At 39.0% G+C, this 101,543-nt stretch overlaps 4 protein-coding genes across 20 annotated transcripts; 2 read left to right on the plus strand and 2 right to left on the minus strand.

The window, feature by feature from the left end:
* Window positions 1–6,795: 6,795 nt before the first annotated feature.
* DPY30 (dpy-30 histone methyltransferase complex regulatory subunit) lies at window positions 6,796–16,897 on the minus strand. 4 transcript variants are annotated; one of them, XM_072856543.1, is made up of 5 exons: window positions 16,768–16,897; window positions 11,915–11,986; window positions 11,783–11,830; window positions 10,287–10,429; window positions 6,796–7,029 (listed from the first exon to the last, which is right to left on the minus strand). In XM_072856543.1, the coding sequence occupies exons 2-5, from the start codon at window positions 11,948–11,950 to the stop codon at window positions 6,957–6,959; spliced, it is 300 nt and encodes a 99-aa protein (XP_072712644.1). In that variant the 5' UTR covers window positions 11,951–11,986; window positions 16,768–16,897; the 3' UTR covers window positions 6,796–6,956. The 4 variants fall into 4 exon arrangements, with proteins under 4 accessions (XP_072712644.1, XP_072712647.1, XP_072712646.1 ...); XM_072856546.1 differs by lacking the exon at window positions 16,768–16,897 and adding an exon at window positions 12,495–12,627; XM_072856545.1 differs by lacking the exon at window positions 16,768–16,897 and adding an exon at window positions 12,201–12,270.
* SPAST (spastin) lies at window positions 16,446–56,101 on the plus strand. 9 transcript variants are annotated; one of them, XM_072856527.1, is made up of 17 exons: window positions 16,448–16,999; window positions 21,110–21,193; window positions 22,496–22,579; window positions 28,848–28,943; window positions 36,133–36,317; window positions 37,087–37,220; window positions 37,552–37,645; window positions 40,490–40,564; window positions 41,812–41,883; window positions 42,412–42,487; window positions 43,017–43,108; window positions 44,882–44,961; window positions 45,806–45,848; window positions 46,503–46,582; window positions 48,709–48,779; window positions 50,711–50,751; window positions 52,423–56,101. In XM_072856527.1, exons 1-17 carry the CDS (start codon window positions 16,594–16,596, stop codon window positions 52,543–52,545), a joined length of 1,836 nt encoding a protein of 611 aa, XP_072712628.1. In that variant the 5' UTR covers window positions 16,448–16,593; the 3' UTR covers window positions 52,546–56,101. The 9 variants fall into 9 exon arrangements, with proteins under 9 accessions (XP_072712634.1, XP_072712636.1, XP_072712628.1 ...); XM_072856526.1 differs by having other exon boundaries at window positions 16,449–16,999; window positions 21,107–21,193; XM_072856533.1 differs by lacking the exon at window positions 48,709–48,779 and having other exon boundaries at window positions 16,446–16,999; window positions 21,107–21,193; window positions 52,423–52,560.
* Window positions 56,102–61,483: 5,382 nt separating this feature from the next.
* On the plus strand, window positions 61,484–80,180 carry SLC30A6 (solute carrier family 30 member 6). Of its 6 annotated transcripts, none has more exons than XM_072856537.1 (14): window positions 61,484–61,567; window positions 64,207–64,293; window positions 64,917–65,001; window positions 65,948–65,990; window positions 68,563–68,628; window positions 69,047–69,127; window positions 70,362–70,397; window positions 71,215–71,309; window positions 72,058–72,106; window positions 74,100–74,219; window positions 74,513–74,615; window positions 74,919–74,966; window positions 75,556–75,624; window positions 77,126–80,174. In XM_072856537.1, exons 1-14 carry the CDS (start codon window positions 61,565–61,567, stop codon window positions 77,621–77,623), a joined length of 1,383 nt encoding a protein of 460 aa, XP_072712638.1. In that variant the 5' UTR covers window positions 61,484–61,564; the 3' UTR covers window positions 77,624–80,174. The 6 variants fall into 6 exon arrangements, with proteins under 6 accessions (XP_072712638.1, XP_072712641.1, XP_072712642.1 ...); XM_072856540.1 differs by lacking the exon at window positions 61,484–61,567 and adding an exon at window positions 62,058–62,209; XM_072856541.1 differs by lacking the exon at window positions 61,484–61,567 and adding an exon at window positions 62,233–62,397.
* A 1,953-nt stretch (window positions 80,181–82,133) lies between these two features.
* QPCT (glutaminyl-peptide cyclotransferase) lies at window positions 82,134–97,733 on the minus strand. The gene is made up of 7 exons (XM_072856542.1): window positions 97,302–97,733; window positions 93,086–93,232; window positions 90,402–90,683; window positions 87,648–87,824; window positions 86,672–86,771; window positions 86,069–86,185; window positions 82,134–83,946 (listed from the first exon to the last, which is right to left on the minus strand). Exons 1-7 carry the CDS (start codon window positions 97,431–97,433, stop codon window positions 83,801–83,803), a joined length of 1,101 nt encoding a protein of 366 aa, XP_072712643.1. The 5' UTR covers window positions 97,434–97,733; the 3' UTR covers window positions 82,134–83,800.
* Between the last annotated feature and the right edge of the window lie 3,810 nt (window positions 97,734–101,543).

Raw genomic sequence — 101,543 nt, forward strand, 5'->3', positions numbered from 1 at the left:
ATTTTTTTTTAAACAGTAAAACAAAGGAAACTTGGGGACAAAGGCATTGTTTGCAGTATGTCTTGAAGATCAAAAAGGCTCGTGCTGCAGAGAAATGGCTGATGTCATTTTTATCAGTGATGATCCTCCTCTGCACCTAGGACACTGGCCTCCTAATGCAGCTGAGGGGCAATAAGGACTGGAGTCTTCAATTAATAATATTTGTAATAGGTTGTTGTGAGGAAATAGGCCCTGACTATCCCAGCAAATGTCTACCGTTTTATGTAGCCTTCACTGCTCTATCTATCCTTATAGGATTCCATTGTTATTTTACAAATAGTGTGTTGAAAAGGTTTATGTGGATTATAACTGCTGCCTAGACTGGAAGAACTATCCTGCCTGACTGCTTTAACATAAAACTATATTGGCAGTTGTGATACCCATTTATAACTGAAATATTTTACATAAATTTCAGTACTGGGAATAGTTCCTGAAGTAACTACTAATCCTTCAATAAAGTTAACTAAATGCATCAGAGGATAAATTTTACTCCATGGGGAAAAATAAATGTTGTGATTATATGCTTACAAAAAAGGTCATGCCAGCATATAGTTCAAGTTTTTGATGCACCATTGTTGCACAATCCACCAAGAACAGTTAGAGGAGGCTGCTAGAAGGAACATCTTGGGGGACCTGGAGGTCAAAATAATTTTTAATTAGCTGGTATTCCTTTCTGCCATTTAGAGGAAGAGCTTTAATCTCCTCTAAGCACTTCCCCTCCAATGGAAATAAAATATAAGAACTTCCAAGTGATAATCGAGACGGTTTAATGAGTAAAAATATTTTGTAAGTATTTTCTTCTGGGTTTACTACCTTTCTTTATGTAGTGGTTTTTTCCTCGTCAGCTTGCCTTTATAATTTCTTAAATATATTTCTTTTGTTGTTGTTGCTGCATACCTCTTGGGCTGGATCCCTTTTCTCCTTGTGCTTCCTTTTTAAGGTTCCTTCTCCCTTAACCTTTCTTTCCTTGTATGTGGTTTTTTCTCACCTAGCTTAGGTGTAGATTAGGATGAAATTTTAATTTTATGTATGTAATGTGAACATAGTATCCGTATAGATGCAGAGGAACAACTGCAACTCTGTGTTAGCAGGTCATAGAAAGCACAGGCTTTTTTGCTAATCCTTAGATTGTGGCACATGCCACAAACACTGTGGCAGCCTGTTTTCTGGTGAATCTCTGTCCTTCTCTGTTATCCACTAGCGCTCTCAATCCATAGCCCAGTGAAGCTGGAAGACATCCTCCTCAGTTTCTGCCTGTTCCTGACAAAGCTTGTCATCCATAGTACTGCAGGAGGAATGTCTGCTGTTTCCACTGGCAAGGGCGACAGTAGGGTTTTTTCTTTGTTCCCTATCACAGGTGGACATAATACCACTGAGCAGTGTTTAGTGATTTGCGGGCTCCTCTTTTTAAACTTGAATCACCTCCTGATCATGGATTGTTGCTTTGTTTAAGGGCTGGTGATGCGCTCCCTCAGTACCACATAACGTAAATGAAAGAGGCAGAAACAGAAAAGCAGGCAGCTCTTCAGTCAAATAGAATATGGTGGTGCTGGGCTTCCTGGTGCTCAGGACATGCAGGTTTGAAAGTGTTCTAGCCACGGGCTGAGAAACTGGGCTCAGCTTTCAGTGAATGCTTGTGAAGCATGGGTTAAGTTGGGCGATCCTCCTTCTTTGACTGTCATTCTTCTGAGCACTGTTTTTACGGGGAGAAGTATCAGGAGCACTTACCTGTTCAGAGCTATTTCAGTCATTTTTCCCTGAGGTGCAGGGGAAGGTTGACACAATGCATGGACAATCCCCCGAGTGAGCATACCCTTGAAGCACAGACCACTGGTACGCATGTATGTCTGCTGGCAGTTTGTTCCTTACCTGGAAGAAAAGCATGAAGGCAAGAATGACTTGCCAGTTAGTGTGCCCTTTGCATGCAGGGTTTTCCTTGAGTAACATCCCTGTGCCCAGCTTGGGTGGCATATGTCCTCAGCTGTCCCAGCTTTCAAGATGTGTTGCTTTCTTGATTTTTGTTCTTATTGTCCTCTTGCACATGGTTTATTTTACGTTCTTTCCTATCACGCTTTTCACATTGTCCACTTCCTATCTCCTCCCTTCTCAGAAAGCTGTGCGCTGACACTGTTACTCTAGGTTTCTCTCTTCACAAACTGTCATTTTCCGTCTGAGGAACCTGCTGTTCCTAGCAGTCCTTCCTTCTACTGTTAAAAGCAGGCCTGCCAAACTTCATAGTCCTTACAAAGGAAGTATCTCCACTTCCTGTATAACATAGTAGCATCTGAGATAATATTAGTGGGTAATTATCCATCTTGTAAATACCTCAATGTGCACCAGAGAAAAAAGAAGGCCCTCTCCTGCTCTCCAGAAGGTATTTCTCAACTATCCAGCAGCCTTTTATAAATTTAGGCTCCTCTCAGAAAACTCGTTTATTATGCACAGTTGCAAAGCAAACTTTGAGAAGAGATATAAAAGCGCATTGGGAAGAAGAATATGACACATTCCTAGTCAGTGTTGCACTAGCACTGCTGTAAACTGCCCTGTTCACACAGCATTTCCACTTTAAGTCCTCACTTAAAACTGTATTTGAATAGTGAACATTAGCAGAAGCAGTGCTGGTACTTTTTTTAATCATGGTAAAATGCTTCTTTCTATAACAGCTGGCATTCTGTACTTCTGTGATCTAGGCTATGTAGTCACTCTTAAAATGAATTCTGACTATGAAATAGAGTAGAGAACACAAGCTAAGGCTTGGCTAAGAATAATTTGTTACGTAATTAGTACAATGATAAGAATAAATCAAAACCTGTATTCTATCAAGCATGGTAGGCATAGGGATTCTTCTCATGTGTTTCCTTTCCAACCTACTGGTTTCAACTGCTTGTATCTTTCAGAATTTTTCAGATTTTTAATTTGTTTGAAAGCAGTTGCTTTATTTCTAGAAAGTCTGATGGGGAGAGAGACGTTCTTTTGATCAGGTGCATTTACAATAGCGACAGCACTTCAGAAAATAAAATGGATAGCTCAGAGACCTGTACTGATTTTGGAGAAAGTCCTTGATAAATCAGAGATGCAAAAAAAAATCTGGCAAGTCAAACTGTATCTTTAGGTGGTAACAGGCTTCAGAATATGAGGATGTAGAACCCTTTGATCAGAACTGCTTTTAGTGAAAAATCCTTTCTTCTGTCACGGTCCCCTTCAAGGTAAAAGATAATGTTCTCGGTGGAAGCATTTAAAAAGACAGACTTCAAAATACTGTATATGAGTCATATATAATTCTTTCACAGTTACTGAATAGTAACTTCTGGATATCAGGTCTAAAATAGTCATATTGAAAGTTGTGCTGTGGTGTTAACTAGGTATTCCATTTTATTTTCTGCTTCATTTTACTGCCCTTTGGAGCATATACTGACTTAGTTACCGAGGGTAGTGTGGAGAAAACTGAAAAATAATTGTTGAAGAATCAAGAGAGAATAGCTTTCAGCTACTTAGCAGTGGCCTGTCATACATCTAAAGTTGCCATTTTCATTTATTTCTTCAAGCTTTTATTCTACATCTATTAATAACTTGTAGCCCCTTACATCTATTCTCCATTTTATTGATGAGTTCCTCATTTTTATAAATGTAAAATCACCTGGGTTTTAATTTGTACTTCAAAATTACATACATTTATTTTGATGCCCTCAGAACTGGTGTTTCCTGTGGAAAAATAGTACTTCTGTCTTTGTGGATTAAATTGGGATAGCAAGCATCTGTCAAGTCTCCTCACAGAATGTTCATTATTTTGTAGTGGGGAGAGTTTAAAACAAGTAAATGCTTTGAAAATTTGGACTTTATCATCACTTCCCTAACTTTGAGAGCTGGATTATTCAGATATGATCTGATTATTCAGATAGTAACTTGCTATCTTCTTCCCATTATAGAGTATTGTCTATGCAGCAGATCCTAACTGATGAAGCCAATTTAACAAAAGAATATGGTTGCACTTTTCTTGTTGACTTGTCATACCCTTTCAAGAACCACTAAAATTTATTTCTTAGAGCTAGTGAGTTCACTGCTGCTAGTAACATTTCAACTTATTTTCTTGGAGGGAGCTGCCCAGAAAAGCTGCTGTAGTAAATCTTCTAACATCATCACCTTGTGAACATGGCTTTTTCATTTTCTTGAACTAGCTTAGATGGGAAGACAACAGCAGGTGACACCGTGTACCAAACAGTGGCACCAACAGCTGAGTAGGTGGCATGCTGCTGGCAAGGACAGCTCATCTTAAGACTGGTACTCATACTTTGAGATTCTAGGTTGATGCAAGAGCTGTCAGAAACCCAGCGTGTTTATAAGCTTTTGTGCAGCTGCTTGGAGGGTGTTACAGTAAGCTGAGAAATCTGATTGTATTCTGAATTCAGGCATGGTGATATATTACAGGAAAATTGCTCTGTCTAGGGAAGATTAATAGTTGAGCTGCTGCTTTTTGTATGGTCTTGCACAAATTCTCAACATAGAAATTGGGGATCAGCATCGTTTTTTTTTTTCCCACAAGTAACAATTCTCACAATCTGGCAATGTTGTCAGCTGTGGATGAAACTGGAATGCCACTTTAGCAATAAAAATAGCAGTACCAAGTCTTTATGGTGTCTCCTTGTCTTCACTTAAATGTTATTATTCATTCCAGAAAGTCAAAACACTGTTGTTAAAATCCTTTCAGTGTCTTTTTTAAGTGTCAGTGTTTGATGGAGACTGTGTTCACCACAATGCAACAGAATTCATAATCTCATTCCACAGTTTCTGTACGTTTTCCAAAATAGAGCTTTTTAGGCTTGGTTTTGGGTCTGCAGGTTTCTTTCAATTTTTTTTGTTCCCCAGTCTTACCGCTCTTGGACTACACTATCTCAATGTTTCCCTCTTAGCATATTCAGAAATATGTAAAATATTGAGAGCCTTCGTACTAGGACTAACAGTCAGAGCTCATTCCAGCCCCTGCAAGTTAGCAGACAATTGAAAAGTTAAGTTTTTTCCTCTGAAGGAGCTATCTTCTGGCTACTCTCACACCCATGTATCTATCTAAGCTATTAAAGAAGAAAAGCTATGTTAAAACAAGTTAAAACAAAAGAATCTTCAGATTACCATAGGAAAGTCATCTAGATGTCAGAGAACTAAGGGAAAACATTATTTGTGCAGTGGGCCATCTAATATACTGCAAATACAGTGTGTATCTTTAAGTCATTGCAGGAACAAGTCAAATGAGAGTCCTAAGTCTCTTATTTTTTGTGAATTTATGCATAATTACAAAAAAAATTACACAGCCTTTAATGTCACACAGAAAAAACCTCCAACCCTTGCAGGAAATAATTTAATTTACAAGGTTTTAACTGCTTGCTATGTTAAAGCAATTAGCTAAGAAACACAGAATGGAAATGGGAATAGTAAGATGGCAATATTGAAGTTTATTTGAATAAAAGTTTAGGATTTTGATTAATTGAGCAACTGTTGGAAGCCACGTTTACCATTTCTGTGACTGTCAAACAAATTATGGTCACTCTCCTGGTCTAATAAAAACTGGGCTATGCTTAATCTGGATTCCAGTATCCAGTGCTAGTGAACATTGATTATGCTCCTTGTTACAAGTTTCAGAAAACAAAAATAGGAATTCTGGGGGCTGTATCTAGTCCCTGTACCCATTGCCAATAACCTAGCAAGCCAGTTCTCCAGCTACAATATTCATATTTTCAGAGCTTTGCTAGTATTTTTTCACAACATAATATTTACTGTCTTATTTCTAGCTTTTTCTTCTGATTCCCCGTCTTCTGTTGCAGCTTCTTATATTGTACCCTGAGGTCTGTGGCCTTTACCTCTACTGAGATTACAGGAAAAATAAACAGTGTCAGAAAAAGATGTTAAGAATGGGAAAAACAACAAAAAAGAGGTGTTAGTAAACCCAAGGGAAAAAAAAATCAGAATACTGGGTATTTTACTGGGTAGATTAGGGCTGTCGTGGACATTAGGAAAAGGTTCTTCAATGCGAGGGTGGTCAGTCACTGGAACAGGCTCCCCAGGGAAGTGGTCATGGCACCAAGCCTGTCAGAGTTGAAGGAGCATCTGAATGATGCTCTTAGTCATGTGGTTTAGTTTTAGGTAGTCGTGTGAGGAGCAGGGAGTTGGACTTGATTCTTATGGGACCCTTCCAACTCAAGATATTCTGTGATTCTATCTTTGGCAGAGAAAGAACGCTCCAACGAGGGGTAGCAGTACAGAGAGTTGAATTGCAGAACCTTTATAAGTAAGTCACTTCAAACTTTATTCTGTGTTTCAGTTAAATCCAGCACACCAGTCACAGGAGATCAATGACAAATGCTGAACAGCACACATCATTACTGTAAATATCTGAAATGTTGGACGCTGTCTGCAGGTGATCTGTTCAGCTGCTGAATCTAATTGTTTGTTTTAAGAAAACCCATTTCCTGGTATTCTGAAGCAAGTTCTCTCCTCTCTACTTAATCAATACTTCTTCAAAATAAATTCTAACTGCTCTTAATTTGTTTGCTTTCTGTTTAGGCATGTTGCATGTGGAGGGTGCTATACAAAAATCAAGTTATATACATTATCACCCATGTGATTCCCATAATAAATTGTTCCCCTTTGTTTCATGCATTCAGGTGATGTAGCCCCATGGAATTATTCAGACTTTCATCCAGCAGTGCAGTTTCAATACTTTATTTTGAAAGTCTCTTAATAGCTAGTTTAAAACAAGTGAACAAATTAAATGTAAAGTGTTCTTTATTAAATAACTCAAAAGGTAAAGCAAATTGTGCGATTAAGAAAGACAACATCATGGTTCCAAAGGATTTTTACAGCAGAAAACAAATTGCGGCAAATGAGCATTTCAGTCTAGCAGCCAAATTGTCCTCATTTTTATGGAGTTAATTTCGGTCCTCAAATTGTGACTTGTTTTTTAAAAGATATGCTGCTAGAAATTCAATGGGATTTGGCGGTCTGTAAAGAAAAAAGTAAATCAAAAGCAGTTATTTTTTGTTATATGAAATCAGGTAGCTGAAGAACTAATCACCTTCCCTTAAAAGCAACATAACTCCTCCCAAACACTTATAAGCATTGATTTAGGGATGACTAACTACCTGGAGTTACCCTGTAAATTTCCAGTTTATGTCTGATGAGAAAGTCTTAATAGAGAGTCTTAGTCACCCTTGGTTCAATGCTACTAAATTGCTAGAACAGTTACATACCTAGAATTAGGGTATAGTCTGTAAGTGTACATCATTGGAAGTTACATGCATTTGCCTATTTCTTTAACTCATGCTATATAAAGTAAAAGTTAATCTGTCAGTGCTTTCTTGCTTCATTTTCTTCAGATGGTTATTGTGTAGTTTTGTGCATTAGAGCTGTTTTCATGGTTTCTGGCAACTGACATGAACACAACAAAATGTCAACAAAAACTTCACATTTGAGAAGCGCCATAACTTGCATGTAGTCAGTAATAAACACTTTTGATCACTGGCTTTAGTCCGTAAGTTTTTTTTAAAAAGCTCCTCTAGCTACAGCGCATGAATCCTGCTAATCTGTATTCTGTCTGCAGAATAAATGACAAACTTATTCCACACTGGATCAGACCAAAGGTCTGGCAGTGAGCAAATATGCCTATAAAGAGCATTAAAAAAATGGAAGAAGTGCGCAGAGATCCTCTGGGCCATTCTTTTGGCTTCCAAGCATGTACCATCTTTCTGAGCCAGCACCTTTAATAGTCCTGGGTGGATTCCTCTACAACTTTGACCAGTTGCCCCTTGAGCCCAAATAAAATGTTAATGTCCTCAACCCGAGGCAAAAAATTATATAGCTTAATTATGTGACCTGTGAAGGATCACCTCCTTTTTTTCATTACGAATTTGCTACCTGCTTTGCTTAATTTGATTACTGTATCAGAAGAGATAATAAACAATCCATCCCAATTCATCATCTCTATGCTATTCGTGATTTAACAGATTCCTAATATATTCTCTCACAGAAGTCTCTTCTCTAGGTGTCATATATTCAGTCACTCCATATACAGATAGCATTCCATACTGCTGATCACCTCACTCTTCTTACTTTTCACATGCTACCAGAATACTGCGGAATTGGAATTCCAGACAATATTAAAAATACAAGAACATTATAAATTCAAATAGTGACATTATGCTTGTTTTTACCCCTTCAATTTCTAAGTCCTACCATTCAGAATTTATTTTCGATTGAGCAATGCACTGACGTATACATTTAACAGTTTAAAGATATTTTTTCACAAGGGTTGTCAACTCAGAATCTATCATTTTGCCACTAGCATTAGGGTATTTATTACCCTCCTAGCGGCATCATTTTGTGTTTATTTGTATTCAATCTTTCACTTTTTGTCATAGTTTCAATTTTTCATAGCAGTCTTCCATAGTTTCACATCGAGTTTATGAAGTTCCTGTGCAATTATTTACAATTGATCAACTTAAAAAAAACCCAAACAGAAAACAAAACACAAAAACCCCCACCCTATTCTGTAAAACTCAGTATCATTAACAAATTTTGTCAGCCACTTCTTTAAATTGTTATAAATGATCCTTTCTGGGATTCTAGTGTTGAGCTCATTTCACTGTGAAAATTCACTATTTACTTCTACTGTGTCTCATATCTTCCAATCAGTTCCTCGTCTATATAAAGGCTTTTCCTTTAATCCCACAGCAACTAACTCTCCCTAAAAGCTTTTAGTGAATGACTGTGCCAGAAACCTTTTAGAAATTTAAACAGACTGTACCATCTGGATTCCTGTTTACACGTGCTTGCTGACTCCTTCAGTGAACTCCAAGAGACTTATAAGACCTGACAAAAGTGCTGTTGACTCCTCCCAAATATGTCATTTATCCATATGCTCACTATCCTGGATGATAACTTCTACTGAATTCCAGGGATAGTCATCAGATAATACTGGGATGTTCCCTGAACATCTCTATATTCCTTAGAAAAATAAATTAGCATCCATTAGTTACTTTCCAGTTCAATTTTAAGCAGAAGATTATACAGCAGAGCTGGCAGTTCAGCTTTTTCACACCTGAGGTTTTAACATGTTCAACTGAATAGCCAATTTGACCTTGACAGTTTGATACTGTCAGGTTTTTTCCCTGTATGTTCCCCAACCTCTTCTATCAATGTTCCACTTTCACTCCTGTGATGAGTCCCTATAAGGAACAGCTCCTCCCACAGTGAAGAAAGAACAGAAAAAAAAAAAAGAAAAAGTGTTGTCGGTAACACAAGTATCCAGACTGTAAGCGTGGGGTATGCACCTCAGGCTGTGTTTTACATTCAGCCTGCAGCATAACTCCCACAGATGTCAACTGAAGATGTGCACACTGCTCAGGTGTACACATGGGGTGTACCTTCCTAGACGCAATTTTGCCTAATTAGCTGTCTGTACAATGCAGTTCAAATTCACAACTGCTTTTGAGGTTAAGACACTGTTGATGATTGTTCTGGCTGTAGGTACCATGATGCTATTATGGTCATCCATACCAGCTTTTGATAATGTTATTTTGGCAAAACTGAGAAATGGTTACATGCAGTATGACTCGCCAATAGTTCAAGATATCCAAATTAATCTCTAGCCTTTTGGTGTAAGATGAACAACTGTTTGCTATTATTGAAGAATACCCTCCTACATTGACTGATAAGAGATTTGGGGCACCTTGACAGCATAATCTTTACTCAAAGGATAAACTATCAGTTTGCTTCTTACTGTGTGGACAGTGCAGGGTCAGCCTCATCCTTTAGAAAGTATTTTAATCTCTGACAAAGATGCATGTCAGGCCCGACTTGTCTGTCTGTCTTTTAAATAGCAAGCAGAACTCTTTATAATTCCACACTACAAAAATCTTGTTCAAAACTAGAACAACTGCTTGCCTTGCTTCCATAAGGTGAATGTGATAAAATTAATTTAAAAATATACATTTTTCCAAAAAAAACCCCTTTGCAGTAGCATACTTCATTGGGACGTCACAAATTCAATAAATAACTCTTATCACGCCATAGGCATCTAAGCGAGGAACACGTCCTGCATGGTCAATCACAGTAATTCATAGGTTTATAAACCTGTTGTAATGACTTTCTTACAACTAGCAAAACCATGTCTGGTGTGCGAGGTCTGAAAAGGTGACATACCACCCAAACTTGAGACCTACTTTTTTCCTAAGAACAGAAGGAACACTGAAGCATCTTACCTCTCTTTTGCAAGAACAGCAAGTCCCTGTAGCAAGATAGGTACAACTGTCTGATCCAAGTAGGCACGTGTGGGTAATGACTGAAGATCCACCTTCTGCTTTGATGTTTTCTCTGCATTTATTTTCTCATTTTCTACTATCCTCTAAAGTAGGAAAAAAAAAAGTGAACGAACATTGGTAATAGCAGCCACATCTACTTTGAAGTGTGAGTGCAAACAAAGTACCCATCTCTCTGCAATTCACTGGCAATAATTTTTCTTAAAAAATGTAAAGAAGTTAAGTGCATATTTTTTCTTGCACAAAAACCTAATCCAGAGGAGCCTTCTGTTAAATTCTTATGTTTTGGGGAAACAATGTTAGGAAGTCGTAAGTTTTCTAAAACAGAAGACACCCAATCTCTATCATTTTTATTTCTCCTTCTGCATTCACAGATTTAAATGCTACACCACTGAGACAGGAATGACTACTAACAAGAGTGGTCTCAATTAAATGGTTCCTGTATGCACACACTTCTAACACAAAATGCTAAAAGCACAAGAAATTCAGGTGAAGTCTGACAAAGGGGACGCTGTCAAAGTCAAGCACTTTGAGACTGTGCTCTATTAAAGTATAGATGGACACCTTAAAGAAAACATATGCAAAATACTTCCAGGTGCCTTCTGGTCAAAAAGTGCTGAATCATCTTACACCATTAACTGTAGTTAAAAAAAGATACCCTACCAGTACTGCCAGTAAACCAAACATAATTCAACACAACATACACGAATCTACCGATATGGGACCAACGTAACCAACGTGTTATGGTTCTGTAGTGGGAGTTGAGGCATACAGTCAAGCAGTTATCAGGGAGATGAGTCACAAAGGGCATTTAAGAACAGTTTCTGCAAAAGCCTAGCATAGAGTAGGAGCTTATAATGGAGGGAGACTGAAGGCATTTCTTTAATAAGGAATAGGAAATGTCATAAGAGTTATTATTCTAACCCACACTGTTACCAGCAGTAGAGAGAATGGATTGTGTCTACTCTTTCTCAGCATAAGTAATTAAATATAGCTTGGATTATTCTGATCCATTATTTCTATTGATGAGAATATGAAAAGGATCCCTCCCTTTGATACTTCTGTAGAAATGCCATCAACTCCTCCTATTCCCCTCCCTGTACTAAAAGTCTGCTGGCTTTCTGTGACATAATATATTATATAGATATATATAATAGATAGCGATAGAATAGATAATTATCATAGCATACTTCCAAAAAACCCTGCCTCAATAAAAGGTTCATTATTTACTTCAGTACCATTTAGTATAATGGAAGCACCACAACAGAAAATATATTAAGAGCCAGTTATGGCAAGGGACTAGTATCTGTTGGTTCAGTTTACATCTAACTTTCTTGGGAACATTACATTTGCTGAAGTTAGACTCAAGACTCAACATTGTTCCCCTTGATCAGGAATGTGACTTCCACTGTACTTTATAGCAACAAAATCTTTGTTACCTCTACATTTTCAGTGAGACCATATTCAGAATGGGGATTTTCTGGAACCTGTAAAATAACACATGGTCAGCAAAGTGAAAATGTTCCTTTTATGCATGTAGCATTATGCACGTAAAACATTTCTTGCAATACCTGTGGCTGTCCTTCCATAATCTGTTCTGCCTCCATGATTTTAAAGGTGGAATTTGCTGGATGTACAATAACCTTGGAAAGCAATAAAAAAATTGGTCAGCAGGCTGAGATGAAGACCAGCGTTAGTTGACTGACACTGCATCACTCGGTTACTAAGGCACAATTAACTAGAGAGCAAACGAACTTGCTCTGTGCTCCCCCACGCCAAACCTGTACGCGTTTTTCCCGCACACAGAATTGAGAAGTATCTTAAGGTTCGCGTTACGTCCGCTGAAGAAAACGGTACCGGGATTAGAAAATACGGCATTCATCATTTGAAACAAGAGTCCCCAGCGACGGCCCGCTCCCCTGCCCGGCCGGGAGCGCCCGAGGGGAAGGCGGAGACAGCCCCTCCCTTCCCTGCCCCGCACGCCTGCCCGCCGCGCCGCGTTACAGCGCCAGTGCCCCGGGACCCCCCGCCGGCGGGGCCGGGCTGGGACCCCGCCGCACCGCCGGCCACATGCGGGCGCCGCCGGGGGGCGGCCCCGGCCGTGCCCCAACCGCCCCGCGGGGACGAGGCGACCCCCCGCGCCGCTCTCACCCGCCGGCGGGTCCGGGTCTCGGCGGGGCGGGAGGCCGGCGCTGTGGCGGGGCACCGAGAGCCTCTCCACAGCAACCAGAGCCGCTGGCGATGTCGTAAATTGTTTTGACGTAAGTGAAACGGTCGCGCTGCCGCCGCCGACCCCCGGCAAACTGCGCCTGCGCAGGGTGGGGCCCCGCCTGCCCCTGGGAGCCGGCCTGAGGGGAGGGGGAAAACGAGGAGGGCAGTTGGAGCGGCCGGGGAATGATGTCATCCTTGGGCGGGGCCCTCTGCCTTCTCAGCCCCCTCCCCATTGGCGGGTGGGCGCGGGGAGGTGGTTCGCTGGGCGGTGAGGGTCGCGCGGCGGTTCTTCAACCGCCAGAGAGCGGCTGAGGGAAGTGCGGTGGTGGCTGCTGTGGGGCTGTTGTCAGGGCCTGTTCGGCCTCGGCCCGCGTTTGGGGAGTTTCATAAGGCAGCCGGTATTACGCCAAGCGGCTCTGACTGAGGTTTTGTTTTGTTTTGTTTTGTTTTGTTTTGTTTTGTTTTGTTTTTAAGGCAATTTTCCTCACCGAAGCAGAGGCTCCCTCCTGACCTCTGTTGACCGTTTTGAGGTGTAGCCCGAGGAGCCTTAGTTAAGGCCCCTTGTGGGGGAGCAGGCAGGTCATTCCATTTGCAGGTGCCCTGTCAGGACTAACACTGGCGCGATGTTTCTATTCTCCAAACGAGCCTTTGAAAAACACGGGCCCTTGAAAGTTTTGTGGTACAGAAATCTACTGATAATTAATGCAGTTTGACGCCTGAGGAGCTCACTATGGTGTCTGTGCAAAATAACTTTGCTGAAACTAATTTTGAACTGAAAAGGAGGTTTTGTTAGTGAAATGACCTTTCAGAGCTGTGTAGAGTACAGTTTGCAAAACAATGGTGGCCATTAATTTTGCCCAGTTGCCTCTGTGTTAAGAAAAATGCAGCTGCTCAGCTTTCTCTAGGTATGAGCTTTAATCATCCTGTCTTGACTTGAAGCTATCAAGAAATGGAAAATCTACTGCTTTTTTAGTTGTTGTACTGTTACAAATTGCACCAGTGTTTTAACATCTATGCCTGATTTCTTTGTTTTGTTTTCATTAGGATTTAAATTCTGTGTCCGGTAATGTGGTTTGTGCTAGTAGATTAAAAAGGCCTTCAGAACCTTCTTATTTTTGGCTTGAGAAAGTAGTTACATTCCTGTAGTCTAAATTTTTTTATTTTTTAATAAACTTTTGTCATTGTTTTACAACAATAGGTCTATTCTTTTTTTCTGTCTTCTTGCTGCAGTGACAACAATGTGTATGAACGATCTAGCTGATGCTCTGAAAAGATCAGCAATACGGAGAAATAACAGAAAATGCCGTGTTCTCATTACGTTATGCTCTGATGTAATCATCTAATTCTTAATGGTAATGATGAAGTGTGTTTACATCAGTGAATTTGAAATTATGTTTACAGAACTGACAGTGTTATCAGTGTGATAAACAGGCTTAAAAAGTAGTGCAGTCAGTCACAGATTTGGTACTGAACTGAAGGATTTGGGATTGGAGCAGAACCGCATGCTGTCTTTGTGTCAATCTGAGTACCTAGTACTGGCAAACTTAGCTGGTGTCGAGAAGGCTAGGTGAAAACACAGAAGGCAAAATCCTGAGATTTTTTTTCTAAAGCTTAAACAAAACAGGAATACAAATAAATTCTTAATGTGAACAGGTGAGGTTGAAGAGTGCAAGCTGTTCATTCATTTTGAGGCGCTCTCCTAATTTTTCATCATGTTCTAGCCATGACATTTCAGAGAATTACATTTAGAATACCTGAATTTGTTGTAGCAATGGCTATCAAGGAAAAAAATCCTTTTACCCCTAGCCCCCTGTTTCCCCATTTATACATTTTCTGTTATATTCAGTTTTTGCAATGATGTCATGTTGGGAGTGAGAAAAGGTTTCCTAACTTGACCTTTTGTGCAACAGTAAGTTGTGGTGTCAGAGTAGTTGCACCTTTCTAATTCCTACGATTGTGGTGCTTGTCTGCTCTGATTCCCAAACCTTTCGCTGAGATACCACATTCTACCTCCCGTATTTTACGAGTCCTCAACCTTCAGGGCGAAGTCAAGTCAGGTGGGTGAGCTGATCTAACGGGTCCGCTCCAGAAAACACGAAGTTTCGCTTCTGCCCCCACCCTTTTCTGGTGTTCATCAGAACCCTTGCTGAGCCAGGACATCTCACTAAGCCAGCAGAAAGCCAACTGTTGCTCTGATTTGTTTAAGGCTGCTTTTGTTTTTTTTTTTAAACTACATTAATTTTATGCCAAATTATTAATTAGAATAGTTCACAGACAGGTCCCAATGAATGCTAGAGCCAGCTTAATATGGGAGGGTAGGGTGATTCAACTTGCAGATGACTAAAATATTTAATTTATATTGGTTTATATAATTTAATAAATTTTATATTTATTTTATAAACATACCGATTCTGTAGGTTCTCACTAAAAGCATTAACCTTTGCTCGCAATTCCTGACTGATGTCTACTTCTGAAGCTGTGTTTTGGCTTAACAAGTTGTTATTCCCCTAACAGATGCGTTGTTTACCAGTGCATCAGTCTATATTTTATTTGCCATGATACAGTCACATGACTTACAAAGGTGTCATTCTAAATTTTTTAAAAAGTAAAAATAACTGAATAGATTGAGAAGTCAGGATTGTTTGAGATCCATTGTCTTCCTCTTGTCGTTCAATCTGGCCTTTAGTTTATTAATAACTTATTCCTTCACCAGCTTTTCTACTGTTTTGCTCAGGAATGGGACGATACCTCAGAGAGCAGATGGATAATAGAGGCTGTAGGTCTGTCATCTGTTGTCACGTGGCTTATTTCACTTGACATTTTTGAATGCTACATAGTATTAACACTGCTTGAAGTTTCTGGAATTTCTCTGGTACTCCAAAATTTGTTAAATTTTTATATCGGGAAACGAGATTTTTTTTTTTTTAAGGACAGTTAGGAATATTGGAAAAAAAAAAAAAGATACTGAACTTTTCCCAGTCATGAGTGGACAGGAGAATACTTAATGATATTTTCACAATGTAAGTACATCATCCTTCTCACAAAATAGAGAATAAAAATACTTAATGAACCTTGCTGCATTTTTTTTGGCACTGATGGGTTTACTGTCTTTGTCTAATAACGGTTCTAGGTCATGAATAGTTCTGTTTCTATGTTATTTTATATGTTAATAAAATTCTGTATTTTATACAGTAATAAAATAATGAGGTGGAAAAAGAATTTAATTTTTTTTTCCCCCCAAATGATGTATCTATAATGTATACTCAATTACATTATTTTGCTCCGTCTGAGGAGACAGTCTGTCACTTCAGTTACAGAAACGCGGAGCAGACAAAGCACTGGAGAGTACTCTCTCGGGGGCAGCTCGGCAGTGGCGGGAGGAGAGACACAACGTTACTGGCGGTTACGCATCCCTGCGTAAAAGGCCTCTGACTCGGGAAATGAGGAAATTCCCCTGCACCCTCCTCATCCGCTTCGACAAACGACTGCGCGCGGGGAGCGATCCGAGGTACCCGCACTGCGCTTTGCCCGCAGGGCGGTTCACCGCTCCAGTCGCAATCGTCAATTTTACTAAATTATTCAACGTCTTTCCACTCGGTCTGTTCCAACGCGCTGACATCCAGCGCTCCCGCCCAGGGCTGGAGCGGGCTGAGGCTCCCCAGGCACAGCGCTGACATGACGCGCACCTCGCCCTGTCCCGCCCCGCGGCGCCCTCCCTCCTGCCGGGGTGCAGGCCGCTGCCCCAGCGGTGGGGCCGCCCCGGGACTACGCTTCCCAGCGTGCACCCCTCAGGCCGCGCAAGCGAAGCGCTGCCGCCGCCGCCCCGGGGCACGCCGGGAGCTGTAGGCGCCCCGCGGCGCCGTCCCCGCCTCCTATTGTCGCTTGTCGCTACGGTGCGTCGACAATAGCGGCGCCGCCCCGCAGTCGGCCAGGGCCGCTGCGCACTCCTCCCCCTGGGGCCGAGCGAAAGGGGCGTCGCCGCCGCCGCCATGGCCGGTTGTTGTCAGTCCCTGGCAGCGGGTTATGGCGACGGCGGTGAATGAATTCTCCGGGCGGCAGAGGGAAAAAGAAGGGCTCAGCCGGCTCCAGCTCCGCGCCCCCGGCCGCCGGGGCCTCACCCTCCTCGCCGCCCGGGCCGGGCCCCCCCGTGCCGCCGGCGGGGGCGGCGGCAGCGGCGTCCCCGCACAAGCGGAACCTGTACTACTTCTCGTACCCGCTCTTCGCCGCCTTCGCCCTGCTCCGCTTCGTCGCGTTCCAGCTCGGGCTGCTCTTCGCCTGGCTCTGCGAGCGCCTCTCCCGCGGCGCCCTCATGGCCGCCAAGGGCAGCAGGGCCGGGGCCGGCGACGCGCCCGAGCCCGGCGGGGCGCCCGAGACGGTGCGGGCCTGTCACAAGCGGGCCTTCGAGTGCATCTCTATGGCGCTGCGCATCGACGAGGACGAGAGAGGTAGGGGAGCGCCGACGGCCGCCCCGGGCTGCGGGGGGAGGCGGGCCGGGCCGGGCAGGCCGGTGGCGGGAGGCCGGGCAGGGCCTGCCGGCCGTGCGCCGGGGGACCGGGGCTGCCGCTTTGAGTGAAGAAAAACCAAAACCCGCTGATGTCAGAAATACGGGTTGCGAAGGACGTGTGCGGGAGGGTGAGCTGCGTGGTGGTGTCCGCATGCGGTTACGGCGCTTTGCTCCCCCGCCGCCCCCCGCTGGGTCCGTCCCTGCACCGCGGCAGGCGGCAGGCGCAGGCTGGGTCAGAAAGCCGCGGCTGGGACTCATTTCCCACGCAAAGCAAGTCTTTGCGTCTCACTCTCACAACTTTAAAGTTTTTGATGCGGGGGTCTGGGTGAGGCCATTAGAAATCGGGGGGTGTGACTGTAACTAGCTTTCGGTTTAACCAGGCCAGCCGGGCAACAAAAGCACCAGGGACAATAAGAAGGGTGCATCCTTTAATGTACTGTCTGACAAACGATGGAAGTGTTGAAGTGAGTCTTCAGGAAACTTGCCTCTCAAACTGCCCATTTGGAGTCATCTGGCTGTTAAGGAAATAAATATTTATTCATGTTTTGGCAGTTGCTTTTTAAAAACATTTTTCTTAAACTGCTTGAGATGCTTACTCTTAAAAAAATTATCCCTATGTGACTAGAAGATCTTAAGGAGGATGTTTAGGGTTCGATTAATAAAACACGGAGTGAGGAATTTTTTTTTTCTGTCTAGAGGATAAAAAAAAAAAGCGCAATTGCTAGTGCATTTGATTTAGCCATTTAGTCTAAATGCAGCAGCACAAGTCTGTCAGCATCCAAAAGGTCCTTGCGGGCATGCTGTGCTGGGTTTTAAAATTATCTGTAAACATCAGAATACCTTATTATGCCCTTTCAGTTGAGCTTTAGTGAAACTGCTATCCTAGAGGAGGAGGTTAAAAATATAGGAATAGGCCTTCAATAGAAGCTACATGCTGAGAGCACCATAAAGGCGAGGGATGTGTCTTGCTTTGCATTGACAATTTGGGAGTGGCAGTGGTAAGCTCCGGGAGAAAAAACCCACCATGTGCAGCAAGGTTAGTTCAGAACAGATGTACAGTATCAGAGCATTGAGGGTCGTAGGACCAAAGCATGAAAGAAGGTGAGGTAGTTTAAAACTTCAGTGTTTTTGATGATTGCTCTGTGAAGAGTAGCTAAGTCTTAAATTATCAGGTGCCTGTTCCACTGTTGTGGCTTATAACTGTTGGTGGTTTGAAGGGTAAGCTTTCAAATACCAATTTTAATCATGGACTTGCTTTATAGATATTTTTAGGGTTGTCCTATATGAATTAGCTGCACAGGTCATACATTTAGTAAGAAAAAAAAATCTTTGCTGCTAATGCAAGCAGTTGCAAAGCTGTTACAACCCTGCGAAAACAATATTCATTTCACTGAGAAAGAACTCACTTTGGTTTGATACATAATTTGTTATTTGCTGATCTGTTTTTACTGGAATATATGCATATCTTTGAATTTATTTGATATGTAAACAAGTTTTTTATAACTTCCAACAGAAAACAATTTCTTAGGTGTAGTATGTGAAGTGGTTGGGATTTCTGGATTGTTTAATATCCTGTTAATTATGTGGCGTTTTTGCTGTTCTGGAATCGATGTGCACTTCAGTAATTATGTAGCACTTCTGGTAATTTTTATGCTTCTGAATTATTGGGGAAATTAGTATTCTTGTTTTGGGATTTTCAAAATCAAGCTTAACATCTTTTCCTGGGACTGAGAAGGCATGTGAGGTGGGTTGACCCCAGCCAGCAGCTAAGCACCCACATAGCTGCTTGTTTACTCCCCTCAGGGGGACAGGGGAGAGAATAAGAAAAGTGAGGAAACTTGTGGTTCAGCATAAAGCCACGTTAATAAGTGAAGGAAAGAGGTGGGGGAAGACGAGTGATGCAAAGGCAATTGCTTACCAATGCCCAGACAGTTTCTGAGCAGTGTCTGCCTTGGAAGACAGCCCCCACCCTGTTCTTCCTCTACCCAAGTTGTTATTGCTGAGCATGATATTATACAATATGGGATATCCCTTTGGCCAGTTTGGGTCAGTCATCCTGCCGGTGTCCCCTCCCAACTTCTTGTGCACCACCAGCCTACTTGCTGGGGATCTAGAGTGGAAAAAAGAAAACCTTGAGCTGCGTAAGCTGTTCAGCAATAGCCAAAACATTGGTGTGCTATCAACACTGTTTTAGTCACAGATCCAAAACACATAGGGGCTGCTATGAAGAAAATTAACTCCATCCCAGCCAGACCCAGTACAGCAAATCAATGACTTCTCAGGAATGTGACTTTTTAATTGTACTTTTAATGTCTTAATCACTGAGAACTAGTAAACCATTCTGGGCAGATTCAGAGCACTACTTTTGCAAACAGCTCAATTTGGTGTATTGCTTTTAAAACTTCTCCAGTTAAAAGGTGGAAGTGAGATTTTAATTTTGACCTTGGCATGTTTGCAGCTGCTCTTCAGAATAGCAAAGTAATTCAGGCAATAGCAGAGGTGGCTGGAATCATCTCAGATTTCATTTCTAATAGCCATAATCAGCATTAGATTTACACTGCAATTGAAACCATTTCTATAGGTGATGGGGAGAAGCTGAAAGAAAAAAAGGCTACAGAGAGGATCAAAGTCACTCAGCTTTGAAGATTTAATTTATCTAGCTTTGTCCTTAACAGTCAGGATATATGAGGCTGGCAGAGAAAAGGCGGTAATAAAATGATTCCCAAGGTGTGTGATGTACATGACTGTAGGAAGGTGCTGCTCCTGTGGTTTGTGTTGGTAAGAAGAGCAAAGCATGGAATTACCTGCACAAGGTAACTTCCCAAATTTTATCAAAAGATTTTGCATCTGGAGAGGAGCAAGGGAAAACTCTTAAGAGGATTCTAGAAATGTATTGAAATATTCTTACTGGCACTAAAATTTGCTAGAAAATACGTTTGGGACTGAACTTGCCAAAAGACTTGAGTGACGAATCAACACAATCACTGGTAACTGGCACTTAGGAATAGTTTTGTGAAACATTAGGGTACTGATATCTGAAGGTTTAATTCTAGGCATTTTTGTTTTTTCTAGCACTAGCAGCTTGTTAATGCTAATCAGGTTTAAATTGTAATACCTAATGTGCTGTATTCCTGTGTGGAAAGGCATGCTTAGTGTGACACAGATAACTTGCAAAAGTATGTCTCCATATGCAGGCAAGTATCTCTTTAATGCAGAGTATTTATAGAAGGGGAGCAATATGAAGTAGATATAAATATCTGTTCAATGGGTTATTTGCTGTCATGGGGTCAGATAGTATAGGTTAGGCATAGGCACGTTCATGGTTGTATTTGCTGTGATATCCATTTAGGACATTCTTGGTGCAGAGGTGTACTCTAATTCTACATGTATTGTACTTCATGTGAAAGTTGACATACACCTGCAATACAGCAGTTTCATGATAGGATGACCAAAGAAATACCCCCATGACAAATGAGCTGCTCTGTACAAAAGTTAACCAGAGGAAAAGTGTCTCTTGTCTCACTTGGGCTGTATCTTAGACTCATTGCTTTTCTTCTTGAGTTTCTGTGCTTCGAGTATTACTTTGGTATTGGCTATCACTGGAAGATTAAGAGGCATGTCTCAGTTTGATGTTCCAGAAAGAAAAACTGTTAATTTCACCATTTCTGTTGTGAATGAATATGTGTAGGCTAACTATTTTAGCTTTTTTTTGTGGGTTTTGTGGTTTGTTTGGGGGTTTTTGTGTTTTGTTTTTTTTTTTTTTTCTTTTTAGGGGACTGACCTCTTTAAGGCAGATGGAGAAGTATTCCTAAAATAGGCAAAAGTGATTTGAGGCTGGTGTAGTACCTGTTTTTAATAGAAAAGCTTATTTGAAACTAAGTAGATATCAGGTTGACAGTGTCCCTTTAAATGTTTCTTTAAATCATGGAATTTTGTTCAAATAGCTCTTCCTTCCTCTTACTTGTTTTACGCAGAATTATATGGAACCATTCCTTTAATTCAGGCTTTAATTCATTACAGAAAATAATGGGTTCACTTCCTTTTTAAGCAGGACAAAAGGAACAAGCTGTTGAATGGTATAAGAAAGGAATTGAAGAACTGGAAAAAGGAATAGCTGTCTTAGTAATTGGTCAAGGTAAGCCAGTTTTGAGTTTCGTGGAAAAGATTTTGGTTTATGGCTTCTTCAAAGTGAGGAATCAATATTGCTAAATATGGTAGGTGCTAGGAATGGTCTGCTGTATGAATTAATTCATAAGAGTGTTTCTTCTTCCTGTTTTAGCCATACACGGGTCCATTTTTAGGTGAACACGGGTCCGTTTCTCTGTTCCACCTTAATGTTCTGGTCTATAACACATGCAAATCTTGCTCCAAATATTTTCAGACTATCCAAAATCATAAGCAGTTCATGAAAATTCTAAAGTAAAACACTTGACTTCTTATGTAATGGGAATGCCAAAATGTTGAGTTCTGATTTGATTTGCCAAAGTTGACAGTTCATGTTCTCACTTATGCAGAATTTTATATTCCCTTCAGTATAACTAAAAAAGAAACACACCAATTTGGAATGGTCTAGCATTGTGTTTCTGAATAGCTTATGCCAAAATAGCTGAACATTTCTGACAAAGGAAGAAAGCCATCTGTGTATATGGAAACATTTTAAGCTGTAGTTTAGAAGCAGGTATGTACCATAGAAAAATAGGTGTAGTGAAGGACTTGCTAAGAATTTCTGTCCTCAAAATAATATAATAGTAATAATAACCCAGCCCCCTGCAAAAGCCCAAACCTATAACAGCTTTTGCAGACTGCTTTTTTGTTCCTCAGCTATGTTTAGAAATGTTTGTGAACAGTATATGGTGACGTGTTACTTACACAGCAAAACCAGTGGCATTTGATACAACCCGTCTAAATTGCACAGTTTAAAAAAAAAAAAAAAGCTTGACTTGAACAGACATTATTTTTTTAGGAAGCATTGATATTGATGTCTGTAATTCTGTGTGTTTTGAAATGTAAAGGGACACAGTCAACTGAATTTAAATCCATTAGTTTTGCCAAAGTGAATTATTTCAAATTGTACTTGCCTCTCAGTCACTTTTCAAGCTTTTTAAAAACCTTTTTTATTTGACTTCTGTTTGGAAAAATGCAGTGACAAAGAACATATATTAGGTCAGCATGAGATGTTAGAGAATATGCAAAGCAATGCTTGGGTTCCCGCTGCTGTACAAGCAATATTGTAAAGCAGATAGTGTCAACTAACTTTAAATTCTTGATTAATTAGAAAGCTTTAGGATTTTTTAATTAATTTTGCAATGATGTTCCTTAGTGGAGGGGGTAAATAAGGGGTGGGAGGAAGAGGAGGGAAGGCTGGGTGTCAGTATTTTAGCACTTAAAAGAAGTTAATTTCCCAAATTGTGTTTTAACATTGATTTTTCTTTGTAAGGTGATCAGTGTGAACGGGCTCGACGTCTGCAATCTAAAATGATGACAAATTTGGCAATGGCCAAGGATCGCTTGCAACTTTTAGGTACCAGTTACAATTCATGACTTTGGAAAGTTTGTCATTATTTGCACAACTTCATGTAATGCACTCTTCTAAAATATTACTTTGATTTTTAAAGTGAAGGAGTCATTATCTGTGTAGGGTCTCTTAAGTTTGGTTTTTAGTTCTAAGTAATATTTTTTCAATGCTGTTGGTGGATTTTGAAATTGAAATCTCGTGAGCCACTTCCCTATGCCTTAAGAAATAGGTGTAAAAGTAACTGAGAAGTCTTTATACTGTAGCAGGCTTGACTCATAATCTGAGGAAGTCTTCACTAACTCTTGTTGGAGTTACTTTAGGATTTCTGTGTTAGAACTGTAGTAAAACTTAGGACATATTGCTGATCATGAGTGCTGAGTGTGCCTTCTGTAAGTGTAACTACTTCATGTTCTGTTAGTTCTGTCACTTACGTAACAATTTTCCTGATTATTGGTATGTACTCTAATAGTAATTCTTTAGCATTATGTAGAACATAAGGTTGTGAAATCCTAATTCTCGTAATTTTTAGCTAGTAGCGTTCTATTTTAAGACTAGCAGGTAAGATCACTTCTTTTCAGAAGCATAGTGTCGTATAGTTTTAGCTTTATCAAAATTAAGTGTTGTATATAAGCTCTTAATGGACAGAGTAAAACAGGCAGGATTGGAAATGGCATTTTACTGTGCATGATAAAAAGACAAAGATCCCCCCATCAAGCAACAAACCCACAGCTTTGTCTATTGCATCCTCTAAATTGAGAACTTTGGAAATGCTTTCAGTTCAGGCAGTAAAATAAAACTAAAGATTTTTTTATTTATTTGCTCTTTAAGGGAGAACTAACAAATGTACTTGAGTTTAACTTGCATATCTGCAGCTTTAATCTTGCATTGTGTTATTCTGAGTTCTGTTAACTCCCTCTCCTAGGAGCGTATAGAGCAGACAGGAAAACTCATGTTCTTTTCTCCTCTTACACTTGTGGTTCCATGGTCCTGACTGGTGGTTGACAGGGAAGTTGTGACAACCACAAAAAAGTGAATCCCTTTTGTTTCCCTTGAGTTCCTCATGTCCTTAGTTCTTTTTGAAAAAAAAGTGAAGGGAACATGGGATGAAAGACACTTCTGTGCTTTAGTACAGGTGTTTGTCGGTAGAACCCTAGTATATGCAGAAAAGATATTTTCTACTCATTAGGGTTAAAGGCTGACTAGGGAAGAACAGAGTGAAAGTGATTACATGCTAACAATCTTTGATAAGATACCATTTGTTGCTGACATCCAAATTGCAAATAACTAGGATTTCTTTAAGAAAATTGCTGTTCTTTGAACCTTGAAGTAGCAATGTCTGTGTTTTGTGGATAATTTTGTGGGTATTTTGCTTCATCCTTGCTTGTGTTCTTGTAGTAGCACTTGCAGTGTTGATAAGTGGCTTACTTGCTGTGCTCTGATTGAAAAGATAAAAAGGGTGAACGTTACAAAAAAAAAAAAAAGTTTAAGTCAAGCTGGTACATTCATCTTTACTACCAGAATGTGTGATCACATGCTATTTGTATTCTTCATTCAGAGTGCAGATTGAAAGGTAAACAGGATAGTGTTTATTGCATAAACTGATGTCAAATATGACAAGTTTTTACTCTGAAATGATCAGAAGTTTAGTACTTTGTTCTACTTAGGTTCTTGTTCAGTTTGCACTAAGGATCTGTCTCAATGTACCTGAGAGCAAAATTTGGATAGAAAGGCAAGTGAAGCCATCTGCCCTTTAGGAAGGAAAAAGATGTTTGGAGAGATAATTCCAATGGATTAAAATCCCTGCAAGCTTGATCATTATGGATCTATTTGACTAGTATTTGTTATACCATCTAACCAACTTTCAAGTATTGACAGCACCTGTTTTTATTACTTTATATGTCATTTTACATGGATTTTGTGGAAATTTAAGGTAATCTAGAGTTGAATTGCATGTGCAATTCTAAACATAGCTTTTAGCCTGTTACTTATAGTAACAGATATTTGGAAGTTTTAAAGTGGTGTAGAGATGCTTTTGTAGTTGAACTAAACCTGAGGCTCTTGAAGCTCTTAAGGTTCAATAAAGTGATTTTTCCTGTGAATCCAACTCTTAAGATCAAAGAGTAAGTGTTTTCCTCTAGCCCTGTGGAATTTCTCTGTTTCTTAAGGGAGAATAGGCAAGTTCTTTATTGCATTAGCTGGTAGGATAAAACAGACTTAAAGTAGACAATAATATGAAATATTTCATCCTGCTTGCTAGACAGAGATGTGATTGTAGACTGCCTAACTGAAATGCCATCCAGTCAAGCAAGTTACATTGGTAATACATAGAAAGTGAAAATTAAATCATATGGATTATAACTGTCCCTTAAAAGTGCTCAGTGCTTTGATTTTTTTGAAGTGTGTTGGGTCATCAGTGTAACTTTAAGTTGCATGACATGATTGATGGAGGTGTTTGACACCACTGATGGGAGTGTGATGTCTGATCACACCCATGTGTTATCACCATGTGTCATCACACCACTGATGCCTTTTAATGTTAGACCAAGAGGATGTAGCTACTTACCTGGGATGATGGCTTTACTATTTTAAGCCCTGTTTTCATCTTGAGGTTAAATTACTGTATTATATTCTGTTTAAAGCTGTACTATGACACAGCCTGAAAGCTGAAGTTACTCCAGGTACGTTTCAGAGTACCTCAAGGTGACTCGATCACTTTGGCAGTCCAGTGACAATACTGAGTCATGCTAGCTGTCAGGGGACTTCCAAGTTCTACCATTTGAATTGGTGGCGGCCCCTGTTTTTGACACGGTTTAGGGTGTGTTAGCTGTGCAGTTATTTCACTGAGTGGATAAATCTTGCTCTGATGGTCTTCATAGACCTGATCTCTCCTGGGTGACTGATCACCCGTGTTAGAATCATTATGTTTGATATATTTGGAATCACAGGAGGATATTTGTTTTCTACAATCAATACATAAAACTCAGCAGTTTGCCATTCCTAAAGATAGATAACCACAATGTCCAGTGCAACACTATTCAATTCTAACGCTATACGCATGTTGTACCAATCTGTGTTCTCCCATTTCATAGAATCATAGAATGCTTTGGGTTGGAAGGAACCTTAAAGATCATCTAGTTCCAACCCCCCTGCCATGGGCCTCTGGGCCCCCATAGGACACCTTCCACTAGACCAGGTTGCTCAAAGTCCCATCCAGCCTGGCCTTGAACACTTCCAGGGATGGGGCATCCACAACTTCTCTGGGCAACCTGTTCCAGTGCCTCACCACCCTCACAGTGAAGAATTTCTTCCTTATAGCTAATCTAAATCTACCCTCTTTCAGTCTAAAGCCATTACCCCTTGTCCTATCACTGCGTGCCCTTGTACAAAGTCCCTCTCCAGCTTTCTTGTAGACCCCCTTCAGGTACTGGAAGGCTGCTATAAGGTCTCCCCAGAGCCTTCTCTTCTCCAGGCTGAACTACCCCAACTCTCTCAGCCTGTCTTCATAGAAGAGGTGCTCCGGCCCTCTGATCATCTTCTGGACTCACTCCCACAGGACTCGCTCCCACAGGTCCATGTCCTTCTTATGTTGGGGGCCCCAGAGCTGAACGCAGTACTCCAGGTGGGGTCTCATGAGAGCGCAGTAGAGGGGGAGAATCACCTCCCTCGACCTGCTGGTCACACTTCTTTCAGAGAGACTTTCTATAGGGGGACAGATTTCTATCAGCACAAGTTCCTTTCTGTGTACTATGTGTAGCTTCAGTTGAAGGCTGCACGACACATAATTCAAATATCTTTCATCAGTATCCTTTTTGGTAATAATTCTGCCTGTGTACAGATATGGGCTTCAATGGACATCTTTTGGGATTGTTCCACTGCCTTGGAGGTAATGGTGTTTTTGCTTCAGGCTTGTGTTACGGGGTAACAGGGTTTTTTATTAGAAATCACTTACTTTGAACTCAAGGTCTAGTGTTGCCTAAATAAGACAACGGCTGCAGTGGTGTTTATTTGGTAGGTTTATGTCAATGTTGTATCATCAAGGAGAAATAATGAATGAGATTCTGTAAACTTTTTTTTTTTCCCCAATGTCTGGAGACATAGGGAGAAAGCATTGAAATGGAAGGTGATAGGGTGTCCTATTAATTCCCTGGAATAATATTTAATAGCTCAATTTATTTTCATTATTCCAGAGGGCTCTACAGCTACACTGTCTCTCAAGAAAAGTGGTCTATTTACTTTATGTAATTTTATGTGCAATATTAAAATTACATGTTAATATGTAATGTGATGTGAAGACAGTGTGTGAATTGAAACTGGACAACAGTTGGATTACATTTTTTTGTTGCAGTTTTGGAGTTCCTGAATATGTGGAACTTGCTAAGCCATTGATAATTGTGGTAAAACCCCAGTCTCAAACTGTAGTGTTGCAAATAGCATTTCCTGAGTTCCTGCCCAAGCTAATTGATTTTATTATGGTCACTCACTAGAAAGTGACCGAAACACTTTACTTTCTTGTAAAGTTCAGAAATGTTCTCCAAAACTTAACTTACCAATATCTTACCAAGTCTATTAATACTAATTTTGTTTCCTAAGCTTCTCTATGTACTTTCCATTCAAACTGCATGCACTGGCCAGGGAGTAGACTATTTTGCTGTCTCCTTCAGTAGTGCTGCGCCCACTAAAATAGTACACTGTGTTTGTCGTCAGTCATCCTAAAAGGATTTTTCTTAGACTTCTTTAGAGGGAGGTTTCTTAGGGTAACTTCTTGCAAGTTACAAAGCTTGTGGTTGATTGTAGGCTGTTCTCGTGTGACTAACATTTTTTTTACTGTACCCGACTCTTCAATGCTTTCAATTTAAAACAAAGTAAACCCTGGGTGCACATACTAATCTTGAACTTTAGCTTTTCATATTTGCCTGTAGCTACTATGTTTTTACTCTAAGCCACATCTTGTTCAGTCTGGATATTATTATTAAACCATCACTTAAACTATTGGGTCTAAAGATACTTTTCAGGGAGGCTAAGCAGTGAGTGATCAAGAGCAGGCAGAAGAAGAAAGGAATGAAGCAGAAAGACTGGAAAAAGATCTGTAATAGACAAAGAAGCAGAAGCAAGGAAGTGTTTATGCTTGTTGGTCGTATGATCTGCAAGCTCTGAATGGCAATTCTTCCTCCAGTCAGGGCATTTATGATCTTGGCTGTGCACGTTTTCAGTAGAATTCAGCTTCTTTTGCAGTATGTGCTTTCATGTTGCCCGAGGACATCGCTCCTCTACTTTGCCATCTGTTTTCCTGCAGCTTCTTGGTACTGTTATCTCTCGGGGAAGAGGAGGAAAAAAAAAAAAGGCGGGAGGGGGAGTGTGACAATGTATGCCTTGCATGCTTACAAACTGTGTTTTGTTTTTACAAAAAAGGGGTGTGTGTGTGTGTGAAATAAAGGTGGAGGAGGCTGTAAAGCACCCCAAAAGTAACTCCCAGAGGTGAGAACTGCAATGGGAAAAGCAGGAGTGGTAGGTGAGCTGCAGAGAACGAATAGTCCTGAGCCTTAATTCTTGTTTTGTGTCATTTGCAGCCTTACGCTTCTTTGACTTATGCTTTGGCTAGTTTATCATGACTTCTTAGAGTTAATTTCTTTCTCCTTAATCTTTAACCTTATAAATCTTGTATTCAGATGTTTCTGAAGTTAATCCTCTTGAACACAGCTTGCATGACAATTTTATTGACTTAATTTCAAGGCAATTATATTTCTAAATAGAGATCTTGAAAGACATCATCGTAATGTATATATGGTGTTTTGCTTGAACAGTTGAGGTTTCTGTAAAATGTTGACTGGCTGTTACTACTTAAGTGAAACATTTAATATGGAGGAAAGTGATGACTCCTTGCAGTTGGTGAAAAGTAACACCTTGGGGAGGACTTTCAGAAACAGGTTATCAACACATATATATATAGTAAATGAAGTTGAATGAATCCTGACCATTGCTTTTGGGAAGTAACTACAATCACTAGACTGGAAAGATTGTTGTAATTAACTCATCCATAAATGGCTAGTTTTAAAGCTGTTTTCAGTCATGCTCATACTGACAGAATTTTCTTACAAATTTGCTAAACATGTAGAATAGATAGAAATACTCCTTCTATCTTTAACCCTGTATCAAGTATAACAAAGCCAAACTTGACATTTGTGTATTCAACATACATAAATTTTCTTGGTTCATTTTTATTTTTTGCTTGTTTATTTTGTCCTTTTTCCTCCCTCCCCCTCTGTCTACTATGTAGAGAAGCTGCAGGCAGTTTTGCAAATTTCCAAGCCGCAAATGGAGGTCTATAATGACAGTACTAACCTGGCATGCCGCAATGGACATCTCCAGTCAGGTGGGTTTGGTTTTACCAGCGCCTATTGAGGGGATGTCTCTCAGTTTCTGCTGTATTACAGGGAAAAATATGCAATGCTATGTTCTGGCCCCACCAACTTTTAAAAAAATTGTTTTATATTTCTGTTTTTAAAGTCTTTATATAAAATACATTCCATCCTTTCTATGACTTTGACAACACTGTTTTATTTTGTAGCATTCAGTTCTCTCTTACAATGACTGTCCTAGAATCCAACTATTTACTAAGACAACATTTTAGAAAATATTTCTCATGTGATATTCTTCAAGGAATTAAATTAAACCTGTTTTAGAAAGTGTCAAAATCAATGTAGGATATGTAGGTTATATGTTGTGCCTACATAAGTAGTTCTTCCTTTATGATATTGAGAGTGAATATGCATTTGCATTAAGCTGCTTTAAATTTCAGGGTTTTTTACTCTGAGAAAGTGATACACGATTAAAACAAGGGGTGGGCGGGAACAGCTCTTGCTTTTTGTCAAAGAAGGTTGTTTTTATCCTTTCCCAGAAGACTGCACCAGGGATACTAAAATACCAGAAGTAAACTTTGTTTGTCCATACACAAGGAATAAAGTTACTGTGAGGTTTTTGAATTGTCTTCAGGGAATGTTTTAAGCCAGCAGTAAGCTAGTGTCACAGCTGTGATCTCAAATGGTAATTCGTACAGTAGACTATAATGAGGTTAAATAAAAGAGAGAGCTAACAAGCAGTGGAATTCATAAAGCTTGTCGACTGAGTCAAGAGCAGTATTCAGTTTTTAAAGTAACTAAACTTGAAACAGCATAAACCATATGTTTGGTTTGTTTTTTTTTTCTCCATTTCTAGTTCTGAAGTCATCTCACTGTTTGGTTTTATTCTTTCTAATGTATGAGAAGTTAAAGTAGTGGAACTATGTCATGTTAGGCACCTTTAGATTACTGTAGGTGTGGTATTTTTGTGAAGTGCATTTGTCAAAAAGATTCAGTTAAAATGGCTCTTCAGTATAAGTTCCTATGTAGGCTGAGCTTGAGAACTCTTTACCTTAAATGATCCAGTACAACTTTTGTCTTTTTACCTGGTTGACTAGAGATTGAATGAACAAATAACATACATATTCACACAAAAGTTGATAACATGCTGCATCTGTTTCGATACTAACAGCTTTTTCTTTAAACTGTTTCCTTTATATGTTTTTGTACCTTTTTCTCAACGTATCTTAGAATTGGGTGCTGTGGGAGAAGGTTAGACTGAACTTTCACTCTTAAAACTGTTAATTTAGTTACTTAAATCTGATAGTCACAAAGCATAGAATATCCATTGGCATGTACTGGAAACAAAGAAACATTTTGCCAGTTCTGTGGCAGGTGTTTTTATTTACAGAAATTCCTGTAGCAGGAGGTGGTCACTGTTGGTAAACTTGTGGAAATTGGTATTAGTCAATTTACCCATTTGGAGTTATATTCCTGGTGACTTATAGAAGATGGATGACTGAACCACTTCTGCAAAACTGTGGGGGAAAGGGTAGCGAAACATCTGCAAAGGGCCGTGGTCTTCTGGGGGTGCTTTTTTCTGAGAAAGTGTCTTTCTGCTTTCTGAAAAGGAATGCAGGCTAACGGAGAAACATTCATTTACCAGGCTCAGTGGGATCTGAGAAGAGACAGAAGGACTAAAGAGCGGGTCATAAAAAAGAGTTAGGTACCAGGCATCTACTGATTACATTGAACAAGACTTCAAGAGGCTTGTTCCGTTTCCATTTGCATTTACATTGCCAAAGGTAAACTTTAGATTCATAACTTGTGGAAGTTAGAGGTTTACCCAAAGCACTGAACTTCTCCTTCAGCTGTGGGGTCCCTGATAGTACCAGGATAGTACCAGAAAAGTCAGCCTATTAATTGATGTCTGAATTTCTTAATTGGCTGGTGCCTATGCTCGCATGCTCACTCTCTCTCTCTTTTTTCGGGGTGTGGGGGGAAGGAGTCTTGTTTGTAAGAACATGTTGGTGCTACACTTTTTTCTTAAAAGTACTTCCTTTATACATGTTGTAATAAAGATGGTATTTTCACACAGACAGCTGCAATCATTTAAAAACACAAAGTAGATGACAAATTCTTAGAAAACTGTACAAAATCAGCTTGCAGGCTACTCGAGATAAGAGGACTGCTGTTATTGAGAAAGTAGAGGTACTGCAGAGGTACTGAGCCACAGGGCTCTGGTATAAGCTTCATTTTTCTATCTACATAAAGTAATACCTGTGCCGTTGCCTAATCAGGCTGGACTTTTAAAAAGTCCAGGATTCTATGAAGTGTGAAACATGGTCATTCATAGTTTTAACATCAAGAAAGTGCCTTTTTGCCCGTTCTTTGCTCAAAAAGTGCTTTGCTTTCTTCATTTGCCTTTAAAGGCCAAAGTCTTTAAAGATGTTTTTGCTTCTTATTTCTATGTGATACTCTATTCTCACAGCTATACTGCACACTTTTATATTTCCAAAATGTTACTGATTTGAGATTCTGCCTTCTTCCAAGATACTATGTGCCAGCCTTTCAGACCAATTTACTTGATTCTAGCACAAATGACTATCTATCCCTGTCTTCCTCATTCATAGTTTCCTAACTTACCTGAATAGCCAGAGATTTTTCTTGAAAATGTATCTGATAGACTTATAATGAGTTTTTATAAGACCTCATTCCATCAGTATTACCTGCCCTTCAGTTGCAGAAGGCTATGCAGTAACTTGTCTTAAAAGTAACAACAAGTACCCTTGACCCAAAACTTTATTTTGAAATACATATTTATTGTTTGATATCCATCACTCTTGTTCTCAAAGCAGTCTTAAATTAGATGTAAAACAATTTAGCTGTATTTTTTTTTTCCTCAGACATGCATGTTTTCCTTTGCATTGTGAGTGGTTGTTTTTTGTTTTTAACCTAGCTTGGGAAGGAGATCATGCCAGTCTTGCCAAGGGCAGTGTTTGAGTTTTATGAACTTACTTACTGGGCATACAGTACTGATAGTATTACAGTAATTCCAGTGTACCATTTTACATTTAACGTGTAAATCTCTGCATGATATGCAATCCGAGAAATCATTAAATTTCTCTTTCTTACCACAACATTAGGACTGTGCATGTAGCTAGTATTTTATCTCAGTTTTCACTTGGAAGGATTTGCTGGCATGTCTTTAATAGTAGGCATATATTGGCAATCTTTTTCAAGTTGCAAAAATTCTACTCTTAATACTGAAGTTTTTTAAGGAGTTTCCCAAGTAGAAGAACAAGTAGCAATAAGATCGTTTTTAACACCATAATTTGGCAGCAGTAGATCTTTGTCTGACATGGCTCTGTCAGTTCAGAAAGGAGAACAACTGTGTCCCTGATATGCGTAGCTGTGCTATCGTTTGAAACATGGAGCAGGTCCTTGTTCATTGCTGAAGTTTTCTGTTAGGTAGTTTTTATTACTTGAATGTACCTATTTGAGAAATCTGAATATAATCTTTGAAGGAATTACTATTTTGGGGGCTATTGTGAATGCTGATCCTGAATAACTATCAGTCTTGCAGTTGCTGCGTGTGTTATGCAACATTTGCAGAAAATGTATAGCTAAGCAGTTTAAAGATTTTTTTGAATAAAACTACATACATAAAGTTACAGACAATTCTAGACTGGTGAAATTTTTTTTTCCCCAACTTGGGGTCCACAGACCACATATAATAACTTCTCTTAGTCAGTTTATATCAGTTATCAATAGGCATATGTAAGGAATTTCTGAGGAATATTCCCTGATGACTTTTAAGGTTTCACAACAAAAGGCTGGAAACTGTTCTGCAATACTGGAACTGCTGCTGCTAATTTTAATTTAAACTTTTTTTTTGATGCTTAAGAAGTTATAAAGCAGCAGAAACTTGTTTATTAAGATGTGCCTTAATCTGTTTTAGATGCAGAAAAGAAAATACAATTGGTTTGCTTTTTAGAAATACAAAGCATGCTGTTATCTATTAAATAAATAAGCTAGAGCTGCACATTTCCCAGATTGTTTCTGAGTTTCCAGGTGTGTAGTATAACCAAGCTTCTCTTAAAGTTGTTCAAACATATCCTTACTTCATTTTACCTTTAAAAACAGTTAAATGTGATAAATGCATTTTACCATTTCTTTCTGTAAGGGAGTCTGAAATTGGGCGCCTGTGTCTGCAGCTTATCACAATTTAACCAACAGAAAACCTCAGACAAAGTTTTGCTCCTTGCTTGTTCGTAATTTGTTTGTTGTGTATATATTTGGATGACAGATTAAAATGGGAGGGATGCTTTCAGGACCAGATAGTTATTTCTGTATGATCTAGTGGCGTTAACTTGGAGCTTTGAAGTAAATTGTTCTGTCCAGTCAAGAACGGGAGAGTAAAATCAAAATTATCAAGCCCCTATTACTATCGTATAAGTATAGATGAACTAGACAATTGAATTGTTCAGTGTTTCAAATAAACTTGAAAAAAAACATGGTCTGTTTTTGTGATTAGAACGTATTTTAGGCACTTCCTTACTATTTCATATGGAATGGTGAAACATTTGGCAAAAGTCTGCTGGAGATATTATAAAGGTTTTAAGGCCACTTGCAGCATATTTTCCATCTTTCAGCAGATGACAAATACAAATGGATAAGAAATGTGTTTTGGGGGTTTTGCATTTGTTACAGCAAAATACATGTTTTACATAATGAAATAATAGGGGCTGTCAGTCTGACAGGAGACAAACGTGCTCTTAAACACTTCACCCTTTAGAAATAGGTAAACTTTAGATAAACTGTAATTCTGAAAAGTTTGATCGCATTTTTATTTGTAAATTTATTGAAAATTTGTATATAAAATGAAGTTTCCCTCTGGAGTTGACACTGAACAACTATGTTCAAAAATAGTTAATCAGTGCTTCTCTCTGTGCTACCCATCAGCACTGACCACAGAACATATGTAAACTTAGTGGTCTTGATCCTAGAGGTACAGCTAGAGTAAATCGTAATCTGTATTGAAACCTTTCTCTTTTCCCTCCCTCCCCCCAGCCCCGTATTTCCAGCTTCCTGAAGTACTCCTTACCTCTGCAATTTTATGATACTCAAAATTGCAATGTGGGTGTGTTGTTCTCAATAGATGGGGGTAGTTCTCAGAAAATGTGATAACTGAGCAACATGTTAGGGTGAAGGAGATAGAGAAAAACTACTTTAGCTTTTAGAAGCCTTCCCATGTTGACTTCAAGGCAGCTGTGCGAATGAGGCTGAAGGGGGAAAAAAAAAAAAAAACAAAAAAAACAAACCAAAAAACAACAACCAAACTGAGTGCCACCTTTCGATTAAATTGGACCAGTCAAAGTGCTGAGTAGCTAGGTTTTTTAATAGATTCATATACTGCTTTTTGAACTTGAAAGCTACTACATATGCCTAATTTTGAAGACTGTTGACTTGGAAATTCCTGTGCAGGAATGACTAAGTAAATTTAACCAGCTCTGGATCTGTGTGTGATTTAGTCAGTAGCCAGTTTTGTTTTGGTGTGTGGCTTTTTTTTTGTTTTTGGTGTTTTGTGGGTTTTTTGTTGTTTTTTTTTTTTCCCCTAGAAATATCTTGCATGTAAATGTAGTTAATTATATTCTTCAAGTTCCCTTGTTATTTGCATATTGATACATCTGCATTGTTTATGATGACCCCTGCAGCGTTTCTGTAAGGGATAGATTTGTGACTGAAGAAAGGCTTTAGAAGCTTGTTAGCCACGTAGTTCAACACATGGATAACTGCAGGCTGTGTAAAGATTTGCACTTGATAGTATGCAAGACTTATGTTTTAAGAGGCTGAGAACATGGTAGTAATTAATTGATCCTTCCATGATACCGTTTCACTGAAGTATTCTTATTTGAATTTTTTAAACACAACAGTCAAAGTTATGAGGCTTTCTACTTAAAGTATTTTTCACTGAACTGCAATATTATAAATTAAAAATTCTTCGTAGTCATTAACTTCCTTAAAAATCAGAGTTCTTTGGCCTGTTGCTTAATACTGACAAGTCAATCTGAGTTGCAGAGTTCTAAAATCTTAGTGAAGAAACTTGTAGCTGAAATCCATCTTGTGCTACCTGACCTCTGATACCTCTTATCTAATCAAAAGGCTGCTTAATCCTTTTAAAAGGATATAAAATAAGGCAGTATTTACAGTTTCCAACACAGACAACAGGACTGTACTAGACAGCTTCCGGTACTGTCTTCCCACCACAAAACCCCCCTGATCTGGTGCTGTGCTCTAATCATTAACCAGCCTGGCCAACCTGCATGCTCACTGTAGCACATTCTTACCTCTTAGTCTCTGTTTTGATGTTTTACACTTGCCATTTCTGTGCCAGGGAACCTTATTTTAATGTGTATCCCATTCAGAGAATGTAGAAATCAGGTGCTGTTTTGCTTACTCTGGACCAAAATGGCCTTTTGTAGTTCAATCACCTGTGGCCAATATGTTAAGTTTTAACTGTCACCTAATTTGAGACCTTCATGCTCCATCATGGAGGTGAATAAGAGTGTGAATGGAATGTGTGGTGGTGTTTGAATTCAATGGTATAATATAATATTTTAAGACTTAATTTTAAATGTGGGAAGGTAAGCTGTTTCAGAGCTGTCCATTCAGAATTTACTTACACCTTGAGATTCCTGAAGTGAAACCAAGTTGTAAGAAAAAGCTCCTGGTAGTTGCTTGCAGGTGTAACTATTTTAATTTTCCCAAATTAAAGTGCCTTGGTGAAGCTTCTGTGTGGAACGTGCTAGATAGTGTTAGCTAGCATCCAAAGCCTAGCTAACATCACTTAAGGAATGAGTGCTCTGAATCTAATGGCTTGAAATTTGGGGATTATTATAATGATTGTTTTCAGGAGTTCTTGGGAAGGAAAATCTTCTGGCTGGTGTTCTGTCTTCTTCCCTTATTACAGGACTTAGCTGTCTCCAGCTTTTCTAAGATGGCTAACTAGTGTTGGTTTTGAGAGCTCCTAAAAAGTCAAACCTTAACTTTAAGAGAAAGCTACAGTTAATATCCCCTTAAAAGTACTAAACCTCTTTAAAAACTTGTATTATTCTGCTATAATACTGTATTATATATGTCAACAATACTATCTTCAAGTTAGAATTGATGGTAAAAGTATGACTGCTGAAAATGCTCTCATGACATTGGTTTTCTTTATAGAAAGTGGAGCGGTTCCAAAAAAGAAGGATCCCTTAACACAAACAAGTAATTCCCTTCCTCGTTCAAAAACGGTTGCAAAAACTGGATCCACAGGCCTTTCAGGTCACCATAGAACACCTAGCTACAGTGGGATATCAACTTCTGTGTCTAGACCAGCACCTAATCCTGCAGCTTCAACTCATAAGGTATGGTAAGGATAAACATAGCAGTGTACACTTGGAAAGTCAATGTAAATTCCAGAACAAACTTTGGATTTACTGCCTTTATTGCAGTATTGTAGTAGCACAAAGTTTTTGGAAAAAAACCTTAAATCCCTAAATTTTTGGCCAAGCCCCTTGAGCTAGGCTGCAGAGTGGATTTTAGAAATCAGGAGGCATCAGGTGGCTGCATGGGCAAATGGATTTTAATTGTGATTGCAGTAATACATGATAATACGTGTTTTGAAAATTGCATGGTAAACTGAGGGAAGCTTATCTAGGAGAAAAATAATTGTTACTCCCAGTACGTAAAAGATGGAGAAAAAAACCCTCTTACTCCAGAACTACAGATTTTCCCCCCACACGTTCCTTTCCTTCCAAAGCATGCATGCACAGGTTGTATTGCAACCGCGTTGAAAATCAAATTATGGTTAGATTGTGACTGAAATACAAAAGTATTTGTATATACTAATAAGACACAAAAATGCTGCATTTTTGCACTAATAAGACACAAAAACCCCATGCTGCACTGATAAGACAGAAAAACCCCTCTCCACTGGAGCCTAAGATGTTCTACCTGTGGCTGAATATGATAGTATGATTTGTAGCAAAATACAGCATCAGAATATCTTGTATGTGTTAATGTATTAGGTTTTACTGGAGCATATGAAACATAAAAGTAATTTTGTTAACAGTATGCTTTAAAAGTATCAAGTTGGTTTTTTTGTTTCATTTTTTTTCTTCACCCCCTCTCCAGGCTGCTCCTAAAAATAGTAGAACAAATAAGCCTTCTACTCCTACCACTGCTCCTCGAAAAAAGAAAGACTTGAAGATATTTAGAAATGTGGACAGTAATCTTGCTAATCTTATCCTGAATGAAATTGTTGATAGGTAAGTCTGAAGAAAAGTAGGCTTTTCAATGCAGAAAACCAGTTTTTTGTTCAGTGCAGCCTTGGTCCATTTGGAATGAAAAGTGGTACTTTTTGTTTGTTGTGGGTTTTTTGGGGGTTGTTTTGGGTTTGTTTTTTGTTGTTGTTGTTACTTTGGCAAAAGGATGAAAATTCAAATCAGAAATGCTTATCTTTTTAAATGCTTAGCAATATAAGTTGTATATTTCCTCAAAAGGGTTCTGTATAAATAGTCAAATGCATTAAATTAGTCAGGCACAGCTGAAAAAGAGCATCTCATTGTTAGACTAATTAGTGTGCCATTTCTTTGTTAGTGGGCCAGCTGTCAAATTTGATGATATCGCAGGGCAGGAACTGGCTAAACAAGCTTTGCAAGAAATTGTTATCCTTCCTTCTCTTAGACCTGAGGTAAGCAGCTGGGTTTTGTTATCACTCTGTCACAGAATCAAAGAAATGCATTGTGCTTCACACATGAAGTGGTGATTCTTGAATCCTGTCTTTACTGGTTATGATTGCTGTCGATAGCTGTGTGGTGATAGCCATCTTGGAAAAGGAGAATGAAGAATTTATGTGTTCAAATACTACCATGAAATTCCTAGTTTTCTAGTTAGTCAATGTTGGAGAAAGTGGCTGAGGCCATAGCTTAAAAAAAACCCAAAAAACAAAAACACCCCCCCCAGCAAACCACAAAACCCTAAAAAACAAAACCAAAATCAAACAAAAAAAATCCTGAACATTTGTGGGTCTGACTGTTCCAGATAGCTATAGTTGTGTGTCCAACCCTATATGGACATATGTACAGGACAAAGCCCCTAATTGAAAGAGTGAAACAGATGAGATTTGTATAGGTAAATTAAGTCATGACACTATGTGATTTGAAAAATATTACATTGGTATTGTCATGTTCTCTGTGTGGATGTTGGTTAGACATTCTGAATAATCTGTTCACAGCAGGAGAGGATGCAAAGAAGTGTAGTAGTGAACAAGCAAGTACACTGAGGTGTATACCATTTGAGGGCAGATTTTGTCTTTGCTGGGCTGAGTGGAAATTGGTCATTTAGGCTTTTACTTTATTTATCATAGGTGGTACCTCAAATACTGTGACTGCCTAGATTCAGGTCTGGTCTATATACTACTGGAATTTTCTGAGCCACTTTTTAAAAAAAATTAAATTGGTCATTTTCTAAAGCTGGACTTGCTAAAAGTTGCTGGAATTGCAGAAATTGCATGCCATGATTTACTGCAGTGCTGATTATTCAAGCAAGATTACTGTTTGTTTGTTTGCTTGTGGGTCTCTTCTGTCACATTGATGGGTGACTGGAGTTGCTCTGTGGTCTTCCTCTTTCCTTTAATGCAGTTTCTGGTTTTGAAGCGTCACGGGGAAGAAACCCTAAACCTGGCATAGCATCATAGGAATACCAGTCCTGAGGAAAACAAAGCTTTGGCATCAAATATGTATGCTCTGGTATTCTTACGCAGAAGGAAAATGTCATTGTACCATCTCTGTTATTACAGTGCTTTAGTATGTCAAGTTTGTTGTTCAATAACACTAACACAATGAGCTGGGTGGGAAGGACTTTGAGATGTGAGGCTTGGAATATCTCTTCCAATAACAGCTGATATTTTCAATAAGGTCTTCTTCATATTACTGTAGCTAGCAATGGGCCTGACCTTGGTGTAGGTTGACATATAACAAGGACAGAGAATCCTGTGAATTTTTAAATGTTCCTTGGAAGAAAAGAGGTTGGTTTTATTCTTTGTAAACGAACATGGTAGTGTGGCAACTATAGGGCAATATTTAGTAAATTAAATACTACTTCAGTTTTAACCTTAATGATTTTGAACTCAAATTCATATTTAAACAAGCCAATTAACGATATTTTTGTAGGAGAGCAAGAGTTGAGGTGAATAAACAGAAAACACTGGCTGCAACCATTTCAGCAGTAAGATACTAATAAAATGGTAGCAATTAGTTCAGACTATATTTAGTATGGTTAGTCTGTTAACAAAAACTTTAAAAGCTTAGTGTGTCTCAGTGATAAAGGGCAGTTGCAGCTGAACTGTGTAGGTGATATCAAGACGAGGGAGAGTTGTAGATTTGGTCTGGACTATCTGAAAATGGTGGAATTCCCAAACAATGGTTCCAAACAAAAGGAGTCAGGTAGGAGATGCACATGGTGGTGTGCAGCATGGAAAGCAGAAACACTTCAGGAATGTAGTTATCCAGGTTAAAACGCTGCAATACATTTGTGACTTAGGTGGTATGTATTAGTGAATAGGATCATGTTGGATAACTATTTTTAGTGATCAAACGAAGTCAAGCACAAACAAAATACTGTGAATGATGAAATAATAGAGAAAAGGCATGTTGGTCGGTCATCTTAGAAACACTACACTGGTAATGGAGCCATTTGTTATCATGGATATTGTGGAAAGGAGTGCCTGCTGACAGTGGTGTTTAGACATGGTGTGTATGTATAAGAGACGTCCTGCTATTCCTTTTGCTTGGTTTTTGGAATTATTGGAAGCTGGAATGGATGGGTGAGTGTGAGACCAAAAAAGGAACTCTGAAGCTCTTGAGGAAAGTGGTAAAGACAAAGCACCGGGAAAGACAAAGCAGGCTACAGGAATAACTAAGAGAGATGTGTGAGAATTTGTAGATTTGCTTGCTCTAATTGCTATGTATGATGGGTGCAATTTTATAGTGTAGGAAAGATTAATCCAATGCAAAGTGAGAGGGAGGAGATTATTATCAGTAGCATTTAGAGAAAGTGGGTGGTTGTTAATTAATATTTTAAATAGTTTTGGTCGAAGCTTGTCTTCTCAAGTTTCATTTAATAAAAAAAAGAGAAAGATGAAGGAGTTCTTCCGTATGGAGTTAGTAGGAACATTGCTTTAACTCACTCACTACACACCTGCATTCCCCCCTTTTTAAATGCAATTGGTGCTTTAAACTTAGGCTGGTCCATCTCCTGGAGTGTGTTACTGCCTTTTATGCTGCTTTCACAGTGCCTTTATGCACAGAACAATCATGATGTAATTTAACTGTTGTGTGGGAAACAACAGTGACGTGCATTAGGTCAAGTTAGTAATAGAATGTAGTTCTCAAAACCTGTACTGTTGTAGCATTGCTACTATTGCTACCACTGCTAGCCAGTGAGCTGTTCCTCAATCTTAAACCATTTTCTTACAAAGGTAAATCAACATTTTCTTTAAGTCTTTGAAGGTAACTTATGGTGATGTACTTTTCAGTTATTTACAGGACTTAGAGCTCCTGCACGTGGTTTATTGCTGTTTGGCCCACCAGGAAATGGGAAGACAATGTTGGTGAGAAAATTACTTCATGCATGAGTTGGTGTATTGAAATGTAACCATGAGGGCTGGCTTTCAGTTTGTGTGTTGTAGTAATAAACTGTATATTTTTCCTGGATATGTGTTATGATGTTAATTTAATACAAAAATGTAAAATTGTTCTTAATGGTGGATTTTACGGGGGAGGGAATTGCTAAACTGTTCTCTATTTAATTCTTTTCAATATCACAAGTAGTATTTTAAAACTTAAACCAGCAAGTCCAAGTTTCATTTTTGGAGAGAGTAAAAGTAACATGGTTAATTGTTTGCATACAGCAGTGATTAATCACAAATGATCTGCTCTCCACTAAAACATACTAGAAGTGTATTTTGGAAATGGGGAAGGAGCACAGTAGCAAGAAAGGGGGTTGCCTCACTTCCACACTGCTGTGCAAAGAGCAAAAGTGCTGTGGAACTGTCTGGCTGCTGCTGCTTTTCTCAGCCTGATGTGCTAAGTTCAGGGAACTGGAGTGAAATGGCTGTGCATCAGCTGAGCATTGCAAGTCGTGATGCAGCTGAGCTGGGCACATCATCCTGCATCACATGGCATGGCTGCAGCTGCGCACTCCCTTTGCTGATACTGAAGCTGGATCAGCTCTGAAGCGCAGGAGTGTGAATGTTGAGCAGCTCACTTGAGCTCATCTGTTGTGTTTTACATACTGGCACATAATTGCTAATTACTAAAACTGTATAACCAGGGAATCGTAATTTCTTGAATATGGTGAAACTTGAAGAGAGTACGCTGTATTAGCATTCTGGCTGAACCGATTCTTTTTCTTAGCTTTCCTCTAAAACAGTTTTTGCATAGATAGGGTAAGGAGAAAAAAACCCATAATTTTTAATGTGATTTGATCCAACTGCTGCCCTAAATTACCACCCTAAATTAGTTAAAACTGTTTCAGATATCTACTCAGGATACATTGAAAGGAGCTGGAGACTTGTGTTCCTCAGTAAGCAAGTTGTAGTTGGCTATGGAGATGATGTTATTAGAGAAGTCTCAGGGAGTCTGGAAATTTCTTTAGTGGTTCCACAGCTTATCCGTTCTTATTTGTAAGTGGCCTGTACAGAACTTTTCTGTAGCATCTACAAGGTGTTCCCTTTGAAGGAATAGGGGTTTTCAAAATTGTCAATCAGGACATGAGTGCTAGCTACAGAAGCAGAGCGGTATCTTCAATGCAATGTTTTAAAAAGTACTTTTTTCCCTCCCCCTCCCCGTCTCCTAGGCCAAAGCAGTTGCTGCAGAATCAAATGCTACTTTCTTTAATATAAGTGCAGCGAGCCTAACTTCAAAATATGTAAGTAGCAGCTGTAAATTATATTGATCTGAAAACACACATGCTGTGATTGAGGTTAAGAAGGCCAGAGACTTCTCATGAGTCTTTGGTGAACTGTTAGCCTGTGGTGAACATAAAGTTTTTACAAAGTGACTTGTGAAGTAAAAAATTTTGTTTTGTGCTTGTGATAACTCAATGTCAAAGGCTTTTGCGGTTCAGGATGACTATGGCTGTCACATAGGTGAGTAGTTGTGGGTTTTTTCTTCTTTAAAAAATAAATGAAGTGGGTCCCAGCTCCCTTTCGCTCTGATAATCTAGGCACCAAAATCTCTTGACAACTCAATTGTCATCGTAAGTGAAGTTGTACTGTTTCTTTTAAGACATAAACAATACTGTCATATGTAATACTGAACTAGTGATAATCTGAGTGTGTATAAATGGACTGAGTGTGGTTGGTTATCAGCAAGATTTTCTGTAGGTCCTTGTGTTAGCTCTCTTGTAATAAACACTTTCTAAACCTCCTCAAAAACCAGTTTATTGTTGTTTTAGGTGGGTGAAGGGGAGAAACTGGTGCGTGCTCTATTTGCAGTAGCCAGAGAACTTCAGCCTTCTATAATTTTTATTGGTAAGACCTTAAATGTTGTTGAATTTTGTGTATTTTCTTAAATATTTTGACTTATTAAATTGGAATCATTGGGTAAACTTCTTTGGGTAATTCTGCAGTGCAGAGCAAGCATCTTGGATATGACCTGCTGGCTAATCAGTAGTTCCATATAGAGCATGTTAGATTACTGTTATGTCATTTAATTGGTATTAATAGTGGGAAGAAATGCCCTCAGAAACACAAATGCTGTACTACCTTTACAGAGTAAGTCCATTTATGTATTAAACTTCAAACATGAAAATGGGTTTTGCTTGTCCTGAGTTGCAGTTTATTATCAACAGAATTTTTTTCTCTCATCTGTGCTTGGTGTTACATATTCAAAGGACAACACATTATACAAACTTTTTAAACTTTATTAAGTTCTGTCTGTCTGCTAAGGAATAAAGATCTGATCTCTCTTACTGGAGCCCTATATTAGCAAAAGAACTTAGGCAAATATGAAGACTTTGATGCTGTATGCTAAATTAAGATGTATTTCTTTGTTTTTTAGATGAAGTTGATAGCCTTTTGTGTGAAAGACGAGAAGGTGAACATGATGCTAGTAGGCGTCTAAAAACAGAATTTTTAATAGAATTTGATGGTGTAAGTATTTAGTCTTGGGTATTGTTTGATTTAGCTGAATTGGCTAATGTAGTGGGTGCCAGTACAAGCTACAGATGAAGCACAAAGAGGATTTGGCTGCTGGGGCTTAGCTCTGTCCCCTTCCCCCCACCTTGGTTGGCAAACAGCTTTTTTCTATTGCTGTTAATTTTTCACCTGCTTACTGTAGTATTCTGGAAAATTCAGTCTGGGGTGAAAGGTAGCAATCTGGAGATGAGCTGAAATAATAGGTTGAAATACTATGGACAGAGAAGAAAGGATAACAAATGGCAATAATAAAGGAGCTGTGAGAACAAATGTTCTTACAGGGCAAGAGGGACACTTGAGGGTTAGGCAGAGTTGAATACTTGTTTGCAATTGCATGTTTTGGTGAAGCGCATCTCTTCATTCTGGCAAAGTAAAAGAAGATTAAATGGCTTTTAAGCAGTGTCTTTTTGGGTTTTAAGAGATACGTGTCACAAAAGCATGCACTGTCAAGGGGTAAGGTGAGACTTGGGGGATGAGAATTCCAAACAGACTAGTTCAGATCATAGATATACACAGCTCTGACACATCAGAAGCATTAATTTCTGTGTTAGTATGCTTTTTATTGAGATATAAATTTTTTCTTGGCATCATGACCTAGAGATGACAGGATATAGTAAGAACATATTTAATAGCATGTATGTAGTACCCAGGAAAAGGAACTGGGTTTCGGGGGGGGGCGGGACACGATTTTCTGTCACACAGCACTGTTTTTTGTATTGAACAATCTTAGTTTATATTCCACTAGCACAGTGGAATATTCCTACAGTGGTGAAGCAATAGTAATGAGGTACAGGAGGAGAAGATTACAGAGAGACGAGATGAGGAAAAACTTCTCCAAAGTGGGATGAATCACGACAAATAATGCAATGTGACAACGATATGCAGAAATTACTACACACAGAGAGTTTTCTCTTAAAATGAAAAGGGGAGAATTAAACATAACTAGTAAGTTAGCAAACTTTGGATCAAGGTGTAACTATATCGTACAATATTTTTGCGAAACTTTTTGCACTCAGGCAGCAATGAACTTAAGTGTATGAAGGATTGGACACTAGGTGAATAATAACACGTCTCTGATCCCCAAATGTTTTCTCTGAAGTCTGGAAGCTGTAATGCTCCATATTCTTGGGTATAAAATCAAGTCTCGCAATTGAGTGAATTGGGGGGAAAATTACTGTGTCTGTGTACTATTGAATAGCTTCTTCATTTTGATTACTAGCTTCTTGCGGGACCCGTATTGGATGAATCTCTGATCTGATTTAGTGGTTCTGGCTGTGCCTTAGTCTAAAGTTTGATTCTCTCTTTCTCTGTAGGCTTCAAAACAATGTTTGGTGTTAAAACCCACAACAGCAGAAAGTCTCTAGCTTTTTAAACATAATTATCTCTGGTTGACTAAACTTCTGAGTGCTTTTTGTAGTCTCAGTTTTCTCCACCATTGTAACGTGCAATTCCACAGCAACATTTGTGCTCTTGCAAGACTGTTTTCAAGCAACGTAACTTGGGCATAGTGCCCTGTGTTTGCATTCCTTCTTTTTTTTTCTTTTTACCTTTTCCTAGTTTGACTTTACATTTATCTAAAGAATGTTTTAAAGCTAACTGCATGGAAAAAAAAAGCATATACAGTAGGATCCCATCAGTGTGCGGAGTACACGGCAAGTCTCTAACTGGTTTTGTTGTATTACTACTTGATGAAAACTGAAAGCTGTCTTGCCTTCCTACATTATATAGGTGCAGTCTTCTGGAGAGGACAGAATACTTGTGATGGGAGCAACAAACAGGCCACAGGAGCTTGATGATGCTGTTCTCAGGTATCAAAATGTCTCTTCCTTTGAATACAATAATATGATGTTCATTATGTAGCAGGTTTGGCTACTTAGTGTCTTGGTTGTTTTAAGTTTTGGAATAAGCTGCAAAAGCTGTTGGGCAAGGTTAAATTATTTCACCTCTCAAAGAGGAACCCCTCTCTTCTCTTTTGGGATACATCTGCACAAGCATGACAGTCTTGGAGTTGTCTAAATGAGCAGTACCTGTTGAGACCAAGTCAGCATTTTATAACCCTCTTGCATCTTATACATTGCTTTTTTATTATTTGGATCTTAATGGCAGGATGAAAGAAGAAATTTGACCAGTGAAATCCATTATTTCTTCTCTGAGTATATTGGACTTCTGATAGCCCACGCAATTACAGATCTTGCTGTAGATTTGCCTTAGGACATTTTGCTACAAGTTCTCATATTTTCTTCTCTTTTCTTTCTTTGAGGAAAATAGGCATGTCAGCACTGTCTAAACAGATAAAACACATTTTTAATGATTCCCAAGACTTTTTGTGTACAATGGAGAGATGCTTCATTTTGCTGCTGGTAGTCAGTGGTATTTCTACCTTTAGAGTGTTTCCTCTCTGGGAGGAGTCTTATAACTTCAAATAAGAGTAAGGTGACACCAGTGGCTCATGCATATTTTTGGTTTGGTTGTTGGGGTTTTTTGTTGTTTTGTTTGTTTGTTTTTAAATCTGTAGTTCTACTCCCTAGAATTTGGTGATGTAAGTGAAATTTTGACATTTATCAAACCAAATGTTAGATCTGTGTGCGCTAAAAAGTTATAAAAGCGTGTGTATAAGTATATAAGTATATATATATTTTTTTTTTTTCCTAGACGATTCACCAAACGGGTATATGTGTCTTTACCAAATGAGGAAGTAAGTATCGTTTTCCATGCATTTTCTTCATTTTAAGATCAATTATATTAAAAAAGAGTATAAAATATATTTCATAGGCTTTTTTAAACTTGCCCTAGTGGATGTTTACAATTCTGTGAATTAACTTCTGGCCTAACTTGGCCATATACACTGTGCTTTAATTCTGGTGACTATCTTTAGGCTTTTGCCTTTTTTTTTTTTTTTTTAAATGTGCTAGTAGCAAATCTGGTAGTAACTACTCAGTATTTCTTGGCTAGTGAGGTGTTGCTTACATACTGGCAGGCACGGACAAGTCTGAAGCAGGGCTTGCAGGAGCATGTTTGGTTGGCTGGAGAAGAATGTTTATTGCAAAAGATGCAAGAAGCTTTCTTAAAATAATGTGTTTCAGCTCAACAGCAGATTAGGGCTTTTGGTGAGGATTCTACTGTATTATTTTTGAAGTAGTTTGACCCTTGACCTCATTATTACCAAATCCCTCTCTCTTCCCCTGAAGAGATGATAGTGTACAGTCTAATCACAAAAGCACTACAGGCAAGTTTAAACTAGTGAAGCACAAAAGCTAACCTGACAAACATGTAGTTTTGTTGTTGCAACAGAATTTTAAGCGTAGTGAGAAAAAGAGTTTTACATCTGATAAATGTATCTTCTTTTCAGACAAGATTGATTTTGCTAAGAAATCTTCTAAGCAAGCAAGGAAGTCCATTGACCCAAAAAGAGTTGGCACAACTAGCTAGGTAAGTATTTTGTAACTATACTAAATAAATATACTCATCTACTGCATTCATTCAGACTGTTTTATTCATTCAAAATGTAGCTAATGTAAATCATCAGATAGTGACAACACTTGCTGAGAATGAATTGCATGCGTTTGGGGAAGATGGTCTCCCGTCAGGCTGCATGAAAGTGTTTTTATATATGCGCATATATATATATATATATATATACACACGTATATATATATTTCATTACAGAAATTTGAAAGATAATCAAACTGAATAAATTCTCTCTGTACTTGAAGGGTGCTAGCTCAGGCCATATTTAGGCTGCAGTAATAGCTAAGTGGAGGAAAAAGACAATGTCTTGGATTCTAACTGCAAATTTATGAACCAAATTATAAATGCAACTTAAGTACACTTTTTTTTTAAAGGGTTTAGAGAAAATATAAAAGTTGAGGGTCCTGTCTGCTTCCTCTGCCATCTTTCTTTGTTTAGAAAGAGATAGGTATTTAACCTCCTTCACGATTTTGTGTTCTTTTGCTCCTCTGCAAGTTTTTCTATAAACTGTAACAGAATTAATGATCTCCTGAAGACTGAGCTATGAAGCTCTTGTTGCTGCAGCTAGCCACTGCTGTATAAGCTGGGTGGGGTTTTTTTGTTTTTAAATTTTTCTTTAGGTAACCCTTACTACTACTTTTCACTTATGTTGGAAGTCTGTATTGGTGGCTTCGTGGTTCAGTGGAGACCTTTAATCTGCGAAGTATTTAATTGGTTAACTTGGAAATTAAGTCTAATTCTGGAAAAGCTCCCATAGAGATTGGGTCCTTGGTTTGATTTCCCCCTCCACTCCACCCCCTTGTGGTTCTGAGGATTTGGATGATCTGTATGTCTGCCAGTCTTATAATAAAAAACAAACAAACCCCAGTAGATAACACAATTTATCTTCCTGTCAGTCCACTTATAGCATACCTGCACATTTACACTATATTATTTCCCAAATCAATGGGAAGTGTGTGCAAGACACACTTATAGACCTGTTTCTTTCTGAATAAGGACCTGTCCACTGTATTTTCCTTACAAGCTGAATTATAATTCTTATGTGAAGCTAAATGTGTAAAGTGTTCAGGCTTCTGCAGATAACCACTGAGGCTGTGGCTTGAGTGCAGCCATCTCAAGTCCCTCAGTTGGTTCTCGGTCATTAGCAATTCCAGGTTTAGGCTTTAACATTAGTATCAGTTAGTGAGTCAGACTTAGCTGTGCTAGAGATCATTTTTCATGCGTAAACTATAGGAGGCTGTTTCAGTACTCTGCTAAAATGTAGACTGTAAATTTGGAGAGTTGAGAAGCTTGCCAAGTACTTTGAGAGTATAGTCTCTCTGTTACCAAACCTTCGACACTGAAAAAAGTCTTTCACCAGAAATAATGCTGCCTGTACTGTAACTTGCTAAGCAAAGCGGTGCTGCTTTTCAGATTTGTATTTACTCTTCTGAATTAGTAGAATTTTGTACTCCCTGGAGTCCACTGGTCAGCTGTTACCATGGCTTTCCATTAAAGGCATACTGCAAAACTGTTGCTTATTTTCAAAACCAAACACTACTGTTAGATTTTTAGTAATGCCTGCTTTTGCCCTTTGTCTGGCTCTGATGTCAACTAAAAGTGCACATAGTTTTATTCAGAAAACTGGTCATGTGGTCATATCATAATAAATGTGTGGTATTGGGTTCTCATTGTATTGCTCAGGTTGAAAGAGTACAGGACAGCTGAGTTTTTGGTTTTATATTAATCTATGACAAATGATGACAAACTAGTGGTAGGGCATTCTTGTAACAGAAATAGTAAACGTGCTTGAGATTAGTTTTCATCTACAAATCCAAGCTGGTTGCTATCTTTTTGCTTTTCCTATAATGTTATTTGGGACTTGAATATCTGTACTTCAGAATTAATCTGAGAAAGACTTAAATATAGATCACTTACATTGAATGCACTTCTGATTTATTAAACTTGAAAAAAACCATCAACATAATACTTCTTATGATTAAGTATCATTTTAACCATCTGCAATGAAATTGATATGGTTTGAAACAGGTTTGGTTTTGTTTTGTTTTTTTTCTTCCTCTTTTCCCCCACTTTTTCCTTTGACAAAGAATGACAGATGGATACTCTGGAAGTGATTTAACCGCATTAGCAAAGGATGCAGCGCTGGGCCCTATTCGAGGTGAGCTGCATAGCTTTTTATTTAGGTTTTGAAAAAACTCAGTGCCCTTGACATTAGAGATATTGTATTTTCCTACATCTTTATAATTCTTAAACCTCTGAAATCAAGCTTTTTAAATTGGATTTTGGTTTGTTCCTCATAATAGCATCTTTATAAGACTTACCTTACACAAAACCCTTCAGTACCTCACCATGTGAAACAGACAATTTTTGTGTCTTAAGAGGAAAGCAGGGTGAAGTGTTTTTCACAGATTTGTGGGATTTTTAACTAGTGCATCTTTCCTAGGCTGGTGTCAGTTCTGTTGTATCTAAATTATTACTTAAGTAATGCAGTCAGAGACTGCTATTTGTCTTTACAAAGTGGGCAGATCTCTTTCAAGTCTAAAGGAAGGAAAAACCAAAAAAGAAGCAATTTTGTGTTTTGAGTTTGGGGTGTTTTTTTTTAGATACGGTTTGAATGGCATAGCTTTTTTTATTTTTAAATCTTCTTAAAGTTGAATTGTGATCCAGATGACAATTGTGACTCAAGTAGAGTTTTACCTATATTTGTTCTTCCTCTGACATTTACAACTTTGAAAACCCCCAATTTTAATGCAAAATGAATACTTATTTCCACCACAACCCACCCCCCATTGTTCTGTTTCACTAGCTAGTTGTTATGTGTCCAGTAGCCACATCTGAAGGGGCTGATTTTGTTTAGTGGAGATCAGTAGTGGGATTTTGTGAAGAAAAGATTGTGAAGATTTGATGTTAGTTTTCTGTTTGCAGATATATTGTCCTGCCTGACAGAAAGGTACTAAAGGCAGTCAGAGCAGAAGTGGTCTGTAATATCAGCCTACTATGTGTAAATGAAAGTTGTTGCAACTCTCTTAAATGATTTATGGGGAGGAGAGGTCTGTGCATGTTTTGTGGGTGTGATTGGGTTTTTTTTGTTTGTTTGTTTGAGTGAAAAATCCTGTAGCATGCAGTTTTGCCAGTGCACTATCTCTTTGAAAGCAGCTGCTGGAAAGTAATGTTTGGTTTTTTTTACCCACTTACTTTCAGCTGTTGAGATTGTAAGACACATATTCCAAAATGCGGCATAATAACTGGGAAACAGAATTGCATTAAATAGCTCTCACAAGAGACATCATGTCTCCTAAGACTTTGAATATATTTATTTAGAGTGGTTGAATTAATAATGTATGCATTTAGGTATGCAGGCTTTACTTTGCTGACAAATCACTTCACACACAAGTCCATCTTGAGAAGAGACCATGAAATGTTGTGCTATCTATTTCTTCCAACTGTTCCTGGCTTCCATATAAAACAGTTTATTTTTTAAAATGTTTTTTAATGTCAGCCTTGCCAGTCCTGCCTAGATTCTTTTTCTTGCACCCTCAGAGCAAAAAGTTTGCTGTAATAATGTCGATACCATAACAGTATTGCAAGTAAAAAAAACATAAAATGGTGAAAGGATACAGGAATTATTAGTTCCCACTAGTACTGCAAAGGGCAAGAAGCACTCCTATGTGCCCTGCCTGATTTTATTTCTGTGTTCTTGGCTGATGGTACCTTTCTGTTTCCTGAAAATTGTGCATGTTTGAGGGGTAGGGGGGTTGTAGGTACCAGGAATAATATGGGGGAAGGCAGCTCTGTTACGCTTGTGAGCTGTTCCCCATACTTTAGGAAGAAGGAAGTAGTTCTGCCACCACTTTGTACTGTATCTGCAGTGATTGAGTGTAGGAGCAGCCTGGTTGAGGAGCTAATAAATGGGGAAGAAGGAGGTAAAACCACCATGTACCTGTCTGTACAGGAGACTATATTGAGGCAGAGAGGTATAATTTTTAGTGTAGGTTTTGTTCATAATAAAAGTGCCTTTAACAAGTTTTAGTTGTCAGAAGTGATGAAAGTTTTCTTATGAAACTCACTGATCTTCCTTTATTTTTACAGAATTAAAACCAGAACAGGTGAAGAACATGTCTGCCAGTGAGGTATGCTGTTCTAGCAGTTGTATTTTCCCCTTTGAATAGAATGCATGCTCACCAAAAACTTTTAAGGTCCCTTTATTTATGCATAGTATCATACAAAATAGCTAGCCTAATTTTTGGGGGGTATTACCCTTTTTGATTACCTCTTCATTGAAGAAAATTCTTCACAAATAGTGATTGAGAAGAAACTCTGTCCTCAGATGTCTGAGGTTCTTTGTGTAGTTTGTTGGTTATCAGGCTTAAGAGCACCTCTTTTTCCAATAGTAAGTCTCTGGCTTTCTTAGTTTCAGCTGACTGTCCTATCTCCTTTGCACTGAACTGCAACTTCACCTGTTACCTATCAGATAATGTCAGAGGCCTGGCTTTTATTTTCTTGCAGTGTTACTCCCCCAAAACATTCCCAGAAGTATTATGTCAAATGATTTATTTCATTTCTACCCCCACCCCACTGTCTTTACATAAAGCAAGTCATCTTAGGGAGAACCTCTGAGGGATTTTAAAACAGATTTGTTTGTGTATCTGTATAATATTTATATTCACTCACATGGACCATCATAAAGCAAAAAAAAAAAATAGATTAAGTTCCTCACTACAAATTGCATCTGTAAATATCAAAAGAAAAGGAAGAGGTTGGTCCTGCCTATAAAAGTTTCTGTTCAAATGTGTGTGCAAACCACAGTTACATAGGGGAAAATGAAGTAAAACTTAATTCCCCTGTTGCTTTCTATGTTTAGCCTGAGATCATGGCTAAGGCTATGATAAGCTGAAAGGATTTGTTGCAGGAAGATGAGAACATCTGTGATAATTTCTTGTGAATGCAAGTTTACCTCCAGTAGCCTATAAACACTACTCCCAAAGAAACATGGGGAATCTTCTCCAATTGTAATGTTAATACTCCTTTAATAATGAGACTGCTTGTTCCACACACTTTGGTTATCTCCCATAGTGTCTGACATTTCTCTATATGGGAAATGTCTGCTTATAATCATGTCCTCAGCAAACAACTGAAAGGCATGTGTTGAATCAGAGAGGTTAGATAATCAGGACTACTTGGCTGACAGCATACTGTGGTCTGAGTACAGCTGTGGTAAGGGCAGGAACTTTCAGTGCCTTACTCTCCTGATATGCAGAGGTATGCCATAAACATGTTAAAAAAAAATCCCATGTCTTACTCTTTACTCAGTTCCGTGCCCTCATGTGCACCAGCTTGCACCACCTGGTGAAATAGGAAGTAACACCATCTCATGGGCTATTAAATAACAAGGCAGACATTATGATTACCAAATGTTAGTTTACTAAAGATGGTAAATACCAATAGTCTTAAATTACAAGACTCTTGCATGAAGTTATAGAATCATAGAACAGCCCAGGTTGGAAGGGACCTTGAAAGATCATCTCGTCCAACCTTTCGTGGGAAAGGGAACCTAGATGAGATTATCCAGCACCCTGCCCAATTGCATCTTGAAGACCTCCAGCGATGGGGACTCTACCACATCCATCCCTGGGGAGGTGGTTCCAGTGAATGACTGTTCTCACTGTAAAAAATTTCTTTCTTATATCAAGATGAAGCACTTGTAGAATATGCTTTGTTAAAAGTGAATACTGAAGTACTTCTTGAACAAACTGAAGTACATAAACCACTTGTGATCCTGATGTCTTTCACTTTTTGTTTAGATGAGAAATATCAAACTATCAGATTTCACTGAGTCTTTGAAGAAGATAAAGCGCAGTTTGAGCCCTCAGACCCTGGAAGCATATATTCGCTGGAACAAGGACTTTGGAGATACCACAGTGTGAAACACTACTTGAAGTGAAACAAAGTGCTGCCTAAGGAGCAATTGGTACAGACTATGGGAAAGCAGCCAGAGTTTACAGGACTTTACAGATCTTTAAGTATCTGCATTAAAACTTGAGATTAAGAAAAAAATTATACAATGTGAAATGTGTTCATCAAAGCCTCCTTGCCATTTAGTGAGGATTTACAGTCTGTAAGTAAGAGCACAATAGGACTTGAGATAAGATTCCTAGCAAATCCGATTATGGTTTGAACAATAATATATGTATTTTGTTTCAGCCAGAAGGCTCTGATGATATTTATCATTGGAAAACCTTTTCCCTATGTGTTGTGTGTGGTTTTTTGTTTTTAATTTTGCTATGACATTGATGTCTGGCTTTCTTCCTTATAACACTTACAATTGGAGGTTTGTAAACTTTGGTTCAGTTTTTGACTTTTTTATCCTTAACGTGCCAAATAAAACAATTTCCCTGTTCAGAGAGGAAGAACAGCATTGGGGAATTATGATTATTAAAATATACAAAGCAGCTGGTCTGTTATTATTTGTCTTTTTGTTTAGTTGTAATGTGACTGTATTGTTCACAGAACAGTTTTAAAGAAGACCTTTGATAGCAGAACAGCAAAAAAACCCCAACCCTAGAAAACCAATTCAAACTGTCTTTTTAAAAAAATAAATTACTAAATAAAAAAAAATAGACTAAGACATTCATTTACTGGCAGTATTTTCTCTTAACGCATTTTGTAACGCTTTCATTGGTAGAATGTTAGCTTACGCTTATGGTGTACAACTTGAAGCCCAGCTGATGTTTGAGACTCTCAAAGTGATGTTTGAGTGATGCTAAGTAAGTGATGCTAATTGTCAAGTTTCAGAAATGACGTGTTTCTACTCTGTATTTTGCTCTGTTTATGATAATTGAAAGTAAAATTTCCATTGTGATAATTTTTTTAATCTACACATGTAAGCATTAAAATACGAGGCTACATGTTTAATACATGGCACACATTAATGTTTTTATAGCTTTCATATGTTTTGGTTTATATATTAAAGTATGAAACACTCAACTGATCTGCTTTTTTAAAAAGAAACTGCATCTTTGTACAAATACTTGTTTTTATTATATAAATGACAAGCTATAAAAAAAAAACCACACTTAAGTGATAGCCTTTAAATACTGTGATAAAGGAAAACATCTTTGCCTTTAGTTCTAAAGGCCTGACATCTTGTTTACAAATTCTACGTGGATTAAACACAGATCTTTGCAAGGCAGAACACTAGTTCCTTGTTAGAGCAGGTTTGTGGGGTTTTTTGGATTTTGTTTATTTTAAAAGACAACTCCCCAACTTAGTGATATTACAAAAATGCATATTGTTTACAGTTGTTCTAACTAAATTGAGTTATAAGCTTTGTTTGCTTTTGGTCTTAACAGAAAATTTTGTTCTTAATTTTTCATTTAACTTATTTTTTATTGGTAGGAGTAAGTCAAATATTTCTGGGACTACTCACCTGAAAGTTGACTATAAATAATATATTATATATATATTTATATATATATGTATGAAAAAAACCCCTAGCTGATAGATGCAGTTTAAGTATAGTAATACCAAGAAAGGACTCTGTGCTCACTGTGTAGTATTGGGTACTAAATAGCAGAAACTGTGTCAAACTTTTGAGACGCACAGATGCAATATGTTTGGAATTCTGTTTTTTTTGAACCAGAGATGCTTTTAACTGATCTTAAGATTAAAAGCAATTAAATAGGAGAAGATTGTGTTACACTAGTATGCCTTTTGAAATAGTCTAACCAAACCACTTCCAGCCTTCTAAGGGTATGACTCTCTCAAATGTATGTCTGATGTAAATGAAACATGTGACTTCGGTTCCCCTGATTCACCTTCCTGGAGAAGTAAGAAATGCTAAAGGATTTCAGTTTCTTAAATCTCATGTCTTGCTTGCTTTGCCTTAGTTCTGTCTTCCGTAGACCATCTCTGTTGTTGGAGATTCCTGGCTGACTTGATCCATATTTGTCATAGATTTCATAGCACTAAGCACAAATATTACTGTTTTATTAGCATCTGCCAAATAGCTAAACGGCTAAGAAAGGCCCTTGGTCTTCCTATTCATAAAGCTTGTAAACTTCCCTTGAGATCCTTTGTAAATGAGAACTTTGAGGGTAACACTTCTGGTTTTGAGTGTTCCTAAGTGTTTGTTATTGAACTCTGTTGTCCTCCACTTAATTTTGAGGAATATGCTGGTATTTATTTCAGATACAAACCTATTGGCGTGTGATAGGTACCTGAAATGTAGAGGTAGAAGTTCCCATCTGCTAAAACACCACTGTATGCAGCACAAAGGGTCAGGAGTCTGAGCTGCTACTTCAGAAAGAAAAGGGACTAGCCCTTTCACTTGTTTGTACAAGCAGTTCAGGTCAAGAGAATCTGTGTGACTGGTACCACTGCTTTTTGGTTATCTATTCTGCCCTGATTGTTTTCTGCATAATGGATGAACTACAGGTCTATAAATTACTTCTAGAGCATCGTAATAAGAACTTAATTTTGTTCTGCAACATCAGTTTGCCCCACAGCTGCTGGATTTTTAGCCCATGACTGAGTGCTGTTTGGTTCGTAAATCTCCTTTAAATGTCTTTCTTATGCTATTTTCTGAATAGTGTCTTTTTAAGAATAATTCTGTTTCCCTTAAGGCTTTATCTCGCATCTTCTGGTTCCTTGTTTTACATGTACTAAGCAAGCGCCAGCTCAGTGATTTTCATCTGTGTGTTGGATTAACTGTGTATAAAAGCAGATTTGGGACCCCCCCCAAAAAAAAACCTCCAACAAAACAAAAAACCCACCCCCCAACCCCCCTGCCACCAAAAAAAAAAAAAAAAACCAAAAACCCCAAATACCTGTATTTCCCAAATCTATGGTATTTTATATAGAACTTTGCAACTGCATTTACCATAAACTCAGATTATGTTATAATACAGTATCTTGAATTAGGATAGGATAAGCAGGACAGCAGCTTGGATGCTATTAACCTTTGCAAAGATTGGCATTACATTAGTTCTCTAAACTGCCTTTTTCTTCCCCCCCCGTCCCCCCCTCCAAATCTGCCCACTGCTAATGAGTGACTCGACCCACTTTTTTGAGATGATTAGGAAGGAGCTTGTCTGGCCCTCTGCAAGTGTGTTTTACTGACATAAAGTGTAGCAGTTACTGGAGGGAGGGAAAAAAAAACCTAAGCCCCCTGGTTTTTTTAACAACCATCATCATACATCTTTGCCTCTTGTTATTAAGCAGGAAATGCACCTTTTCTCTTTCTATGTGTTGGAAGAACAATGTCTTCTCAGGCAGCGGGTTGCTGCTTTTGGTGGCGTAACAGGAGGGAAAAACTCAAGCACTGCGTGATGCTCTTTCTCCTTAAAATGAAAGTTTGTCATGTGTTACAATGTTCCCTTTACTAATGCTGACTTTCTGTAGAGTACAGCAAACCTTTACAGGTTCTCTCCTTGTGGCTAAGACAAAAACAACACTGAATATTAAAGATAAGCCTTAAACTAAGATATTTATGCACATGCAAGTCTCTCTGTCCTGCTAGTTTCTTAGACTTAACAAGTTCAGTGTATTAGAAATAGGCATTCTGCCCCTGAGACGTCTTACTGACTCTACTTCAGAAAGTCAGTCGCTAATACAGTTTTCTTGAATATGGCCCTGCAACTTACTTTATGTAGATAATAAATGCAATAGTAACACTTTAAAATGGAGAAGAATGGGATCTCTGAATGGAGAAGGAATTTGTTGTCACTGCACTAATTAGAGGCCATTGCTGATTTCACTGTTAGATTCTCTCAAATGTTTTTAAAGTGACAGCTTTTATACATATAACTTACTCAGACAATTAACCTTACCTTCTAGTGTAGAATAAATAGTACTTTTCTATTCTAAACAAGCGTTTTTTAGCACTGCTTGGCACTGCTGCCAAGTCCATCTTGTGAAATCTACTTTGCACTGGGAACACTGAAGTCAGATATGCTGGAAAATTTAACTGAGATGTCTGTTCTGCAACCGATATGGAAAGCAGCGTTCTACTTAGGGCTTCCTTAACCACCTACGCTCAAACTGTGCCCTGGCTTCTTACAGTGCTTTCCTACCCAAGACATGGATAATCCATAGTTGCTTATCTAGCTACTGCAGTGCTTTAGCGATGCTTCTGCATGTGGCAGCTTTGGGAGGTGGCAAGCACTATTGTAGGTTACAAATCTTCATTCATTGTCTGTGGCGGCGGTTTCAAGCTTTTGTGATGTTTTTAGTGTTGGGGACTTCTACCAGATATCAAAAATGGAATGAAAAGTAGCAAGCACGTAGTGAATGCAACTAGTTATCTTGGTCATTGTGCTAATTAGAGGCAGTTGCTGATTTCATTGTTAGGTTCTCTTGAGCTGCTATTTAGTGGTGAAGGATGTTGTTTTACTCACCTACGTGAATTTTCATGCTTGGGGTGATCTGCTGGTCATCCTAGGAGATGACCAATGGATCAGTTATTTTCTTTTGGAATTTTTTATTTAAATATTCTCTTCAATGTTTTTTCTTTTAAATATTGTAACTATAATTCCACAGGATGAGGAAGTTAAACTGTTGCTTCCTGCAAATACAAAGTCATCTTCTTAAGTATGGGGAAATGTGTATTGTGTTTTTCCTGCTTCTCATGTAAATCGTTAACTGTCTTAGAGTGGAAACTGTTTACTTTGTCAATAACTACCTCCCGAGTTTGGCAATAATTGGCAAGGTATACACTCCTCCAGCGGATTAAATATATTGGCTAAACACTGTGGGTTCTTCAGAGTTTGATGTTTTGATTTGCAAATTCTTGACATGATGTCTGGAAGCTATGGTGATCAACCTTGTTTTCCTGTAACACTTCGCTTGCAGAAAAGGAAAGATGCACTTCTTAAAGTTCTGTTTCAGAGAAGTGGCTTCGAGGAAAAAGGTCAACGTTCTTTGTAGGAGGTTAATATAGGTGTATTCTTCTAACATGCTAGCGGTGTAGCCTCTCGGTTCTGCGGATTTTTCTACCATTAGAAGTGGGGAAGAGAGTGCTTTATCTAATGCTCGCACACCTATCAGAGAGACTGGAAATATAGAAACTGTTTTTGCCACATGATTCAAATTTTTATTCATGTGAAGGGCTAGTCAGTATTTTTCAGAAATCTGGATTAAAGTGACAAAAACCAAAGGTGGAGATGAAACACTATATCCCACCCCCATTAAATATATTGGACAACTCCAGTCTGAGATGGGGTTAATACTTGTATTTTGTTGTTTTGAAGCACTTTTGTTTCCTTGTTCTTTTAAGAATGTTTTCTGATATGTTAAACACCATTTTATTAATAAACAATGTAAACAAGCATGATGAGCAGTCACATAGCTTTAGCTTCACAATAAAATGTTGCATTTGTCCTGTTCTTACTGTTTTCTTGTCTGTTTATCAGATAAAATGTCCAAAACTAAGAGCCTATTAAATTGCTGCTGGTTTAAAAAAAAAAAATTAAAAAAAATCAGGTGTTATATTCCAGATGATGGAACAATAAATATGTAAATACCTCGTTTAGTTTCTAAAGGACATAACTCAAGTTCTTAAAACTAATGTAAACAGACGTGCTACTTCCTAAATAAATGTGCTGAAACTGAAAGTGTGTGCTTATCCTAGTCTTGCTAAATCACAGTGAAAACCAGGAGGTTTCACATAACTAATTCTGGTAGTCATGGTGAAGTCCTGAAAATAGGTATTTGGAGCCAATTTACTTGGTATCAAAATGGCACCTTTTCTTTTGCTTTGGGGAGACTGCTGCTATGATTTTTGAGGTAACAATCTAAATTCTTCACTTACCCCCATCTCCTTACTGTTTGTAATTCTTTCTAGCTATTGTCTTGAGGCTGCATCTGGACTGCTAACACCTACTGGGGCTTTCTGTTCTTACAGTTATATCCTGAAGATAAGATTTAAAAAAAAAAAGGTGGATTAGAGTAATTTTAATCTTACATATCTGGCAGCATTAGGGGTCTCTCAAAAAGCAGCCATGACCACTGCCTTCAACCTGTCATTGTATCCATCACTATTAAAGCAAGCAAACCAGATAAAAATCAGTACAGCAATCAGGAAAAAACCCCAATGTTTTGGACTGAAGTAGAAGAGCTGTTACTGCTTCTGTCAAGCATTAATTCCTTGGGATAGAAAGATACCATTGTTGTCTATGCACGATAATGATCCAGTATCTCTCTTTGGCTGAAGTGCTACTACTTGGAGGTAGACTCTGAACCACTGAAATTATTTCAATTAGTAATTCTGTGTATAGGTTACAGATATTCAAATAGACTTTCATTCTTGTAGAGGAGATGCTCAGATAAATTTAGTGAAGAAGCAAGAGCCTGAAAATATCCCAGCACTTGCTGTGTTGAAATCTACAGAGATTATGGACTTGGCAGCAGAGCCTGGTCTGAAGTATGTTACATTAATTAAATCTTTTCCCATTCCAGCCAAATGGTGTGAGACAAGGCTGCAAGCCTAGGGTCAGATGCAGGCATATTTCAGATGAAATCTGTTTATTTCTCTATTTTAATGTTTTAAGTTTGCCAGAAAAAGTGAGAAAAATTACTTTAAAGCTTTTTGGTGTTTTGTTTTTTTCACTCAGGCTGTCTTTCTGCAAATTTCCAAATACTTTGCGAACTTGTGAAATCACCCTGTTTCCTACAAGGGTGCATGCGGCTCTGGAACCGACAAGAGTTATGCAACCTTCTCTAATTAATTTTTTATTCTGTGTGTAATGATAATACAGAAAATACTATGTAGTGGTGAAGGCAGAAAGATATAATTTAACTAAAATCTATCTCTCAACACATGCAAGTGATTTACTGGTGCTGTGGTATAGCTAAAAAAAAAAAGGTGGGAATTTCAGAAGCCTACAACCAACCTAATGAGCAAAGTGTGTATTTACCAAATGCTTTTGAAGATTCCACTTTTTTTGCAAATATATATTGTAAGCACAGTATGTTCTTTCTAATATTGTAACTTCTATTTTCAAATCTCATTTTAGTAATTTCTAAAAGGCCTCAAACTTGCTTCAGTTGTAAGACATCCTTGAAGACTTAGTTTTGTTATATGCAGAATACTAGTATCAACTGTGCTATTAGTTGCAGTATTTCTCTTCTGTGAATTGTAGAAGTGCAATTTTTTGTAACTGTTTTTCTCTTCTGGGAAGAAATACGCTAAGACATGAAATAATCAAAAAGCCTGATAATGTGTCAATAATGAAGTAACCAAACAACTTTGTATTGGTGGAGCATAACATTGAGATAAAATGTTACCCCTGTGCTTCACCTGACTTCTGATTTCCTGGTTAAATTCGAGTGGAGGCAGCAGCTGCAGCCTGTGGAGAGTTTACATACCACAACATTGCAGTTGGAATTCTCTTACCTGTCATGCAAATTTTACAGACTACAAAACTATCTTTTTTAAATTGTTCCCAAAATTACATCTGTACACTGGAAAAAGTTTCTTCATTACAGCAACAGGTTAGAATGAGCAGGTCTGCGCCATTAAATACGTGGCTCATGGAATACAATTACCTGTCCAGTCACTCCCAGCCACAGCCAGGTAAGTCTTTTGGCGTGTTTCACAGAACAGATTAGATGCAAATAACATTTTTAACCACTTTAACTATGGTCACTGGACAACTGAGTAGAATATTAAAAGACAGGACAGTGTTACAAAAGGTTGTTTCAAGTATCTTCCTAGGCACAATAATCTGTCTTAATAAAATATCTAGCTTCAATTTTTATTCCTACCTCTTCTCACTTATTTCCCAAAGGCGATAATAAAGAAGCTGTCTTGTGACTAAATCTTTCTGTACATTAAATCCTATGCAGGTGTTTTGTAACACAGTTTTCCTTAACACAGACCTATCCTAACTTCCAAGAAAACTTCAGTTCTGTATTTTGCTCCTTCTGACAGAAACCATTGGGTGCCATTTAGTGGTCTGCTACTTAGGTCACACAAGGAGATTACTGTCACCTTGCAGCCCTCGCGTCCCCGTGTTCCAGAGCCTCAGTAACAGTGGTCACAGTACCCTAAATGTGGCTCTGTGTTTTTCTTCCCACAAAGTCTGCTGTTTCACACCACGACAGACTTTGGGAAGGGGGATAGACTGACCGTAGATCACTCTGTTGAATTGTAATGCTCTCAATGTTTTAACACATTCAGAGTGACAGGAGCAGTTATCAGAACTTCAGCACACAAAGTAGTGACTACATTTTCAACAGAAGTCCTGTGGTTCTGAGAGTTGCAGTCCTTTCGAAGTTTTGCATGTTGCTGGGAAAAAATCCACTCTGAAAGATGCGTACTTACTGCCGTTAATGCAGAATACAGCAGCACAGAGGGCGGGCTGTAGTGATGCTATCATGATTTCAGGTGTATTTCTGAAAGGAGAAGTGGTGAAACAAACCGCCCTCGCGGCTTGGAGTATCATGACCACCACGCCGGGAGTCCTTTCTTTGAGTTCTCACAGATAACAGGCAGATAAAATGCAGAAATGCAGTGGGATTTCATACAAAATCCGTATGTCACAAGGGAAGGCTGCCGACCTGAGGTAGCTGGGGTGGGCAGGGCCTCTGCCGCCACCTCTCAGCCTGCTGCCTGCCTCCGGCTCGTGGCTCCTTGGCCCAGAACGAATCGACTGTGGGTTTCGGTGCGCTGCCTCCGGGTAACGAGAGGCGAGTTTCTCTGCCGGGTGAAGGCGGCGGGCCGGAGCCGAGGCCGAGGCCAGCCCCTCCGGATCAGGACGGCCACCGCCAGCCGGGGCTCCGAGGCGAAGCGCCCCACTCACGGCTCAGGGTAGGAGCCCCTTCCATTACGCGTCACGTCCGCTCCCGCGCGTGGCCTTATGGGTCCGTTCGTTGCCGTAGCGACGGAAGGCTCCTCCGCCTCTTCCGGCTTCGCATGGCGCCGTCTCTTCCGGTGCGGGGAATAATATGGTGAGTGGCCCCCGCTGGGGGGAGGGGGCGGGAGGTCGCGCGTGGGAACGGGGCGTAGGAGGCTGGTGGGGCCGCCGCTCCCGGGCGGGGAGCCCTGCCGCTGCGGCGGGGCCGGTCAGGGCAGAGCGCCCCGGGCCCGGTGCTGGCCCGGCCTGGAGCGCGGCCGCGCCGCGCCGCCGTCCCCCGCCCCGCTCCGCTCCTGGCGCGAGCCCCGCTGGGCCGGCGGTGACGTGGCTGCGCGCGGGGGTCCGCCCCGCCCGGCCGGGCCTCCGCCGCGTTCAGGCGCGGGCGGTGTAACCCGCTGGCGTTAGCCGAGCGCCGCCGCTAGCCGCCTGCCGGCGGGGCGGGGAGCTGGGGGAAGTGCCCCTTCGCCAAGGCGGCGGCGGCGCCCCGGGGCGCCTGCGGCGGGGCGCGCCGGGCGGCCGGGCCTGGCGCGGCCGTTAACGGCTCCGGGGCCCGGGAGGAGCGCGCGCTGTGGCTTTCCGTGTAGTACTTCCTCTTCAGACCCCGCCGCCCTCCCCCCTTACGCGGTTTCCCCGGTGTCTTTCCAGGGCCGCGTTGGGCAGCCAGCACTGCGGGCAGGGGCCGAGCCGGCAGGGGCGGGATGGGTGCTGGGTGTCGCGGAGGGCTTCTCCGCCGGAGGTGCGTTTCGGCCGAGCGATGTGCGCTCAGCCTTGCAGCCGGGCTATGGGCTGGCTCTCGGTCTCGGCCTCAAAGTTTCCGTTCAACACCCAGTCAGTCGGGGAGCTGAAATTCACACCAGGGCAAAGAGGTTATATTGCCCCTGCTCCCGTGCCTCTGTCAGGGAAAGCACAGGACTGTCGCTCCTCGTACGTATGGCCCGCTTCCCAAAGAAGAAAAGTCATTCTTCTGGGAGTGACCGCTGTGTATGCTTGTGCGGCTGGGTGTCTAAACTTTCCCTTTTTATGCTGAGCACAAATGAATTGACATCAGTGTCAATAGCAGGTACTGTCACCTGTTGGCATTGTGGGAGCAGATGCTCACATGCGTAGAAGTACTTCTTGTGCAGCTGTCCTAGCACCACATGGGCACCTTCAGTGGCTGAGGTATGGGGTAGCTGCCCTCCTGCTCAATGCAGAGGTGTTTCTCTCCTTTGTGTTTGCCAGAATTTTAGAAGCTAGGGAACCTTTAATGCCAAAGTGCAACATCTGCTGAATTAGAGCTTGCTTCCAGGGGTGAGCTATGGCTAGCATAGGTTTGCACGAGGTTCTCCTCTGAGGCAGAGAATACACGGCTTTAATGCATGGCATCCTTCAGTAAGCAGGGAGGTGTGGCACAGTGCAGTTTGGCAATGGACGTAGTGCTAAAAGCATGGGAAAGCAATGGGTTCTAAGGTGATAGAGCAGCCTTTGTAAGCAGGCAGCCCGCTGCCTGTTTGAAAAGCTTTCCAAAGTGTTCTGTCATCCTGTATGCCTCCATTGAGAAAAAAAAAATCATAATGTAATGATTTGCTAGTAAAGAAAATGGTAAGTGCCAGCCTTTTGCCCCAGGTGAGCTAAACTTAGGATCTATAGTACCGCTTGTTTAATTCATGGCACCAAGGCATATGTGTATTTCTACAGATAATATGAAATACAGCTGTGTTGACAAATGTGTCTGTAAGTTAATTGAGTCTGTTTTGGTGACCAGCCTGTTAGTATGTCTTTTTGTCTTCTGCTGGCAGTTACAGATGTGATACCTTACAATCAAACCTTATTTCATCCAGCCTGAAATTAATGCATATGACAGACCATCCATCACAAGTCCACAAATTTCTTTTGCAAATCAGAAGGGCTTTTCACGTGGAAAGCTTCTTTGTGGGGAGAACAACGAACTAGAAGCTTGGGACCTCTGAGGAAGGGGAGCAAGTGGCATGGTTGATGAATTTTTCTGGTAGTCTGCTCCCTGTCACACTTTCAGGAGAGCCACGTAGCACCCCTTTGCTCCCATCTCCTACATGCACGTACGTCTTCTCCACTCCAGGAAAGTGCTTATCTGTGTGTAACTAGAAGTTAGGAGAGGGAGCACCTACAGTGACCGCATCTACTGTGTGCATTTATGTTAAGCCATGACTGAGATTGTTTGTTTGTATGTCTCATCATGCTACTGGCCTCGTGTCCACCACATTACACATGACACCAGCATTGTTTTGATTTTTCTGATGGGTTCTCATTTTTAGATATATATATCTATATCTATATATAGATATAGATATAAAAAAACCCAGTATTTTCCTCTTTAATAAACTAGTTGGCTTTGGGTGGGAAGTGTGCATTGATAAATAAAAATATTTGTGTTTTTGGAACATCTGTAGTAGTTTTATTTAAATAAAAGTAAAAAAACCTCACTCTTTGAATGGTATTTTGGTATGTTTTCTAGTAAACGTGAATTCTGGATTATATCTAAATGAAGCTTGATTCTAAGTCATTCATCGTTTTCTAATATAATAACCATGTGAAATGGTTATCAAAAAATATTGCTGAATTTAATGCTAATGGGCTATCTCTAGTTAACAAAAAACTCATTCTGATTCTTTGATGTAATTATGAAAATAGCTCATAAATGAAGATTTCCTTTTTGCTAATTTAAACTATTGTTTAAGTAACATTTTAATTTAAACTTTTGATTTTTTTTTTAAGGGGACAATACACCTGTTCCGCAAATCACAGAGATCATTGGTTGGAAAGTTAACGCATGAATTTAGGCTGGTTGCAGCAGATAGGAGGGTAAGTATTTCTTTTAAAAATGAATAATAATAAAAAAGATGTTAGCTGTGATAAGTTAAAATACATTATTAACTTGAGAGTTTCTCAATATTTTGAGAATATTTATTTGAAATTTTCCAGCTGTGCTTAAAAAAAAATCCAGCTGTGAAGCTAGATTCCTTCCTGTGCTTTATCCCTGTCAATTAGTGTTCTCCAGAATTGTACTTATATTTAATGTGTTCAGTAGACCTGTAAACTGAATATGCACAGATGTTTTTGGGACCTAAGTTCCAGCACAAAGAAAGGAACCCACTAATATAAAGTTGTATAAGTCTGTGTTCAAAAGTCAGATGGTGTGTGCTGTAATAAAATGCAACTATTATACCAGGGTGATTTTTTTTAGACCAAAAAGGTATTTTAAGGATGGTGCACAAGCACTGTTTATAAATTAGTTTTGAGACAATCTGTAAAGTTAAAGATAGAATATGGGCTTGTTCTGAAATGAGTTGTAAATTTTTGAGGGGGGGAAGCCAGTTCTGCTTGCATGATGAAGTACTGCAATAGTGTTTTTTAAAACCAGATAGATATATTTTTGTCTTGTAAATTTTAGAAGATGTAAATTACTTATTTATTCTCATCAACAGTCCTGGAAGATCTTGCTGTTTGGTGCTATAAATTTAATATGTATTGGCTTCCTGCTAATGTGGTGCAGCTCTACAAACAGCATAGGTAGGTGGCTCTCTTGTACTGAAACTACAGCTAACTACCATGTGTTTCTTGGCTTGTGAAGTTCCAACATACTAAAAAAGCAAAGTTCAGCATGTAATGGAGTGAGGTGGCTCCACAGCCAGGTTTGGAAAGTGCTTCCTTTTGATTTGCCACAGTCAGTTTAGAGGCATTTCTTGCAAGCAAGTGTGGATGGGTGAAAGTCCTTCAAAGTTTGCAAGGTTTTCCAGACCTGCTGGTCGTTTTCTTCCTGCAGTACCCTCTTTAAGATTGCAAAAAAGTAAACTTTTAAGCTAGTCCTCAAACCTGTTCCTTATATAAATAGTACCAGTGACATATAGAGACCCTCACTTGCAGTTGAATGAAGATGTTTGTAGTGTGGCAAAAGGCTTCTCCCATTCCAGGAATGCCCCTTTTCAGTATTTTGTATATGTTCTACTGTTGTATAGGGGCTCCAAGATGCTTCCCATCATCTGTACTGAAAGTAGAATACCTTACATTTTTAATTCATGACATGGGTTTTCTTGCAGTTCCAAGATGGGTTGGAGAAGCAAAACAAGCAAAAAATTCTGTTGAACCTACTTTTCAGTGCAATAATGCACATGAGATCTCTTGCTTTGGCGGATGATGTGTTACTAGAAGATCTCTTGACTTTCCTGTATTTAAATTCTTAGTCACAAGCTTAATACCTTTTGTATCTGGGCATTATTATGTGATTTATTAGAATTAGGATTGCAATAATCAACTGTTTATGAAGCTAATTATATTGGTGTGCTTAGGACATTCATATTATATACACATACAAAAGACAGAGAGACTTGCTCTATCAGCAGAGACAATTTATGTAGGTAGAAGATGAAAAAGAGCTGCACAAGAGGGACTTAGAAGAATACAAGTGATTTCTGCATTGAAAAATTATATTAAGTTTTAATATTTGCTTTTTTTACAGCTTTAACTGCTTACACATATTTGACAATCTTTGACCTTTTCAGGTGAGTTTTTTTCCCCATTTAGTCTCACTGTTCATTTGTGCCTGTCTTTGTATATTTCTATACATATAAAATTTATTTACAGTTACAAACGCGTGTTATTTAGAGTTACCAGTATAAAAACACTAACTGGTTTAAATATAGCTTAAATTAGTATAAAATTTTACAGCACAATAAATAGATTATGAAAAACACCATAGCTGTATTGAGAATGACTAGTAACAACTCAGTTCAGTCATGGATTTCTCTGTGCAGATGCGTAACAGCATAAACCAGAATCTAGCATCCAACTGTTATCTGGTGGTTCACTTGGAACATTTCCCTAATGCCACAGTCATTGGTTCTGAAGTATCCCCCAGTTTTATCATCAGGAAACAAGAGTATGCAATCCTATTTCTATTTCAAAATATTTCAATAGCCACATCCCATGCACTCTTCCGATAAGGTCATTAGATATTTTTAGTATTTTTCGTGTTTCCTTACAAAATTATCTTAAAACTACTTTAAGTATGAGTTCTGAACACTTTTAATAATATTGATAATACAGACATGAAATATATTCAGTTCTTACCTGAGATGCAGATTGGTAGCAGTGGTTGGGAAATAAACTGCATAAAATGCATGTATTTTTTTAATTATTAACCTACATTATCTTCCTTGCTAGCTCACTAGCTTATGAAAAGTATGGATCAGTTATCTGCAGTCTGGATCAGCTATCTGCAGTCTGTTTTGCCCACTACATACTATAGCTTATCTGACTGATAGTAAAACATTTATAAATAACAGCAGCAAACATGCAGAAAGGAAAATGAATGGTTGATATAGGCACACAAATACTTAACTTGATCTGTGACTGCATTAGGATTGTGATATAACTTTAATGAATCTCATATTTTTCTTAGAATTTTGTATCTGCTGAGTTTTGTCATCTTGACTCAAAACACCTTTTTCACCTTGGGGAAAGTTTTGATGTTGTATTTTGTGTTTGTATATAATATTATTTTTTTAGTTTTAGGAGAAGATGGAATACCCCTGGCAGTGACATGTTAGGTTAATTAGGGGATGAACTAGAAGATTATTTTAACTCACAGCAATCTCCTTCAAGAGTTTTGATTTGCTATAAAGGAGAACAATGCTCAGTAATTCTGCAGAAATCAATTTCTGGTTCTTTCATTTTTGTCATCTTCCTGGTCATTTATAATAGTGTTACTGAGTATATGAATTTACTGGTTTGTATATGAGCAATATTATTTCCTCTGCTTTTGCTTTGACTCCACACAGCTGTGGATCAGGTTGTGAGGATGTGATTGTTTAGCAGGTGTGGGGATGAGTTCTTGATCCAGTCTGATTTAACATTGTCATTAATTAAGAAAGGGCTGCATAAAGGCACAGATGGCACTGAATCCAGGTGGATTCCAATTAAAAAAAATTGTCCAAAGGGGTAAATAGAGGAAAAACAGGCAACAGAAATGAGACTCACCCTAGAAAAATTCAGGCTAGTACCATGGGGACAAAATAATTGGAATTTTGGATGTTCAATATGAAAGAAAAAGTTGGAAAGAAAACAGCAAGAGACACCTGTGGCTGTCGGTGAATGGCCAGTTAGATTAGAGCTTGTGTAGATGAATGCAGCCAAAAAAAGTAAATCTGTTTTGGCCATATCTGTAGACAAATTATGCTGTGGAAAAGAAAGGCAATGCTTGGCGTAGCCTGAGACTTATCCTAGAATGCTAAACCTAGTTCATGGTATATCTCTAAAAGAAGAGTTTAATGGAGAGCTTTCTTCACTTTTTCACTGGGGTACAAAGGAAGTGACACAAATGTGACAGTCCTGTCGTCTTGCTTATCACATTCCTTCTCATTTAAATGGCCTTTCTCAGGTTACGGTATTTCTAGGCAAGTTCATAAAGCACATGTAAGAAGAGCATATACTGAGTGTCTAGTTTGATATTTTCATAGGCTTTTGTTTTGTACTTTTCACTACTATGTGCGACACTACTTTGTGTGATACCAGACGGTATTAAAAGGATTTTCTCAAACCATCTTTGCCTGTTAGTCAGATTTTGGGGTACCTGGTCTCATGCCCCAGGTCCCTTTCAGAAAAATTCATGGAGTGCATCCAGATTAAACACTGGTTGTGTTGCTTTGTGTCAGGGCCTCAGTGGAAAAATGCATTGCATTTGGAGTTACGGTGAACTTGATTTAGGCTGAGTGATGTTCGATATTGAAGAAGGTTGGTGGCAGCCTTTGTAAGCACAGCATGCCGTAAGTACAGCATTAGGCTGTCTCCTGGTGTAACAGATTATACTGACTACCATTCCACTAAAATTACTTGCTGCCCTTTTTATGGGAACAGCTGAGACATCATCGTGCAGTCTCAGTTTTATTCCCAAGCACAACCTTTTCTGGATTCACTGGAACCCTCATTGTGACAGTGATGGAGGGGTTGAGTTCATGGTAAGACCTGGTTATATTCATTTGTTCAGTTCTGATGGCTGAAGTGTGTATTTATAGATTATCCAGTTTGTAAAGGCTGCAGTTATTTATCATAGTCTAATTCTCCCCCTTTTTTCAGTTTGGTAACGTGTCTAATAAGCTACTGGGTAATGATGAAGAAACCCAGCCCAGTCTATTCATTTGGGTAAGTACTAATAACAAGATCTAGTGTTTGATAATACATCATTTGATACATTACTGACTATCATTGCCTGTATCTCCTAACAGCCATGACTAACGATCTGTGTAAAAGAGCCTAAAAATAAAGACACCCAAGACTGATGTAAAAAACAATTACAGAATAGGGGAGGAGAGGAAAGGGGAGGGACAGGAAAAAGAATTAAGAAATGCTTAATTTTAAGCTGTTTGTGGTAAGTGGAGTGTTAGCTTAAAAGAAGTTGAAAATAATGCCTATTCCATAAAACTTCCAGTTTCTTCCTATCTATCTGCTCTTGAAAGAACTGGAAATAGTAGGTCTATCCTGCTGGTTCCTACACAGACCAGAATGCATTTGATGCATTGTTCAATGATCAATGTTTCTAAACTTAACTCTCAAATTTCAGGTTTGAAAGGTTTGAAGTTCTAGCTGTATTTGCATCTACGGTTCTGGCACAGCTTGGTGCTCTTTTTATACTGAAAGAAAGGTAGGGATATGTACCATTTTCTTTAATTTTTTTGTTACATGTGAAGATATTCCAGATTGAGCAAAAGCATATGCATTCTACATGTAGAAAGATACTGTAGAAAAAACTTCAAATTTTTTAAAATATTGCTAAACCTTACTGCTCACTTACATTGATTACACTACTTCTAGGCTTTAGATGAAATGACAGGAATTGATAAATGTAATTAAACAGCTTTCAAGGAAAAGACTCAATGTTCTTAAGAATCGTATTTTCCAAAAAGTTAGGTATTTCATTTAATGCATTTGCCTATGCATCTTGACTTTTTAACTTCATTAATAGATAAAACTTTTTTTTTTACTTCAGTTACTTCATGAAGTAAAGCAACTTCATAATATATTAAGGATCTGAATGTTTAAGCTACCAACTTCATCAGTCCCTCAGAATTTGCTCAAGTATTAATTTGACATACCATCTACGCTTGGAAGCGTTTGTATCTCAGGAGGTTAGCCTAAAAAGTTATTTTGGTCTTTAAAAATGAAGAGGCTTTTGTTAACATCTGGAATTTAAGACTGGGGCAGTGTACCTTCCATTTTTCTATTCAGGGGCTCTATTTTCTCTATAAAGGGCTATGTTAGCAGCTTAGCAATTTTATACTACAGGTTGATCTGTTGTACTGACAGTACACTGGAATGAATTCTAATAATGACACACTGTCAAAGCCTCCAAGTTTTCAAACATCAATTTTAGGAAATTACCAAAACTTATCATAGGTTTTTCTGTTACAGTTGAAGCTTATTTCTTATTTTACTGGTGGGTAAAAAAAGATTTGTATCTCCACCACAGGATCCAACATCTACTTTATTTGGCCTTGCTTAGTGAGAAGCTTCAAGTCAGGGATTTCAGACTTAGTTTGTGGTTACCAACACCAGCGGTGGCAGTAGCAGTATTTTTTGGCATGTTCATTTACAAGTATCTTTTTATTGTATAGGCAACGTTTGTGGTAGCTAGCACCTATGTGGCACAGTTTAGAAATAGTTGGAAATTCTGAATTACACCCTCCTTTTCAGTGTTAAATGCTTTCATCACTTATAAAACCTGCTGTGCTTATTTAAGCAATTCATTTTTTTGCAGTACTGTATCTGTCAGTTTTTGTTTCTGAATGGCAGCTAATTCTTCAGAACTGAAAAAATATGCTTCAGGTGTCAAGGTTTTATTGTATGAATATAACTCAAATTTTCAATTATTTTTGTAGCGCAGAGCGGTTTCTGGAACAACCTGAGATACACACGTAAGAAATTATTTTGACATGTGGAATGATAGTTTTTTCAGTGTCCCTTTGTGTTTCTAATTCTTAATCGAGCATCTATGAATTACGCAAGTACATTCAACACCAGATTGGTTTTGGTACCTTGGCACTATGTGCAAGCTATATTGCAGACAGTTTTTTCAAGGTACAATTGAAATGTAATGCATGTGCTCTCTTAAATAATGATTTAACTATATATTGCTAGTTTTGCTAGCTTAGTTACTCTCATTTCTTATGGAGGCCTCTCAGGAGGCCTGGTATGTGGGGGTGCAGGACGCTGTGACCACTAGGGAAGTGGAGGTGTTGCAAAGATGATGAAGACTATAAAGAATATGGGGAAAGGAAAAGAAGGTGTTATGGGGCAAAAGACCGGGATGTATGGTGAAGTTGTAGTTCTCCTAGGAAAGGGCAGGGGCATAGGGCATAATTCCATAGGAAACTAAGCTTTTCTAGGTCTGCTGCTGAGGGGACAATGTATTTATATCTTCAAAGAACAAACATATATGTGTGTGCATGTATGCAATTAGTTAAGAACTGTTACTCAACATTGTGAACATTATGTACAGCCTAATGTGATAACACTAACGTACAAAGTTCAGTGATCTCATATAACCCTTAAAATGATAATACGCTGCTAGTTATTAAGCATTACACTAGTTTATCTTACTCTTGTTTTCTGTCTCAGTCAAAGATACCAAGTAAAGTATTTTGATATTGTTACTAGTAATTACAGCTTGATTTCATGTTTTGTGATAATGTGAAATTAAGATTATTTTTTTTTTTTTTTCCCCCTCCCTAGGGGGCGACTGCTGGTTGGTACTTTCGTGGCTCTCTTTTTCAACTTATTTACAATGCTTTCCATTAGGAATAAGCCTTTTGCTTATGTCTCTGAAGGTATGTGATAAATTAATCTATAACAAGAATTGGGAAAAGATTTTAATGTTCCTTTTTTTTATCAAGGTATAACTTGTCTGGTAACTTTCTTAACTAGCAGGTTATTATATTACTATTATACTACTAATATATTACTATTACCTCCATTAATATAACCTCATGCAGTTTAGAATTGCCATCCGAATTTCAACTCTAGTTTGCTTATAGGGCTCTCTGAGTAGTATGTAGTCATTAATAGGATAAACTGAGTATCATTTTAATGCTGAAGTACCCTTTATTTTAATTCTTTTGGATTCAACCAGTGAAGGTCATCTGACAGATATCAGAACTTTGAAGACATTTTGTGGATATATTAATGGATTAAAAATAAATTAATGTAATAATTCTTCTTAATAGCTCTTTTACGTGGGACTTTTTCACTGTGTAGTAGGCTTGCAATCGTTCCCACTAACTTATTGTTTATAGTTATAATTATATATTATACTTTATATTATATAAAAGATAATTATGGTGGTTATAATCTGCAATTATATTTGTATTTAATCAGTTCAGATTATTATGAGAGACAGGCATTTTACTTATTGCCTAGAAAAATCAGACTTTGTAGTTTTTTTGAGTGACAGTGGATCTGTTGAGATACATTTATTCATTCAGTGTATTGGGTTCTTCCCTTAAAATAAAACTTTAAGTGTACTTTAAAATGGATACCTTTACTCGTAGTCATTTTATTACCTTCTTTCCTTTGCAGCTGCCAGCACAAGTTGGCTTCAGGAGCACGTTGCAGATCTTAGTAGAAGGTAAAGCTTTATGTTTTTCAAAATTGTTAGCTTCTGGATGGCAGTGTCATTTTTTTGTGTATAATAATGATTTGGGTGGGTATTGAGGCATAAACTGTTGTGTATTAGAGCTTTTAAAATAGCTTTACCTACTGTAGGTCTAGTGTATGAACTCTAGAGCAAACATTGTCTCTCATATTTCCCAGATACATCAATCTAATAGAAATACATCTTTCTGCATAACTTTCCCTTTGAATGTGTTCAGTACATTGCATGTAATTCTCTCCGTGGATGAGGTGAGGTAAACTAGCTTTGTGCTGTGCAAACTTGAACTGCATTTCTCAACAAGCATTACCTGAGTGATATATTTTGTAGTAATTTGTGTTTATTTAACTCTACAAGGTGGGCAAATGACTAGGATGGTTGGAGTTTAAATGTGATATATGAAACAGGTTACTCACTGAAACATAGCTATGGAAGCTCCTCACCTGTCCAGCAGGAAACTGGAAAGTCTGTGTCTTCCAGGGGCTGAAGCAGTGTTGCTCATTCATCTTGTCTGTTAACTCTCGTGCTTGTATTGGATATCTGAATGCGAGATAACATTGTTTACAAATAATTTTGTCAGATGTTAGAAAAGTTTATTTTGAGCCATACATGTTCTTCCAAGTACTTATGCTGTCACTATCAAAATAAGAATGTTAAACCATATTGTATAACACATTAAGTATGCTGCAAAGCCCATCTGTTTCTGCGTGTGGTGATTTTTGTATACAGTTGAGGAAAGCAGAGAACGCTGGCTTGTTAAACAGAAGAATTTATTTTGTATGGGTATAAGGTATTACATCATCAGACCCAAATTCTGCAAAACAGCTTTGGAAGGCTAACAGTAGGGTTGCCCAAGTACCTGGAGTTTCAGTGTAAAAAAAAAAAAAAAAAAAAAAAAAAGGATAGCAATCACAGACATTAGCAGAGTTTTTCTTTAACAATGTGGTAACACAGTGTTACGGGGAAGGACACAGATGGATAACTTGAAGGGCTCTCAGATCAAGAATCTAGAATTACTACTGGGTTTTGAGATGACCTGTAGACAATTATGCCAACAATTTTGAAAAAATTATTAAATTCGGTTAGTACATATACAGCTATTTCAGATGTGAAGCAGTGCTGATTACAAAATATCTGCACCTATATGTAATTATGTTGACTAAAATTCTTACAGGAGCAGACCAGCACATGATGTCTAAACATAGGTTGGTTCTAAACAGAGCAACAAAACATTTCATGTTGTCTTTTCCTTTAAATTTTCCAGTACGTGACATGCACTTAAATTCACTGGGAAGTACAGAAACCCTTTTGTCTCTTCATGCTCCCATTGATAGGAGATAACTATAAATAAATAACTTTTCCCAATGTTCCCTCATGGGTTTTTTGGTCTCCTCTTCTTCAACTAGCTGGTCTCCTCCCTCTTTTCAGACTCGGTGAATTAGTTAGCTTTCGTTTTAGAATGCTTTTGCACACCAGGGAGGCAGATGGATTGAAGACTAGAGATATGCAAACCCCCCAAGACTTACATATATGTAATAGCAATATCTGAATCTGTAAAGTACTGATGTTGTGTACAGCTGAAACAGCTAGCTATGTTACCAGAAAATAGAAAGTAGCACAAGATACGTATTTTAACATATAGAAAAACTGTATAAAGATAAGTGTAGTATAATGTTTTGTAGATGGGAAGATAGACTTAAAGCAAACTTAAGATGCAAGAGGTAAGTGTTAGTTTCAGATATGAGAGAGAATGTGATGTGGATCTAAACTTGATTAATTTTTGCTGACATCAGACTATTACAGAACTTTGAGCAGAATTAGAAGGGCCTTTTCAGTCCTCAGAGACATCATTTGCTGTGACTGCAAGGTGTATTTGAAGTCAAATACTGAAATAGTGGGTGTAACTCTTTTGGGTTTTGAAGTAATGATGAACAGCTAGCTGACAGCTGCTTTTTCTGTTTTTTTACAGTATTTGTGGAATCATCCCAGGATTGAGTAGCATCTTTCTGCCACGAATGAACCCTTTTGTCTTGATTGATATTGCTGGAGCTCTAGCTCTTTGCATTACATACATGCTCATTGAAATCAAGTATGTACAGTTGTTGTTTAAAAAAGTAACTTTTTGTATCCAGTCTATGGGAAATTGCATTTTTTACATGAAAGGAATGATCTCATCAAAAGCTGTATTTTGTATGAGTGGGATTGCAACTCCATTAATATATTCATCTTTTTTCAAAGACGTATAGTTCAGATGAGATTAGTATGTGTCATATTCTGTAAGTGTATGTAATTTAAAAGAATGAAAAAGAATCAAAAGAAAATTCTTAGGCCTTTCAAAAACGCACATACCTGTTTTTCTTTAAAGTTGCTCTTTCTCTCTAGCAATTACTTCGCTGTAGACACAGCCTCTGCTATAGCAATTGCTTTGATGACGTTTGGTACCATGTATCCCATGAGTGTCTACAGTGGGAAAGTACTACTCCAGGTAAGGTAATGTCACAAAACAAGTCTTTTTGTGGTTTGTTTTGTTAAATGCCCTTATTTTTTAAAAAACATAAATCTGTTTTAAGCATTTGAATAGGAAGTGTTCCAAGGGGAATTTGTGATGTGCTGGAATAATTTTAAGGGCAGTAGAAATATGCATCATGAAGTCATAAGAATTTATTGTTCAATGCCATTGCTCTCTTGTGTAGGTAGACCAGACTTAAAAACTCTCTTACTTAAACAGGGCCAGTTAATCTTTATTATAACTTTTTTCTTCTTTTTTTTTTTCTTCTTTTCCTGAAAGACAACCCCACCTCATGTGATTGGCCAGTTAGATAAACTTCTTAGAGAGGTAAGTTGGTGTATAAAACATAACACAGTGTGCACAGTTAACATTAAATAAGCATTCAGGAATATGGCGTGTTTTTGTGAGTAGTCCAAGAAGATTGCCAAGGAATTATTTTTTTAATATTATTTTTTAGCTGCATGTAGAAAATATGGATCTTACTATCTAAGATGAATAGTGCCATTCAGGTATCTGGAACAAATCTGTTGAAGTAGTGCAGGCTGTTGTTTTTATTAACTAAATTCGAGCTACTGTTGAAGTGGTTTACAAATGTGAGTGGGGGGAGGAAAAGGAGTACAGGCAGCTGTTGACTTACAGCATATCAAGTTGAGAAAATATTGCAATTTGGCAGCAAGAGTTACTTGAAATGTAAATCCGCTTTTTGATGGATTTGGATGTTTAAGAGTAGCGAAAGTACAGTAGATAAGCATTAGTGGCATCTTTAACAGACATCGTCCGTTCTGTGTATGGAAGCTTTTATTTCACTACTGAAAATGCTGTATTATTCAGCTCTGCGTAAAAGTACATTTCTAAAAGGATTTGAAACATTATTTCTAATTTATTTTCCTCTTTCTGGATGTTTGTGTAAAATTAGGTTTCAACTTTGGATGGTGTCTTGGAAGTTCGAAATGAGCATTTCTGGACATTAGGTTTTGGCACTTTGGTAAGTTATGTCTTTATTGTCTTTTTAGCCTTTAAAAAAAGAGTTGTCAGTTACTACTTTAATTTTTTTATTTAAATAAACAAAGATATTTCTTCTGAAATCTTAAATATAAAAAAATTTGATGGAGTCAGTATTCAGTCCTTGTGATTTATTGCAAAACTTCTCTTACCCTGTCCTTTATATTTTTTAAAGCTTTGTTATTGGTTAATATTTATGTATATTGCAGCTCTGGATTAAAGCATGAATTTTGCAACTCTAGAATTTCTTTTCTATTTTAGCAGTGAAGAAAACCCCAAACAATAGTAAAGACATTTTTTCAAATGTTATATTAGTGTAAATTGTCTCAGAGGGGAAAAAAAGAAAACTGTAAACCTTCAGGTACCAAAGGCTTACAGTAGAATCATATGTTTTCAGCATTTCTGGCAGAGGGGGTAGAAAAAACCAATTCTTATTCTGTAATATTATAAACCAATAAAATTATAAACCAAGCTTATTCTGTAAGCTGAAAGAAATGAAGGGGTTTTTTGTAATACAGAATGAACACACTGAACTCAGTTATTGTTATTCCTAAGCTGATGTAGGTATGTTGTGACAGCCAGAAAATTAAGATTCTTAGAATTTTTCTCTACTTCTGAATTCTTCCAGTATGCTACCCTTCTTAAAAAAAGAAAAAGGCAGCAGCTCTGACTTGCTGATGTGAAAATAGCTTTCAGTTTACTAATCTGCCATCCAAAATACTGGATCACAGCATTGTTGGATTGATCACAGATATTTAAAAAACCTTTGTATGCATATTTACCTATTGGCATCTTCCAGACTGTAGTAGAAACTTCCTGAGACCTGGATATGTTTTCAGCTGCAGCATCTGATGTAAAAATGGCTTATATAGCACAAGCTGTGAACCATGTTCTTTATTAAATAGGAATTGAAAAAGCACGTGAGGGGTTCTGTTTTGTGTCCTGTTCTCTTCTGCAGCAGTAGTTCAAGCTAAATGAGATAGCGTTACTGAGAGGAAGGCAGGAGCGGCCCACAGTTATATGCACGTCCAGGAGAAACTCGGTCTGAGTTCCACAAGGGGCATTGCCTCTGTTCTTGCTAATGGTCCCGATTTTAGTGTGTCTGCTGTGCGTGTTGTCCTCTTGCTTGCCCCAACAGTACAGTGATGACACTTTTTCCTAAATTTGTCTGCACTTTGTTCTTTTGGGCCACTTTTTTTCCTGGCTGTTGCCTCTCCTTTCCTGCCATCACATGTTGTATTTTAAGAGTCACTTTTCCTGAATGATGATCTTGATATGTTCATAAGGGATCAATGCATTAGGAAAGATCAAAATGTATCCTAATTATGGAATTATTTAATAAGTTTCTCAAGTTAGTCAGTAGTCTCCAGTGCGAAAGGTCTTTGCATAATTCTCTGCAGGATAACTTACCTCTTCTTGGATGCATATGGAGAATCTTTATCAAAGTAACAGTTAACAGCCAACTTACTTTTATCACTTTCTAGGCTGGATCAGTACACGTCCGAATTCGGAGAGATGCAAATGAACAAATGGTACTTGCCCATGTCACTAACAGATTATGCGCATTGGTCTCTACCTTGACTGTTCAGATTTTCAAAGATGACTGGATCAGACCTACCTTATCATCTGTGCCTATTGCAAACAATATTCTGAACCTTTCGGATCATCATGTTATTCCAATGCCATCTTTGAAAGCTGCTGATAATTTGAACCCTGTTACATCCACTCCAGCTAAGCCCAGCAGCCCACCACCAGAATTTTCTTTTAATACACCAGGCAAAAATGTGAGTCCGGTCATCCTTTTAAACACTCAGACAAGGCCCTATGGATTGGGCTTTAATCATGGATCTGCACCCTACAGCAGTGTACTCAATCAAGGATTTGGAATATCGGGAATGGGAGCAACTCAAGGATTCAGAACTGGTTTTACAAATGTCCCAAGCAGATATGGAACAACCACTCGTGGGCAACCCCGACCATAATAAACACCATTATTTATTGTACTTAAGGGTATTGACTTAATTCTTTTATTACCCAATTTTTATAAACATTTGGAATGTCAGATCATTCTAAATGGCTGGGAACAAGTGCATTGTTCATATTCATGAAATGGTTAAATTGCAATTTTTTTCTTTGCATCAGCAGTAGCCTGTGTAATGCCACAAATATTTTCCAGACTCATGATACTTTACAGGTAGTTTTTATAGAGTGTCTGTTTCTATTCAGCTTTTTATTCACTTTTCTTTATTTTCCCAAGAATGTATGGAGATATAGCACAACTCCATAAGAGAGTAAAATTGTGACCAGGTAGCATTTTTTTTTCTAATGAGAATCGCTTACTGAATGCTGAATAGCTGAGAGAATAAGAAATTGCAGAAATACAAGTCCCAGTTTTTAGAGATGTTTTGATTGCTGTATTAAGCCATCTTTTGGCAAAGTCACAATTAGTTTTTGGTTGCAAAAATCCATCAATATTCATATTGTGGCCATTGTGAAGACAATCTGGCATTTCAGATTCTAATTAATTTTGTGAAGCCATGTTTTTACATTTTTATTGATGCTTTTACAGAAATTCAGATGGTTCGGCAACCATTTTCTAGTTGTAAGTATTCCATATTCATCTCTGATATTTCTTCCTTTTTGGTTTAACTGCAAAATTATTTAGCAATATACTGGGAAATAAAATATTTCAAACTTAAGATTTTACAAGCACCTCTTTTTTACTATTGACCGTATTTAAGATACAGAGCAGATGGCTGTATTGTTTCTGAAGCCAGTATTTCATTTTTGACTATGGAAAGTATTCTCTGATTTGATTGTGACTTTGTATTTTTCCTCTTTGTATTTTTTCTGTAGTTTCAGGGAAAAATATATCTATTTATATTCCTGGTTTATATCTAGAGTACAGGTCAGTGATCACTGACCATTTTAAAGTCATTGCTAGAGTGCTTAACCTTTGGGGCACACTTGGAACAAGACTGCCTAACTTGCCTCTGCTTCTGCATTATTGTTCTACTGTACATCTAGAAGGCCCTATTTCTTCAGGGCCTTTCTCAGAGAGCTCTTCCCTCTGACTGTTGTCTTTTTCTTCACTGCTCTGGTAACAGGGAAAGGCCTTTTAGAAATACTTCAATTTTTTCTGTTCTCCCGTGCAGTATGTATCTTTTAATTCCCTAGCCAGTACCTCCTCTGCACTTTCTTCTGCATCTCTTGGCTGTTGAAGAATGGGTTGCCCATTCCTGTTGTTTCACTTGCAACTCAGGGTGCTATATATTGGCTTCCACCTTGTTAATCTATATACTAAGTAAGTCTCTCCATTTGTCCAGGGTGGTTATATGGAGCTGTAGTATCTCAGGGACTCCAAAGATATTAATGTTACCTGAAGATAATGGGTTCGATAGAGAAATCTTTTTCATAGAACTGAGTTGAGAAAAAACAGCCTTCATTTGAATTTCCAAGATCTGTGGCCTCTTCACACTGGCTGAGGATTTCCTTTTCTGCATAAGGACATTGCTTTCCTTCCTGCCCCCCCCCCCCCTTTTTTCCCCTCCACTACCTGTGTTTCTCGCTCTGACTGTGGAGGAGGGCGTCACTCTTGCAAACAAAGCAAGGTGACATTCTGCATGATGGTATCTTGCCGGGATGTTTTAGGCTGAGGGTAGTGTCCAGACTGCCACTGGTATACAGTCCATGTAAGCGACAAGTAGGGAATCTAGTTCTGTACTTCATTTGCAGCAAGAGTTAACAATTTCGTTGCTGTGTTAAAAAATGTGATGACCTGGAAAACTTGCAGTTAAAGATGACAATGAACTTGTAACAATTGGCTATGTTTCTATGAGGTCAGTATTAGCTCAATAATCACCTTTGTTTCGTTACTCTGTTTTTATGTGTAGTCTATTACATGTGCCATTGCTGCATGGAAATTGACTGAAGTACAGAACACTTGAACAGATTCTCTGTACCTCTTGGGTGCTGAACTAGACTGCGCTCTCTACAGCATCTGCAACACCTTAGAGCCAGCAGAATGTTTACAATATACTACTCTCGTGTGGCCTATTTGAGAATTGTTCCTTACTCCAGTTTCATAACCGAACACTTGCCCTTTTTCTGACAGTTTAAATACATTGTATTATATTGGTTGCATGCCTACTTGTTTTTAGTAGAAAATTAAAGCTCCATTTTATTAAAAAATGAAGCTGATCTTTGATTTAAAATGAGAAGGGAGAATGAGAATCCCAGAATTCTGAGTGCAATATAATCACTTTAACAAAATTATTTTTTGGAGTGATTGTTTACAATATATATCATATGCGCAGATGATAAAGATTCTTTTAGAGATTAGAACAGCTTTTTAGCTGCTTTATTGTTATGAATATATTAAGAATATTTGTTAAATCAGCACAGAGTAAAATGTCTCCTTTTATACAAGGAAAATAAAATCAGTGTAATTCTTAAATGATAAGGAAAAAGTGGTAATTTGTGTGCAAGATTTTATAGTTATCTTTTTATATATATTGATTGTGATGCTCTCAGGTGATACTTCAATCTCAATGAGCAGATGTGTGAAACTTTAGAACTGTTTTGCTGGGTCTGCTACAAATGTAGACTGGGTCTTTGTAATAATTCTACAGAAAGCATTTTTACTGCATTTTGTCTTTTTGAATTGTGTTTTGCTGTTAGGTGGTCACAATCTAAATGTTTCTTTGAAATGTGGTGAATAAGAATTGCTAATGTATATCGTCTTCATTCCTGGTTATAGGAATGCTGCCCCAGCTAGAGGAGAAAGAGGACTGGTACTCACTGTCATTTCTGTCTGCCAGAGGATTTGGCATTGTTACTCCCTTGACTTGTTCCAACTGTGATTGCATAGGATCACTTCACTTGTAGGTAAATGCATCAAGCTTTAGAGAATGTGAGGGGCATGTGCCATTACTTAGGCTTAAGATTCTTGTGAAAAACTGCATTGACCTGATATAAAAGAAGCTAAAGCGCCTACTACAATACACATAACTAATGTAATATGGGGGGGGAGTGGGGCGGTTGCAGCTTTACCTATTGAGTAATGGCTCTTGAGTTCATTCTGTTCTGTGTTCCCTTCACCCAGATAACAACCACATACACCTTTAGGAGGACTCTGACAAGACAGTGACAGCCTCTTGTGGGTGGTAGATTGATGATTTCCGCTCCTCCCCCCGCCCTTGACTGAGATGTGACAAATCCTATTCAAGGAGAGAACCTGTGCAGCAATTCTGCTGATTTGTGTAATTACCAGATTAGTTGAAGTCCCTTAGTGGATTTCTGGCCCCTGCTGCCACCATCCAACAGGGACAGAGAAACTATCCAGGGACAGTTTTTTCAATGTAAAGCCTGTGTCTGAATTCCGATGTGATTATCTGTACTGTGCATATCCAGATCCTGAAGATCGGGATACTTAGTGATATTCAGTGTGGAAGCTGAGAGTGGAAGAGATACCAGTAACTGGTCTTTTAACTTGTATTTTTGTTTTCTAGGTATTTTATCAAATGGCTAGACTTTCTCCTACCTGCCTGTTCTCCTCTGCCTTAGTAGCAGTGAGAACCCACCTTGCACCATGTCTTTGCTTTACTGACTACTTCAGGTTCTTTTGCTTTTGGGAGCTTAGATTCTTGGATGCAGGCAGTTACTGGGCTGATGTAAATTTTCCTTCCAGCAGTTATTTTTTAAATGAATGATCATATAAATTGCTAAGATGATCACCCTTCCCTCTTTAAGTAAAGCCTTTCCAAGGCTTACACCAGTTAAAAGATGGCCCTCCTGTACCAAAAAACCCACACCAAAACTAAAAAAAACCACAAAAAACAAGGGGGGGGGAGGGGGAAGCAAGCCTCTTCATGTTTTCTTCATGTTTTGAGAACCATTGAATCATATTACACCAACCTATGTCTCATTTATTTGAACTGAGTAAACATAATTCAAGAGAACTGCATGATCAGGCAGTGAGAAGTGGGTGACAAAACTTACATGCCAGAGATTTGGTTTAAATTACATGGTTAAATTATGGTTTCAACTAACTCTAATAGAGATTTTTAAAAATTAGGCTTTTCCCAGTTATAACAACCCTCTGATCCCATATTTCACAATGAAGCCTATTTTAAGTTAACTTTCAAATTATTGAAGAAGCAGAGTGGCACACTGCAAATGCATAAAGCGTTTTTCAGAGGCCCTGCAAAGTATGAAGTACCACAAGAGTTCACCTGTAAAAATGAAATTAGCCACACAAAGTGATGTTTAATATTTCTGTATATAGCCATTTTGTTACCTTTTTTCACCACTTAGGAGGGTGCAGTAGGTGCTTTATACTGCTCAGAGTATTCAAACTTCAGAAGATTTAATTTAGTAGTTTAGAATGTTTTCTCATGGGCTGAAGTAGAGGAGAATATGATAGCAAAGAGTTCAAATAGCTTTGATGTAGTTACACAGATGTTCAGTAATACGTGAAAATAAACACATCTGTCCAATTTTTAGAATTTTAATTGTATTCTATTTCAGAAGTTGCATGCAAAAATAGAAAAATTTCTCACAAATGTTGAAGTGATGGGAAAACATAAAATGCTTTTGTTTCACCTTGAGCAGCAAAACCAGATTGAATTTCATTTTCAGGCTGTCCCGTAATAGTAAAACTTTACAAATTTGCATTGCTGTAAATACGTATTTCTATTGCGACTTTAAAATATGTATGTAAATGTTGTCTTAGGTTCAGAAATATTTGCTTTAGGAAAATGGTAAAATACAGGCCAAATCTGACATGCCTACAACTCCATAGCTTATTTCCTTTTTAAATCTCTTTGCCCAGGACAGAACTTTCTAATGGAAGAAGTTCACAGCAGTAAAATACTGGCTTTTTTTTTCTCAGTTCATCCTCTACCAGCTTGATTTCCCACCCCCCCTTCAAATGCTCTCATCTTTTTCTCACCAGCGGAAACCATAATTCTGTAGGTAGCTTTTGAATACTGTTCTTCTGGCTGCTTCTGTTGATTTCATTCCAGGCTAGATTTTTGCTAGAGTGTTATACTAAATTTATTGAATAATTCCAGTAAGGAATGTAAAAGCACAGGGTTGTTAAACTGGTGAGTATCTTTTTCTGATATAGGCTATGGCTTGTCCTTACTTCTTGGTGCTTAAACTGTCTTCTTGCTTCTGACTCTCATACTTATTTTACTTTTAATAGATAGCACTTTGCATTTAAAATTATATTTATATAAAACTGTAGTTTCTAAAGTGATTGCTTTCCTAGCAGGATTACTTCTGATGTAATCTGTATTAAAAACAGCAGGTTTTTTTTTTTTATTTTGAGTCAAATTGTGAATGATTCTCACATGAACTAGTGGTGTGTGCTGGGGCGTTGCTCGCGCACACCACCTACTCTTCTGTTTATATCTCCTGTGTTGCAGTCAAAACATGATGGAAACCCCCACATACCTTCCTCTTAGCATCACTCCCCACCACCTTTCTCCATCAAAAAGTATCCAACAAACAACAGGGAGAAAACTGAATTTGGGTTATTTCTCTGTTTCCTGGTGGCCTGCTGTCTGCAGACAAGAGCCCTTGTGGCTTTCCTTGTAGGGGAAGGAGGAGAGGAAGCAGGGAGGATCAAAAATCCCTTCTGTGTGTCAGGAGGTCTAGCAACTCATTTCACAATGAGGTGGTTTAGTTCACCCCAAAGTAGAAGTTTGGTTTAGTATGATTTTTTTAGTATTTTAGTATGACCTGTTTTGATAATGTGGTCTAAATTTCCATTGCTGAACACTGCACAAGTTGGTCATGCCTTGTAAAAACTGTAGCTAACACTGAAGTCAGGAGGCGTTCCCTCCTGGGATCTTAATATGTGACATAAGACAGTTATAACAGTGTGGAAAAATTCTGGGTTTTTTTATTCAGAGGTAAGGCATGGAAAGATCAAATTCTTTCCAGGCTGCAACTGATAACTGATTCTTATTTAATGTTATCTTATTTGGCTACATGGAACATTGGGTCAGGAACAGCTGAATCAACAATCAGTCTAGCAAGAGCTGTCATTATATTTTGCTTCGCTTTAGTGCTGTCCAATGCAATTAAATAGCAAATGTGAAGGTGGGCAAACAGTATTTAAAATGGAGTATGATTTGTTGCCATTTTGTCTATCACAGGTTTAGATATTCCAGTACAAACACTTGCAGGATTTTGCTGAGATTGTCAATAGTGGTTTTGTCAAGGTTTTCTTCTGTGTCCTCCATGGTATGCCATACTGCCGGAAAAGGGGATGGAATCAGATGTAGCACTGGAACCCCTATAAGGAGGAAAGTGAAATTTGGAGAAGAAATATTGGAGAAGTTCTGTTAAGCCAATTGATATGTTGCCATTTAGCAACAGAGTCAGGTAACTGCTCAATATGCTCACTTTGTAGAGGAGTGTGTGTCACTGCAACTTCCTTTTATCTTCTCTTTTTTTGAAGCCTGTGACTGCAGCCCATCCATTTCATTGTGTATTTCCTGAAATGGGCACCTTCCTTTCCTTTGAGTACTTTTCCCTCTTTTTTTTTTTTTTTTTTAAGGCACCTGTAGCTAGTAGTTTTTTCTGTGATACTTGTTTTTTGTGTTGGGGGTTTTTTGAGATCCTTTGCATTGTAGTTGTTGATACTGTGTGTAGGAGCTACAGAAGGGTGCTAATGCAGCTCCCCAAACCCTAAACTGATTACCATGTTCTTCTGACAGTGTTAAGATTGAGCACTTTTTTGAAGCAGTTTTTAGTGCTCTCCATAAATGGCAAAATAGGGTGTCTCTATTTTTACTCTGTAAAAATAGAAGCACCGTTATGCTCAGATAAAAGAACTTCCACTTGAAAGGATCTGTATCACTGCATGTATATATATACATCAAGCCACCTATACATACTGCAGCTTTTAAGTAAAAGAGGAATTAAATCAGCCTTGTGCTTCCTGATCGCTTTTTGGGGGTAGTGGTGGAGCATTGTTTCTCTCCAGCCTCTTTCCTGGTTTACTGCTTTTCCTATGTCATTTTTCAGCTGCATACCACTAAGGGGAATCTATTTTCTTCACTAGGTGTTAATCACGTTATTAGAAAAGGTTTTGAGGTGTGGTCATTGTTTTCCTCTATCAGGTTCTCCTATGTAGGATTTTTTATATCCCTGGACGTGCATATGGTGGCTGTGTTGGTTTTGTTGGACCCAGGCCCTGCTTTGCTGTGAAAAATTAAAGATTCATGGAGCTGAAGAGCCATTGAGCAGGAGACAGTAACCATAGCTCAGTGAAGAGCGCGCTCACTTGGTGGTGGAGAAGTGTAGCTGCTCTTGTGCCTGCTTCCAGAGCTGTGTGCACATTTTATATTACTCGGTAGTTAACAGAGCATAAGCAATGGTAAAATTAGGGGCTGGATATGAAAACGCCTCCCTCGTTTCCTAGGTAGATACCCTCTTCATTGAACTAGTGTTACATTCCTTTTTGCTTAACTCTTCTCTAGCAATGTGACTCTTGTAGTCCTTGCTGTGCAGTGGAAAACTTCAACCAGAAGAGTTTACTATATCTACTGCCCTTCTTTGGCCCACTTTAGTTTTGAAGATGCTCTGCTGAGTGCTTGAACCGAGAAGGACATCAAATCCACATCTTGAACTTGGACAAGTGCTTTAATCACTGACCTGTAGCTTGACAAGGTGGCAGCACTAGTACAACTGCTTTCCCTTTCTTTGATTGCATCCCAAAGGAAAAGAATGAACGCAGGGTAAGAGGCCATGGTGTAGGTGTTTGCCAGAAGAAATGCTTAGGTAGGGAATCCCAGTTTCAGGTTTGTGACTAATTCCAGGAGGGATTTCAGGCATATTGTCGTTTGCTATTTCTGCTGGCTACTCTTGTGTACCTTTCACACCCCTCAAGCTGACAGTTGTGAAATCTCCATTCTCTTTAGTGAATGAGGATGTCTAATTTGAGTATGTGAGTTTTTGCAGGAGTCAGTACCTTCAAATTTAAACAGGTAATAGTGAGCATTACTGTAACTTTGACAACGGATCTTTAGAGATTTTTGTAGTCTTTGAAGATATGACCCTTGAGTTTTTCACTGCTCCTAGAAATAGTAACTAGCTGGCTAGTGTGGTATGTAGTGATATCCCACCGGATCAGAGTTGCTTATCTTTGTAGGACGCTACTGCTGACAGAAATTTCCATTATCTCTGTGCCATTGGAGTTGTGCTTATGCAAAATGACGATGGGTATGTTTTATCAGTGCTTTTGTTCGGGTATGTTTTTCAAAGCTGTGACTCTTGGCCTGCGTAAAGTTGTATTTGGAAGCCTCAAGTTGGGGCAAATAAGCTTGAAAAACAGGCTCAAATGTACTTGCTCATTCACTAAATGATGCATTTGTTACTGAACTTATATTTTAAAATATAAGAGCTTCCGGTACCTCTTAATAAAAATGGAACATGGTCATCTTCAACCAAGCCTCGATGTAAAATAGTCTGGAAATACTGCCTTTCAACAAAGTGATTCTTCAACAGATTCATGTTGTGTAGCTCTTGCTCTGTAATTCACAATGAAAGTGATTATTACGACTTTTGGACAATATGAAGCCTGTTAGCACATTTGAATTATTTTTCCTCTCACATGGAAGCTTTTTCCATCAAAGAAGAAAAAGAAGTTGATGACTGTCTTTTGCATTTGTTTAGTACTTAGAAGACCTCCAGATTGGTGCTATTACTGTCATTTTACAGAAGTGAGAACTAAAACACAGAAGTGAAGCAGTTCCCAAGAGTCGCAGAATGACAATCAGTAATAGAATCTGTTTCGTGGCTTCCAAGTGTCTGGGAATCTTCCTCAGGTATTTTATTAATTAAATATTAAAATCTTTGTACAGGTTTAAGATGCACCAAATTTAACATTTACATTATTAAATATTATAACTGTAAAACAGAAAAGTAATCTAAAAGTCTGATTTACAGGACTTAATACATTCAGAAACTACACACTAAATTTTCAAATTAATCAAAGCCCATACCCCTCTTCTTACCAATTGCTTGAAGCCTCTGAAACCATCGAATAGTGTTTAAAAAGTAATTGGGAAAGACTGGGTTTGGTGCACCAATTAAATCCAGTAGTACAAGCAGGTCCTACAGAAGAAAGAATCCTTAATACAGAATTCTTTACACCATCAACAGCAGCAGCAGCAATGAAACTTCTTGGTTCCTGTATAGGCCATGACTACTAGGTCTTTGAAAGCTCTGGCCAAAGATCTGACTTTTCTACCATGGTGCCTGAGAAGAACTCATTAGCAGAACCCAATTCCAATCTGATGCATTTTGCTGTCTTTCTGAGGAGGAAAATGGTAGGCCATTTCTCTGTTCATCAAGCTGAAGCAGACTGCATCGCTTTGTTTGCAGTTCATGTGTTCTATCCCTTTAAAAGAAAAGCTATGGTAGGTGGGGAGAAAGAGGAGGAAATTGCTTCTTCCCCAGAGCACAACAAAGTCTGTCAAGGGAAAGACATTTTATGAGTCACAAGATACAGTGACAGAAGAAAAGTGTCTCAGCAGTGAGCAGGGAAACTAGAAGGCAGTAGGGAGAAGGGAGCAGACAACCGGAATGTTAGTAGGAATCAAAGGGAAACAGAGCTTGCTGTAGCTTCACGCTGAGTTAGGGGAGATTTTTTCATAGACCGATACTATGTCTGTGCTCTTTCCTAATCACTTTGAATTATCTCTCTTGAAGAAGGTGGGTATCCTAGTTTATATTCTAATACATTTGTGTATTTTGATTTTTCTATGACTCCTCCTCATACTTGCATGGAGAAGATCTAAGCAGATTCACCTGAAAAGCTTTTGCCAACTCGCTATTTTATCACATCTCATAAAATTTCCACAAGTCTGCTTCTTCCTTTAACTTTGGTGGGGTTTGTGGTTTCTTGGGAATTTGGCCAATTACTTACTAATTAAAGATTAAAAAAAATGCAATTTACTATTACTCATTAGGGAGGTGAAAGCCACTTACTATGCCCTGAAGCTGATTTGTGGTTGTTGAACCAGGTGGATGTGGAGTAGATACCATTTTTCGAGCTAAGTGTTGAGAGCCATAGAGGGAATCGGAAGAGGACCACCGGACAAAGGCTTCTTCACCATCAAAAAAAATGAGCTGAAGTGAAAGGTCTGGTCTTGACGTTGAGCTGGTCTGTTGGAGGAAGTTAAAAGTAACATAACTGATTCTGGCTAGCACATTAAATAAAGGACAAATACTGTAGTCATATAAGCAATATCAGTAGGGGTGTATTTTCAAGGTACCTTATGCAAACCTTCCTATGGCTGTTAAACACAGGTTATGGTGTAATAGTGGTAGTGATCAGTCATTATTATTTATCTAGCACAGTGACACGTTCTCCAGTCTGGTATCACTTTGGTTCTGGTTAAAAGTTTCATTTCTGACTTTAGTGGACATGAGCCGAGTATGTTGAGACAGGTCTGCAAAACCAGGTAGTGGAAACATCATCTCAAATAACGAGGAGACATGTTAGCAACAACACCTGATGTGAGTACTAATATTATTACTTGATAGCGCCACAAAGGAGTAATATCTCTGCTACCGTTGTGCATCAGTGGAGGTGAATTATGTATTTTAAAGTTGAAGGTTCTTTGAGGGACAAAGAGCAGTCAGTCATGAGAAGAATGACCATTTCTTTTCCTTCAGGGGGACTCGCAACCACCCAGGTGACTTTACCCTAAAACCAAAGCACAGAGAGTGGAGTAGATACGCCCTTCCCTTTCAACAACCAAAAATATCACAGCAGTAAGAACTGAGAATATATATGATTAATGTATTTAAGGTCACAAAGGAGGCATCTGTGTCGACTTTCTTCCCAATTTAGAAGGAGCCTTTTTTCTCTCTCTGTTTACTAACCGAAGACTTGTTTGCACTGGCAGTGTTTCCTAATAATCTACAACATGGCTAAACCCAGTTTGGTTCCACTATATGAACAGTTTTGGGAACTGTAGTCTTGGCAGTTGCCATAAATATTTTAACCCCTCTAGGAATTAATGTTACTTCAAGTGAAATTGCATGATGTGGTTAAAAAGGTGGGGTCACTGGCAACAGTCATGTCCTGTATGGGCTACAACTCCCAACTAGCTGGAGCTGATCCAATATAAACAGTAGTGGAAAACTTCTATAAAATGTTGCTCACGTAGGCAAGATGATATTGATTATACTCACAGCGATATATGGATTTCTCTAATGGCAATGCTTTGCTGCCCTTTGTCCTTTGCACAGGACAGAGCTCTTTTGATAGCAGTCATTTTGCATTACATTCTGGAGGAAACGGTATTAATGCTACTTGAATTTTAGAAAGTTCTGTTTCTAATTATTATTATTACTGTTTAACACATTCCCAGGTCTGAATAATGTAGAGACATCTCTTTGTCCTTTAATTTTAAACTTAATCTACATAACTGGAGAAACATCAAGATAAAAATCACAGCTTCAAGTCAAAGTATAAATAGATCTGGCTGAAAACATAACAAGTCTGTTATGCTACTATGAGCAGAGCAAAAAGGTCATAGCTAATGTATTAAGCAGATGGATCCCAAAGTATATTTTAACAGACTGTACAAATGGTAACCTGTGCAAAGTAATTAGATTGCCTTTTTGTCAAATGCTGTCATCTTACATGATAAAACAATTTAATCAAAAAATGATGCATTACTTGCGAAAAATTCCAGTCTTCAAGTCAGTGTGCAGGTTGTTCCATAAATAACCATCAGGCAAATTTATTCTAAATGAAGCTTCTAAATGAAAGCATATGTATTACAGGAGTGCTTTGTTTTGTGACTAAAAACATCGGCATATTCTTAATCTTCTAATTCTTAAATATTCTAATGTCAGAAGGCATCAAATCAGTTTCTGGAAACAACTGCTGACAAGTAATCTTAGTACCTGAGCTGAGTGTATTGCTGACACGTTGTAAAGCATTTGAGAGACCTTTTCCTGTGAAAGCTCTGTTAGTGTATGAGAAGTATTCTTCTGTAAATAGTAAACACCAAACCAGTAGATGGCACTCATGAATCTCTAATCCTATGAGTTTATAGGATCAATAGATTTTTGTGCCCAGCAATGGCAGCACTTTGAAGTGGATTTTCATAGCATAGGTAACACAGATTGATAATACTATACTATTACTTGGCTGTTTTCCTGTACTCAGCCATCACTCATTTCATAAATAAACTATTCAAATTGATAAAGGAAAACAAGAGGAAAAACTTGAAATCATTAAGGGATGGAGGGATATGAGTGTAACTCTCCTGTAGAGCAATTAGTTCATCCGTCTCCCAAAACAGAATACAACTGAGAGATTTCAAAAATGCAAGACTCGGAAAGCAACAAAACTTTGTCAATGACCCTGGATGTTACTGGATACGATAGGAGCTTGAGTAAGGGTTCTGTGCCTTTCAGATAGAAAGTAGAATATCTCGCTGCTGTGTCTATGAAGCATGTATTATTAATGTATAAATTGTTATTTTTATATAGTATATATTTATTAGATAATTTTTAGATAGCCACCCTTTGCATAAGAAGTTTTAATGTGCTAATGTACTCTAAAGTAGTAGATACAGATCTCTGTTCTGTTCTTCTTTAAGTCAATAGGAGTTTGGCACAGCATTCAGAGAATCAGACACGCAGGCTGTGGGAGAGAACATGGAAGTGCCCTAAGGCCTATTGCTATTGCAAAAACAAATGAAAATGGAAGAAGCAAACTACCTTGATTAACTGAAGCTTGTTATCCAAGGCACGTGCCAGCTCCAATATCATAGCACAAGGCACAGCTGAATCAGTTGCTCCTACAAACACTCTCTCCTGCCATTGTTGTCCAAAGAATTTTGAGTCGTAGTGGCAAGCAAGCACTAGATGGCGTTTTGCAGAGGGGTCAAGGGTGCTGATAATATTTGAAAATGTCTGATATCCATATGGTGTATATGTCTGAAACGTATCTTCTTCAATTTCCCAACCAGCCTGTAATCTTTGAAGACGGCGCTTGATGTGCTACAATTAAAAAAAAAAAATCAGATTTATATTGCTTGCTTCAGAAAGATGTTGCAGACAAACTGTCATTAGCTAATTAATAGTGGTGCTTAAGCTTATTTCTGTAAGTTCATGGTATTTTTAAAAGATAAATTTTATAGCAAAAACTGTAGTGTCACTATATAAAACAAGCAACATCTTTGCTACCTTAGCCTCTGACTGGCTCACTTGCTTTTCATTTCTCCCTTTTGTCTCTTGTCTTTGGAGTCGGAGGGTGCTTTGAATGATTGCCCATTAATATGACACATTAAGAGCTTGATCTCTGAAGTTTCCAGGCCACTGTTTTTTCAGATGTAACCAGGACAGCTTTAATGTTTACCTCTTCAAATCTACACTCAGTTGTGTCATTAAATTAAAAGTCAAAACTGGCTGCAGAGAACTTGGTGTGGCTATTTTGACAATTACCATGCATACATGCCACAGCAGTATAAAAAAAAATGCTGGGGTTTTTGTGTGTGTTTGGTGTGGGGTTGTTTTTTTTTTTAAATTTTTTTAGCTTCCATGAGAAATCTGCCTTTCAAGTGACATAAGTTGTTTACAAGGCTGTAAGAGACAGTCTGATTCCTGTAAATTAAAGAAAGAATTAAACATTTCAGAACGATGTTTTAAAAATGAAATCCTGTAAGTGTAGCTCATGTGAAGATAAAAATTAAGACAGTGAATCTATAAAAGAGATCATTCATTTTAGGTGTTTTCCTACCTAAAAAGAATACCTCTAACAACCCCAGTTATACTTAGTACAGAGTTCTGGCTAACTCTTATTTAAAGGGCCATCTCTGTTGAGAAGCTTATTTTTATGGGTCCCTAGGGTGCTTCTTCAAGGCAGATTCCTCTCTCTTTAAATAAACATTAGGAAAAGCCTCTAAGGGGAAAAAAAGAAAATAGACTTTGAAGACTTGTCCTGCTTTTAGTGAAGTCAGTGGGAATATTGCCATAAGTTTTAGTGCTAGAACAAACTTCCATTTTGTTTGTGGTCACCCTCTGAAAGCTTTTATGGCATTGTATGGTCTATCTGCTATCTGTAGGCAGAGCAAAGGACGTCTGTTATCAATTAAGGGGAATATCTAAGCCTGGATGGAGTTCCCAGTGTGCACTAGCCATGACTGGCACTAGCCTTCTCCCTTAAAGGAGTCTGGCGCTTTTTCTGTGTCTTAACAAAGAAACGTCATCCATTTCAAACTCCATTGTGCTTTGACAATGGAGGACTCTTCTTTTTTTCCTTTGGTGGGGGTCTACTTTAGTACATGCTGTTACCTTGTAACAGGATGATCCTGTTTTGAACATGATTTGTGGTTTTCTAGCCTAGGCTCAGCTGTTTTTTTGTTTTTCTTACTTTTTCCCCTTTCATTTGGCTGTCTTCCAGGGTATCACTAAAGAAACCACAGAACTAAATCTACAGAGACATGCGCATGCAGACACACACACACAAAGCATACAAAAGCTGCATTTTTCCCATCTACCAATTGCAGAGTGGCAAATAAACTTATTGTAGTTAGGGCTATCTTGGAGCTGTTGAGTCACTGCCTAAAGGGTAGATGAAGGCTACTGAGATGTTGTGAATGTCTTCTGGTAAACTCAGCTGTACCACTGGTTTAGTCTCCCGTTTGGCTAATGTAATCCGGAGCCAGCATGGCACACAGTCCTGAAGATGCCCACGCTGTGAGTGCAGAGCAGAGGTGCCGACAGGGCAGCAACCCAGTTGTGTGGTAACTCCTTGTGGCTCAAATACAATGTGCTGGAGCTTTTACTGGCTTGGGGCCAGGTGCAATCTGGATATGTTAGCCCAGCATTCACGCACTGCTGTGCTTGGGCCAGCGGAGCTAGCGTGGTACTTGGACCAGTGCTGCACTTTGTCATGTTGACCAGTTCATCTGCCTGAGCGTTTGGGCCCCCCAATCCCTTTTCATGCTGATACACCTGTCTGAGGCAACACTACAGGGGAGTGTAACAGCACAGGACCTCTCCAGAAAAAGGGCAGGGGAGTATCATTTATTTCATACCTGTGTAGGGTTCCAGGGGATTTGAACCAGTGACCAAAAGCCTGCATGTGTGAGGGAAAGGACAACTGTTGTGTTGTACTTTGGGTACCAAACCTGAGGTGAGCTTTTTAATTTAAAACATAAACTTTAAAATAATTCTTTTTAACTTAATTTTTTTTTCATTGTGCTGTGCAGCCCTGGGAAATAATGTCAGCTAAAGTGTAAGCTGTGTCATGTAGGCTCTATGCAGTCTAGACTTGAACAATGACAGAGTTCATCCTACAGAATGAAAGGAATGTGTCTGTCCCTTTAGTGGTCACTGAAGGCACTACCAGAATACAAATAATAGATGTTCTTAGAGGTTTTCAGGAAATGTTGTCTTACCTGTCGTACGACATAATTTCCTGGTGATCCTGAGTATCTTTCTATCAGGATAGGGCGCAAATCATTCTCCCACATCTCAGAAACATCTGTGTTTGCTGCAACTTTTTGAATAGTGTCGGAATGTAAAATTCTTGGTTGGTGAGAATACTATAGAAAGGAGAAAAAGGGAAAGATTGCTATAGCTATAACTATTACTAGACCTTTTTAACCATAGTTTTCTTCAGAATTACAGTAAATGGGATACATTGGGATATTTTGATTTACTGACAACAAAAAGTAATCTTAAAAGTTTTTCTCTCAAAAATTATTGACATTTTTGGGTTCTCTCTTTTCTAATATCTTAATTCTACATACATGCAGTCATGTCTGCAACTATACCACCTTCAAATGAGGTTTCCATTGAGACAAACACCAGAAGCTTTGTTTTTAGTAGTAATAATATTTAGTTTATTCTGTGTCTACATTATGAGGTGCAGTACTGCAAAGAAATGCATAAGCTAGCTCAGTGCTAGAAAGAGTGAAGCTGTGTCATTGTGGGCTCTGCCCACAGTGGTGGTATTGGTGTGACTAGACAGCATAGCGCAGCTCATTTGGGGCTAGCTGGGGTATACGTCAGCTTTGTGACACATGGGTTAACCTCAGAATTGTCAGCTTGTCTCCTGCCACAACAGCTAGTAGTGATAGCTACCTCCCAAGCGGCTTCTTTTCTGTTGCCTAAGCATGGACCTTTAGAGCTATTTCAGGTGACCTAGAATACTTGAGACATCCTCATGGGCATGGCAAATGCATGTCAAAAGATGTGCAAGAGCCTTGTGCTGCTCTGGAGTGGTAGCTGAATGCCAGGTGGGATCCCCAAGGACATCTCAAATGCCCCTTTCGGCACCTGATTTGAACCTACCCACACGCCAGCAATTGTCTCCTTAGGAACTTCCTGAGCCACTCCTGTTTTTATAGATTCCTATTTTAGGCACTATCATAGGATGCTCCTATCATATCCATTCCTTATTTCTATCATAGAGGCTTCCCTCTCCTCCTCTCCTCTCACTGAAAAATCCTGGTCTGTTTATTTGTTCTTTGATCAGAACTGCCTTACATGATTGATCAGACTTGCTGTCCTTCAGCGTACCCTCTCTACCTCATTCTTTTTGAGATGATGGTACAGGATAATGTCAGGATAGAGGATAATGGCATTTTCTATTTTATTATTTTCCTTTCTTAAAACTGTTTAACAACTGACTTGCTTTTGGGCTGCTGCTGCATTGAACTGACATTTTCACAGATGTATTTACTCTAACTGCATCATCATATACATTAACAAAAAATAAAAATACCATTGCCCTTCCTTTCCCGCTCACTCCTGTGCGTCACTTCACATTTGTCTGAAATGACTGCTGAAACTCATTACCGGGCCAGAAAGTGTACTGACCTGGAGATCTTCTGCAGTCCTGTAATAATGACCTGTTACCTTAATTACCCTGACTGACAAATATTGTTAAAAAATGTTTTTTGCCTCACTATTTGTCATCTTTTCTACTTCATTTATTTGTGTGCTGAGCAAAGCAGGTGCAAGCACAAATATTTTCTAGACTTCACTGTAAGCATTTAATTCTGCCCTTCTCTCTTTTGCTAGCTGTTTATCTACGTGTGGACCTTCCTCTAATTCCACTTCAGTTTACTTAGTGAAATTAAGTAGAGGGGAGACACAAAGACACTGAATCCTATGATGCCAATTTTAATATAGTGTTTAAGTTTAAAGCTGCATTTTAAGACTATAAGGACACCACATTTTAGGATGTGCAGTTGAAATTTTTAATGGTAGCAAATTTAGACATGGGTTAAAGAAAAATCACATTTCATCTGATATAAAGAAGAACTTTTACAAATTTAGAAATTGTATTGTACAAGATGCATAAACTGTCTTTTGAAAGACTAAACGTTTAATATGGTGGAATTTACACCAATGTAGAAAAGGCACAGACAAGAGAAAATGTTGTCAGGGAGCTGTTCTGTTTAGGAGGAGCAGGCTGTAAGAGGAGAAAGTCCAAAGCTATGCACTTCAGAAGAGTGTAGGAGGACAATTTAATTAAGGAAGTTCAGAAAATACTCCTTCAGTTGAACAAGTGAAGGGCTCATTTAGAATGTGGAATCATCTCCGTTCTAATATAGAGCATTCCTGGTAATTGTGGTCATTGAATCACTTTGCAAAGAAACATTATTATTGCTGAAGTACAAATATATGAAAACACTTCAGAAGAGATATAAATTCCCATTTCTAATAACAGAGATATCTTCAAATTTGGGAAGTGAAAGGAATTACAGAAGTGGTCATGAAATAAAAGAGAAGCAGAATGAGATCTGTAGGTGGCTCATTCATTACAGTGTTGGTCAATCTCTATTTCCTCCATGGCCACAGCAGGGAGGCAGAACAATGTATTTATGACAGGGCTACCACTAAACCTTTTGTACTAAGCTGCATAAAACTGCAAGACTTCAACTTCTACAAGTAGCCCATGCTTACCTTGCTGATTTTGGTATATTTCAGCTTGGGGCCAATGGAAGTTAGCTTCTAAGAACTCTTAAGTTTAGGACCTGATTCCTCCTCCTCAATGAGAGAAGGAGGGGAAGGTCTGTACGCTGTGCAACTTTCAACTTCTGGCTCACGCATCCCTTTAGGGAGAAGGAACGAAAGTTGTCAAGGGACAAGAATTTGATGAAAAAGAGGAAGTGGTTCTTGGTTAGTGTCTGCAGGGGCAGAGGAGTTCAGATGCTATGGTTCTGCAGTTAGATGATCCTGCTTACATCATTGGCAAGTAGATTGACTAGCTGGAATGGAATGACGTAAAGTGTATTGGTGTGGCTCAAGGGGCTGAAAAAAGGAGCACTGGGCCTACACGCTTGTATGTTGACTACTATGACTGAAGATTTAGCTTCACGTATTCTTATATATGTATATATACGTGTATTATGCATATTATAGAACTATTATATTGCAGATATGCAGTCTATACATGAGATAGATATCATATATATATGGTAAGATACAATTAGTAGAACAGAATGACAGTTTCTCTTTTTTTTTTTTTTTTTCCTTCAAAAAAAACCCAAACCAACACTTATTTGAATGGGGACTGAATAAAATCAAGGAGAAAGGGAATGACTAAGGGGAAGTGAGTGGAAACGTATGAGGGCAGCTTTATTTTGCCAGTTTGTCCTGGACTCTGATCTATTGGTGAAGAGAACGGTGTACTGGATTAGTGGAGTTCAGTCAGTTCTGGCTGAACTTTGAGTTCAGCTCTTCTACAAACACCTGGGGATGGGCCCTGAAAGTATATTTTCCGTTTGAAAATCCCTGAACCCTTTAATTGAATTAAATTTGCAGTTGTGTGCTCTCCCATGTTGCACGTGGTTTGGTTCTTCACAAGGAAACTATGTTAGTGTTTCATAATTGACCACTAAGAGTTGTTACACAGAGAAATCAGGGGTTTACTGCTTATTACCGTTTCATTAAACATTATCTTGAGACTGCTTTTTTCACTAGTTCATGCAACATTTTGAATTAAAACCAATATAGTATGGCTCTACAACATATTAGAATATTACATCCTTTCAAAACAATTATGCAGTAGCTACCAACACCATCCCTACTTGTTTTCCCTAGATAAATGTGCATCGCTGCTGGAAGAGCCGTTTTCTCAAACTAAGACACTGTCCTCTGAATCACCGTGATCACGTTGAAAATTGGAGTATGACAGAATGTTAATGGAATGTGATTTCGGATTTTGATCCCTCTTGTCCTGTTTGTGTTTCCTCTTAAACTCACTAACTGCCCCTGACAAGGCTTACTGTGCTGGCTGCCCGCTCCCAGGCGGCGTGAAAGGCATCGCTAACCTTTCAAACGTGTGAAGAAGGCTTGTTCTCTCCAGCCATCAGCTCGGGGGGAGAGGGAAGCCATGTTACCCACCCTCACCTGCGCTCCCCGAGCTCCCGCGCTGAGGGTGGGCCGGTGACCCACAGCGGAAAGGCATATTCGCGCCCAAGGCAGGATCCCATCAGGATGGATGCGCGAGGTTCCCGGCGGGGACCGGCACGCCGCGCGGGTGCGTGGGGGCACGTACTACCGCCCGGCTGCTGCTCCCTGCCTCCCGGGAAGGTGCTACCCGCCCCCGCAACCAAGTGGAGAGGCAAGAAGAGCCCGAGAAACGCAAACGTGACCCACCTTCTCCAGGGTCCAGTCTGCCCCGGTTTCCCTCCCGTGCACCAGGTGACAGCAGGCGACGGCGGAGAGGCACAGTGCGCCAAGCAGGCGGGAAACGGCCGCCGCCCCCTCGCCCCCGCCTGCCCCCGCCATCCCTCTCTTCTCCCCTCACGGCCGGGCGGCTCTCCCCGCGGGCCCCCTTCCCTCCGCCTTTCCGAGGCCCGGGGGTGGAAAGGGGAGAGCCAGGGCCGGTGCCGGCGGAGGAGGGGGAGAAGGGGCAGCGCTGGAGGGAGGGATGGGGGGGCTGCTGCAGGAGCAGAAGCAGAAGCGGGCGCTGGCTGCGGCAGCCGCACCTCTGCCAGCCTCTGGCAGCTCCTCTCCCCTCCGAAACGAGCCTCGTCCCTGGCACCACGTCAGCAGCGGCAGGAGGGCTGCCGGGGACCAACCCCGGGCCCTCGCCGCCCCCCCTCCCTCCTCTTCTCCTCCCCCGGGGCCGCCGTGTCGCAAGCGGAGGCTGGAGGGGGCTCGTGATTTTCGCCGTGAGGAAAGCTGTCGCTTGCGGTTTCCCCTGAAAACTCGTTTAGTGTTTCCAGGACGGCTTGGAAACGAACCGAGGCTCAGCGGCTCCCTGTGATCTCGGCGCGTGTGGGCACAGATGGGTGGCTCCAGGCTCCTGAATGCGGGCTCCGAGGGCGGCGTTGGGCTCCTGCTGAGAACGGGCCGTGGTCGTCGCTCATTACTGATGACCCGTTTGAAATGAGCATTCGTGAAGGGTCTTCAAAGGCAAGACCTACAGAATTGCAAAGCGGTTTAATCTATTATTTTATAAGCTCTTCTTGCGATCTTTTTTAGGCCTAAGCCGACAATCCTTGCTAAAATGACCATCCTGTCTTCAGGCATTTCAAATTCTGCAAGTACACCATTAACTACCAATGAAGCAAAATTTGTGGTGAGGCGATATTTTGCAGTAGACCAATTAAAATGATTACACCAAAGATACAAGCTTCTGAGCACACAAGCCCTTCTTTAGGTCATTTGACATCACCATCCTTGCCCTGCAGTGTTGTAGAAAACATCTGACTATTCTGCATCGCAGACATTCCGTTTGAAGTCTCCAATTTTTACATCATTCTTAAAGTTTAGACTTAATGCTAAAACAAATTGAAAGAAAAAGAAAGAAAGAAAGAAAGAAAGGAGAGAGGGAGGGAGGGAGGGAGCAGGAGTAATCATCTTGCTGCTTTTCAGCCTTGTACTGGAAAGCCCCATCCTGGAAACTACAGCTTTGCAAGTATTCAGAGTGTCTGCAAGGGTAATATTAGAGAAATTGAGCAATTTGTTGATATGCAGATTCTTGACCCAGATTCCACAGATTTCCTAGAAAAGCTGGTGGATCTGCTGCCCAGCATACAGATGGGATCTCCGGTGGTGATAGTTTTACTGCAGATTCAGCATCCTTCTAGCTGATACTCAGAATGTGGCTGTATCCAAATTTTTCCTATATGAGGAAGAGTTAATTTAAATCAATGCCATTTTTTTTTCCCCTCACAAAAGTAACAATTGCTTTGTTAGGAAATTGTTCCAAATGCAAAGCCAAGTCACTGGTGAATAGGGAAAGATGGGCAATCATTTGATTACCAAGAAAAATCAGCATGGTTTACAGATTCTTAGGCAAAAGCCCCGGCACGTCAGCAGAGATCAAGTCACGGGAAATTACTCTAAATCCACCTACCACGATGGCAGTGATCCCAACAGGACTGCACAACAGAACAAAAATCTGTTGCCCCTCCATCAGATTTCCTGTGGGTGACTATATAATCCAGATGCTGGACAAAATTTCTGGCTGATGTGCCAGGGTTCTCATACAATTTAGCAGAAAAAAAAAAATACAATAGCTACAGGAGAAATTTGCCAAGAATATAAGCTTGATTCAGGACTAGCTAACACTGTTTTCCCCTAAGGGATTGTAGTCCCACCGAGAGCTACAATTCTTTGATAGATTATGAATTTGGCAAGCGTAAAGTAATCTTAAAACAGTGTTGATCTCACCTACATGGGAAACACAGATAAAAATGTAAGTGCTGGACCAGATGCGTAGAGAGATTGAACAGGATTTTTTAAAGGTATTACTTTCAAAATTTGGAGGGGAGACCTTCCTCCCCTCCCCCTCATAACCACCCCAGAAATAAAGAAGACTGAGAAGAGAAAAAAAAAAATCTATTGAAATGTAACAGAGCAGTTCACAGCTGAAAAGAGAATTACATAACTATTTTTAAAAATAATACACAACGTTAAAAAAAAAATTAATCAAAGGTGATGAACGTTTTGTTTTTCCAGGGCTTTATTAAGGAAAAACATGTTGTTTAGTCCTACTCTGTACTACCAAATTGAAAAGATGTCAACAAATTGCTCAGTGGTCAGCTGTTCTTTTTTATACATTTTAAATAGTTGGTTTATTACCCAGAAAAATCAAATAGATGTAACCAGATATCATCTAGAGAGAAAAAAAAAGGTAGATTATTTGAAGAAAAGCATACATTATCGGTGAAAATCTAATCTGTACGTTGTTCCTTTCCTGTGACCCAGTTGATGTGACAGTGCCATCTACCGAGGTCCCGGTGGATGGGCGTTAGAGGCAGCGCTGTCAGCAGCTTTTCCTTGCGCTGGCACTACAGCACATCAGCGTGTCAGCCCAAACCGCCTCTCGGAAGCTGGGGCTGCGTGCGCTGTCATTACCTTGGTTATTAACTCTGGAGAAATGCAGTCAAATGCTGCGGACTTAATGCACGCTGTTTTCTCAAGAAGGGGGACTCCTGCACCTTCCACCGTTTCAAATACAGTTTTGATGCTCAGCTCTTTCAACTGGCAGGCCCATGGTAGGGAGAGGAGAAAGTGTGGTTTGTTGTGTTTTGAATCCACCTCATATAAGGCAATTTTGTGCCTGAGCTATGGCTGATTTACCAGCAGTGGTAAGCCAGCAGTTACAATATACAGTCTGGGATTTCCAGTGTTTGGCAGCCTGGGCTGCTGCATGTTCAGAAATCCGTAGGCAGCTCTTAGAGCTCAGAGGGAAAGCGTGGTGGGGCTGATGTTCACAAAGCAGCACGTAGGCCTGCAGGTGCCCGGTGCTCACATGCATTCTGTGGACTTGAGCTGCTGTTCATCCCAGTCAACTCTCCTACCGCTGACCTCGGGGGGGTTTGGAACTGAGCCTTTATCAGGCTGTGGGAGTACTGCGCTTGGTGATTCAGGTTTAAGAGATTCTGTTTCCATGGGCTGATGTATTCACAGACAAAGTTTTAATAAGCAAAATGTGCAGGTTAGCCCTAAACACTTATTTAGGGAAATAACTTTGTGTTTATTTCAGAGTCGGTACAGTAGGATTATATGTGAATGAGGCTACCCACCCAGCAGGTGCAAGGATTTGTGAGATCATTCTTTAAACTAGTGGGGGGTAAGTGAATTCCAAGAGGTCAATTACATATAACTAATAATATAAATATATATTTTGTTTTCAGTGGATTCATACCAAGGTAAATTTTGATTCCATGTTTTTTAAGCCTATACTAAACTTTTCACTGTTTTGTTGGAGGTAGATTTTAGGACAAAGTTCAGCTAAGGGCTCAAACCGAGACGATGAGGTAATTCAGACACATCCACATTTCAGGATTTTATCCAAACCAAACCTGAACTCCTAACTCTTTTTTAGTTCTCTTACGGGGGGGGGGGGGGGGGGGGGAGAAAGGAGGCTATGAACTAAAAAAAAAAAAAAAAAAAGGAAAAGAAAAGCATTTTGTCCATAGAGATATTAGTTCCTCTTTTTGCAAGTATTTCTTGCAGATCTTGAAAATCCTGAATGGGGGCATTTGCTATGCAAGATCAGTGTCAAAAGCAGTGAAAAATAATCATGGCAGCACGTTTATGGAATTTCTCAGACAAATGCACCAGTCAAGTCTCCTAGGACATTGCCTTCTTTGTAACCCAGTTAGATGATATGAAAATATTCCAAACATTAGATTGGTGAATAGAAGTGAATATATTATGTTTTTGTTGTCAGATACAGAATATCCAAATGCTATCAGCATTAATTTCAAACTGGAAAATCTTGACATATTTTTAGAATTATAAAACAGTTGCTCCAAATGTGGTTTGGCTCTATAGAACTAGTGGTCCATACAGAATGAAAAAGAGTTTCTTTTAAAAAGCAAATAAATGCAATAAGTTAGCCCTGTTTCCTGGTATCTTGTAGCTGTGAGAGAGAGCAAT

This window comes from Ciconia boyciana, chromosome 3, assembly GCF_034638445.1.
Source record: "Ciconia boyciana chromosome 3, ASM3463844v1, whole genome shotgun sequence".
NCBI lineage: Eukaryota > Metazoa > Chordata > Aves > Ciconiiformes > Ciconiidae > Ciconia > Ciconia boyciana.

What these genes read in the sequence shown, in the direction of transcription:
- DPY30 (XM_072856545.1), bottom strand. Translation starts at nt 12,221, where the DNA reads ATGCCGTATTTTCTAATCCCG. An exon ending in TGCCGTATTTTCTAATCCCG is followed by an intron (nt 11,987 to 12,200) that starts GTACCGTTTTCT and finishes TTGCTTTCCAAG; the next exon opens with GTTATTGTACATCCAGCAAA. An exon ending in TTATGGAAGGACAGCCACAG is followed by an intron (nt 11,831 to 11,914) that starts GTATTGCAAGAA and finishes GTTATTTTACAG; the next exon opens with GTTCCAGAAAATCCCCATTC.
- SPAST (XM_072856526.1), top strand. Translation starts at nt 16,594, where the DNA reads ATGAATTCTCCGGGCGGCAGAGGGAAAAAGAAGGGCTCAGCCGGCTCC. An exon ending in GAAATGGGAAGACAATGTTG is followed by an intron (nt 40,565 to 41,811) that starts GTGAGAAAATTA and finishes CCCGTCTCCTAG; the next exon opens with GCCAAAGCAGTTGCTGCAGA. An exon ending in AGAACATGTCTGCCAGTGAG is followed by an intron (nt 50,752 to 52,422) that starts GTATGCTGTTCT and finishes CTTTTTGTTTAG; the next exon opens with ATGAGAAATATCAAACTATC.
- QPCT (XM_072856542.1), bottom strand. Translation starts at nt 97,433, where the DNA reads ATGGCGGGGGCAGGCGGGGGCGAGGGGGCGGCGGCCGTTTCCCGCCTG. An exon ending in ACAAGCTTCAGTTAATCAAG is followed by an intron (nt 87,825 to 90,401) that starts GTAGTTTGCTTC and finishes TTCCTCCAACAG; the next exon opens with ACCAGCTCAACGTCAAGACC. An exon ending in TGTTCCATTTTTATTAAGAG is followed by an intron (nt 83,947 to 86,068) that starts GTACCGGAAGCT and finishes TCCTCCTTATAG; the next exon opens with GGGTTCCAGTGCTACATCTG.
- SLC30A6 (XM_072856536.1), top strand. An exon ending in TTTTGCTTATGTCTCTGAAG is followed by an intron (nt 71,310 to 72,057) that starts GTATGTGATAAA and finishes TTTCCTTTGCAG; the next exon opens with CTGCCAGCACAAGTTGGCTT. An exon ending in TAGATAAACTTCTTAGAGAG is followed by an intron (nt 74,967 to 75,555) that starts GTAAGTTGGTGT and finishes GTGTAAAATTAG; the next exon opens with GTTTCAACTTTGGATGGTGT.